General features: G+C 40.1%; 1 protein-coding gene across 3 annotated transcripts; it reads left to right on the forward strand.

Moving 5' to 3' along the window:
- The first annotated feature begins 30626 nt into the window (after positions 1-30626).
- mid2 (midline 2) lies at positions 30627-109145 on the forward strand. Of its 3 annotated transcripts, none has more exons than XM_036568554.1 (11): positions 30627-30831; positions 52755-53530; positions 71606-71671; positions 73570-73665; positions 81472-81579; positions 85500-85648; positions 86362-86489; positions 86655-86798; positions 94655-94816; positions 105419-105626; positions 106298-109145. In XM_036568554.1, the coding sequence occupies exons 2-11, from the start codon at positions 52811-52813 to the stop codon at positions 106698-106700; spliced, it is 2184 nt and encodes a 727-aa protein (XP_036424447.1). In that variant the 5' UTR covers positions 30627-30831; positions 52755-52810; the 3' UTR covers positions 106701-109145. The 3 variants fall into 3 exon arrangements, with proteins under 3 accessions (XP_036424447.1, XP_036424446.1, XP_036424448.1); XM_036568553.1 differs by having other exon boundaries at positions 52795-53530; XM_036568555.1 differs by lacking the exon at positions 71606-71671 and having other exon boundaries at positions 52795-53530.
- Positions 109146-144179: the final 35034 nt, after the last annotated feature.

Genomic DNA, 144179 nt, shown 5'->3' on the forward strand with positions numbered 1-144179 from the left:
TCTTCTCTTTCTTTTTCTGTTTCTTTTCTCTTTTCATTCTTTCCCTCTCTATTTCTCTCTTGCTTACTCTCTCTCTCTTTTATTTTTTCTTTCTTTCTTTCTTTCTTTCTTTCTTCTTTGCCATCCTTCTCTCTCTCTCTTTCTCTCTTTTTCTTTCTTTCTGTCTTTCTTTCTTGCAATCCTTTTTACTTTCTTTCTCTCTCTATTTCTCTCTTTCTCACTCTCTCCCTCCCTCCCTTTCTCCCCTCCCTCCGAGTTTTTTGCCTTTCCCTCTCTCTCTCTCTCTTTCTTTCTTTCTTTCTTACCATCCCTCTTTCCCTTTCTTTCTTTCTTTCTTTCCTTTCTTTCTTTCTTTCTTTCTTGCCATCCCTCTTTCTTTCTCTCTCTATTTCTCTCTTTCTCACTCTCTCCCTCCCTCAGAGTTTTTTGCCTTTCCCTCTCTCTCTTTCTTTCTTTCTTTCTTACACCCCTCTTTCCCTTTCTTTCTTTCTTTCTTTCTTTCTTTCTTTCATCTTTCTTTCTTTCTTGCCATCCCTCTTTCTTTCTCTCTCTATTTCTCTTTCTCACTCTTCTCCCCTCTCTCCCCTCCTTCCCTTTCTCCCACAGCGTTCTTTGCCTCTCTCTCTTTTCTTTTTTCATTCTTTCCCTCTCTATTTCTCTCTTGCTTTCTTTCTTTTTTTCTTTCTTTCTTTTTTTTCTTTCTTTCTTTCTTTCTTTCTTTCTTTCTTTCTTTTTTGCCATTACTCTCTCTCTTTCTCACTTTCTTTCTCTCTCTCACTATTTTCTCCCCTAAAACTCTTTGCCTCTCTGTCTGTCTCTCTTTGTCTCTCTCTCTCTCTCTTTCTTTCTGTCTTTCTTTCTTGCCACCCCTCTTTTTCTTAATTTCTCTCTCTATTTCTCTCTTTCTCACTCCCTCTTTCTCCCTTCTATTCTCCCCTCAGAGTTCTTTGCCTTTCCCTCTCTCTTTCTTGCCATCCCTCTTTCTTTCTCTCTCTATTTCTCTTTCTCACTCTTTTCCTCTCTCTCTCTCCTTCCCTTTCTCCCTCAGAGTTCTTTGCCTCTCTCTTTCTTTTTTCGTTCTTTCCCTCTCTATTTCTCTCTTGCTTACTTTCCTTCTTTCTTTCTTTCTTTCTTTCTTTCTTTCTTTTTTGCCATTCCTCTCTCTCTTTCTCACTCTGTTTTTCTCTCTCTCACTATTTTCTCCCCTAAAAGTCTTTGCCTCTCTCTCTCTGTGTCTCTCTTTGTCTCTCTCTTTCTTTCTTTCTTTCTTTCTTTCTTTCTTTCTTTCTTGCCACCGCTCTTTTTCTTAATTTCTCTCTCTATTTCTCTCTTTCTCACTCCCTCTTTCTCACTCCCTTTCTCCCCTTAGATTTCTTTGTCTTTCCCTCTCTCTCTCTCTCTCTCTCTTTCTTTCTTTCTTTCTTTCTTGCCATCCCTCTCTCTCTCTCTCTCTCTCTCTCTCTCTCAGTCTTTGTGTGTGTGTGTGTGTGTGTGTGTGTGTCTATGTCTTGCCCCCTTTCTCGATCCTAGAGCTCTTTGCCCCCCCATCCCCCCACCCCCATCTGTACTCCATGTCATATCCTGTCCTCGTCCTGACTGATGTGTTTGCATCTCCCTATTAGTCTTGAGCTCTCTAGTACTTCATCGTTCACTCAGAATTTTTAACTCCATCATCTTTCATATCAGGAAGAGCAGTGAGATTGTTCATGGAGGTTAGACCTGCACCATATGGACAAAATACACGTGTTAGGATTGTGATAGAGCTCATGCATATAAAGTTAGATTAGCATATTACAGCTTTCTGTGATATCAGTATTTAGAAAGTCAAAATCGCATTAATGATTATCAAGCAATATGTTGTGCAGTCCTAATAAGGGTTTAAAATACTTTGTAATGCTTTTATCTTAAGGTGGCAATTCAGGTACATTGATTTTGAAATTTTAGATTTTGATTTTACTACAAAAGTATTCAATAATGTATTCAAAAATCACTACTTCTGGCCAAAATAAACTACTCTGTTATCAAACTTGACTATTTTCAAATGGAAAACTCTTTATGGAAAAATCTTTACATAATGTTTTTTATTGAATATTGTTCATTATTGTAATTAGTTCCTCCAGTCAGATTTGTTTAATCAGTTTACTTTTAAGAAATAATTCAAATTGTGCCAAAATAATCAAATTGAGTGGTGGTGAAATTTGAGGCATCATGATGCACTTAAATCATTTCCTAGATAATCATAACTTACAGGAATCATTATGAGGTCAGAGATTTACACCTCCAATCTTTCACTGATCACCATCGCTCCACCTGCGTGATGGTCCACCTGGGGACCACACACACACACGCACACCCGTCTGACCTTCTGTTTGAGCTTTCTGCAGGTTCAGCCACGTCCCGGCAGGGCTTGTTGCTGAGCTCTGGAGTTTGGCACAAGCTCAGACCTCCCATCCAGTCAGAGATAACACACACACTGTTAGACTCATAGCGAGGCCTCTCTGCCTGCATGATCCCTGCCTTCTGACAGATACTTAGCTCAGCTCTCTTCCCCAGATAACGCAGCTGGCTCCTGCTGCGTGTGTACGTGTGTGTGTGTGTTTGTGTGTGTGTGTGTGTGTGTGTGTGTGTGTGTCAGCAGCCTCACTTAATTATATCACAGCACTGACATGCCCAAGCCCTTGTTATGCCCAGGAGCAGCATGAATCTCTTAGACACACATCCTCAACAGTAGAGACATGGCTGCCAGGTCATGCAAACTTACATAATTCTGGAAAATAAGATGCAAATAAACTATGTTACTCTTAATAAGTACTGAAATGCAGGAGATTAAATGCCACCTTTCTCATAGTGAGCATAAGGATATATGCTGGTGTGAGAAGGTAAGTGGTCCTAGAATATGATATTCTCATAATACATGAATCACTATATATTTCTAATGTAATTTTTTGAGGTTCGGAAATGGATAGTCTGCTGAACTTGATGATTTAGTAAATGATTACATGGCTTTTCATGAGTTGATTCAACTTGAGGACATCAGACTTCACCCAACTCAAACTTCCTAGCTGTTTCTGTGCATCTCAGATAGATAAACAAAATAGAGTTTGCTTTTTTTACTCAATTTCCCCACTAGCTGGCCTTCCATCACACAGTCCCATGGGGCATGTTTTACTCTTAGGCTTCCACATATAGGCAGCTGTGGCATTGCTGGCATTCAAACTCACAATCTCCTGAGATTTGGGTGAATTATTAGACAGTTGCACCACATGAGATTTTACTGCTCTGCAAGGTTAAAACAACATACATTTGCTATAGTGTGTTACACATTTATGGACACAAATTCTGGGTCACCTTATGTGTTCCTGAATGGTGCAATGGACTAAGCCATCACCTCTACAGGAGGTTGTGAGTTTGAGCCCCAGCAATGCCATAGCCTGTACCCAAGAGGAAAAATGTCTGGCAGGTGTGTGATGAAAAGAATCTGGGCTAGTGGGGAAACTGAGTTGTAAACAAATATTTAATTTACCTAACTGAGATGCGGAACTAAAAAATTAAGAAAACTTTTGACTCAACTAAGAAGTTTGACTTGGGTGAAGTCTTGTGTCCACAACTTGAGTTAACTCAGGAGAAGCTGCGTGATCAGTTACTATATAATTATGACCTCTTATTTTTGACATTGAATCAGAAATGTCAGCAACAAAAAGGCCACACAAGTACGCAAGACTGTGGGTTAATACTCAAATGAAAAGACATATCAAGAAAAGGAAAATTAAATTACACATTTTTGTGTGGCATATTGGAAAAAGGCCACATTTTTTCCAATATGTTTAAATTTAGCAAATATACAAGTGTGTTCTCTGTAAGTGTGTGAAGTGTGTTCTCTGTAAGTGTGTGAAGTGTGTTCTCTATAAGGGAACATGTAATTTGACCAGGCGTGCCCCAAATATGGCTGTATGACAAGAGCCAAAAAGAGATGAATAAGTGAATTTTATGAGTCTGAGAGGACATATAAAAAGAGGGGTTGTATGTCATTCATTCATATGTCCATTTTTGTCTATTTTAATTATTTCTATATTATTTGAACATGGCAGCTGTCTTTTACATTGTGTGAAAACTTTCTGATGAATGGACCAATAGAAATGTTCCAAAATTACTTGGAATGAAACCTCTTTACATTAATGGACATTAAAAGTTAATAACATTTTCCTTTCTCCTGTAAAGTTACCATTTTGGGGATTCAGGTTTTTCGTAGAAGAGCGATGATATGCAAAGTGTTGCGATATGACTTAATGCAATATATTGCAAATTATTACCTTTGACTGCCTCTTTCCATCTATGGCTCCACTCCAAGTCAGCTCAACCGGAGGCTTTGCCTCTATCCGGTTCCTCTACATCATCATTGCTGCCTTTAGCATCTTTCATGGATTAGTTTCACCTGTATTGGTGGACTGTGTTTGGTATAAGTAGGTCCTCCTGCATTTAGTTGAACATGGTTTCTTAATGTTTTGGGAGTTGCTCTTTCTTTGGTTGGCTTTAGTTTGTGCTTTGTTTACCTAAGTCTACTTTTCTGGCTTGGAGCATGTCTACTTTCAGTTCATCTTATGTATGAGTTCATTCAGTATGTACCCTTGCCTTTATAACATTGCCACAGAATGCCTCTAAAATAAAACTCTTATCTAATAAAGTTTATACTTTGTTCATCGCACTACAATCTTTTTTACTGAAGCAAAAGAGAACCATGCAGTAGATAAAAGTAATCTTCTACAATCAAATATTTAGCAGATGCTATTTATCCAGTGATTTGCAGTGGTAGCTGAATGCAACATTAAGAGTCTAGTCCAAGGACTGCTATAGTAAAAAGTGGCATTCTTGTCTGAACTGGAATTGAGGCATCAATCATTTGTGTGTGGAGCAATGCTGTTATCCACTATGCTGTCCAATTACTCTTATTACAAAGGGCAAAAAGACTCTGAGTGCTATCTTGTGCACTGAGAAAATAATGGATTTTTGTATCCTGCTGATTTAACAATAAGCTTTATAAATGTTATAATGCTAATAATCAAATAAAAAAAAAAACTGAAAAAATGTTTAAATACACTTTTTTCAAGGTATCTCAATGCCATGTTGTATCAGTTTTTTTTTCTCCCACCCCTAGATCTGAGAAATCTTCTATTCTAGCAGAGAAGGTATTGTCCCTGACAGTTTGCTCTGTACTACCTGTCCTGTTTGTTCCTCGCCAGGCTTGTGAAAATATGAACACATTGCCATGCTACATTAGCCGTGATATGATCCAGAATGAATGTTTGAAACTCCCCATTACCTCCTGCATTTTGATTCCAAGCCTGAACTGCTTGATATTTATGATAATGACAGTTTCATCATGCAATATTCTCATAATATTCTCAGGCAAAGCCAGGCCAGTCCAGTGCCCCTTGCCTTCATTTGATAATGTGAATAGTCTCGGGTCTTTCATTAGCAAATGAGAGAGGCTGGACTAAGCCTCTTTCTCAAATCATCCTCTGCGGCCGGGTCCTGTTGGTAAACATTGCATGCTATCGGAAAAAGAAATGATGCTCTCCGCGCGGCAAATTGCAGTTAAGCAGCAGTGATTTAAAGCTGCATTAGGGATTCTCGGGCTGACTCAGCTGATAAACACTGTCTCACGCGGATGGCTCCGCTCTCCCCTCGCAAACACTGTTTGTCACGCCGCTCGGCGGGCACCTGCTTTGCCTGTCTAATGGCACTCCTTTCTCTCCGGATCTCCTCCGTAGCTGACAGATCTTCAGGTACTGTAAAGCCTGCCGCAACTTCCTGCCAGTCGATCCGAGCAAGTGAGCGCAGAAGGCAAAAGTAATTTTGACAACAACAATCATGAGTGGCGGCTGCGCTGTCACTCAGTACTCTGTGATGTATTATGAATGTTAGTGAACCTCTGGAAGTCTAGAATTGTTGTTGTTGTTGTTTTGGTATGCATTTCATTTGCACTACATCATTATTTCAATGAGATTACATGATTACAGAGGTACTTATGTACGTTCAATTTATGTTTGTATCATCTGCATTTCCAGCTGTTTCGATGTAAAAAGTGATGCAAAAACATAGTACAAATGTAAAGGGTGGTTTATACTCTTGCAAAACAAGATTAGACACTACAGTAACTCTTCATGAACCCTTACAACCCTGAGAGGACACCAGGGACCCGTCTGCACCGGTTTTATTAAAATGATTGTCAAAAATCTATCACTTGTCATAGAGAGCTTTGGCCAAATCCATTAGATTGTTAAGATTTCAGTGGAAAAGGTGAGTGCTGAGTGATTTCTCTACAACTTGTGGCTCAGTTTTAATGGTCTAAGCAAAACTAGGCTACATAGGCTCATAAAAATCACATACATTTTCATTGGTTTTCAGTTTGTTTGGCACTTACTTGCACAAGCTAATGAAATCTTGTATTTCGCTTCACTGCTTTGGTTTCAGTAGCCAACAGGAATGACAAAGCAGTTTATCCTCATTTTCAAACTGCCTAATTCTGCAGAATATCCTGGAGCAGATTGCACAGGGAAGAACGAAGCTTGTGATGCCCCCAAAGGCCCCTATAAAAAGTGCCTATAAAGACAATGCCAATATATTTACATTGTTACTTGAAAAACATGTAGGCTCCAGTGTGTTTTCAGAGCTTCATAAGACCTGTGGGCACTTAAACATGATGTGTTTCAAAGTGTTTCTCATATTTAAAGAAATGTATTAAAAATAGTTTCCATTTTTTGTTTTCTGCACATTCCATAGATGCTGCAGTAAGGAATGGGTCCATTGTGAGCTTCAGTATAAAGGCAGCAAAATACTCCTAGGAATGGCTTGGGGCTCTAGGGGCTAATATCTAATCCTAATAAAATATCTACTTAGCTCCTCTCAAACACAAATGAGGTCTTGATTGAAGGAGACTGTACCGCTGTCAGGTATTCAATGCATGTTTCAATTAACTATGAGTATCAAAACTCCCAAGCTTATTACAGCTCATTACAAGGCTTATTATTCAATAACTACATGGAAAACTGTGCAAACTGAGTTATTTTTAAGTTACAGAAGTGAGGAATAGACATCTGGACCCACCAGCACTCCTGGCCACTTAAGGGGTTCATATAAAATTATAGCATGCTTTCTGGGCCACAGCCAGCCGTAACAGACTGCAGGAGTGTTTGAGGAGGGAAATGCAGAAACCCACTTTCACCCCTGTATCGTCTCCTGTTTTCCAGAGGAGGACTTCTTCTCCCACTCAATAATATTTTGTTTACTCTCCCAATCGCACGTCTGCGCAGTTGAGCCGCACAGCCTATTGACAAAATGTCTGGCGACTCATTTGGGCTGGTGCGAGTTCGCTGTAGGGACTCGGGCTGAAGGAGCTCATGATTGGCATCCTCATAGTTTACACACCGCTGGGTAATGTAAGCAGAGCTGTTGACAAGAAAGGTCAATTTGAAGAATTGTTTGGTGCAGTTCATTTTTACAAAACTAAGGCAGTAAGTAGATGCCATATGGCAGTACGTTTCAAGCTGACTGAACATCATGCTGACTACTCATCACGCAAAAATCAACTGAACTTGCAGCATATGACAGCAAATGACACTTGGCCCGGAGGTTTTCATCCACACAAATCAGTTATGTCGGTGTCAAGTGGAACACGTCTAGATGTTGGCAGCGTTGACAGTGGTTGACATTGCACATTACTTTACGCATGAGTTTCCTGATAAAACTGTTATTTGAAAAAAGGTGAAGCGAAATAAATAAGCCCACTCAACCAAACTGCACTGAAATAGTAACACATATAGTTTACTTCATTCAAATGTGTACAACATTATCACATGGATTAAATATAGTACAGTACAGAAGTCAGAGACCCCCCTTCATTTATTTGTTTTTAAGTCAAAATGATAATTAAGCACAGATTATTTATTTTTCAGTGTCTGGAAAAAAGCAGTAACCTGAACAACTCAATATAATATTATTTGTTTTAATGTTTAGTATCCAGCTTTTGATTTATTACAACTTTCATTCTTTTCTAGTGACTTTTTTCGTCCAAAGTTCAGTCTTAGAAGTTGGTTGCATTATAAGTTTCTCACAGTCTGAGTAATCCCAAAATATTTAATGATGTTGAGGTCCTTTTATATCTATTTCCTCTTCCCAGTAACTGTTTCATGACAGCTACAAGTTGTTTTAAGTTGTTTTCTCACAGTGGAAGGATGGATGGGCAGAAGCACTTGTGGCTTTTCTCAGATCTAAAGCAAAAGTGGGGCTTGATTTTCTCAATTTTTTTTAAAGATGAAAGCTTTAGGTGCTGTTTATCTGATGGTGACAGTTTTAGTGGTCTACCAGATCTTGTTAGTAGGTTCTGTTTTCTCTGTATCTTTTTTATCATTTTTTGAACTTTTGGAAGCTCCTGTTTTTACTTGTTTTCCTTTGACTTTCCCCTTCTTTATACAAGGGGATTATCTTTTATCCAATCTCATTAGAAATATCTCCTGAAAAATAAAAACACTGAGCCTCATTCTCCAACCGTTCTTAAGAAGACATTTCTTCTTTAAACTGACTTACGCAGTTTTCACAAAGATTCTTACATTCATTTTCTTGTTTGGGATTTCTTCTTAGGTAAGAACAGAATCTACTCACGCTCATAAGCATAAAGGTGCAAAAAATTCTGTGGTTTAAGAACACAAAATGAATCTGACCCTTTTTTCTTAGAACCTTTCTCAAGATCCAGTTTAAGAAAAAACTTAGGAAAATATTGGTGAATGAGGCCCATCATACTTAATGTCTATATTTACTGAAAATTAAATAAATGAAGAAATGGTCTCTGACTTTTGCACAGCACTGTCACTTCATCAACGTAGTTACTGCTAAAATTAAGTAAACTGAAATACACAGAGTTGCTGATGTAATACTGTTGCGATGGTAATCATACTTGACTGTTTGGATTTGATGGGAATTCACCAGTGACTTTAGTGCTCTGGCCCAATGTCTCCATTAAGATCTGAAACTCTGCAGCAATAAAAACAGACGCTCAGTCCCTCAACCTATTCAGCAGAGGCCTGCAAACAGAAGATGAAGTAGAGGTGCTTCCACTCTTTTCCTCTCCGCCTGTGATGTTTGCCGTCAGAAAGCTGCAGCCTCGCCCGGCCCGAGGCAGATGAAAGCCAGTGCGGGTGAGCACACCTTCAAAGAGCGTCTGCACAGCTCTGAGAGGAGCTGTCCCTGCCAGTGTGAGTGTGTATGAAATCCCCCGACTTCTCCAAAGCGGGATTCAGGAAGAGAACAGTGCCTTAAATTTGATCAAAGCCTTCGGACTGAGAGGCTTGTAAGGCCCGGGGTGGGTTCTGCCCGGCCCTTTCTGTGCTTTTGTCATCTGTCTGTGCTGGGTCTGGAGGGGCTGGAGGGGAGAAGGGTTAGAAAGCTGACAGAAATTGATTTGGACGAGCCTCTGACACTTTGGACATTAAGCCAAACTGTCATTTCTTCATATTCACATAGAGTTCTGACTCTAGGGTATAATAGTTTCACATTCTGACCATCAGCTGATGTCAAAGGCGTGAACTCGTCAAAACAGGTCAAGCTTTTTCTTTTCATCCAGAGGTGTTAAATTAGGGCTGGACCAAACAGCATTTTAAGGGCTTTGAATCTATGTTCAAATGTTTTGTTCAGTGATCAATAAGCCTCTAACTTTGTCCGGAATACACAAGACTCTTCTTAGACATCTTTGAGGTCTAAACTCATTACAATCTGTCAAAGAGTAGTGATGATGCATGTCCATAGTAAAGTGGATCAGCATGTGGAATTGAAGCTGACGTGTAAAACAAGCTTCACGCTGCCTTTATTGGTGGATTCACAAACACATTCAGAATCACATTTTGATCAAGAAACACTTATTATTAATTTAATCATTTGAATCATTAATCTCTTATTATGGAAATACAGAAATAGGTGCTTTAGACATTGAAGGTTTGTAGGTTGTGTAGGCCTTAAAGGGTTAAAGCAACTTTTACGAATAGAAATTCAGTAACATGCTGTGCATCATCCCAGTACTGTTTCCATGTTATGAGTGGCTGTCACGCCTCCCTCCAGCCCTGTAGTTCTGAGCATTCAGAACACCAGTCCGCTCCTAGACTCCAACTCCCAGAGTCCCTTGGGATATCATATGACTCAGAACGCTCAGGCATCGGCCTATCACAGATCCTCCTCACCTGAATACTGATTTGTTCCACCTGTTCTTTGCTCTATTTAAACTGTTTAGTTTGCCGTGTCTCTTTGAAAAGTATTGCCCCTGTTTATCAGAGCTTACTGAGCAGGTTTCTCGTGCGTGTTATGCTCTCGTGCGTCGACCTTGTTTTGTATTTTCCGACTTGATTTTTGCCTTATCCTTTTGGTTTGCTGTGTTTGCTTTTGCCTGCTGGATTTTGCGTTGTCTCTCAGTATTTTCTTCATGTCCCTTTTTGTTTGGAAACCCTCTTATTTTGGTTTTAACCCTCATCTGTTTACTGACTACATGTTTGGATTGTCCTGTTTTAAGTAAAGTCTCAAAAAATATGTAAAATTCCAATAACATTACTAAGAAATGTATTGAATGTTTGAATACCAGCCATGTTTCTATCTTGGTAAGTTTACTTTTTGCTGGACACTGTAGTAATTCAAATCAGTTCTTCTCATCACTCTTTTCTCGCTCCCTCCCTTACTGAAGCAATGCAATATGGACCGTCATGTCTATTCTTACCGTCTGAAGGACATCAATATAGTTCAGAGCTGCCATTTCATTGCTGTGACTAGTGGCCACTTGGCTGCTTTCAGCAGCAGTTGTAGTGGATCTCATATCAGTTCTGAGTCTGGGTGATTATTATCATTAATTCAAGAGCCCTTGGAGGTTTTGCTTCACTGCGCACACATGCTCACACACACAAGCTTCCATTCAGCCCTGCGTTCGGCTATGGTACACCCAGCCATTATGCTGCAACCCGTCAAAAAGAGCATTTTGCACTTAGACACGGATACAGCGAAGACCACACAGAATCTGGATTTGATGTGGTGTGAAATTTAGGCCACTGTTAGTTTGCATACCGCTTTTGAAGGCGGTACTAGCGTGGCATGCGTCTCTCAAGGCTGGAGACAGAAAATAGGCTAACGATGATTGCGAGGCAGTGGTGCTTGCGATGATTTGAGTGTTGATATGGATAGTGTCAATTGTAGTGCATCTGTTCTAATAAGGCACTTAATTTTTCACTGCAGTTACATTGCAGCCATCTCAGGTACAAGAGGCTGAAGTGGTCTAGATGCACCATAAATCATCCTGCCTGTGGAGTGGTTTTAGAGTCTTAAACTGAAAATGAACCCATATCAGAGACATCTCAATGCCCTCCTAAATACTGCTGTCTTTTTTTGGTAGGTAGCGGAATACATGTAAGTGATTTTAGCAAGGGTTTAATGGGGTCATCACAGTTGATACACTATGTGGCCAAAATTTTGTGGACACATGACCGTCACACCTATATGAGCTTGTTGAACATCCCATTCCAAAACCTTGGGCATTAATATAGAGTTGCCCCACCCCCCTTTGCAGCTGTTTTTGGTTCTTCTGGAAAGGCTTTTCAAGATTTTGGACTTTGTGGGAATTTGTACCCTTTCAATCAAAAGAGCATTTGATCAGGCACCAATAATAGATGGCAATCGACGTTTCAATTTATCCCAAAGGTGTTCATTGGGGTTGAGGTCATGGCATTGTGCAGGCCACTGGATTTCTTCCACACCAAACTTGTCAAATCATGTCTTTATGGACCTTGCTTTGTGCATGTTGGAACACAAAGTTGATATCAATGTCTAAAATTGTCTAAATTTGACTGTTGGTTCTATACATTCTGGTAGGTAGCGTTCACCTGGTATCCACCAAACTCGCCCATCGGACTGGCAGAAAGTGAAGTGTAATTCATCATTCCAGAGAACACATTTCCACTACTCCAGCGGCGGCATTCTTAGACCACTCCAGCCGACACTTGGCATTGCACATAGTGATCTTAGGGTTGTGTGCAGCTGCTCTACCATGAAGCTCCTCATCCAGAGTTCTTGTGCTGAGGTTGCTTCCAGAAGCAGTTTGGAACTCTGTAATGAGTGATGCAACAGAGGATAGGTGTTTTTTGCTCGCAGCATGCTTCAACACTTAGCAGCCCCGCTTTGCAAATTTATGTGGTCTACCACTTTGACGCTGAATTGTTGCTCCTAAATGCTTCCATTTCACAATAACAGCACACAAACTGACTTATGGCAAAGGTGGCACCCTATGACAGTGCTCCACATAAAGTTGCTGAGTTCTTTGGCATCATCCATTCTACTTCTAGTGTTTCTCTGTGGAGATTGCATGGCTAGGTGCTTGATTTTATTCATCTATTAGCAACAGGTGTGCCTAAAAAACCTGACTTCAATAATTAGGAGGGGTGTCTGCATACTTTTGGCCATATGCTGTACATTTACTCTAAACATCCTGCTCTATGTCTGTGTTTCGCTAGTCATGAGTTGTTTTTGTGTGTCTAACTCTTCCCAAAATGCTCAGACTCATTGGAATTGAAGTGTTGAATAGGATCGTGTCAATAGAAGCGTTTGTTTTGGACTTGTTTTGGTGCTGTTTAATTTGTCTGTCTCGCTATTTGGTCAGCTCTGTTTTCCTCCACTCAATAACTGCAGTAGCACCGTATTTCTCCCTTTCAGCATGCGCGTGGGCTTTGGCCTGCTGTTTTCTTTGTTGGCAAAATGCGTAGGGAACCAATAACGTGATAATGCAGGAGTACAAGAATGATTTTGTGTTTATTTTTAATGAACACGCTGTTCTCCTACAGAAATCCCGATAACCAGGCTGCATCGCTGAGTCAAAACAGGATTGCAGGATTGCATTTTTTTTAACAGCAGAAATACAGGGCCTCTGCTTGTAATGGCAGCTTTCCAAATGGTCCATTTCATTTCAGTTTGGCCACATGGTGCTTCTCTGTCCAGTCTTTTTTTTTGTTTTTCCAAGACATCAGTTGGCTTGCTAATACAAGAGCCATCACAAATCTGAAGTGGCATTCATTTTTGTTCTTAAAACAATTGTGCTCATTTGGGTGGGATTTATTTTTTTAGTATGGAAGGATATAGCTGTTGACACAATTAAGGCCTGCGAGACTTAGGGAGGAGAGGAGGGAACTGAAGGATTATGATCATTATTAGGTTTGCTTTAGGCTATGCGCTTTCACATGCAGTGCCTTTGGGACACATTTATTTCTTATTTGTTTGCTTATTTTTATTTTTGCTCTTTGGAGCTATCCATTGCTGTCCATTGGGTTAGTATAAACAAAGTTGTGCAAAAAAGTGCAGATTTGACCTCCTTTAAATGACACACAAACTTCTCTGCACCTGATTCATGAAACCTTCGTACGACATTGAAACAAGCAGAGATCTGAGTGCAAATGGTGAATCAGCTGTAGTGCGTGAAATCAAGCACTGGCTTACCAGTGTCTCATTTATATAATTTACATGAAGCACACCTTCATTCGTGCAGATGTTTTGGTAGAGAATCAAAAAAATGACAGCATTCAAGTGGCTCGTGAGCCAATGGCTGTGCTCGTAGGCAGAGTTTGAGATTGAGCAGTGAGTGCATTGCTCCCCCCACTGACCAAACTTAACAGTATTAACATTACAACAACTGGAAAGAATAAAATGTGAAATAAACAAACTTTAAAACAAAAACATTAAACGCTGTATTATTGCTATGTATGAGATGATACATAATTATCGGTATTTGTGTTATTTCCTATTTTTATTGTTCCTATTAGTATTGTAGATGATATTGATAGTAGTTTTCAACCAAAAAAAATCAGCATATTTTTTTCAGGTTATTAAACTTTTGCATTCAAATTTACACACACTCCTGCCAGACATGGGTTTGATTGTACAGATACGCCAAAGATGAAACTGATTAACAGCAAAGCTGTCAGTAAAATTTGCGTGCGCTAATTTTACAATCAAATTTAACCATATGCAGCTTTGACGAGTAAGAGCCAGTGTTAAATGGGAAAATCAGTGGTACGGCTTGTGGACTCCAGTAGCTTCCACTCTTTTGGAATCTGCTGCTGTGTAAGGGATATAGATTCATCATATAAGTAGCAATTGTGGCCTACAACTGTTCGCATGTAAGAATTGTGTTGGATCTATTCTTTAATCTGCTCTTGATTCATTTTGGCTGATTATGCCCAGTGGCCTGCATTAATTCCTCCACTTGCAGACGTTGGAACAGAAGAGGCTCAATCACGTTCAATCACTGATCACCACTGGCTGTAATTAAATTTTGCCTCTTAACAATAATTACTCTTGTGTGCTTTATTAATTCGTCATTGCACAAATCATTAAATAAGCCTTGTTTCTGTCCATTGTCTGGTGGCTATGTGGTGAAACAGAGATGATGAGCTGCTGTCTGGGACTGGGTGTGCTGTCAGATTCTTTGGGTGTGACTGAGTGTGATATGAGTCATATAGTCATGCCTCTCTCAGGCCAGAACTAGCACCCTGCGGCTGGCATTTCACAAGGGCAGAAGAGCAAGCACCACACAGGAGCCTGAACAGACCAGGGTTCATTGAGGATTGCTGCAGTGCTGTTTTTTACGCGAGTCTGGTGAAAACAATCCATCACAGTTTCACAGTATGAGATTTTTCATAAGCTTTGCTTAGTGTTTTTCTGCAAATTCCCACCCTCCACCCCTCCACATCCCTTCTGTCAGAGCAGAATATTTTGAATTGGTATAATCAAATAAAATATTTCTTCCATAACAGATTAACTAGAATACTTCTGGCTGTCCCTGTATGAAATGATGTGAGGTTGTGTTGAGCTGCTAGTGAGGAATGAGGGGTGAAATGGAGTAAGAAATATATATATGTAGTATACACAAATTATATATATATACATATTAAATTTTTATGTACTAATAATCAGAAGCACTTACCAAATTACCAACATTCCATTTTTTGTTATTGTTTTGTGACCAATACCAATTGGTACCAATAATAATAGTAATAAGAAGTAGTAGTGCTAGTTATTTATATAGCACTTTCAGTTAGTGAGAGATAAAATACCATGGTCTAAATATTGTGAAATAACAGCACAATTACAAACAACTGGTGAACACAGTTCTGCTAATTGTTGATAGATGTTTTTAAATCATTTAGATTTTTTAATCATTCTTAGATTTTAAATCAGATGTTTTACATTTAAAAAACAGCTATCAAGCTTGCATTCCTCATATTCCCTGCAATGCTATTCCAGAGTTTAGGCGCTATAAGAAAATGATCTTCAACCAACTGAGCTCTAAGTGATCCTAGGACTTTGCAGCAAGCCCATCAGACTGATTTATTCAAAAAAATCATCTACATGTCTACAAATGTCAGACATGGTTCATCACCAATAGACTATTTGCAGACTATTGCTACCGTTGCCCCTCATTTCATATGAATCATCGTGGCGTAAGACTGTTACACTCCCTTTTGGTTCCTATTCTCTGCATGAATGTGAGCGTTTATAGTATGTGCTGTCCATTTCTCACCCTGCCCTCAGGAAAGACAAATGCCTCCAGTTGTTTGTTGCATAGCTAGAATGGACAAACAACGCAGTCATTCTTTTGCTGCTCATGTCAGGCCAAGAAAGAGTGGACAGACTTGACCCAGGGGTCACTTTTTATTGTCCATATTCAGTGACGTACACAGTGAAAGTATGTACAGGACTGTATTTACTTCCAGAGCAACAATTCTAGTATCCAACTCTCACTGTGGGCTATAATGTGAAGGACTGTGCTGGAAGTGGAGCGGTCTCGCTGGGCTGATTTTGTAGTGCGTGAGAGTTACGTAACTATGGGATTTGAGAGAGGCCTGCAGTGTGCAGTGTGCAGTAATGAGTGCAGATTGCCAGCCTTGTAAACAAACATGACTTAGAACTCACATTTAAAGCAAAACCACGCACTCGTTCATGGGTTAATGGAAAAGCAGCTGGCTTCTTGTAATGGCATGGCCTCTTTGATTCCAGCTCCTTATGAAACTTGTCATTAATGGTTAAATTAACCCTTTTAAACCATAAAGGCCTGTATGAGGGTTCATATTTCAGTTGCATCACTTATCAATTGAATTTTTAAAGAACCATCCGTTGAAAGGTTCTTTAGGGAATGAAAAGTGGTCCTTATTTGGTGGGCTGCCCAGATTGTGGCCTGCAGTAATGTTATCCTAACCCCACCCCCTATTCCACGTGAGAGAACAAACATATTTTTACACTTTATATAACTTTCTGTGTTCTTATTTTCCTTTTAATATGCAACTTTCAAATTGCAAGACCTGCAAATTCGTTTACCTTATTCAGCATTGTTGATATATTCAACATTATTCAAGTTTTAATGTGGAAATTTAACCTAATAATACAGGACGCTTTAACTGGCAGTCTGGCAAGCTACATTCAGTGTTCAAGCCTCAAGCCTAAAAAAGTGATGTGCTGGCTTTCTTAAGAAACAGAAAGCTTGGTTTGTAGAGAATAGTCACATTTAAATTACAGTTATACTATTGGTCAGAAAAATTGCAATGAAATATTTTCTCTAAGTTGTTCAGCCCTAAAAATTAAAAATTAAAGTTAATTGTATACTTACATGACTTAAAAAATTATTATTGTCCTTTTATCAATGTATTTTGGAAGTATTTTAGTAACAAAGTGGTAGGGCTGAATGATTCATCATTTTTATGTGAAAATTGCAATGTAAAATTGCAGTTTTTAAATCCCAAGAGCTATAATTTCAATTCTATTTTACATTATTCAATTCAACTTCATATCACAGAACTCTTTAACTCTTCAACTTCAAGCCTTACAAGAGATGTGCTGGTTTTCTTAAGAAAAATAAGCTTAATTTATAGAAAATAATCACATTTTAATCACAGTCACACTATTGCAATTAAATATTTCACCCAAATCATTCAGACCTACAAATTACAGGGCAATAAAATGATTTTTCATATATTCCACAAACATGCACTTTGGCCCCCAAAACAAAAAGTTTTGGCATCCCTGTTTTATGGCATCATTCCAAAGAGCCTTTTTCGGACCTAAAGAGTGTCGTTACTGAATGATAGGTTTTAACTTTAAAAACTGAGAAAAATATATACCTAGGATTCAGGAGTAAATTGTTGCATTTGCCATATTCAGGATAGTCTAGAATAGTAAGAGGATCTCATGTGGATATGCTAACTCCCTTTTGCCAGATTTGCTTGACACTGAAGGAAAATGCTGGATTTTTCATTGTCCATACTTGTCTCCCTGAGCGTCTTGTACACGTGTCACACGAACGTTCTCCTTTGTTTAGTGCCTGCGTGGAACTGTTTGGCTGCATAAACAAGCAGTCCAAGATTGCATCGATAAGCCCTGCTTCCTTTTTTTAGGTTACCTTGTGCTCATTTGCTGTGTACCCATATTTGTGGTCATGCTTATCATGTGTCTGTTATGCCTCATCGTCCTGTCTCAAACCTGGGAGAAGACAAGGTAATGAGATTAGACTGGAACATGTTCGCAGTTTCTGATTCATATCCGGCCTCAGCATTTCCTTGCTAAATCCACAGCCCCCCTCCCCCACCCTAAACGCAGGATTAAAACACTCTCGGGACATACGGCTCATTTAGCAATAACCAATAACGCTGTCAGTTATCGCCAGGTTTTCATAATAAATAACAGTGATTTTCGCAGTAAAATACTGTGTTTAGCATTGTTTTGTGAAATCAACTCATCTAAAGATTTTCTGTTAGAACAGAGCAAATTACCATGAGGTTGGTATTGAGCTCTACTGCACAGCATTATGGGATAAGACAGCAAGTGAAAGTTAAATGTAAAGAAAAGATAAACATTGGGATTTTTTTTGATCATATTTGTGCAAAATGTAAGCAAAGTTAAACTGTCTATAAAATGTGTATTTGCATTTAAAAATGCACATAGGCCAAAATATGTTGAATAGATTTGCTCATTCACTCTCAGAAAAAAAGGTAATAAACTGTCACTGGGGTGGTACCCTTCCTGTCACTGGGGTGGTCTGCAATACCTTTAATCAGGGAGCATAATTGTTCAAGATTTTAATTCAGTTATATTTTTATGTTGTTTTGACTCCAGACACCCTGTATTGACTAGAGGATTTTACCTTATTGTTCTGTTTTAAAACATTAGGCGCCAAAATATTCCTTTCCCCTGGGACAACACAGTTGGACCTAAAAATCCTGTCCCCTGGGTACACAGTTAGACCTAAAAACCATTGTTGTACCTTTGAGAATACATTTACATTATTTGCATCTTGATGAATGAAAAATGTACCTACACAGCATCTCTTTTCTGACACAGTTGATATAGTTTTTTTTTTTTTACTTTATCTTTTATTTTATGTACTTTTTTAACATATATGCATATTTATAGGTCAAAAATCATTTTTAAGTTTCATTTTTTTAAAACAGCTTATGAAGGTCTCACTGGGGCTGAACCTCTCTTGTCACTGGGGTAGTACCCTCAGCCCATCTTCTTTGGTTATAGAACATAGTTGTACCGTAATCCATTGCAATTCTATTGTTCAAGTTGTACTCATTTAAATATAAAAAATTTTAATAGATATTAAAATGTTTATTATAACACACATCCTGTCTTGTCTCCAGACATTTAATTGTTGTGTTTCCTCACATTAGATTTTAAAAAGTACAAATATGTACCTTTCCCCCCAGGAGAAACTTTTTTAGGGTACATAGTTGGACCTTATGTTTACATTGCACCTTGATGAACAAAAAACGTACCTGCACAGTACTTCTTTTGTGACAGAACAGCAGAATGCAGCTACATCACAGTCATCTTGTGCTAACTGTGAAATCACAGTATACATCAGCTATTTTGCTGTTATTTGCTGTTAATAACAGAAAGTAATGCAACTAGAAGAACTTTTACAGTGGATTTTTTTTCAGTGAGACTTCATCTGCTATGCTTTACTCATTCACACATGAGAATCCTCCACTTGTTCATGTGAAGCTTTGCATATGTTTGTGTGTTCTAGTGTGCTTCACTGCATGTTAAGTACCACATGCATGCTGTAGAGGGTCATCGGTAGGGCAAGGGCTGTCCTCGGCCTACCAAGGCTCTCAGGGTTGCTCTGCTAATTACCTGTCCTTTAAATGCTGCGCTCTTGAGAATTCATTACACATGCCTCATCTGCATCCACTCCGGCTGGATCTGCGCTGGGCCTATTGACAGCATGGCAGGAGTGTCTTGTGCCTCTTAATGACCTACGTTGCGGCCTGTCTTGTCTGCGAATGAAATTAGAGGTGCTTTAAAGATGAGGTCTCTATTGACTTGGTCTAAGAAGGTGTTGCCCCTTAGAGAATCCCTCAATCCTAAGTGACAGAGGTCCCATTCCTAAGACATACATTATCACTCAAGGCACTCTCACTAATAGAGGAGGATCTGCAAATGAACAGGGCGTTTCTCACGATCAATAACAGCATTAAGACCCGGTTACATAGAATCACAAATGTGTTTGAAACAGATGGCTCACCCTTGAGAAGTGCTTAGAAGTTTAAAATAGGTTAACTCACAGTCTAGAGCTATTTTTGGTGTTTTGCTATGTTGTTATAGTGTAATACATTGTCATTACATAGGTAATTACACAATGATTTTTCATATGATTTATAATTCTGTTTTAGAAGGTTGGAATCTGCATTTTTCATTTCTTTCTATATGTTTCAGGGTCAAACAATAACAAAAATGTGTCAAAACTGGAAAGGATGTTTATCTTATCGCACAACAATGCCTTTTCCTCAAATCCAAATCATAATAAAATCCTCTACTTACAAACACAAATGTGCTATCAATAGAAAGTTTGAACAGAATTTCCCTGCTTTTTTTTTAAGAAGTAATGAGTCAGAAATAATTAGAAGTAATTACATCGTTCTTTTGTTTTCACTGGTAATGACTATGCCTCCTAAGGGGTAACACAAATTCAGTCGCACAAAGAGCAACTGTTGCATGAAGCTGTGAAGATTACAGAACAACAGCTCCTGGACATTGGCAGCGAGTTTTTACAACCTCTGAGCTCACCTGGTTCTGCAAATGAGGGAATGTAGCATGTGGTCCAGAGCAGTGGTCAGACCATTTAACTAGCGCTATTAATGGTTTAATTCCTGCTGCTAGCCACAAGGCTATACAGCCTAAGTAATCTGCCAGATGGACTTTTCCATCAAAATAAAGGCCAAAAACCTCTGCTTGGCGCAATCATCGTTGTCTCACATGGCCCATCAGAGACTATACTCTTAGCAGGACTTGTTGCTCCATTAAAAGTGCCTGGTGATTCTATCCCTTCTGACAGCTTACAACAGACATTTAGCCCAAGCCCACATGCAGCGTTAGCTACTCATGCACAGCACTTTTATACATCAGGACGCAGCAGGTTTTGACTGCTGAGCCTTTGTTCTCTGGGTGTTCTGTTTGTTTCCTTTGAAGGTTTTCTTAAAGGGCCCATATCCTACATTTTTCTTGTTGGTCTACTTATAACATTTGGGTGCTATTATGCATGAAAAGCAGTCAAAATTCATTTTTATGTGACCATTTTCCAACCTGTCTTAATCCCTTACAATTAAAGAGGCTGTTTTTTGGTACTGTGCCTTTAAGACTGATATATGTACATGAGTTCTAATTGACTGCCCTGCGTTGTCCCTCATTCAAAATGCAGTCTGGACTGGGTAAACGTCATTGTAAATGGACAGGGCTTAACTGCTATAGGGTCTATGGATATATGGAGTATATGGATATATGTAAATATCTTGCTTTTTGTGACATCACTAATCCACTGAAACAGGCTGTTTTTGCAGAAAACTTTCCATACATTGACCAAAGTGACCATATCACCCCTATCCTCACAGACTTCACTGGTTACTTATATGTTCAGTACAAGGTTCTTCTCTCTTCTACACATAAAGCTTTATTCAGTCTTGCTCCTCACTACTTGGTTGACCTTCTTCATTTATATGTCCAATCCTGTACCTTAGGATCAAGTAATGTAGGACTTCTTCATGTTGCAAAATTTAAATTGACCTCTATGGGTGGACAATCATTTAGTGTAGTAGCTCCCCAAGTCACTTTGCTGTCAGTGGTCCTCTTGTATTTGAATTTGCCTGTAATGTCTTTTTGTTATCAATTGTGGCCTTCCTGTTTAATGTGTTCATCTTCTTTGATTTTAAAGCATCCTTGAGCACAGCAAAGGTGCTATACAAATAAAAGTGATGACGATGATATATGGACTGAGAAGTGAATGGTATGTTTTGGTACTTTAACAATGTTTACATACTACATCAACTCTTATTATCTCAAAAAAGTGAGAAAATGTTGGTTTTCTATGGCCCTTCAAACCTTTGAAAGGATAATCTATGAACAGCGTGGAGACCCACCGAGACTCTATGACAATTTGTCACCTCGGCAATCACTAATGACTGTGGATATTTTTAAGCACTAACCTCGTTTTCGTAATTATTTTTATTTAGTAGTCATTATTTTCTTGACTCGTTACCCCCCACTTCAATCCATCTCGACGTGCTGTTGTGTAAATTGCTTTTAAAAGAAAAGCGATAGTGCCATTAACCGTTTTAATTAAGGCCTCCTCCTCATTTGTCTCAGATTTTTAGGCCCCTTTGCGTGTAGGCTGTTGCAGTGCAACTGAATGAATTACCCAATACGAGTGCAGTGCAGCTCTCTGCTCACCAGGACGAGTGATTCATTATCCACCTCACCAGCAGAGGTATGATTGGAAATTCAATTAGATGATGATGCTTACCGCTAGGCTTTTGTTTTGTCTTTCCATCTTTTGCTACTTTACAGGCACAACAAGGGTTTCGTGTTATTGCTAATAACTCTTACCATTCATAATCTGTTCAGGTACTTTGTTTTCACATTCCTCCCAATGTACATACCTGGATGAGTACTGGAGCGCTCACCGCTATGAAAGAAAACGCAGCTTTTGCTCATGTCGTTGCCCTTTATTAAACAGCTGTAGTTGGCCGCAGCTACGCCATACATAAGAAAGTTTGCTGTAAGCGAAATGAACGCAGCAGAACAGTTATCCCAAAACTAACATGAAAAACATTTGCTGAATATGCTACAGTACTTCTTTTGCACAGTTATGCTGATGGGGTGTGCTGAGTTGACATAGTGCTCTAAAATATCACTCCAGAACATCTTTTGCTGAAAAACCCACCCTGCAAAATTTGTTTTGAATCTACCAACTTCTTAGGAATTTTTAATCTTAAGAAGTTGCCCACTCCTTGATAACCCAGCGACACATGCTGTGAGCATAATTTTAACTAGAGATCAAAATGAAATCAGCGCTCTCCCACCTCTATGATGATTCAGTGTTTACAGTCTGGTTTGTGGATGGAGCCACGGCGAGCGAGGCTATTGATCTTGTTTTGAAATGAGAGCAGCCGCTCTTGAAGAGAAGCGGGGAAGTTAAATCCCTAGTCGAGCGCACCTGTTGTGCTTAGCCTACATTCTGTGATGAAAGGGAGTGGAGGTTTTGTACAATGGGATCTGTCCATCTGTCTTTTGTATCTCAGTTTTGTGCACCCCTCCATTTTCCACAAATACTGTGAAAGAGCCAGAAAAGGCTAGCAGCATTGTTTGGTCTGTTAACTCGGGTTGTAACAATACAAACTCATCACATCACGATGCAAAAAAAATAAATAAATAAAAAAAAAAATATATATATATATATATATATATATATATATATAGTGCATTGTAGGGATGGCTAATTATACCATCTAATAGTCTTTACACATCGAGCATGATTTATTAAAATGCAAAAATATTTTTTTCACTATCTATTAGAGCTTTTGCAGGCAACATGAACTGACTTGACCAGTGACAGTTGCTGTTGGCATGGTGACAACCAAGATGAGGGATTGGTTGTATCCCATCAACTAGAGCTTTTTGACAAACATCAAAAGCATTAGTTTGTCCTCTGCTTCATCATGTGTGGTGCTAGCATTTCCAAAAGCAGCTCAAAATGGTTTTTGCTTATCACGAAACAGAAAATTTATGTCAGAATATTTTGCATTTTCATGACATTAATTTATGTGGTGAACAAAATTTAATGCAACTCAATTGTCCAAACAACAGTGGTCACAATCAGTTTAACCCACACCTGCATGTTCAGCGTCATATAACACACTCCTCTCATATCCCAACTCTAGTCTCGTTAGTAGTTTGTGCAATGCTATAGTTTTTTATTTCAGTTTTGTTCAATATGGAGATGATATCAAACCGCAAAACACAGAATCATGAATAGAGTCAAATTGTGGTTAAGTGTGTAACAACCTACTAGTTTGCCTAGTTAACCAGTGCCTTTTAATCTACTCTTCTCCTTCGGTAATCCGATTTCTCAATATTCTTATACATAAAGAAAATGATCCAACAAAGCTGAACATTTGTAGAATGGTGTCACGCACTGCTATTTTGAGCAATCAAACATGTGCATAGGAGCATACTTAACACATCAGTCCCCTTTTAAATTACTGTGATCAAACAAATCAGTAATAAGCAGGGACATGGCTCTGATCACCCCAGTTAAACAAAGGAAGACTGTCAGCAATCATCAATGAAGCACTCACCACAGAAAAGTTCTGCTTTATGGTAAAAATCTGCCATTCAGGCAGTTACCAATCAGTTATGAATTGATGATGCACTCAATAATCATCTTATCTCACAGCTGAGTGAATGTGGCGTGAAACCTTAACCTTTGTTTTCTTAAAGAAGCAGGTAACACTGGCTTTCTACTTCAGAAAAATCATGTAAAAGCACCTAAATAAAGCTCTACATCAGTGTATTACAGTATGTTTTGTTTAATATTGTGCTGTTTGTGGATTAACATTACTGTAACTGAAGATTTTAGCAGTGTTCAGCAGAAAGTAGAAATAGTAGCCTACGTGAAACATTTTTCAAATAATGTAACAGGAAATAGGATAAAATCACTAAACAAAAAGTGGTTAACTGGTTAATAACACTATTATTTTGTAAATCCTCAGAGAATCCAGACCACACTAATAATTTGCACAATACACTTCAACAGTACAGCTCTATGAGCTACTTCATATAAGATATGTTATAACAAAGAAGACAGGTCACTGAGTGAAATACGAATCCAAAAGCTTGTAATGCTCAACATGGCATCTGTTTGCTTCAAGAAAAAGAGCCAATCAGCTTGCTGGTTTAGCTGCTCACAGCAAAAGCACAAGCCAAAGCAACATTTTTTGTGCATTATTTGACCCAAATGCTACAAACTATTTATGAGAGTTTTGACAGATTCATCAGTAATTTCAAATATATATTTTTAAATGGTAATTTGTCCAGGCTGAAAGTAACTGCCTGGCAACAAGATGGCCACTGAGTAAACAGACTTTCCTATAAGGACTTTGAATTTATGAAGTAGGTTATATGATGGTAAGATGAGGTAACTATCAAAAATTTGTAACTAATTTATATTTACTATCATATAATAACATGTGGTCGATCATGTAAGTGAAATACTTTCTACAGCACTGAATACATGTTTAATGATGCAGGCTAGATTATATCAGAGGTGAATAGAGGTGCAGAGAGTTCCTGCTAATGCTGTAGTAAATTAGCTTGTTACTTGTTATTCTCTCGTAATGTTATCACACACCTTTTTCTCCTAGCAGTTTAACACCTTAATAAAATTACCGGGTCTAATCTGGCCAGCCAACTGAAAAGGTTCTGGTTACACCCCTACTAATAAGCGCTCAGCAATGTGACTTCCATTCTGAATGTGTGCACATGCTCGCTCAGAAACTTTCACAGGTCATCCTACAATAAAGACAGCCTTGAGCTTCTTCTGTATATCAATAAAAGCACACAAAGCTCCAATACCACCTGCTAATGCATTTACAATGGGTGGTGCCACGCCTCCAAAAAAGGTGGAGTAAAATTTATTGCTTCTAAATAACAAACAACGGTTATTTATATGTAGTGTTGAAAGTTATAAAACTGACCTTCAACCCTACATATAGCACGTTATGTAATAACATATACCAATAAACACTTTCATGAGAGTCAGTATTTGTTAAGACCCTGCAGTTTCACTGGGTTCGGCTGAGACAGCACACAAACCTTTGCTAGCTCACATCTCTGAAGAACATCTCTCAACTCTTAATTTAGCAAGTTAGCGGTAAGAAAATATTGAAAATGATGTTGAAATTTCACTTTGTTTGGTGCTATAAACTGTGGGCAAGCATGTTAGTTTGTGTATCGCAGTAAAAACATTTGCCAGATTAGTCAGCTGCAGCAGTCCTCTCACTAAACACAGAATCACAAAGCTTTCACTGTTTGTTGTTCTGCCCAAGCCCAGCGCCAGAACCAAATCATGAGTGGTGCATTTGAAAACAATCGAGGAGATAGAGGAGGGGCTGTGGGGCGGGCGAGAGAGCATCGATGCTGCAGATAAAAAAAACAAAAACAAAAAACGAAAATACGCTACAGCAGTCCAAATGAGCCACACATTCACATCTCCAAACGAGCCACACATTCACCTGTCCAAATGAGCCACACATTCACCTGACCAAATGAGCCACACATTCACCTGATCAAATGAGCCACACATTCAGGAAAGAATCAAGAAGAGAGACACATTTACAGCAACTCACAAAACCTATTTATTTGTGACATCTCTGTGCTGATTTATCTTCCCATAATATCCTTAAAATGGAGCCAAAACAAAGCAAAGCATACACAACCTCCAATGTTCATTGATGATCAGTGTAGCCATTTAAACTTTTGTTTCATTTTGTTTTAGCAGTTTGCCAGGACTGAAACAGACACACTTAAATAGATGGTTCTTCGAGGGTTCTTTAGTAAAGAAAATGGTTCTATATAGATCGTGAACACTCAAAGGACTCTTTGCATGATTAGAGGGTTTGTTGCAGTGTGAAAGTGTTCTTCAAATTGATGGAGAATGTGTTTTATATGGTTCTATATAGAATATTTTGGAAAAGGGTTCTATATAGCACCAAAAAGGCTTCTGCTATTGTTACAGGCTTGACAATTTAAGAATAGAAGAAATCTTTTTGGTGCTATATAGAACCCTTTTCTAAAGGGTTCTGTATAGAACTATCTACAGCACCTTCTCCATCAATCTGAAGAAACTTTTCATGATGCCCTTTAATACCCTTTAATCATGCAAAGGGTTCTGGGAGTGTTCATGGCTCTGTATGGAACCATTTTCTTTACTAAAGAATCCTTGAATAACCATAATTTTTAAGAGTATACTACAAAATAGTGGTTTTATTGGGACAAGATGATTGAGTGGTGGGGTATTGCTCTGCTAAATGACCCCCATGCCAGGCCTGGTTCCAACCCCTAGCAAAAATGCAGATTTTGGCTGTCAGTCTGTTTATTCATATGGATCAGCGATCTGAGCAGTTTATTTTTTTCAGTGCAAGTATTCTGAACTAAATCAAAAAGTGGTGGGTCAAATGCTCATTCAACCCCATGTTTCTGGTGGCCATGCATTTCACTATGCCAAATGTGGACATGCATGCATCCCAACTACTATGGCAGAAGATTTAAACCTTAAATCTTACTTAATGTATCACCAACAGTAAATTCAGAGACATGGGCCATGTGCATGCCTATATTATTGGGCATAGTAGAAAATATTAGCTGGTGGAATTGGAGTTTACTGTGTGCCACCATGTTTTCTATAACCATATAAAAGAAGCATGATGCTGACTTTATTATTGGCTGCACTGCAATAGCTGAGCATTTATCATTGATTTGTTCAACTAGAGTACAGTGTGAAGTACGTTGCTATTCAAAATGTCTGTGAAGAGCAAAATTAAAGTCTACAGATTTGTAGCTCTGTTAGATCGTGTTCTTTACTTATCAAAATAAACATAACAGCAACAGCAGTTCGTCAATGGAGTCACGTAGCAGTTAAGTTACGTGACTCCATTGACGAAGGTGATGGCAGAGGGTTTGAAAAGCACGGGCTAAGCAAACATAATACAATCAGAAGCTAGATGACTCATGCTGTATGATGTATCTTACCTGCTGCCTTATTACTGATACATCAGAGACTTTGTTGAAGACCCTTTTTGGCACTAAATGGTTAATTAGTTAAAAATGTCTTTAACAATGTCTCTGATGTACCAGTGATAAGGCGGCGGGTAAGATACGTCATACGGCATGAGTCATCTACCTTCTGATTGTATTATGTTTGCTTAGCCCGTGCTTTTCAAGCCCTCTCCCATCACCTTCGTCAATGGAGTCAGTTCCATTAATGCCTCTGAGCTGAAAGCTGATCTGATGTTTGCGTTGCTTTTCCCTTGCATTAAGGTGTATTGTAGCAGCCCGCCTGTCGTGCTCATGCCACCCATCACACACACTCAGCAGACTCGTCGGTGGTTGTGCTTTGGGGTGCGGATTGGGGGAGGGGGGGATGGGGCAGCGCTGCACTTCCCTCTTAGATCCTCCTGCTGATGTGTTGATGATGATTTGTTATGTAAGTAGCATGAACGTCAGGTCTTCCTCTCGCTTTCCTGCTTCAGAAAGAAAACACAGCATCTCCCATGGCCATTGTGCTCCCTGTCAACAGGAATTTCACCCTCATTCTGTCACTCGGCCCTTTTGCTTCTCCAACTGTTAATCAGTGCCCAGAAATATGTCAGCCTGCTGGAAAAAAAAAAGAACGTCTGAAATGCTGCGTATTTATCACGTTGGGGAGGCACGCAGGATGGAGCTGTTTGAGTGGGATGAATGAATTCATCATAGAATGAGAAATGGCGACGGCACTGCACTTTAGCTACTGAAAAATGCCTTGCTCAAAGAAAAACACAAATCTATTCTATTGTAAACACATATTCTCCGCCCATTCCAGACCCATGAACTCTCAGCTTTGAAGGCTTTTCAAAGCGGCTCTCGTCGACTATGTCTTTCCATTTCGTCAGCTTGCTTCAGTCACCGTCTTTTATGTCTTTCATGTACCATAATTGGAATTGCTGTGTCCACTCCGAGAGCTGTAGGTCTGGCGGGTTTAGCAGGTTTCCCTCTTGTAATGGGTGTGTCTCTTGGCATGAAAATAACAGAGCCTTAATCACACAACTACATGACCACAAACAGCAAGAACAAGGGTGCTTTTACCAGGATTCCCAAGGTGGTTCCACTCTGCAGCTCGGCTCTCTTAAAAAGAAAGCTGCCAAATGGAGTTCTTGCTAATGATGCTATAGAAGAACCACTTTGGTTCAAAAATGTAATTCAGAGGGACTGAGTTGTTTCAGTTGAATTTGTTACAGAGCCACCTATTGCAATGTACTTAGACAGTGGTTCTTCAACCAGTTCTCAGGGTCCCTAGGCCAGTCAGGAGGGTCCTGAGAAAACATTAATAACAGTGGCCATTAATGTTGGTCATTTGATTGTATTTTCATTGTATTAACCCTTAAAATTCCAAGGGTCTGCATGTGGGACCAATTTCTCAATTCTTAACTGTTCATAATTGCATAGCTTATACAGTAATTTCATAGTAGTTACCTACTATATTAGTATATAGGGTATATTAAAAATAAAGCGTCCAAAAATTGGTCATTCAGAATGATTCCATAGAAGAACCGCTTTTGGCTCCCTAAAGAACCTTTAGATTGAGGGGTTTAAATTGAGTTTCCCACTGAGAACCACAGTGGCTCTCAAACCAGTCCTCAGACCCCCCCCTGCCAGTTTTTGTTTATGCTCTAGCTCAGCTCCTAACACATTTTACCAGATATTCAGGTGTATTTGAAGTTAGTATAGAGCAAAAATGTGGACTGGCTGGAAGGCCCTGAGGACTGGTTTGATAACCATGGAAAATGTCATTAATGGCTGTCTTCAGATTGTGTTTGCACTGTATTAACCTCTAAGTATATTAACTTCTTTATACTCTAAGGATCTGCTTATGGGACAACTCTTCAATTTTCCAACTGTCATAACTTACCAAGTAATTCATGGTATATCAGAAATAAAGGGCCCAAAAGGGGTTATTTGGAGTGACGCCACAGAAGAACTAATTTTGCTTACTTACAGAACTTTTCAACTGAGTAGTTTTAATTGAGTTTTTAAAGAACCATCCATTGAAAGGTTCTTTAGGGAACTAAAAGTGGTTCTTTTATGGCATCTCTCCAAAGAACCCTTTTTGGCCCATTTATTTTTTAAGAGTATAGTTCATAAAGGACTAAAGGACCCATATCCTAGATGGCAAGGGCAAACTTCCACCTCAGTATGCGCTGACATGGGTCGTAATACGCTTTGACTTTGATAAATGTCCCTGCCACATGGGTCAGTTGTAATTCTGAGAGGGTGAAGGCCCCTGAGCTCAAACCACTTGACTGATTGTGAATGCTCCCAACAGTAGCTGTAAGAGTGTTGTATGGTTTCGTCTCGTATGCACTGCTGTGTATCAGAACCAGCAGCGTTTGTCACAGTCAGAGCCGTGTTGTGACTCCAGTGTGTTTAAGTGTGAGCATTATGTTTTGGCCTTGAGTCAGACAGAGTCGTGTCATGCTTGGGAGAACAGCGCACGCACACAATGACCTTATCCTGAATACGCTTCTGAGGGAGCTCCCCAGCAGGGGGGCTGCTGACTGTTTGGGAACATAAACGTGAAATTAGCTTTGTGTTATAGACTGGGCTATTCTTGTCTATAGCCCAGCTTTAAACTTGGGATGGGAACGGAAGTAGGAAATAGATGTTAAATGGAAACAATAGCTCAAAGATATGAGAGCGATAACATTCCTCAGTGTGGATACAGCCAAATATTGTTGACCTAGCATGTTGACAGCTGGCAACCAGGTGTGACTGCAGCCAGTGAGGGATTTTTTTTCTGGCTTCTGTGGCTTAAAGAGTGACTGCATTCTATGTCAGTGCATTTCATATTACTTAGGATGTGAACAGAAATAGGAAATAGGTGTTAAATGGAGTGGTTTGTATTTTCTGTCCTCACATTTAGGTTATGTATAGTTAGTTGTAATGATTTTTTTTTTTCTGCACACATTGTTTAAATCTCGTTAGTTACGTAATCACACGGACTTCTGATTAATGTGAAAGAAATGAAATGGGGTGTGATAACAAATGGCTTCTCGGGCTGCTCGTTTCAGGTCCTCGCTATAAATTGCGTTTCTGTCATCCTGAATATTGTTGCTCTTATAGAGGGGCAGGACTCCGCCGTGGTCAGTAATGACCCTGTCAGCTCCCTGATCTCGTTATTTATAATGATGGGAAGGCGGTTATAGCCTTTTTCGCCTCCCTCTTGTCTCTGACAGGCTTGAAGAATCTGTTACTCACCCTGGTGTTTTTAGCATTGTATAGGTAGGAGGAGCCGCTTTCCTGTGATTGTCTGGCGTTGTTTTATTTTTTCCCTACCCGTATTCCGTACAGCCCCGCCTCTCTTTCGGCGAACTGCCTGTACAAGCCAGTCCTAGAGCAGGAGGCGAAACGCTACTATCCAATCATAACATTAGGTGGGCGGGACTTGTCGGAATACTGGTGGGGGAAAAAAAACCAACGCCACTCGCTCGCTTGTCCAAAGTTGCATTATTGAGTGTCGGTACGTCGCGGAGGATTGTGCTTCCCGAGAGCTCAACGGCTGGACAAAGCTGCTCTACGTTCCCCCTGAGCTCAGTCTTCATCTTTGCCGTTTCTTCACTCGGTTCGCTGGCTTCATTCAAGATGACAGAAGAAAAGAATGTTCGCCATATAAAGCTGGTATGTGTCTCTCTGTCTTTGCTCAGACGCCTCGCTCTGCTCTCACTAGTTAAGGGCTTCAACGGGAGACGTTAAACTCCTGCTTCGGCTAGCAAAGCTGTTTAACGCTTTCCTGCGTGGGGGAATCTTTATTTTGGGGAAATCTGTTGCAACCTGCTATGAAGTATAACATTACAGGGTGAATTTAAAAGCCTAAACTTTGTAATATATATGTCGTCTGTTGTTATAAACTAGTTTTAGTACCACCGCTGTATTAAAGTCGATATATTTTGACTGTTACCTCAGAGCCTCTAACAGTTAGCTAGCTAAACTGTTAAACGACGTAATTGGCTAAAATTAAGCTAAAACGCTTAGCCTGTCATTGTAATTCGGGAGGAAAACGCCCTCGTATAGGTTAAATCATTTTTTTTATATTTCGAAATGTGTACAGCCTCTGGGGAAGACTGAATGTTGTTTTGTAATTTCTTGGTGTCAATTAGAAACCGTCTGTGTTGCCGTTTGTCATTCTGGCATCGCGAAAAAAGCCGTCTGCATCATGTCTCAGCAGATCAGAGGAATCAGGTCTGGTGTAGAACATTGAATTTGTCTGAGTTTTCATACAGTAGCGATAGCACAGCCTTGGTCAGTGTTTCAGCCTTGTTTTTGAAAAAGAAAACCGCATGACACAATTCAAAAGGGAAAGTTGTCACCTCTTGATGTCCCAAACACTCATAAAGGTGTGCTCAGGTTCAGCATCAGATTTGACCAGAAGTTTTCGTTTTGCACTTCACCAGTTTGGACATGACTCCCCCAGCCTAACACAGATCTCAGCTGCACAGGAACTCACAGAGACAGCTGCATGAAGCAAAACGAATGTAACAGAGTCGTGAATTCAGCTGTCATCTGATCTAACAGTGTTTTGTCACGCTTTGTCAGACTGATGACTTTGGGAAATTGACTGCAAGTCGCCCTTGGATTTCTAATGTTTATCTACATGGTTAATTTGTAACTAGAAAAGGTTAGGAGTTCTACACCTGAGTCACCCAGCGGCCCTCAAAAAGCATGCTTATTGAAAACTGTCTTTCATTTCTGCACCCTTCTTTGGTTATATGCGAACAGACGTATGATGTAAAAATGATGCAACGTTTACTTGTACTGGATTTCTTGGTTTGTTTTGTCAGAGAGTGGCAGTCTCGTGTTTTGATGCTGCGATCACGTTGACATTGTCTGTAAGTTACCTGTCACCAGAATCCCAGAGCAAGTTTTGATCTGACAGACCCAGTTCTACATGCGCCTACATGCAACTCTTGTTGCTTTATTTCATAATTAAGAACACTTTGATTTATTGCGAGATTACCTTCCTGTCTGTTGTGACACTCTGATCCTTTTATAGTATTGTACTTGATATTTGGTGATTTAGTTGTTCGATTGGCACCTCTGGAGTACCCCATCGGCACTGCTGTAAAGGTCATAAAATGTCACTTAGCAGCTGTCATTTTCATAAACAGCATTGCCCAAATTGATCTGATTTGGTTCTAGGTCAAATCCGTAAAACGTGTCCGCTAACATAAGTAACGGCTCTAATCCCTTGAATATTTATGGCCGAAAAGCTGGAAAGCTATTTTACAGAAGCACGAACACAATGGCCAAGCAATTCGCCCCTGCTATGGCAGTCCCGTCGTGTCCCTGCATATTTATTTTCAATTCAGCTGTGCGCTCAGATCGCTGTCACCTGCAGGAAGGTGTTTTAGACTTACTGTTTCATTATCCATTCCTAGCATCCAGCACAGCAAAGCAAACCAGAGGAGAGAGGCATGAGCAACATTTGAGAGCTGGCTGTTGTTATGCTCTTTTGGCTTATGTTAGTACATGATGAGCGCTCTCAGATGTCTGACACATAAGCAAAAGCCAGCTCTTTCCTCCAAATAATGAGTTGATTAGGTACAGCATGACAGAAAGTCGGATCAGACTGGCCCATGCGCTTTTATGGCTCTGTCTGCCATTGTTGTTGTCACTGCCACATGAACAGAAGCATGGTGGACCATTGTGGCCAAAGGGCACCCAATCGGACGCTATTGTTGTCATTTGTGCTATTATTGTTATTTACTCAGAAAAAAAAAACCAAGGCAGTGAGGCCAGAAAATGGATTCAGAGCAGCAGAGAGAAGAGGTTGTTGTTTTTAATTGATTCCTTTGTGTCGTAGCGTGTGTTTCAGAGTGGAACTCAAGCAGAACAAAGTGCCTCCTGACATAATGTGACCCAATATGCAGCACTCTCTCTGTTCTCAGAAAATTGTGGCAGTTGTAGGCATAAAGATGAGGATTTCATGAAAATTACTGTCCTCAAGGATATTTCTGTCCAAAATTGCATGTTAAATGCAACATTGTTAGGAAATGATTCTTGCACTGAAATATAAACAATACAATCTATCATACAGTAATGTGATGACAAAATGTTGTGATTGCATTACTCATCATCTTAATATGTCGTGGCTCTTTTTCAAGATTTTGAATCATGAAGACATCATGTTTAGTAGGCTAACAACTCATCACAAAAGAAATGTAGCTCACACAGCTTTCCATCATCACTCCCAAAAAGGTGTCAGAATTTTCTTTTATGCTCTGCTTTGTCGGCTGTCCATTAGCAGTTCTATTATAACATGTCCCAAATTACTAGGCCAGCATACCACACAATGAGTTAGTCACAATCTGGAAAGTTTTTTTGTCATACGTAACAGATAGAGATCTCATGTTTGCCAGATGGGCATCTTCTGTTTGAGAGAGATTTCTGGGATAGTTAACCCACATATGTGTTGAGTGTAGTTCCTTGTGTTTTGTCTAAACTGCAGATGTTATTTACCCTTAGAAGTATCATTTTATGTTGCTTTAAGTCTAAGCACAACTATCAGCCTCTGTCATCTAAGTTGCTCAGTGTTGTTACATGGGTGCATTTGAACCTGTATTTCTGGTTTGGTCTTCCAATTACAGCCTTTCACTGTGTTGGGCGCTATCTTTAAAGAGGCTTAAATCTTGACTGTTCATGGTCACAGTGTCCTTAATTAAAATATAACACATTGATTACCTTCTCCAACTCTTACACATGTTCATTCATGGCCACATGTTCCAAATCGATAAAGCAGAATACTGTATATACAACTGATTATTCATAAAATCTTGATGATGAGTGCTTTAGTGCTGGTCATTTTAGCAGAGTTGGTGATTGTAATACAACATAAACTTTATAAATAAAGATTGAAAGGATCATATAGCCCTCTATCTGAAAACGTTAGCCAGTCCCAGCCTGTGTGTTGAGCAGTGGGGAAGTGTCATGCATTATGAATGAGTTTCCCCTCTACAAGCTGATAATTAATTTCAGGAACACAAACACAATAGAGCTCAGGAATAGGTCTTGCTGAGTCCAGCTCTTGTGCGCCGCCTGTTTTCTCACCCTGCTGCCATGGCGCTCTAGTGGTGCCATAAGAGTTCCAGTTTGTGCACTCTGGTGGAATAGAGACTCTCTGCAAGTACTTGACGTGTTTACCGTTTTAGCAGTAACATATGGAGCTTTTCAGGACTTCATTCACTATTCATGCCCATTCTGCCATAATGTACCCAAGAGGAGCCACTTGGTGGATGGAGGCAGGCCTTCGATAATGAAGTTATGAAGTCACCCATCACTCTGACACTGCTGTACTTCCATACCACTGCACTCATGCTCAGGACTAGTCTGAGTGCCATAATGTGTCCCAGGGAGGCTGTTTCCCATCCTGGGGCTATCCTCCAGTAGACAGCACGCCGTTTGCACATGTCACATCGCTAAGTGTTTCCTGAAAAAATTAGGCCTAATTGGATTTTCTGTGTGTTGATCTGTGTCCTGCCGCTTTCAGAGACAAGCACTGGGCTTTCTAGCACCTATATAACCAATACTAGTCAAGTGCTCTAGTGGCAAAATCAGTTTGGTACTGAAGATGGTATTGCTTTCTTGATATCTGATGGGTTAACCCAGCAGGAACTGAAGTGTAATAGGGCATAGAGACAGTTGACTCTCACAGGGCCACTGACCCTGGGCACAGGCCACATGCTCAAACTCAGCTGTGTCATCTGCTGCCCCTGCTGCCTTCAGCACACGCTCCCGAAAGAGGAAATGATCTCTCAGTTGCCCTCACTGTTTAGTGACATTCAGCCTCGTATCCATGGAGACCCAAATGGCCAGCTCACCCTTTCCTATGGGTGATAGTGGGCATTCTGACAATCTTTGAACTCTCCCATGAAAGGCCTTAAAGGAATATTTCAGTGTTTCTGCCCATTGGGTGCCATTATAAATGCATGTCTGCAGTCATCAAGTGCCCAATACAGATACGCCAGATAGAGACTGGTCTGAAAAGTGCTGGAGTAGTCTTTAAAAAGAACAGCCATTTGCTCTTCCATCCCACCGTGCTTCGAAAAGGTGCCAACTCTGAAGAAATTAGCGCATGTCGTGAAACAGCGCTTTCGCACAACAGCACAAATGTTTCGGTCCATCCATCCAACAGCTCTTGTTCAGCATATGCGTTGAGAGCCTAAAGCCCAGTTCATTTATCACCGTCCGCTCCGCACCGAGGCTGGCGGCAGCTCCGAGGCTGCTTTAGCTCGAGGCTGATGGAAGTGGGGGGTGAACGTATGAGTCTAATTGGCCGTGCTGCTGTGGAGGTGGAGGCAGGCGAGAGGTCAGGAGTTTCCAGCAGCAGCTGAGGGAGGCTCCCGCTGTGGCTGTTAAGAGCCAGCTGCCAGCGTGCGGTTGTTTTTGTGTGTGTGTATGTGTGTGTTTCTCATGATCTCACCTGGCTCTGGGGCTCATCAGCACCGTCATCCACCCTGACCCCTGGGCCTCGTCCTCTGGGACTGATAAAAGGATAGGCAGGGAGGAGCATGGCTGAACATGATGTACTGGGACACACACTTGTAGTGCTGTGCAAAAGTCAGAGACCACTTCTCATTTATTTAATTTACAGTCAGAATGGCTAGTAAGTACAAGTTATTCATTTTTCAGCACCAGGAAAAAAGAAAATGTATATTAAATAGAAAGTTACACAGAAGCCTCAACACCTAAATATAGTTTTTTCAGTGTTTTGTATGTCAGCCATTTGCTATTTTGTGTATCAGTCCATTTTCTTTTCAGGAGACTTGATTTTAGTTATTCTAAATAAATCTGCAAGTTTTTTTTTCCACACCTCCAAAGTTCAGTCTTAGAAACATTTTCTTACGATCTAAGTAATCCCAACACATTCATTCATGTTCAGGGGTGGTCAGTCTGTTGTTCCGAGAACACCAGCAGCTTCTTTGATTTGCAGATTTTCTTCTTTTTAATTATTTCCTTTTCTCAGTAACGACCTATTGACAACTACACATTCTTTCAGACCCATAGCGCTGAGTTGTCTTCTTAAAGTGGAAAGATGGACATTATCTATGCCGCTTATGCTCCTGGGGATGCTGGAGCCTATCCCAGCGCTCATCGGGTGGAAGGCAAGAAACACCCTGGCCAGTCCAGTTCATAGTCCATTTCTCTGTAATTTTTAGAACTCTAATTTTGGAAACTCCAATTTTTTTCACAATTTTTTTTTAATCTTCTTCTTCATGCAAGTGGATAATCTTATGTCCATTCCCATTAGAAATATCTTATAAAATATTAATAGCTTATACTAAATGGTTGTCTTGACTGAAAATTAAATAAATGAAAGCTAGTGTCTGTTTTTTGGACAGTACTGTAGTCATACACACTTGTCCTGGAAAAGGGCACTTGTATTCTTGCGATATGTGGGCTCTATTGCTCTCAGTGGTCTAAAAAATTCTAAGAAGCATTAAACAGACAGCAGACACCAATTCATAGTGGTGCAGAACACATATAGTAAGCATTCATGCTTCTATTCAAGAATACTTTATATACGCACAATAGATGTCTAAGCAGAGAGTAGCATATCTTTAATGGTGTTAAAAGAAGCAGACGCCGCTTTTTCATTTCCCCATCCTAGAGGACGAGATAGGTTTCTGCAACATGACAAAACACTTGTCAAACTTTAATTAGCCATGACACCTAAATGCTCAGCAGTCTCGGGCGTGCACAATGGAGACATCAGCGGTGGCTGTGTTTCCATATTTTAGTGCAAACATACTCTCCTCTTGACTCATTTATGATGATCGCAGCAGGCACCAAACCAAACAGCACTGCATCTTTAAATAAATATGTGCACCTAACCTCGCCGCACCTTCGATATGTTTACTTTTCAAACTCAGTGGAGGGATCTTGGAGCCTGTTAGATCCCCACCGTGCGAGCACAGAGGTTGCAGCACAGGGGCATAAAGAGCAGGGACAGGAGGAGGAGGAGGATGGATGAAGGGCGAAGCTTTTTTGCCATAACTCGTCCCAACACATAGCTGACACCCGCTGGCTCTGCCGTTCTCCTCAGCTGAGCGAGGAAAGTGTACTCCCACTCACTCCGGCAGCTCCAGCCTAGCTGGATTAGAGTGCTGTTGAAAAACCCACTGCACACACTGCATAATCCATGAATGCAAGCAAGCCATATGTGTTTATCTATAGCTTGTGGCGTGTGGTGTTAAAGCGCTTTTTGATCTAACGGTTGCTACAAAACAAGCTCATCTGATTTAATCTTGATTAAGAATATGGGCTCACAGAGAGGGAGTATTGTAACAGTTGCTTTCCATATTTAATTATTTCTCAAGCAGACTTAGAAGCGTTGGGCACTGTACAGACTAGTCCTTTCTGTTTACTTATTTTGTTCTATAGTGTTTATTTGTGTAGGAACACTTCAATGATATAAGAAGCGAGCTCACAAAAAAAGGCAATGCTCACATTGTAACCATAGCAACACTGTTAACACTGGGTTCTCTCCCGCATTCATTTGTACCAGCCAACTAGCTAGTTTAGCTAGGTGTCTAGATTAGATTTCTTTCTCAACGTATAGCCTAACTATAGTGAGGAGAAGACTGATTGCCTTAGCTTTAGCTTCAGAGGCAGAAAATCAAGAGGAGCTGTATCATATCACTGTATCTCTACGTTGTAAAGCTTATTTTTATCACTTATTAACAAGACAATTTTTTCCCATCTTGATTGTTTTCACTACCATCCTCAGCTCACTTTTTTCTGAACATCTTTAAATAGCGTTACATGTAAAGCTGGTGTAGCATAGCAGATAACATCGCTGCTCTCCATGCTGTATGACTCAGGCAAGTCCACCATGCCATGCCAGTGAGTCCATCAGCAAGACTCCTACAGCTACATTCACGTACCCCTGTAATAGGGTGTATTCTTTCTAATTTATATACTCTTAATATCCATAGGTTTTCATGAATGAGGAAAAACAACAGCAAAAAAGGATCTATAAATAATGTAGGGCTGTAGACTTACCTTTTTTGGGTGACAGCACTGGTGTTGCACAAAAATATAGCAGCACTCAGAGGAGCATTGGACCCCTGAGGGACGTTCTGATACTTCAGATAAGCTAGCAGAGTTGGATGCTGATGAGGATGTGTCTTCTACAGAAGGTATTTTCTTCTCAGTGGACGATGTGCCAACATGTTGTTTGTCAGAGAAACACCTAACCTTAGCTAGAGTAGCTAGGCTGGTTAGTGATGCAGCTGTGCTACCTGTACCTTTTCAGCCACATCCTTAACTACATGTCCTTGGCAACGAGCTCACGTTCAGGCACTCGTGTTTTAGAGTAGCAAAGTATAACATAGCTTCTTAACTTACAAATACAAGCTAACCCAAATAGAATAGAACACCCAAATAGTGATTTCTGTATTATAATACTGGCTCCTCAAATGATTATCAGAGTACTTGAGTACCTGTGCATATCTCTACCTTATAACATAATTAAAAAGATACTTTACATTGTATATGAGTGCTTGCCAAATGCCATAAATGTAAATGTAAAGTATGCATCAGTGCAATCAAAAATGGCTTATCTGAACACAGCCTTAGCAAAATACTCCGATAACCGAGAACCGTTAGCTGAAGATGGATGTGGAGTGGCAGCTAAAGCAGCTGGCCTTGGCCAGCATGATGCTAACCTTCTCGCATCAGCTCTCCTGCAGTAGCCTTTTATCTTTAAGCATTGACATCTGAGCATGCTCCTCTGCATGCATAACACAAGACAGGTGAAAGTGAGCTCATCTCACACACACTCACACCCATCACACATGCTTCACTCCCCAAGATCCATTACATGCAGTTTAACCTGCGTTCTGGTGTCCCAGAATCCACTCTGTTACATGTGACCTCCAATGTTGAATGGAAATAGAATGAAATGGTGGGAGGGGGAGTTGCAGTTTGTGTGAGTGAACCAGTTTAACTCTTTCCTGGCAATCATGTCTAAACAGCCCCTAGTCCTGTAAAAAATCTCTATACGGTATTATTCAGCAGACTGTGCAGAGAACAAAGCTGTTGGTTTTGAGAGTGTTTTCAAACCTACTTTAAGGAAAATCGCCATGTTCTAGTTGATCCCATTATGTGTTTATTTTGTTGGAGCGCATGTAATAATGTAAACCACATTTCCATTCATTCAGCACTGGGTCAAATCTTCCATTATTTGGGTCATTATAGTGTTTGTGATAGCGTTTGTTGTTTTTATTTGACATGATGGGAGCTCTGTGGTAGGTTTATTTCGTTTCATTTGCTCTTTTTGTTCAGTGCCATTTGCACGGTCTGCAGTATTTATGTACATAAACACAGCAAAGCTCCCACTTTCTGAAACTCTGTTTGCACTGCAAACATTATTTGAACAACTTTTGGGGAGGAAAAAAAAAACAACAAATGAGTAAATATCAAAGGCCTGCTCCCTTTAACACAAATGGAATGGCATAAATGGAACAACTAGATCTTGGCATTTCAATGTACAGATTCAGCAAAGCAATCAAAGGCTGCTGAGAACAACAATGCCTTTCTCCCCACCCTCACCCCCGAAGGAAATACCAAACATTACAGCTGCTTATAAATAGAAGCCTATGACTTTCTGTGGCCTAGTGCAGGATGAGGAATACATCTGAGGGGTCTTTGGAGCCCTGCCAACCTCTTTTTCTCAGTCTCTCTCAATGTCTCTCTGACTCCCCATTCTCCCCCTTTCACCTTCTGCCCTCTTTCTGCGTGTCTTGTAACGCCTCACAAACAGCTGTTAATTTATTAATATAAAGCCTTGTCCTAGAGATGGTGTTCATGACGGAGCTTCAGTGGGAAGATGTGCGCAGACATCGACCCTAGTGAGCTATGGGGTTACGCACTCACCAGAACATTCTGCAGCCACCCTACACGCAATCAGGGTGTATGTGTTAGGACTGCACAATGTGGACAAACTATTACTGTTCTGATTATAGTACTACTACATAAGGATGTGAATGAATAACCAATGGACTGTCAACAGACAAATAAGCAATTCTCCATCCAGTGCTATCAGATAAAAACATTGAACATTTAATTTGATTTAATTTACAATAAGCAGCAGTTTATATTTGAGCAGGTGGGTTTGTCACTAAAGTTGAGAAGCTGTCATGTTGAGAAATGTTTTTGAAGTGTATGCATACTGGTGCAATCAGAAATTGGTTCCGCTGGATAGACATACTAAAAAATGAAAGTAATGGTGTTTTATCCATGGGGGGACATATTTGTTATAACTTGGGCTAGTAATGAGTGGTAATTTCATATATATATATATATATATATATATATATATATATATATATATATACATATATATATATATATATATATATATATTAGGGGTGGGAATCTTTAAGCACCTCACGATTCGAATCAATTACGATTCAGAGGGCTGCGATGTGATTATAAAACGATTATCGATGCATCTCGATGCATCTTTTTTTTCTATACATGATTTCTGTTTCCTTACTGTCTGAGGTCTTGGTAGTAAAACAAAGTATTTGTAATGATCCATAATGCATTTACGTCCAAAATCTTTTATTAATAAAACAAATGGAAGTGATGTGGCAAGTGAACTAGAAGGCTCTCATTCACTGCTCTTGTTTGGAGACGCACATTATATAGTCTTTAGTGATTTCATAACTTCGGTTTTGGTCTCATGATAGAGGGGGAGAGTGCGAAAGACTGTAGGTGACATAGCAACGAGGTTTCGCCGAGCTAGTAGCGAACGAAAAAGGAAAAGAGAAAGACGGACGAACATTTTGAGATGAATGGACTTATTCGCATTTATAAGCAGCGCACTTGGTTTCCTGGTATGTTAAATCTGCAACGAGAGACTGTCACACACTAACTAAAAAGTTGCGAAGATGAAGTCGCTTCTCTTTCTAATTTTCCCGTTCCACCTTAAATGGTGCCACAATTACATTCGGCGTCTCAGTCAGAATTTAAGGTGGAACCGGAAAGTTCAGCAAAAAGCTGGCATGTCAGAAGCGACTTCAGCCTCGTAAAACAGCCGAAAGCTAAGAGACATTTTACAAGAAACTATTCAACTTTTGAGGAAAAGTTTTCTGGCAGAGATGGAAGAAAAGCGGCTGTAGCTAAAGCTTAAAGTAGAGCAGAGTAAGTCTGTGTTTTCGCTTATATTGTTTAGTCTATACTAGGACATTAACACATACTGAGACACACTAGACATAAATGTTGGGGTTCCCAAGGTGGTTTGATTTTTGTTGAAAGGACAAAATGGCTCTTCTTAACATTTGGGTTGTGACTCCTGAACTAACCTGGCTTTTAATGCAGAGGGAGCCGGTCGGATTTCTCGCACATCCAGTTGTGTTTTTGTTATGTGCCGCCACAGACTGTCCGGGTGCTGCACTTACCCACTTCCAAGTTCTGCCCTTTGCGTTCCGTCAACATTACGTTAAAAATTAAATATTTACAAAAACAATTTTTGGCATTTGTGAATCGATTCAGAATCGTCCACGTCTGCATCGCCATGCATCTAAGAATTGATTTTTTTCCCGCACCCCTAATATATATATAAAATTACCACTCATTACTAGCTGTAGATAGGTGTATACACTGTGTGTGTGTGTGTACGTGTATATATATATATATATATATATATATATATATATATATATATATATATATATATATATAATCTTTTATTTTTATTCCAGCCATTTTTAATGTTTTAGTTTTTCAGCATATAAGCATATGTATAGTTATACAGTACAAAAACAAGTTTCAAAGTCTGCACGTATCAGTGCTGCATTCAATGAACATGCATTAATGCGGAATTCACTGTGTGCAAGTGTTTTACAGTGGTGTAGAACATGGGTGTGTCAATCAGATTTTAGTACCAGAACTACAATAATTAATGTTTTGTTGGGTTACATCCTTGACAATGAATTGCTGAATAATAGCTAATACAATTCTAAATATTGCAATTGTGCTATATCTTGCAGTGTATTACTGTTAAAACACACTGGGGTCAGCATGGTTATAGAGTGACCTGCATTATTTTTGTCCCAAATAATTTCCTTTAGTCAGATTATGGGAACACTTCGATTACCAAATTCACACAGAAACACTCACTTAACACTTGAACTCTGATTGCTTCTGCGATATCAGTATTTCAAAGACAAAATTGCTATAATAAACAATGTACAGCCCCAGTGTGTGTGTGTGTGTGTGTGTGTGTGTGTGTGTGTGGCCAGTCCCGATTTTCCCCTCACACACTGTCATCTCCAATGTTAGTGGATATGCTGTGAGCTACAGAATAGCCCATTAGTGCAGAGATCCAACTTGGATACCTTTTTAAATATTGAATTAGGCTTTTCATGCTCATTTTCCCTTTCCAGAACAGCTATTTTAATATGGAAGGTTTAAGTTCAAGGTTGGTTTTTGAAGCGTAATGAGAGACTGGAGGGAGATGCAGGGGGAAATGAGATATCTTAACATCTCTCATCAGTATGATGACTTTTATTAAACACACACTGCACTGTGCTAGTCTTTCTTGGCTGTGATCCAGCATGTAAAAGATAGAATCTCTGCATCAGTTCAGTGGCACCTCGAACAAAGGCCTCTGTAAAAGGACCGCTAGACCTTTGAGAGGTGGGGAGAGTAGGTGCTTTGATGATGAAGCTGTTTTTGGTTGTTATTGGAGGAAAGGCATTTACTGATGGATGCAAAGTAGAATTCCTTTAGTCATGCAAATAAAGGAAAAGAGTCCTGTTATGTTATAGGCTACTGTAACAGCACAGGCTAAATATGAACTTTGACTCTGCTTATGTAGAGCAGCTTTGATGGTAGTATCTGTTTTTCCTATTCATTGGGCATTTGACAAAGTCTATAATAGAACATACCAGTGTGTAACACATAATGTGGCACTTTGTTTAAATATTTAGTTTGTACTGAGAGTACTAGCGTTATTAGGGTGATTATATTGTTATTTGCAATACAATAGACTGTATTTTTCTGGGACAATAGGCTTTAAAAATCCATTACGGCATCATAGTGGTGTAGCCCACAGGCCAATTCTTTGTTTTGCAAAAACAGAAGCTTCTAGCCAACAACAATGTGCAAACACAGCACACACTTAACTATAGCAACACATTTGCTTAAAATGCTGTCTGTTTCTGATCAGGGCTTTCAGAAGGAGCTGCTATTACCTATCATTATTATCCAATATATGTTGTTAATTTGATTTTCAGCGCATTATGGTAAAAAAAAACAAAAAAACATATTAGCTCATTTACTGACTACAGAAAATCCACCATGCTGTCATTTTGAGCCTCAGACCTTTTCAAAAGGTCTGCACATAATTAGCATATTTATGAGAATTGTAGCGTAAAGGTGTGCCATTACTTGAGTCGTCACTTGTTCCCACTTTTTCTGTCAGCACATCATTTTTTCTGTTAGCGAAGTGGAAATGAAACAAGATTGAAAATGAATTTGTGTCTGGAAGTTTGTTTACAGCAAGGCATAACAAAAGGATTTGCTGCAGCTTATGCATATGTTTACTCCTTCATTGATCAGCTAGTTACTACGTGTCACTGGGGACTAGTGCCGAAGCGCTCAAGTAGACCTCTGAAATGTTCAGCATCAGTCAGTCTCACTTTCCTGAGATGCAGGATGTAAAGGAAATCATTCACCTCTAAATTGGTGGTTGTGCGTTCCAAGAAAATGAAAGTGCCTTAATATCAAAAGCAGAAATGTGGAGTAGAAATCGGGCGAAACTCACCACATCATCTTCTCTGATTGAGAATCGACTACCCTGCTTGAAGAGAAACGACAAAATCAAAGTCTATTTATTTTCTCCGAGGCCTGGACCCAAGGTGCCAAAGCTCAATCAGAACGGAGTTTGATACTTTTTCATTTTGCTACTCCTCTGAGACACCGTCTGTTCCCCTCCATGACTCAGTTTCTTCAGTGCTTCTTGTGAAGCAAAGGACATGATAATGAGGGAGGCGGTATTGTGTCCGCTTCAGATGGTTTTGTCTCTTCTCTGAAAGCCTGGAAAGAAGTGGATGTTGGCTGATGGTCTGCATCAGGGACACCCAGCCAATGAGGTTACTCTCAACAACTCAGCCTTTTTTCTTCGGCCTGCTCCTCTATATGCTGTGCTAAATATCTTATGAGCTTTTGCGCTGCATTTTATATCCTGGTTTTGTTCTCACCGGAGCAAATGCACATCAATAATGGAAGTGCTTCGGGGTGAGCAAGAGAGAGCGTGTCGGTGCTATGTTGTGCTCAGGCACGATAAGACAGCACTGCGGCTAAGAGCATTAGGGAAATGACAGGACGTTTGAAGGTCTTAACTTCATTGTGTTGGGCAAAGGTGCGGTCGGCAGAGGTGTCAGCAAGAAGTGTATGGAATGATGAACGGAATCTGTCTTTATTGCATTAACCTAAGAAACGGTGCTGCATGTGATGCCTGTATATGAGGAGTTGCGGTGAGTGTTGGCGGAGCAAATGAGATCTTTTGGATGCTGTCAGTGCATTTCAGACATTTTGTTTCGTTCTGCAACAGTAGACAGTTTTTCATGTGTATTTTCATGCACAATTTGAAATACACAACACACGGAGATTAATATTACTCATCTGTGTAAACTGAACCTCCTTTAGGTCATGATACCAACCTTAAAAAAAATATTTCTGACTCATAACTCATGTAGTTGGAATATCTGAGCTAATATTAGGACAGCTGTTCAATGGGATTATTTTGGTTTTATAGATTCTGTATTTAGCATCACCTTTATGTCTTTTAGACCGGGTTTATTTTTTCATTCATAATTTTTGCCCACAAGTGTCTTTTTACACACTTACCACACATTTAAATGTGCAAAGGGAATCTCTGTGTTTATGTGCTCCCAGCTCTCTTGGTCCTGCATGGAAATTCTGTCTCTCCAGGGCTAAATGTGGCATCTTGTATCATGGCACCCATCACTTCACAGTACCATTGTTCACATATGACAGAGCAGCAGATGGGCTTTGACCTGGATCTTCCTGAGCTGGACGTAAAGGTTACCCAGCCATGTTTGTATAGGACATATTCCAAAGAGCTCTGCTTTTGGCCATGCCCACTGCACTCCTGCCCTTCCAAACCCAGGCAGAGTGAAACACAACCACTGGGCTACATTACTGTTTACATTCTATGAATAGAAATTGCATGTTTGATTAAGCCAGGCCAGCGTTAAAGAGAGGATGTGGAAAACCTGAAGGCCGGCCAGCGGCCACATTGGCTTCAAACGTTTCTTTTCTTTTTTTTTGGTGACGGCAGTGAAATGGATGTCTGGCCTCTTTTATGGAAAATTGCTCTTTCTGTGTGACTCATGTGATTTTTCACATTCATTATGGCCAAAATCCTCCCAACTAGGTAAGGTTTGTGGTCCTGTGAATATATTTTTGGCCGGTTATTCTTTGCATGGGTTGTCCAGTTTGGATATTTTGTTCAGTTTGGGTGTTGGATGTACCTGTACTGTTTAACAGTGCAGTGCTAATACGGATGACATCAGGAGTGTGGTTTCATTTGGCCTTTGTATATATATGCTTTCATTAGAATGTCCACTATAGTCAACCTCCAAGCTTCCTTATTTAAAGGCTCGTCTTAAAAATGAATTGATTCTTAAAAGCAGCACCACTGGTTTTGGAGGTTGACCACTACGTGTTTGGTGTTTGTCTAACGAAGTATACAGACAGACCTGGAGTGACTCTCCCATTGTGCCTGTAGAATAATGCCAGTCACAGTGTGGTTGGGGTTCAGCCAGGCTAACCACACACTTATATCGTCCCACACTACCGCTAACTGAGAACTGCCCAGACATGTACGCTTACCACAGGCTCCTCAGAGAACGAGCAAATAAATAGCCTATTTAAGCAATATTTCACTCTATTAGGGCTGTTTCACCCTGCAGGCCCAACTCTGACACAGCCATTTGCTTCAGAATGCTTATTTAATTAGTTGTAACTTGTTTCAGTTCCACATGAAGTAGCCAGTGGAATAATCCTGTAATTCGTAATTAACACCCGTAGCCTTTAGTTCTCATCAGATATTTGAGGAATGCTTGCTGCATACCAACTGCTCCAGTCATGGCCTGAACTCTCGTGAACTCACAACTGTCTTTTGTACACGTTAATCATTGCAGAAATCTGTATAGCACATATCGATTAGCCTGATTCACGTCACAATCACGTTGAGTGAACATAGTAGAAAGCACACTTAATTGATCCAAACATATTGATGCTCAGTGTTGATTTTCTAAGGTGTATGCAGCCTTTTTTGTCTGAAAGTGTTTAGCAGTGGTGATCTCATCAGGGGATGTGTTTAGTGAGAGTGCTGGAATGAGCTACAGTCCCAGTGAGACTCCCCCTGTCTCAAACACACCTGCTTGCTTTGTTACTTCAGCACTTTCTCCTGGGACCAGACTGTGCCTGTAAACACAACCCACACTCAAGGCATGTTAAGGTAATAGAGAAAAGGCTGCCACTTACCTCAGTAGGCTAGAGATGCTACAAATGGTTTGTGAACAACTTGATGATTATTGGGTGTTCAACTTTCAAAAGAAGGCAAGGTGTTCCCAGACTTTTGCTGAGCAGTGTATATCAGCGCATATGCTTGGTACAGTCCAGTAATCATTAATCATCAGTGTCATTAGTGTGTCGTCTGTGCTGTGCTCCCTCCCTGCTTGCTGAGCCGCCTGTCTGTCGGCCGCTCACCACAGTTTCAGAGGTGATAAGCTGTGAACGGGCCTGTCTGGCTTGTGTCCAAATAACGTGGCTGGGATATCCCCAAAGCCCTCATTGCATGCTCTAAATCGATGGCTCCTCCTGCACGAGCGACAGGGGCTGCAGCACAGCTTTACCGGCTCTGTCTCTGGTCCAGGGACTGGGCTGCGGCTGCCTAGTTGGTCCGTCTCCACTGAAGGCTGCAGGAAGCTGGTGGCCAGCTGCAGGCTGACAGGAGATGAATGGCTCTATTAGAACGTCTGGGCTGTCGGGCACAGGCTGACCCACTGGCCCACCCGGCACCGCAGCCATGCACACCTAAACACCACTCCACACCCCCTACAAAACCCTGCAGACACGTGCACACGTTTTTTAGTGCCTCTACTCAAGGTGTCCTGTCCTGGCTAGAGTGGCCTATATTGTGTCTTGGTATGCAGGTCAGCACTAGATTTCAGGGAAATTATTCAGACTGTTTACACCTTGCATCAATATGCGTGTTTTTGGTTGCCAAATCATATTCTGATTTCATTTGACCGAAAAACACAGTTTATTTGTATGTGTGTGTTTCTATATATTGCTGTTGTCGGAAGAAAACCTTGTATCTCCAAAATGATCACTTTACAGGAGAAGGAAAAAACCTACTTTACTTTTAATGTAAGTCAATGGAACCAGACTTTTTTTCCAAGTCATTTTGGGCCATTTCTTTTGGTCCATTCATCATGAAATTTACACCAAATGTAAAAGGCAACAGGCATTTTCAGATAACGCCAAAAACAGAAAAACAATAAAAATGGAGATACGAAGTTTTCTTCCGACAGCAGTGATATATAGATGTATATAGATGTGCCATTCTACCGAATTACTTCAAACTGTGGCCTCATAGTAAAAAACTATTTTGAAAAAACAGGTAAATATTTTGTTTTTTGTAGTGTTGTAATATTTACAAAGATTATGTTATGATCTGTTAAACCCAAAGCAACAATTGAGATAGTAATAAGCTAAATATTTGCAAAACCATCATTTACAGGGCACTTTTATTGGGAGGTGGCTGTCACAAATCTTAACCTCTAAATTTCCTTTCCTAAATTAACCTCTGAGTTTCATTTCTAAATTGAAAAACTTTATTAAAAATCTCACATTTTCATGTCACTACCAAAACACAAAGAGGTTTAGTCCGTAGGCGGATCCTTATTTTAGCAAAGGTCCTGCAAAGTACTACAGCAGAAAGTGAGACTGCTTCCCTATTTCTCATGACCACATGGTGAGCAGTTAGATCCTATTGTTTTGAAGCAAACGTGTTCCAAAGTCTGAAAACTGGGGAACTTTAAAAATTGTCATTATTAAAACACATTTTCTGCATTTAGGTAACCTTTTTTGTGTTTTAATAAAAAATATTATGGTTTTATGTGTACACAACTGTTCAAAGCTGTGCTTACTTACGTACTAGCAGTTTTGAGTTCTGCTCAAAATTAGCTAAAATTCTCACTACTGAATGATTTGGTAAAGTTTCGGTAGTGTTATGATTGTTTTGGTAGTGACAAAATAGACTATTCAATTATTTGTTTTAATAAAATATACATGCTTAAGGCACAGGGTCATTCAAAGCAAAAGGATTTTAGCCTAAGGTTAGTAACAGTCTGAACCAACTCAACAGAGTGATCCATGGTGTTTTTGTGTGTAAATGAGTGCTGTGTACTTTAGCAGCTCCTCTAAAGCTAAGCCTCGGCCCAAGCACATGGTATAGCATGTTGGTATCGGTGCATTTTAATGAACATGAGTACTAGTAAATGAGTATGGTGTCAGGTATCAATGGTACCACTATTGGTATTGAGGCATCGCTAGTAAACACTAAGCAAAAGCTGTGCTTTACAGTGAATAAACAATTTATAACCATAGGCCTATATCCATAAGTCTATAAGAAGCTCTGTAGTAACTCATTACCACTAAAGTTTGCTATTAGTGTCATCACTGCATCGTCATCACTGTACAAACATAATTCAAGGAAGAGCTGGTCTATGAGTTGTTCTACAAATTAAATGTCCCCATTGTTTAGACAAGGCTAATTGTCATTGTTCCAGAAATGCCATGTTTCTCGGTGACGCATGCATTTTGTTTTTGCAGTGGGAGTGAGCACAGCAGTGGCAGAGACAGTCCCCGGGGGGTTTACAGTACCTTTAAATAAAGACCCACAGACAGACAGGCTCAAAGAAAAGCAGCCCAGCCAACACAGTCTTCCACTTTCCAACCACTTTCTTTCTTCTGAGAGAGCCTGAATCAGTGGCCGGGCAATCTCTTCAGAGAACAAACTCCTCACACTCTTATTCTTCATTCTTTTTTTATATTCACTAAAGTTTCTTTTTTTCCTTATGTGGTACAGCTTAGTGTTTTGCCTGTCTGTGTGAAAAGACAGTTGAACAGTGTTAGGTACTGAATGCTAATACAGTTGTATTAAACTGAGACTGAGCTCCAGGTGGCTTTGTTAAATAATTACCATGCAACTCATCTCTGATAGAATTTTTTTTTTTCATTCAAAGTCAGTATCAAAGAGATGGATCAGGGCTTAATCAATGAAATTAAGGTTCAGATATAAGCAGACTGCACTGTATGTGTGCGAGCGTGCGCATATGTCTGTGTCAATCTGTCCATGGGCAAAAGAAGACAATGACTGTCTACACGGAGCAGTTTATTTAATTAGATCATGTGAGAGCGCCTTTTTTCCTTCATTTTTAGTAAAGTGGTGTTTTTTCTCTAATTTCCTATTGATCCTAACATACTATCGTAGTATTCCTCGTAGTCATCATAGTACAAATATATTTATTTGACTCTTGTCTTTAAATAAAACATGGATATTATATATACCAGGTAAAACATTAGACTTAAGGTCAGATTTTGGCACTGACCTTCTCTTGCTGAAAGCGAGGTCGTGCAGGTCATTCCCCTCTGCCTCCACACTCTATCTCTCAGCCTTATCTGATTGAGATAATTGAGTTTTTGACTGGGCAGAGATTCCAAGTAGTTAAGACAAGCCCCTCTTGCATGGACCAGAAAATGCTGTTAGCATATGATGGAACATTGAGCAATGTGAAGGTTACACAAAGACACAGCCACTTATCACCATACTGTCTACATTCGTGGATCCTGGATGTTATTTATTTTTCCAGTAATTAATCTACTAAGCAGCCTGATGTTGTTTTTATCATGGTGACTTCATGGTGTAAGTGAATCAAAGAAGGCTGCGCAGTTTATCGGAGGGGCTGAGAGAATGGCAGAGGTCTTTAAAAATGCAGACTTCAGCAACCAGTTGCACCAACTTTGCATAAATTCAGTGGCAGGCCGGTTATGATGTAGTTCAGTTTTAAAAAGTTAAAGACATGTTGGTGTTCCAGCCTAAAACTAGATTTTAATGTTATTTGTCATGTTACGCAGTATTCTGTAGTTCAGCATTTTATCCCTCAGCCTCTTTGGTTTGACAGAATTAATCATTTATGTTGTTTATATCATTTTCAACCCGTTTTGATTTAATGTGTAAAGTATAACTCAGTAAACTCTTAAGTATAACAAGCCTATGCTGCATATAACTGGTGCAACAGAGCTTAAGCTTTTATATTAGCAGATTCAAGCAGTGGATCAGTCCCCTGCACACATGGTGCTGCTGTGAAAAACTCGATGAGGTTAATTCAGTCTTGGTCAATAGCAGGTCTGACACCTGAAACTCAAGGTCAAGAACTGTGATGATTAGATTTGAGAGCTGTGAGAAGATGGGATGCATTAGGGCAGTGTGATTGCAGCCTTGGTTTTGTGCCTCTTTATATTTTATGCTCCGTTCCATTGGCGACACCATGGAAATCGTTAAAAGCGATGGTGTTGTGAGGTCCAGATCAATGGGATGCCTCGTGGCTGAACGGAGACTCTGGGGGGAGAGGTGTGAGTTTCACGCAAGAGTGAGAAATATTAATGAAATTGCATTAACAAGGTTCATCAGTTTTAATTCCCTTGCTAACTTTGTTTCCTTGTGTAGAAGATAGAGCAGATTAAGTGTGTGTGTGTGTGTGTGTGTGTGTGTGTGTGTGTGTGTGTGTGACTGTGAGTTGTGGCAGTGTGTATGTCGGGTAGCAGGTTGTGGGAGTGTGCGTGCTGCAAGTTTTATAGGCCACTTCTCACCCATTATAAGTGTGTTCACAATGCATTATAAAACAGAATCAACAGTGATTCCTTGTGTTGCTCACAGTAGAACTACCACTGTTTTTTGTTTTCAAATTGCAAAAAAGTTTCCACATAATATGTGAAGTAAGTAAATTCATAAAAATATGCTGCTTAGTGAGCAGTGCACTTCACAGACACGTACCTGGGCACAGTGCTCTCTCCTCTCCGCCCAGCACAGCTGGTTTGTGGCTTTAAAAGCTTCAGAATATATGTAAATTCTGCTGTGTTATTGTGATGTGATCTTTCATAAGGCAGTGTGCTTTTCAGGAATATGCACCAAAATGAAGCACAGTACCACTCAACAGATGAGCACTCTTTCTGACACCAATTTTATATTTCATTTTGTGTGTTCCCAAAAAGCATTCTGGTGAATCAGAGGAATTCAAACTGTCTGACAAATGCTCTGCATAATCGCTTTTGTCAAAGCATGAAGCTTTATTTCCAGTCACTTTACATGGTAGCAATCTACCTAGAGGTTTTGCGCGATCATGTTGGAGTTTCACAACATGACTTTAGTGTTTCAGAAGAACGTAATTCAGCATTATGATCTGGCATACCCAGTCCTAAAGAGTGCTATAGAGACAGAGGCAGTTGGTTAGAAAAATGGGCAGAAAAAGTCTAGCAGAGTGTTTTTAGTGCAGCCTCAGAAAGCGGTGGCTCACTCTCCAAAGAATAGGCAGTTTTCAAAAAAAGGGCTAGTAGAAAAACAAACCCCCGGGAAATGCATTAGTACATGGCAGCAAACACGCAAGGATGTCTTGCTTGTAGCTGTTAAATGCTTCAAGGAAAACTCTTGAATATGGTTTAAAGATGCAATGTTGTAAACTTCGCAAACTTTTTTCAATCCAGCTTCAGAAGTTTTAGTTATAGCATAGGCAGCTGCTTGAAAAGTTTGTTTCCAATCAGACAGATAAAGCATGGACCATTCACTGTGGTCTGAGTGTGTGTGTGCAAATGTCACTACTCTTTCTGCTATTTCCATAAGCTGACCGTGCTTGACCTGGTCTTGCTAAGTATAGCGAGTCGCGGGGAATTAATTTTAATTTCCTTTCCAGCCCACCACTAATTATGGGTGTATTCTCAGTTATGTTGTCACATTTATTCTGCAGATATATCCTTTGTGAAATCACTAAAGCATGCTGATGCCACTGAACTGAATGCTTTGTTGTGTGTTGTCATAGACCAGGGGTGTCCAATTCCAGTCCTAGAAGGCTGTGGCACAGTTTGGTGATTTCTTTGCTTGAATACACCGAACCCAGCTCTGCACTTAGTTACCAGGTTTAGTCGGTGTCAGTTAGAGTATGCAGATCACCAGACTGCATTGCACTCTGGCCCTCTACAACCAGAAGTGGACACACCAGTCATAGACTAACCTGTTTGCCATTATTAACCAGCTTGCTTTAAGTCATGGTAACATTCCACTCCAAAATCTTAGTTTCCATGAAGTTTAATCTATTGTCCAGAGCAAGAAAATTTAATGTTTCTTGAAATTTGAGTGGAATGTTACCATTGCTGCTCCCAGTGCTGCCTGGGTGGTGGGGGGGTGACCGCTTGCCACTAACCCCCAGCTATCTGCCACGCAGGTGACTGACCAGCTTCTGTGGGATTTGATGTCACCTTTAGATCGGTCCAACTGAAGATGGAAACCCTGGAGTCCGAGCTGACGTGCCCGATCTGTCTGGAGCTGTTTGAGGACCCTCTGCTGCTTCCCTGCGCCCACAGTCTGTGCTTCAACTGCGCCCATCGCATCCTGGTCTCTCACTGCTCCGGCACCAAGCCGCTCGAGTCCGTCTCTGCCTTCCAGTGTCCCACCTGTCGCTACGTCATCACGCTGAACCAGCGCGGCCTGGAGGGCCTCAAGCGCAATGTGACGCTGCAGAACATCATTGACCGCTTCCAGAAAGCCTCCGTCAGCGGGCCGAACTCGCCCAGCGAGAGCCGCCGCCCGCGGCCCTACAGCGCCACGCTTGGCGGCGGAGGGGGGAGTGCGCGGTCCAGCCCGGCCGCTAACGGCAGCGTCACTGGCATCATGTCGGCCGAGCAGCGCGTGGCCTGCCAATTCTGCGAGCAGGAGCCTCCACGTGAGGCGGTAAAGACGTGTGTGACATGCGAGGTGTCATACTGCGATCGCTGCCTGCGCGCCACACACCCCAACAAGAAGCCCTTCACCAGCCACCGGCTACTGGAGCCAGTGGCCGATGCCCATCTGCGCGGCCTGGCATGCCTTGAGCATGAGAATGAGAAGGTGAACATGTACTGCGTGGTGGACGATCAGCTCATCTGTGCCCTTTGCAAGTTGGTGGGGAGGCACCGTGAACACCAGGTCACCTCGCTCAGTGACCGCTTCGACAAGTTAAAGGTGAGTCCATTGCCTTTTCTTTTAGCTGGAACTCCACAGTTGATTAAAACCTGGTTGGTGCTTCGGTGTATCAAAAATGGCAGCAGCATTGATCAGTTCTATGTCCATAAATTTATGTTTAAATGAACAGTTTGTTGAAAAATATCATTTACTCAGTTTTCTTCTTAGACCAGATGCAGTCAATCATGTACTCGATCAGCCAAGAAATATTTGGCATCAAGTTTGCCTCTTTAGTTTTGCACTGAAGCAAGCAGTGTAGGCAGAAGTAAAGTTTTGGGGAGGCCTGTGAAAAAGTGACCTGGCCAGGGTTTTTGGGGTTACATTTTCCAAACATGCTGTATGCCATAATGTCATAACATCAGGCTACAGCCTGTTATTGACTGCAGTGCAGTCATCGTTATAACTGTTCCAGCGTTTTTGTCTCATAGTGATACATTTGCTTTGACATTTTGACATTTCCAGTTTTAGCTTTTGTAGTAAAAGAGCATTGTAAATACCAAATTCGCAGACTGAACTACCAACTTTTAGGCTTCAGGCAAAATTGAGGCTTAAATTTTGCTGCTCCCACTGTTTTTAGCTGAACAGCATACTTTTGATACGTTGACAAAAAACTGTATGTCAGCTCCAGTGCAAATCTGGAGAAGCAAACCTTGGATGTCAAACATGTCTTGGCTGATCAACTGAGGTAATGGGAATATCCATCTAGATTTAATTGACCTCCAGACTATTCTTCTAAACCTTCTCTTTTTTGTTGCTTGCCTAGATTTAATAAGCAGTTGATGGTCACTGGACTCTATCTAATGATTTTAGCTGTTCTCTCTCGTCGTGTGCTTTTTATAAAAGTTAAAAAGTTAAAAATCAAGTTACCTGCTGGTCTCCCCAAGGCTGTTTGCCAGAATGTTGTATTCAGCCACAAAGAGCAAAGGCCCTAGTGTATGTGGACATGCTTATTATGAGCGCATGTTTTTTTTTTGGTTTTTATCCCCTTCATTTCATCTCATTAGCCTCATGCTGGAAGCAGCGTCCACCTTGCTCTGACATCATGTTTTGTAATGTTTTTGAAATGTTTGAAATGAAGCTCTGCCCACATGCCTCAGCCCCTGTCCAGCTGCTCTATTGAGCTGGAGCCATTATAATAGTAGATGAGTCTGCACTCCCCCTAAAGCCAGGCTCTGTTCAGTGCTCAACCACCACAAAGCGCCACCCTGCTGAATCAGGGCTAAAACACAAGGACTCATTCACAGCACAGACCCTGCTCTCTCAGCCTGTGCTCAGCTGAAGCTGTGTCACGTGCATGAAAATACAGAGACACGAATATACACAAACATGCATCCAAACACCCCTCATAACTACTTATGATTTCACATGCGGTACTGTGCAATAGTCAGAGACCACCCTTTATTTAATTTCCAGTTAAAATGTTAAGTACAAGTTATTAATTTTTCAGGAGATATTCCTAAGGAGATCAGATACAAGATAATCCACTTAAGGGACGGGAAAGTCAAAGGATAATAAGTGACAAACCAGGAGTTCAGAAAAAAAGAATGAAAGCTCTAATAAAGACAAAAGATGGACATATTAAATACTGAAAATGGTAATATTATGTTTAGTTGCTGAAGCTTCTCTGTAATTTTCTGTTAAATATTTAGTTTTTTTTCCTGATTTTGAAAAAAACTTTCCTTATTGGTTGTTTTAACTGAAAATTAAATAAATTAAGATGGTCTCTGATTTCACAGGAGTATAGCTAAACAACAGCTAGAAACCCAAGGCTGTTCATTCTAAAATGATTTGTGGTTTTCGTGTATTCACATTAGATAGCACCTTCATAGCCTCAAGTGCCTCGGCAAAACATAGTCTCAAGAGCCTCGGCACAACATTCCTCTCCCATTATGGTGATTATCTCAGTGGGGCTCACGTTGCGAGGAGAGAGCAGGTTAAGGTGCTTGCAGAGTGCGCGCCACCGGTTCTCATGGGATAGATCTGTTAATGTGAGACCTCCTGGAAGGAATAAAGATGGGACATTGAAGACCTATCGTAATCTGCCCGCATGAATAGCCTGCCATTGAAGGTGTGTATCGTCATTATAATGGCGGCCGTTGTGGGCACACGTGATCTCCTTGTGATCTGCTATTCATACTGACCTCTTTGTTCACACCAGCTCACATAAAGGAAATTCCGATCATTGATGTTTTCCCCCTCTGGTCCTCGAGGATGTGAATGTGGACACGCCGAGAAGTCCTCAATTGTGTGAAATGAGCGGCATTGTGTGTTGCACAGAGGAAAGTCGATACCTGAGAAAGTTCCACCTCTTTTGTCCCATGATCCTCAAACAGAGAAAGAAATTGTCATGACGCATGGGGTCAAGTTTTTATCTCCACAAGCAATTCTCAGTGGCCTGAAAAGTGTCCTGAAACTTAAACTGGCTCTTTGGACTGTTTTTTTTTTCTCTATAATTACCTGTTATGTTGAAGATGTTGCATGTTAAGCATAATTTCAGCAGCGGTTGTTCAGAGTTCAGCTTCTGTTCCAGCTTTGCTACACTCGTTAAAGCCAGTTTTGTGTCTTATTCCAGCGTTGAAGGCAGTTAATTTTAAATGCACTTTAATGTGTAGACTTCTTGTGCTGAATGTCTGGAGCTGAGGCTGTGTCTCTCCCCATTGCAGCAACTAATTTGAATGTTCCCCCGCTGCAACTTTGAACTTGCTTGACTTTGAACTCCCAATCCACAACCTGGAGAGAGAGGAGGGATATAGCCGAGCTCAGCGATGAAACTTTTAATCTTTGTCCGTCCTGAGCAAAATTTAAAGTTCTTGTTTGTAAGCTGTATTAGAGGAGGATGGTGCATTGGTGCCATATGGCCCATGCAGAGCCTCATTTCACCCTGCAAGAGTGGAACTGACCTTCTAGCCATGTTGCAGGAGGAATAAAGGCTATGTTTGAGAGGCCAGTGTGTTGTCTCTACTGGACTCCTAAAGAGAGTCAGTGTATGTTGTCGCCTGGAGATTCTCTCACACGGTAGGTCTGATGCAGCCAGCTGGCCATGTGTCGCGACGGCTTGCAGCTAATTGACGGAGGGGCAGGTACTTCAGTCACCAGGTTCAGTTTGCATGCTTTCACTTGGAGAGCTAATGAGCCACAGTCCTTTTAAAGTCTCATCAAGTCCTCATTGCGCCCACTCCAGCATTAAATGGCACCATGCGCGAGCCAAGGCAAATATTATGTTTGGGCCTTTGCTCTCAGTGGCCCATGATGGGCATGCAGCGTCTTTCGATTGATCCCGACACTCTCTCGTGTCCCGATGTGACTTACATAAGAGGGCACACTGATGCCTTCAAAGCATGACAGCCGTACTCTCGCACATGCCCAAGGATTAGGCTGTTCCACACGCATCCAAAATATGACATATGAAAATAGGGGGCGATTAAAGGCTTAATTTCTATTTTGGAGAAGTTGCAAGTCACAGCAGTCGGCGTTGATTAAAGTTCCACCCCATTTGGCGGCAGGGGCCTCTTAGTTTAAGCTCCTTAAGGAAGCCGTCTATCTCCTCCCGGCGATATGAGCTCTGGCTCAGCAGACACCGACTCATGCTCCCACTGCCGCTCCATCCTCGCCCGTCGCTGGGCCAGCCGGGTCACTTTCTAAATGCTGCTATTATCGGCCTGTTCCAAGACTGCAAGTGCAAGGCAGCAGGGCTGGGCGGTGATAGGGGCTGGGTTCTCCTCTCACAGCCTCCCAGGACAGATTTTCTCTTTTGCTGCCAGTATGACCTGATTCGGCACATCCCCCAGCAAAAGGTGCAGGGGAAAGATAGGGCCTGAGCAGTGTGCTAATAAAGTAATGTGTATTGTGGGTGCACTGCTTTGAGAGTAATGGAAGATGCAGGGAAGTCCTCGCAGTGGTTCTCTGACCTACAGAAATAATCCTGGAATGGAGTTTGACTCTAAATAGTACAGCCTAATGTATTGGAATAATTTAAAGATAGTTGTAATAGCTTATCTGACAATTACCACTGCTTTTTAGGGCACCAACTCTCTCCACTCTCTGGAGGCTTGCTGGGATGTTGCGCAGAGACTGCTGTGAGTGCCTGTGTGCTTGTGTCAGTTTGTTCGTTGGGGAAATCAGACACATTCTTTAGGGATGAAAGGATCGCTATTGCCTTTTTGAAATCTGTATATGCTACACAGTTCATGCATAGGAGGCCACACATCGCATGATGGATGTAAAGTGAGGCGGTACCATGACAGGTTATCAGACATATCTCCAAACCCATACACAATTAATGTAGGGCAGCTTTTAAGAAAGCTTTTAAGAGCCGGTTAGTGCAGTTATCAGCCATATGATGCAGTGGTCGTTACACTGAGATTTCTACTTCCGTTTTTAGCTCCAGAAGTTTCTCATCCATTTTTCCAGCGCATTGTATCGTTCACATGCCGAAGTGGGAAGTGTGTGACAATACAAATATCATCTTTAATGGCAAGCAGGAAGGGCCATATCAGTGATGCCCAGGGAGAGGGATTAAAAGCTGTAGTGACTCTGGTTTTAAGAGATTATTTCACTCAATCTTGCTCTTCTTTGAAATAGGATTTGTGTATTAGTTATTCATGGAAAGTCTCATGCATGAACTCATGTTCTGCCATTTCTCCTTACTGGCCCTGTCATAATACGGTGTGTTGAAATTCTTTGCAGTTATTTGCATTACCTTTTTTACTGCTGTCTCTCCTCTTTTCTGAAATAACCTCTGGCTAGGTCCTATTAAGCCCATCTTCTCATTTCTGGATTTTAAAATGCTAAATCTGGAAGTCTTCTATTGTCTTTGTCAGTGCACACTTTTCAGCTGACAAGGGCAGTTTTTGAGTAGAGGCCACACAGCTTCTACCTAATTGTGCTGCACATGAGTCACGATCAAATACAAAAAAAAATTAAAGAAAAATAATCTTTAAAATGCACCGTATCACCTTTGTTTAAAACTATTTTGATTTTCTAGTCCGATGACTGGCCACCCTGGATCATATCCCCCCTACCCCCCAGCCTGCCGAGGATGCTTTGAGTTTTTCTGCTCCATGTTGGAATGTCGGAGTGCAGTCCGGAGCAGAAATTTCCTGTGGCTCCTCTCCATCTCGAGCTGCGGTGGACATTCCAGCATGTTCTGCTAGTAGAACCCTGTCTGCTTGCCATATCTCCGTCCCTCCTGGGGCAAATACAAACTGGAGAGCGTGAGACAGGCCACGCGTCTGAGACCTCTCCCTGTTCCTCTCCCCCTCACAGGAATCCCAAATCTTTTTCTCCTCCTCCCCAGGGACCCTCACTGTCCATGACAAAGACCTTGGCTCATTCTTCTTCGCTAGCCTTATCTCTCACCCTGCCAATGAGCCGGGGCGGAAGACAGAGGGCCTCAATCTTATCTCGCTGCCTTTGAGGTTAACGTCAAGGCCAGACAAGTCAGAACAAGCCTTCCTCAAAAAAAAAGAATCTGATGTTTGAGTTTGGGCCATGTGGTTTGAATTCACATAAGTCTTTAAAAGTAACAGTTATCGTTAATAACAAAAGCATGTTGTAATTTTATCTTGCATTTTTTCTCACTTATTAAAACAAGCAGAGAAAAGGCAGTGAAAGTGTGGATTCTGAATTGTCAGTCAATACCACATTTGAGTTTGCAATCAGAAGAGATATTTTATTATGATTTGAATTTAAATTGACTTTGCCATTGTTTGGTGTCATAACAAGTGGAAAAAAATTAGACATGCAGACATGCATTTTGAATGGAAATAAGTTTAAGTCACTCTCTATAAATTAAATTTTATTTTTGCGACTTTAGTTTTCAATAAAGAGAAAAGTATTTTGTCTTGGATAAGTGAAAAGAGATGAAATTTGCACCAGGAAAGTCTGACTTTAACTACAACCTTATGAAGTGCTATATATCGGAGGGTCTAATTCAACATAACATCTGCTCAAACTCAGCATGCTGCCAGAAAAACGAGTGGCATTAAATGGTAGAGATGTGTCTTGTCAGAACTAGCGTAAGACAAGGAATGACAATGAGCTAATGGCAGCATCCTCTTCCATTCTGCTGTACTGTATTCGACCCACAAAGTGGTACGGGGCCCTTTCCTTTAGCTACCTCCTTTTAAAGAATCGCAGTGTCGTTCATGCATGCTTTATAGCACAGAGCCATCCTTTAATGGGCTGCTAAAAACAGCCGCGTCACCTCTCAGCTGTGTGGAAAGCTGGTGACAGAGAGAGCCAGTGGCTCCCAGGAGCTGCCAGGATGAAGACCGTCTCAGCGTGCGGCCTTATCCCCCGTCATACTGCCTGTTTATATGCTACGCTAACGCTAAGCCCTCCGCCATGCAGACTAATTACTCTGGGAGATTAGGACCCGGAGGAGGTAAAAATAGTTTGTGCTGTCAACATAATTACACATCCTGCATTACAATGTGCTCACACTGAAGTCTTTTTATTTCCAGCATGGGGGTATGCAGGAGCTGGATCAGTGTTTAGCCATGCCAATGCAAGTCAAAGTACCTGAATGGTTTTGTTCCCTCACCACTAGCTTTTAATAAAGAGGCCAGGCCAATAGATACTCACAGAATGAACGGTATGTCTTTAGTTGACATTTTAAACCTCCATTATTTTGTTGTTGGATGTTTTTAAAATATATTTCTTTTCTCCACAAGGGCATTAAAGTGCAAAATAAAATGAAGAAATTGTAGTAGCCAGCTGCAGGACATGGGGAAGCAGACATAGCTGGTCATAACAGGAGCGGATGGACAGTGTAGAATATCAGTATGTCATGTGCCCTTTATCCTTTCATCATTATTTACTTTCTGACCACTTTCTGAGTGTGCCTTATACACTTCTATCAATGCCACACACGCTACTATGACAGCTTCATTGTCACCATTGCATTGAAAATAGGGCTGGGCATTTCAGTCAAATTTCACTTTTAAATTTGTAAAACATTATTTGAAAAATATTTGAAAACTACCCCCCAGCTTTAAATGTGTGGGCCTGGAGTTTTGTTTGCACCATACTTCATTTTCATTTATCATTTGGAAGAGGTTTCGCAGAGGACTCCACACATGGATAACACACAATGACGACATGCAGCAAATTTGAAACTGATGTTTTTATTGGAGATACACACACCACCGCTGACTTATTTGTGATTTCCAGTACTGCTTAATGTGTCTGAGTATGTTGCAGCATTACATTAAGTCCTAAACTAGACAACAAAATGCCATAGTGTGTGTGTTTGTACATGTGCATTGAAATTTACACCGAGAACAGTCTGTTACCTCAGCTAATGTCACTAGCTTAGTCACATCCTGACTCATTTCATTCCATAGCTTTTCAAAAACAGTAAACTTGTGGAGTTAGCTGATGCCAGCCATAATAAAGTCACTTAATAATGTTAAAAGTTTTATTTCATGAAGTCTGTATGAGTAGAATGTGAAATGAGCTTGAGTTTGATGATCAGCCCTTTTCTGCATGCTTCCGATGTGGTACTGCTGCACTTGTATTGTATTGTATTATTTGTATATATATTAATATTTTATTTTATATTTGTATTATTTGCTGTGCTGCACTTCTCGTCTGCTGCATTAGTGTTTCCATGTAGGCCTGTCACAATTGTAACATAATTACGTGTTATTACATTGTTATATATTATGTTTACATCACAACAAACAGAATATTTAAAGCACCACCATGAGGTCTTGTATCAATTATGTTTTCTCATCTCATTGAAACATAGAAGAAGCTCCCTGTTCAGTCTATCTGGGAAAAATATGTTAATACAGTTATGTTAAGACAGATGTTAAAACAGTCTGTTAATACAGTTGATTAGAAAAACAGTATGGGAAAAGGCATCAAAAAAAAAGTCACTAACTGATCCATTTTAAATATTGTCTCAGGCTGTATTGGACACCACAGAAACGCTTTCTTGCAAAAGCTGCCTTAAATTAGTACTGTCATCATTGCCCACAACAACAAATGGGAACTTTTTTGCATATGATGTGGACATGCAGGGATGTTCATGAATTCCGAATAAATGTTGTTATCAAATTGTCTGCCCTGGTGGGGCAAGAAATTTGTGTGGATCCAGCTGTATTATTGCTTAACGATGACTCCAATTTAAACCTAACAGGGAAACAAAGAACGATATGGCTCGCTGGTTTAACATACACTTAAAAGTCATCGCGCGATGGCTTCCCCCACATAATCTAAAGTGATATGATGCACATTCTCTAGGCTATCGTTTTAGAAAAAAAAAATGTGGCTATCTTTTTAATTTTTTTAAAAAAAATTTTCTCATTTTTATAATAAATTGTTAGAAATGTACATATAGAAAAAGGGAATGGATGGACCAGTGGGAGGGAGGGGGAGGGAAACGGGGTTGTTTTGGGTTTGCTTCAGTTCTGTATTATTGTGATAAAGAGCTGCTTGATTAACAGAAAATAAAATAAAAAATTGATCACAAAAAACAACAAACAGAATATAAATTGGGTGTATTTTCATTTGTTGGGTTGAGGCAAATGCATGAAAATAAAAGGAAGCAAAAAACACATTTATTGAAACGCCTCGTGTGTCCTGTTAAAACAACAGTTCTAACTTCTGACGGGTGCTGTAGCACCTTTAGAGGACACTTTAGGCTTGTGCTTTAGTAGTTGCATACAATAAACAAACAAAGACAATTTATTAATTGCAGTTATTTATAATGCAATTAATCCTAAGCTAAAATTCCATGATTGTGACAGGCCTATTTCTTTATTACACTAAACAGAGTACAGCATTTGACCAAATTGTAACATGCAAAAGTTGTACACTGCCCTCAGGTGGAGTACAGGGTTCAGATGTCTCATGGTTGGGGATGGATATTGTTAGGATTTTACATCAGTACCGATACCGCTTATTGACATCGATACTTATCTGTACTCTTATTGATATTACTCTCCATAATTTGGTGGAAAAACAAAGATGTGAAAAGATGTGAAAATATTTAAAATAAAAACATGAAAAGGCTGTGGTCATCTTCCTACAGTTGAAAACTTTAACACCCATAAGCAGTACAAAATTAATTACTCCTGGTTGTCAGGACGGCTCACACAGAGTTCAAATTCCATTTATCCAATTATCAAGCAGATTTAGGCTATAAAAATATCCTAATTATTCTTTTAATGCTGGAAATATTTAGATTTAGATTTAGATTATCAAACTATCCTACCTGTAGTTTTAACACATGGCTGAAGTTGCCTTCCTATCCTTCTTGTTTGAGTACTCCCGTCCCACCTTAAATGGTGCAGCACATTATCATGTTACACGTAGTGGGCATCATACGTATATTACATTTAGCTGCATTATCATTAAATTTAGTAAAATGAGCCCACACTCTTCAGTGTCTTGCAGTTTCAGCCCTAACCAGAGTACACAGAATGACACTCAGCATTCTAAATGGTTAAGGTAGTCGGAGGCATTCGAATGCCTTCGTCACACAGAGCCGAACGCCCCTTATGGCCCACCACCCAAATGATGAAGGTGGCTGACAAATGTGAATGACCACAGGTAATATAGATGTATAGTTTACTATGTCGGTGTATATTTTTCAGTGTGTAATTATTCACCTTTATAGTGGACCTATAAAGGTGAATAATTACACACTGGACCTCATGAAGTGGAGCGGAAGTACGAAGTTAGTGTTTCAATTAAAGTGGGTGGTGAGTATGTACACTGTTGTAAGTATTAGAAGATAAAATGTTGTAATTAAGTTTTATGAAGACATTTTGTATTAGTTTCTAAAAAAAACTGTATGGTAACTGGATATACTGTTGTAAGTAAAAGAAGATGAAATGCTATGATTTTATTTTGTTAGGACATTTTGTATTAAAACAATTTCTTTGGCTAATAATGACATCATAAACTCATCATCACATAAATCATTGCTTTATGTAATCATAAAACTGTAGGTTTCTTATTGCCTCGGCTGCACATGCCTATACATTCTAATCATGCAAACCCTCAGTGCTCTGAAGGAAGTTTGATGGGTTTTATTATCTCTCAGTGGGAGCTGGTGTAATACATTCGGCCTGTCTTCTCTTTAAATCTCAAAGCATCCTCACCTGTGATGTCTGCTCCTAATCCTTTCCCTACAGTCCACCCTTCATCCGTCTGTCACCTATCACTCCAGTCCCAGAGGAGTAACAGTGTTCTGCGCAAACCCTAGCCGTCACTCAGTATCCGTTACTGCTTCTGTGGATTAAATGGGTTTATCCTCTGACTGTTGGTCCACATGCATTCACTGAGACCAAGCTGCTTTGCAGCTAATGAAGATGTTTTCTCACCCTATTGACTGCTGGACACAGAGTGCTAACATATCAGTGACACAGCTCTGTCCACAGCTCCTGGCTGGTTTACCACCATGTTCAAAAATGCATTGGTCTTTGTTTATTTGAGACGCTCATTGTGGCATGATGCAATGCCTGTCTATTAAAACCCACTGTGTGCCCAGCAGCTTTTTGCAGTGTACCACTTTATTGAAAAAAAAAAATCCGAAAGTTCTGACAGAATATCAGAAACATTTTTGTATTTTAGAAACTATCGTCCAGATTGTTGTTGAAAAAAATTCTCTTTTATTTAGCCAATTAGGGACTGAGATAAAGTTTAGAAAGGGGAGCAGCTCCTCTGCCTGCCGCTGCCAGATTACGTTCAGCCTTGTTGTGCATCTCAAGCGCCCGCCTCAGTCTCCTGTGGCTGAAGAACTAGGCCGCGTCTTTGCTGTGAACCCTCCAAGAAAACAACACTTGTCACTCTTGCCGTCAGCATACCGTTTCATCCCCCATTCAAAACATGTTTACACGGCATGCCAGTGAGGCATTTTGTCTCTTGTGAAGGGGGTTGGCGGTGAAGAGGGTCCCTGCTAGTTGTGAGCCTTATCTTAGAGTCCAGAGACCAGACACTGCCTGTGTTTAAAAACACATAGCCTGGCTTTAGATTTGAAGAATGGAGACGTTAAAGCGCTTCAAGTGAATTATAGTTAGAAAAATGCTGCAGTACCACTGGCATTTGTATTGCCTCTCTGATGAAGGTCCAGCATACAGACTTCAGTGAATCCTCAATCAGCAGTAGGCACATTCCCTAGTTCTGCTATGTCGAAGAATATGGCATGAGAAGGTGGAGGAGGAGAGGAATAGTGGGGCAGCAGGGCCCCATGATCCAGGACAACAGGCTGACTCACCCATCATCCTCAACAAGGCTTCAAATGGCAAATTCCTGCACATGCCGGGCCACATGCTTCCCTGTAAACAAGAGCATCTCCACTGGAGAGAGATGTCTTCTAGCCTAGAGTTTCGTTAATTTAACTGGGCTCACAGCGGATTTGCCGATTTGAGGGTTTGAAGTTTTCTCCAGTTGCATTTCATTGCGAGGCTTTCCCAGCATAAGCAAGAGTGTGTTTGCATTGAATCGCTGGTTAAAAATAACCTGTTTTCAGATATTAGTTATTAGTCATGAGGTTTTAAGGCCTGAGGCATCAAGCCCTGCTTGAACAGATTGATCACCCTTCCCAGAACCTTTAATAACATCCGAACTGCCTTACTCACTGCTGGTGGGTAGGAAAGATAGGAGAGCTATATATGTAAGTGATCTGCCAAGAAAGATTAATCTCTGATATGAGATGGACACAGGCCCTTTATGAAAGGCCAAATATGATATGGCTTATATGATGGCTGTAAGTAGTATCTGACATACAAGCCAGTTCAGTGGACGCAAGAGATGTTGTCATTTGCTAGAGGGGAACTAGGCCAAGACAGCAGAGTTCCTTCACAATGAGATCTAAATTCTGTTACTTCAGTAATTAATTCTGTTGTCATGCTAAGCTCTGTCAAATGATTTACTGCAACCCCTATATCTCAAAGGAGTGCCTTGTCTACTAAAACAACAAACCATAAAACCTCCAATTATAATGAGCTTTCTCCTGAAAGACACTCGTTTTGTTGCTTATTCCCACTCACAAACGGCGTAACTCATGCTGTCAGCACAACGATGAGAGCTTGCTCGTCATTTTTTCTCTCCCTACCTCCACCCTCTTTCTTACCTTCAGTTCACACCGCTGGCTTAATGAAACTTTGAGAACAGCAAACCCCAGCATTCCTGGGTGGAGATATAAGCCATGCACCTGCATGCACCAGGCCAAATCCCAGTGTTTTGGCTTCAGGCCCTTCGTCGACTCTACTCAAGCAATTCTTTCCAGAGCGGCTCATCTGCTGAAAAAATCTTGAACCCCGGGGCCGGACTTAGGGTGGATGATTCATCAGAAGCACTGGTGAGCTCCCCTCTTTGGAGAGAAGCGAATCACCATGTCATTCGAATCTGGGCAAATTCGGCAGCAGCTAATTGTGTTACACAAAATGAAATGTAAAGCCATTTCCCAGACAAGCCATGTGAGTCACTCTTTTAGATATTCCATGCTTGTCCAAATTGATGCCACTTAACTCATTGGCAGGAGAGCCCAGGCTCATTTCCGCAAATTAATTTTCTGAATAAACCGTTTGTTATGCTGCCTGACGGAGAGTCGCGCAGATCATCTTACGACGGTGATCACTGAATGCATGTGAGGTCTGGGTTCAGATAGTAGAGAGCGTAAGGCAGAAAGTTGAATTTTTCATGGCAATCTTGTAATTTAAAAGCCAAGACTGTGTATTTTAGCTCAGTGTGAGGAATAAAAAAGTTGAAGCAGCTGAAAAATGTTAAGGTCATAAACAAACACAATATTGTTGTATTAGTATACTTTTTAAAGACTCTTACAAGCCTGCTTCAGAAGATTTTTTTTTTATTATTCATATCAAAGCCTCAGTCTTGCTATGTTTGTGGCCAGTCACATGTCCTTGACTGTTTGCTTATAGTCCATTAACTAGAACCTGCATGCTCAGGGCACGTGTCCCCTCTCTGCAACACTACCAACAGCAGCCCGAGAGGCACTGACTTAGGGGATAATAGCCTCATTAGAGGGGCTTCCTGACTGTCTGACTGCCAGTCTCAGCCATCAGATATGTTTCCATTTTAGAGCTTTGGCAGCATAATGGAAGGACCAGCAGGGGCATACAAAAAACTCAGTGCCATTCACCTTCTTTCTCAGTCTCCCATTTATGTAGCCCTGTGTTCAGTAAGTGCCAAAGTGGAGAACAGAATCAGCCTTTTTGAATCCCAGCCTTTGTTCTAGCAAAGATTATTGAGGTGAGGAGGCTTGGCAGTATGTGCAACTTGTGGAGTAGGAGTACTAGCAATGATTAACACTTAGAAGTCTAGAGTTATTGTTGTCGTTTTGCTGTACTATTTAAATTTATTTCCATAAATAATTACAAATGCAAGGTTCATTTCAGTATTTCAGTTCTGTATCAGCAGGTTCAAGTCTGCAAATCAGTGCTCACAACATAAAAAACTTTACATCAAATTAAAATCTTAATAGAACATTTACAAACCCAAATGTGGCATTGATTAAATGTTGAGATTACAGATTTATGACAGACTTTCTCCACTTATTTCAAAGGGATTTGAGTGAGAAGTAATTCATATAAAATTAGAACTTGCTTTTGTTTTTGCTGCTAATAACAGCAAAAAAGTTAGAAAATGAGACTCACATAGCAGAGAAGCTGCACACAGTGGAGTAGCTCTCTACCAGATGTTTAGTGTGCTTTGTGATGGATAATGATTGTCTTCTAATGAAGCAATATTTTTAGTTATATCTATTGAGCAGCTCTTCTCCCCCTCGATGTCCTTTAATTAGCATGAGCAGATTTTTCTCATTTCAGTTGTTTTGCAGGAACCACAAGTGCTCCCTGAAGGGCTTTCTGCTCCTCAGGAGGAAGAGAGAGAGAAACAGACAGAAAGAAAGAGAGAGAGCGAGAGAGAGAGATTCTCCTGACACTTGTCTTTTTAACCTTCACGCTGCTTGCACACTGCTGGATGGCTGGATGTTCTTTGTGTGTCGTCCCCATGCCAGTGGCTTTTATGCGCTGTGGCAGTTTCTGCTGTGTTCATTCTAAGCTGCTTTACTAGAGAGCATAAAGAGAGCATATAGAAAACGCCTGCCCTACCTGGCCTGTCTTTTCGTTTCATAAAAACTGTGAAGAGGTTCAGTGGCAGTATATGATTTATTGATATATGATTTAGCCCTGTTCCAGTAACAGAAATCTCCCGTTACCGTGAGGAAAATAACTGCGGTAAACAGTTAAACTGTAATGTGATGTGGGCTTTCGGGGGAATGTTTTTCCTTTGCTTTACCTGTTATTTAATGACTTTTTAAGGTTATTCACATATCAACAGTGATTGCCATAACAATGACAACAAAAGCAAAAAATTAAATGTTAATAATTTCAGCATTATTTTGTCTGGTAATTTTGAAACACTCCATAACACTGAAGAGAACATGGGACAAGCACAGTGATAGAGTGTGACTTTAATATTTGTGAACTAAAAGAACGTAATAAAAGTACAGTTAATTAAAAATTGTGGTGTTAGTATATTGTATATTAGTGTAGTGTATTAATTTGGCTACAAAACTATGCTTAATCTAGAAATGAAGGATGGAATTGCAAATGTCACATGAACTCTACAGTCTGAATGAATTTTACTGCTTAGCTTAACCTGACACCTTCTTTTCTGAAGCTGTTTCACCTGAGGCCATTTGAAACAGCCCATTTGGCCTAATGTACATGATTTTACTCTTTTCCCGAGACCTTAAGCTGTTTGGTCTGATATCTGAAACTTGATGCTGTGGTCTAAAATGTACTCTATAGCTGGCTTTTTGTACAGATATGGTGTCTGCCTGCAGCACTGTGCGTGTTCAACTATCGCAGCTCAACAGCCACATTTGTACAGCAACCTCGTCTGTTAGGTCCAGTACATTCATGTGTGGGAATGCTAGTATCTTGCTATGATTTGCATGAAACAAATCAGCAAATGAACAGGTTTTTAAACTGCATGTAAATTAGTGTTTACCGGCACTGGGGGCTGTTAACTCAGTTAACTTTTTCCAGGAACATGCCTAATATCGCTTATTCTGGTCTGTTTGGCAAAATGTTAAATCTGGTCATGGCACTTTGGCAAATTGAGATCATGAAAAGGGGACAAGAAAAATACAGTGTTGAGGGCTTAAAGCAGCTCTCTAGACAAGACTGGAACAGGGCTAATGTAGACAGAACTAAATGAATCTGTCTGTTTAATTAGGAGCCAAGCCTGGCACAAAACAGTAGTAGCTTCCCATTAGGACAAGTGTGTGTGTGTGTGTGTGTGTGTGTGTGTTTGTGTATGCGCGCATCTCCAAAGAGACAGTATGGAATATTATCCTGCTCTGAGTCTCTCAGCAGGCTCTGGCTCCTGACATGTCCAGGCACTAAAAAGCCTCTTGTTAACGCAGTATGTGAAGCGTTGTTGTTTTCTGTTTGTTTGTGTTTTTCGCACCATCTTCTCTCGAACTGGGAGAGAGATGCTGAAATAATTAAAGGCACCCGCTTTGAAGCCTGCGCTTTCTCTTTTTCACGATTTGTTGTTGTTGCTCTGATGGCAAAAGCGTAAGGGATGCTATGCTGGCCTATTAAGGCGCTAACTGCAAGCACAAAGTGCACAAAGAACAGCTCAGTGAATGTGGACTTACTTTTTTGTATCTGGGACAAAATATCTTTTCAGAAAGGATGTTAGTGTGTATTTTGAGTCTTTTGGACAGTTAGCACTTAGAGTTCATGGGGCAGGCATGATTAAGGATGAGAAAGGCCAGAGGACTCCTGGAGGACCAAGGCTGACCGTGTTATGAGGTCAGTGGTGTCTCTCCTTCGAGGCAGAGCAGCTAAGAGAAGAATTCCTAAAGCATCTGTGATGTCACATGAGGATGACATAATGCAGGGTGATGAGCGGGTGATAGGAAATGATGACAGGGTGCTGCTGTTCTTTAGAAAGGGTTCACTTGCTGTAGCCTGTCCTTCTCTCCCCTCTCTCTCTCTCTCTCTCTCACATTCTCAGCCACTCTCTTCCTCTCTATTTCTCTCTCTTCTTCTCCAATCTTTTTATCTCTCTATCTCTTTTCTCTATTTCTATCTAGCAGTTCAATATCAGCATGACTGTGTCAAGTGCAGTTTTGCCAAAGCATTCTAAAAATGACAACAACGAACAACAGCAAATAATAATAACAACATAAATGACTACATTTCTCACTCTATGCCTCTCTCCCCCTCTGTTTGTCTTTTTCTCTCATTTCTTTCTCTCTTTCTTTCACGTTCTTTCGTTCTCCCTATTCCTCTATTTCTTCTTTTACTCTCTGTATTCTTTCTTTCTTTCTTTCTTTCTTTCTCTCCCCCTTTCTTTCTCTTCCCCTTTCTGTTTCTCTCTATTCCTTTTTCTCTTTTTTCTTTCTTTCTTTCTTTCTTTCTTTCTTTCTTTCTTTCTTTCTTTCTTACTTTCTTTCTCTTTCTTTCTTTTTCACTCATTCCTTCTGTCCCACTTTTCTCTTTCTATCATTTTCTTTTTATTCCTCTCACTATCTTTTCCTCTCGTTTCCCTCATTTCTCTTTCTTTCTTTCTTTCTTTCTTTCTTGCGTTCTTTCTTTCTATTTCTGTCTCTCTCTCTCTTTTTCTATTTGTCTCTTTTCTCTCAGTCTTCCTCTGTCCCACTTTTTCTTTCCATCTTTCTCTCTCTCTCAGTTACTTTCTCCCTCTCTATTTCTTTCTCTTCATCTCATCTGTCTCTACATCTATCTCTGTCTCTCTCTGCTTTGTCCTTATTGTCCCCCTCCTCTCAAATTCTCTTTCTCTGCCCCCTCTCTCTTACTCATCATCATCATTACTCTCAGCTCAGCTTCTGTATGGATGCCTCTCATACCCTCACTGCCCCCCCCCAAACCCTTTCAGACATTCCAAAACTTTTTTCCTCTCTTTGCCCTTCCCTCCTCCTTTTATTCGTTTCTCTGCTCTCTGTTCTGCAGTATATCTATCTCCACTCTGGTTCTCTGTCTCAGTCTGTCTCTGTGTCCCTTAGTGTGCTGCCTGCTCTTGCATGGCTGGAGCTGAAGCTTTGAAGTCTGGTGTCTGCTTTAATGAGTGCATTTCTGACTGGCTCTGCAGACCTAGTGGACTGAGGGCACCGCAGTGCCACTTTGCTCTTGGGAGCTGTTCCTCTCGCTCTCTCTCACACACACTTTCTCACTTCATACTTTCACCTATACTCTTACTCTTGCCATATTATTTTCTGGCTCTGTCTTTCTTTGCCCCTCTCTCTTTAGCTCCTAAAGGTGGGCAATATGAAGACGTGCAATTGTTATTGTGATAAATTACACCACAAAACATTTTCTGATATTGGGGTTCTGATAACTTGTTGACAACAACAAGCAGGTTATAGTAACTGCATGGACTATGTAGTAACATGCAGCTAAGTGGATGTCGGTGTTTACGCCATTATCTTATTAGATTTAATTATTTTGTCAGTTGTTTGTTTGTTTTTTTTTAGTTTATTTAAATAGGTAAATAAAAAAACATCTGCCGTTTTGCCTTTGCATTTTATCCATTCCACCTGAAAATGTGTTCAGTTTTCATAAAGTTAGGTATTGTCCATATTGCCCACTGCCTGTACCTGTGCTTCTCTCACTGCCTCCTTCTTTCTCCCCGTCTCCACATAATGCCATTCCAGCTGGACTCTGCGACTCCTTTTCTTTTCTAGCTCCTGCACTCCTGGCAGCTTGCTTCTTGTCTGCTTCCTCCAGGGAGGCGCCTTGCTGGGTTTGATGTATAAATCATCCCCCCCTTCTCATTCAGTCTTTAATTAATGACCCCCATCTGTCCTCGGCCCAGCCACTCTGAATTTCAAAACGTTCGCCTGACGCAACCATCCATGGAATTGAGCAAAGCCATCAGCACGCGTGCAGCACAGGCAGCCGCCATATACATCTTACCTGCAGCCAGGTGTCCCACACAGCAGAAACAGACAGAGAGAGATAGAGAGAGAGAGACAGAGAAGCAACAGAGCAGGGACATCCTGCCCCAGCCAGATTAGCGGGCTGCCCCAGTAAGGCTGTGTGTATGTGTCTGTGTTCATAGGCTTTTCAAGTGAGCCCTGGCAGACTATCTGAAGCGGTTATGGAGGCATCAAAGACAAGCGCTGCGGTGAGTCACAGGCTGCCTTTTCCCTTCTCTGTGCTCGGTGGGGGGGACAGGTGGACAGGGCCATGCTGCATCCCACATGCATGACCAGCCTGCCGCCATGACAGAGGAGGGCAGCTAGGCACAGACCTCCTTTCGGAATGCCAATTCTATCGTTGTCGTAGTTGTTGTTGTTGTGATTGTGGCTGTGATTGTAGCATCGTCCCGTGCTTTTCAACACCTCACACTCCGGCTCGCTTTTGTTCTTCACCCATGTCATTACCACCAGCCGCCTCTCCGGCACTCTCCATTTCATCTTCTCATTCCGACCGGGCACGGCTCCTTGTTAGGTGCACATATAGCATCACAGAGACACTTTGATTTCATTTGCACTGCCGCATCGCGCGTATTTTAATTTTATTTTTTTTCTAGCATGCACAGCTCTGTCCACTAAAGCCTACCATTCTCACTGTGCACCGTAGTGGCATCATGCTGTTCTGTTCATGTTATTGAGGTTCCATAAACTCTTGTCGAGTCCTCTTTTCTCCTTGGGAATGTGAGTTTTCAGTTGAGATTAGTCATTGATAACACATGGAGAGTGGGCCTTTTTCTGTAAGCGCTTTACAATCTGCCGCTTGGCACACAAAGACTTGAAAGGAAAGTCTCTGGCTAACCTTTATTTTACTGAGAATTACTAAGAGGCAGATTGTTCTGAGTGGATTCTAGGGCTTGTGGAGCTGGCACACCCACCAGCCCGCCCACTGCTGCAGAAATGTCCCTGTTCTAACCACTCCCCCACACTGATGATCACTGTTTGTGATGTAGAACTAATTTGCTGTTAACTGCAAATTCACACTCTGTGTCTGTCTCTTTGGAGTTCATACTAACAGAATATTAACATGTAATCAAGTGAGGTTTAGTCTAAGCTGTAACATAGACAGTTATTACAGTCATTCAGGTTAATGTCACATAAATTATGTTTCTGCTCTCTTCAACATAAATACGGCATGTGATACATTTTCTGTTGCAGGTGCAAGATTTTGTGCCATGTAAGCATGCAAATCAAGATTTTTTTTGTCTGTCTATTATCTAGAAAGCGTGAAGAAATAGTGTAGTAATGTGCAATCTAAACAAACTCATCTCAAAACGTCTTTGCTATATTAAATACACTCTTAGAAAATAAAGATCCCAAGAAGGGATTCTTTGGAATGGTGCCATAATGGAAATACTGTTGGTTCCTTTCACTTATGCCTGTCACATTTATCACATACTTGTGTGATTGCAATTATTTACACTGACAGTTACACTGCAGTTATTTTCCCTATGATTGTGGCTCAGCAAACAGAATGTGAAATGCGTTTTCATCTGTTGTGTTCAGCAAAATGCATGTAAATAAAAGAAAGCTAAAAATATATCATTGGTCTTACAAAAACAACAAAAGTTCTGACTTTTCACTGATGCTATAACACTTTTAGAGGGCAGGCGTGAGTAATGTTTGTTTATTTGAGCTCAAGCTGTTTCTGTTGTCAGTGTTGACGGCTAAGGAAGATAGCTAATCAGCTAATTAGATAATTTAATAATATAAAAAGACATGTATTATTGCTAGTTGCAAGTATTCATGTGAGAATTAGTTGTCAGCTAAAACTGAATGATCGTGACAGACCTAGTTTCAATTGATGGTCCACTGAAAAGCATTAATAAAACATTTTATACATCAGATGTGAGATTTTTTAAACCTTTCAAAGTTTAAAAAATCTCAATGTAATCTATAGATTCTAAATCAATCAAAGGTTTTTCCTCCCGACCAGTTACCATTTATGTGAACCTTATTTTTAAAAGAGTACAAACTGGCAAAGAACAGTTTTGGAGGGTTGGCTTGATTCTCTTCTTATCTCAATGCCATGTCTTCCTCTTTCCAACAGCAAACCCTGGAGAATAACTTGACCAATCTGGTGAAGAGGAACAGTGAATTGGAGAACCAGATGGCTAAACTCATCCAGATCTGCCAGCAGGTGGAGGTGAGTCCAGCCAAACTCCCAGTCCAGCATTACTCTCAGCTTCAATCATAATCATCATCATTATCATCACTATAAGATCCCCAACACATTTCTCTGAGAGTAGTGAATAAATCATTGACTTTTCTTGTTTGCACTGCTTGGTCTGTCACTTATTAGAAATAAGTGATCTGTCTTTCCCTCATTTTCGATGTTTGAGACCTTTTAGGGTTTGTAGGTTGAGCCTAAAGTGTGTGATTATTAATGTGATTATTATCTCAGCAGGTTTATGTGCATTTGTGTTGGTGACCTGTGTCTTTTACCATTATTAGTTTGTCCACACTGATGGTTCAAACTGCACAGCACTACTCCACTAAAGTCTCCATCACTGAATAATAAAAGCAGAATGTACCTTAAGGAACATGCAGCAATGTTTGGGAAGCCACTGTCGACAATTTTAAACTTAGTTTTGTCTCCAATTCATGAAGCCATTCCTCATACTGGAGGAACCTTGAAAAAGACTATACGCATTCTCTGAGTCATATAAAACACATTTTATCTGTGCGGTGTCATTTAATAGAGGTCTGACCATATTCAGAATAGAGAAAGCTGTTTTGCAAAAATGGTCAGAAATATAAAACCAACGATTTTCAGTATGTTGGTTCTGTGATTAATGGCCATCCGATTGAACATGATTTTCAAAAATATATCAGTAATTTGAAACAAAGAGTTGATTTGAATCTGTTTATGAACTCCTATTGTACATAAACATTTTTGTAATTACTGGGTTGACATATTTATGATTGCATTCAATTCAGTTGATACATTAAAGAATTATGCTAATTATCGGTGAATTATTAATTGCTACTAAAATATTGGAGCCTTTTTGTGATTTTAAGTTAATTTTAACATTTAATTCTTTTTAACAGTATAGATTCCACACCATGTAGACAGTCTATTGTCTGTTAACTCCGAACTGAATTCTGATAAATTGAAATAAGCAGATAACTACCGTACAGCAGTACTGTGTAAAAGTCAGACTCCATCCTTAATTTATTTCATTTCCATTGAAATCAGCCATTAAGAAATCTACCTCAACAACTTCATTTTTTTCAGCATTTAGTCTGTTCTTTTCAGCTTTTCTGCAGGGATATTTATCCACACCTACAAAGGTCAGTCTTAGAAATTGCATTTCATTACATTGCATTTTCTGCTGCTCACAATCCAAGTAATCCCAAAAACAATCAATGATGTTGAGGTCTGGCCTCTGGGGTGGTCAGGCCATTTTCTCAAAACACCAAGAGACTCTTTTTTAAATTGTAAATTTTATTGTATTTTTGTCTATTTCATCTTCGTGATAGCTACACATCTTTTCAGACTGATATTCTTGAGTTGTCTTTTCAGATCTGATGTAAGAGTGGAGCTTGATTTTCTTATCTCTCAAAGATGAAAGCTTTAAGTACTGTTTATCTGATGGTGACAGTTTTTGTCTTGCAGAGTTGTCCCTTTTTCTTGATTAATTCTTGTTTTTCACTCATTTTCATTTGACTTTGTACAACTAGATTGACTTATATCTAATCTCTTTAGAAAAATCTTCTGAAAAATCAGTGGCTGTTTTGACTGGAAATTAAATAAATGAAGGGTGGTCTCTGACTTTTGCACAGCACTATATATCTTACTAGTGTCTTTCCCCCAGGAAAATGTAACCATATAAATAATTATGCATCTTTAACCATTTTGGTTATATGTTAAATGGATAGACAGCGTATACCCATGCATAGTAAATTTACATGTGAGCGTGGCAATCGGGTTCTTTGATCTTTTAGTCAAAATGTTTTAAAAGCTAGACTCCTAGGATTTTTAGAGGTCGTATGATGTCACCTTGAAAGTTCTCAAGGCCAGTTGTTCTGTCTCGAAAACGAGTCAAGAGAAGCACATAGACAGCAGAAGTGGAGTTTCATTTAGCCTAGCCACCCTGAACACACTGTCAGGCCCTGTGTCCTTTCTGTAGCTCCAACAAAGGCAAGTGACAAGCCATTGTTATTTCATTAGCAGAATCAGGCTTGTCAAAACCCTGGGGGATTGCAGTGTCTCTCTCACCTCAGCTGAACCGTACCTGAGTACGCACACACACATCTCCTCTGAACTGCTGCAGCAAGAACACTGAGAGAAACACTGTGCATCTCTTCTTCTCTCTGCTCCTCTGTTTTGACAGGATGCTGTTTAATGTACTACAGAAACATGAGTTTTCTTAATGGCGTTACTGGATGAATGTGCTTATATAATGATGGAGAGCAAATGAAGTCAGTGCCGAATGCCATCATGGCATTGTGTTCCATCTTTTAAACAGATAAATTATTCACGACCCCAGTGAGAACATGCTTTGCGAACAATCCGCCAATTACCTGAGGAAATATTTTCTCTTGCGAGCTCGGCCCATTTTGTCACATTTATTTGAAGGGCCTAGTAAATTATTTAAGATCAAAGGAGATATAACAATCTAGGTTAATCTGGAAGTCATAATACAAGCTCGATGTCTTGGAGACTAAGTGCTGTTGTTTTGCCCCGCAAGCCTCCTGCTATGAGACATTTTTGCATCAGAACAAATGCAGAGGTCTTAACCTCAGCCAGAAGTGTCTGGGATGTGGATTTCTTTAAGTTTACAGACTGAAAGATATGAAGACGTATGGAGATATGATGCCTGTGTATTGCATGTCTCCGTAGTCTTTTCAACTTCCTTCATCTATACAGTTGAAACCTATAAAAGTATTTACGGTCACAGTTAAATGACAGATTAATGCATTTAGCTTTTAAAATTCAATACTGATTCCTCTACTGCAAGGTTTGTACAGTGGCAGTGGCATTAAATTGAGCTTCACTAGAGCGGTGTCCCTAACCGCGAAATATTAAGTGGGGTCATAATGAGGGATTTTAGCAGTGAGTCTATAAAACATGAGGGATGATGGGGAGAGTTTATAAAGAGTTTATGGTGTCATGGTGCCGCCGGTCATTTTTATGGTCTATAAGCAGGGCTCCCTTATGAAAGACGCTTCTGTTTCACTGAGGCTTCCCTGGTAAAAATAAAGATTAAATGAAAAGCAAATAAACATGGTCCTAGATACTACATTGGGATTGTTGAGAGAATCAAGGCTCGGGACTAATGCATCCCATTGTCCCAATAAAAACATGAAACGACAAGATGCATTTTTTATTATCAAATTTCTCTGAAATTTATCTTGCATCACAGCGGCTATCGTACATAAACACGTACAACCACAGGAGACCAAAAAAAAAAGAACACTTTTACAATCAATCACATAACACACTTCATGTGTGTTATCACAACAATACATTTTACATCATCTCCAGATTCAACAATGCTCCTCATTTATTCCTATATCACAACTGACTGAGGGATGAACTGAAAACTGAGTTCCTAAACCTATTAAGTCTTGACATTGGCACCCTAAAACATCTGTTTGAAGGCAAAATGTTGTATTCACCATACAACACCCGTGATAGATCAGAGAAAATACTACACACTGATCTTTCCATACTTTTCCTATAAGCTGTTGTAAAACCAAAGTAAATGTCAACATGAAAGAAAAACCAAATCCAGGACATTTTAGGCAATTTAGAAATCCCTGCTGGACATGTTTTTAGGTCCCAAAAAGAGGACATGTCCTGGAAAAAGAGGACGTATAATCACCCTACATTAACCCATCAAAGGGAATTTCTATGTAACATTAGCATCAAGCTAATGACTGAATATGGAAGTACTATTTACAGGCTGTATTCGAATGTTTGTTGTGTACAGTGATTAGCCAATGATGTCATATGGTTGCCTAGCATTTAACCCTTTCAAACCCAAATTATGGTCCAAGACACTAAAATAGAATCTTGCTATATTCTTATTCTAAAGCCAACCATAAGTGATAAATCAGATTTCAGTAATTATACTTCTGATTCCTGTTTATGCTGGTTCTGATGAGAATACATGTGAACATAAATGTATATATGGAATATAGATGTGGTTTTTTTGTGTGTTGTGCTGTCGCTTTTGGGAATCCATAATGTAGTAGTGCAGAAATTCAAGAGAGAAATGTAATGCAAACAAAGCAGTTTAAGACTTTGGCCGGTCAGTTTCCACTTTGGGACAGCTGACAGAACTTTTCGGGGGGGTTAGTCTGGAGCCCTGGAGAGAATGTATTGTGAATTCTACAGAATTGGAATTCCAGGGGATGTTTCCCACCTTTCCTATTCTCTCTCGCACCTCTTGGCCAGAGGGGTTTACTGACCCGGCAGTGAACAGAGCAGGTTTGTTTTGTCAGTGTTTCACTCAGCAGGCATGTGTGAAGCAGCGTGGCGTTGGCCACCACCATGCGGCACATATGCGTGTGTCTCATTCATTTTTAATAGGGCCGCTCAGTCTCTCTCTCTCTCTCTCTCTCTCTCTCAGTGAGAGCACAGGCTCAGGCCCCTTAGGACTTGCACTGAGAGCTCTCGCTCTAAGCCTGTCCCGAGCTGTCAGTGCACAGGAAAGTGGCGCTCTAATCAGCGGCAGGACAAAAACAGACCTCTCTCTCTCTGGCATCTGCTCAGCGCTGTTAAGATTGTCTGTGCACCCTGAGATGTCCCACACTGGTGACAGGCTACAGCAATCCACGCATCTGTGGATTAGCAGATTAACCATGCCACGAAGTCTCGCGGAGACCAGGAGTCGGGCTTTGATGCCGGAGTCATTAGCCAAACCCGCTTCAATCAGCTCACACTGCAACAGCTTCATCTTTCAGACCGGTGTCATAACTTGCACAAACAGGAGCTGTTGTACAACCTTCTTTCAGTGCAATCTGATGAAAACAATGGGTTTTGGATGGAATACGGTTCAGAACAGCATTAGAATTACCCAAAGTCCCCCAAAGGCTTTGATGTATTTCTTAGATAATTCACAGAGACAACAGCAGGCACTTTTCAGACAGGAGCCTGTTTTTATTCGAGACCCACGCTGACCCCAGCAGCGTGATAAATCTCTCCGAAAGTGTCTCACTAAAACATTAATCAGGTGCAGGACAGTGGGAGCGTGGAGACGAAGCAGCTACGCAGTGCCACAAGTTAGAGGTGTCAGCATGAATCAGCTCCCAACCCCCAGCATCAGCAGCCTCTGTGTTTGTAATGTACCCCGGGGACCCGCAGCTGCGTTTGATTCCAGGTGGAGAAAGAGGGAGCTGTATGAGCAGAGGGAAACAGGCCATCAAACATTTTTTTTTATCCTTATCACTCCAACATCCTCTCCAGCCCTGACTCTGTGGAAAGGTTACTATATCATTTCAAGTGTCCAGCCTCAAGATCCACTGTTCCTTTGGATTGAGTCTGTTATCCTGTCTGACCGAGTGCTTTTGATAATGGGATTGAAGCTAGATGGAATTAATTGTGTCATTGTGTGTGCGCACGTATGTGTGTGTGTTAGAGTGTGTGATTAACGCAGCTTAAGTGGATCTAACGTGCATAATGAGCTTTGGTTAGAGATTGGCATGTAGGGTGATAAAGGGTCGAGAGTGTGAGCTTGAGCCTTTGATGGTGAGTCACAACCTTGTGTAATTATGAGGGGATGTTGCTTAAAAAGAGAATCCCACAGCGAAAGCCATACAGTACTTCAGTCTGTAATTACCACCTTCCCCCTCACCCCCAAGTTTCCTTTAATGGTATAGCCTTCTTCACAAACAGTTGAATGTGTATAGTGCATACTGATGCTCCCTGTGTGCAATATGGTAATTTAGGGCTGTGCTGGCGAATTTGAATATTTGAGTATGTTTATTATCTTGGTATTTGTTTCATTATTTAGTATTCAAAAGCCTCATATTGGCCAAACCAGAATTCTAAAGCACTCCTAAGGATTCCTGATGATACTCAGAGTTAGAAGCTTATTTATCACTGTTTTAAAGAAAATGTCTGATCATAAATCCAATAAAAATCACATTTTTTAACAATGAACATAATATTATGCTGTAAATATATGACATTATACCAAAGTAATCATGTCATACCCAGGTAATCTTAGCTAAGGGCTGAATACAGCCACCCTTCCTCCTACAATTTTGCAGTGTCACCATTTTTCTTTGAAAGACTGAAGCAAGGAAGGTTAGTGAAAGATATTAAAATGGCAAACAATGTTTAAGCAAAGAGAACTAGACAAATTCACATTAATTTGTTTGGCTGTAGTTTTGCCTGTTGATACCAAAATGATATCACACACAATAGAATTGTATACTATTAAGTTAGCAGTGGAATATGACCGTAGCTAAACTGAAGGTGAAAACACAGTAAACATCGTTAAACAAAGATTTTAAGAGATTTACGTATTGAACATTGACCACTGCTATCTAGGTAAGCAAAAATCCAGTCAGACTAATCTAACATAACATCTGTCTCATAGCACCTTTGGGACATCCATTGTAAAAAGGGACATTTGTTACAAATTGAAAATGGGAATATTGTGATTAAAAAGCAAACTAAAATAAACAAACATACCTAAAATGATGCCTAATTATGAAATATAAATGTAAAAATCATTGTCTTTAAGGGTATTATAGAGAATGAGTATTTAAGTACTCATTCTTAAACACCAATGAGTATTCAAGCCTGTAAGATGCTGTCAGCCCTAATGACTATACTTAAATGCATTTTGACAACACATGATATATACACCAATCAGGCATGACATTATGACCTCATTCTACGCTCATTGTCCATTTTATCAGCTCCACTTACTATATAGGCGCACTTTGTAGTTCTACAAGTACAGACTGTGGTCCATCTGTTTCTCTGCATACTTTGTTGGCCCCCTTTTACCCTGTTCTTTGGTGGTCAGGACCCCCATGCACCCTCACAGAGCAGGTACTATTTAGGTGGTGGATCATTCTCAGCACTGCAGTAACACTGATGTGGTGGTGGTGTGTTAGTGTGTGTTGTGCTGGTCCGAGTGGATCAGACACAGCAGTGCTGCTGGAGTTTTTAAACACTGTGTTCACTCACTGTCCACTCTATTAGACACTCCTACCTTGTCAGTCCACTTTGTTGATGTAAAGTCAGAGACGATAGCTTATCTGCTGCTGCACAGTTTGTGTTGGTCATCCTCTAGTCCTTCATCAGTGGTCACAGGAAGCTGTTGGCTGGATATTTTTGGTTAGTGGACTATTCTCAGTCCAGCAGTGACACTGAGGTGTTTAAAAACTCCAGCAGCACTGCTGTGTCTGATCCACTCAGACCAGCGCAACAAACACTAACACACCACCACCACATCAGTGTTACTGCAGTGCTGAGAATGATCCACCACCCAAATAGTACCTGCTCTGTGAGGGTCCATGGGGGTCCTGACCACTGAAGAACTGAGTAAAAGGGGGCTAACAAAGTATGCAGAGAAATAGATGGACTACAGTCTGTAATTGTAGAACTTCAAAGTGCACCTATACAGTAAGTGGAGCTGATAAAATGAACAATGAGCATAGAAACAAGGAGGTGGTCATAATGTTTTGGAAGTTTGGCAAACAATTTGGAATGGATAGAATGAACCTATGAAAAAAGCTATGAAAATCTGTAAATATACAGTGATTTCTCTGTTTTATTTAGGTAGATGAAAAATAACATAAAAATAATAAAATAAATAAAAGACAATGGGATGGTGTCCAGTTTTTTTCTGATCCATGTGATTGTTCAGTGTTTATGTGCACTTTTGCATTACCCACCCCTACAGTACTCTTGCAAGAACTGGAATGTCTTACAGTATATCTGACCTGGTCCCTCTATAACAGCATTTTGTCCACTTCCCTGCAGGTAAACACAGCCATGCATGAGGCCAAGCTGGTGGAGGAGTGTGATGAGCTGGTGGAAATCATTCGCCAGAGGAAACAGGTCATCGCTGTCAAGATCAAAGAGTCCAAGGTACGGCTGCCTGCACTTGCGTGCCTCCAAGCCGTGGCACGAGGGAAATTAATTGCAAATTTAAGTTAGGCCCAGAAGTGCTGCGTCTGGCTGCACTCGTGTGCTGCATGCCAAGCGTTCCACTGTGCATCTGAAATTATCCACCCTTGATTGACTATGCTGAAATATGGTCTTCTTTGTATTCAGACCTAGTAACATGATGAATTTAAGCAAAAAAAACTTACTTGAGCCACCGCAAAGGAATAAGGTTTAAAAAAAGTGCTTTTGAGCACAATAGGCTTCTCACAAGAGTTTAGGTTCTTTGTCTTTCAAAGCTCCATCTGAACGTGTTCCCCGGCAGTCTGTCAAACGGAGGGGCCCATATGGAGCTGACAGCTCTAAGCGTGCTCTCAAAACTCGTCACTCGCTTTGTGACGGCACAAGGGATGCTGCCGGGCCCGTCACTCCCCTTCTGTCTATGACACTGGAAAAAGAGGAGAGATAACTGATGAGCCGCCTGACGACAAAGGCAAAGAAAGAAGGAGGGGGAAAGGAGTGTTGGGCAATGTGAGCTTAAAGGGCTTTTGTAGCCTCCTTTGAGACTGTTTCGAACTGGAGCCAGGGGAGATGGGTGAAATTGCGTTACTGAAGGAAAGTGTACGTTCAGCCACATGTTGTTTTAAGAGTACAGCACAAGCTGAGGCTATTAGAGGTGCTGCAACGTGCAGGGACCACCGGCTAGAGTGTATAGGGGTTTAGGATGGAGGAGAGGGACCGAGGGAGGAAGTGAAGGGGAGAGACAATGCTCATGCGAGGCTGATGAGATTAGATAGAGAGCCAGGCTTGGGTTCATCCAAGTCAGACTGACCACGCCAGTTTCAGCCACGTGAGTTCACTTAACAAGCATCCCTTAGGGAGAAGAGCCAAGGCCTCACTAATCTCCACAAGCACAAACACTGCCAAGAAGGACAATCTGACTGTATTGTTCTTCTTTGGGTTGACAAAACTATTGCTGCATTCATGACATGCATACTAAAGACATCACTAAGAAGAAAGCAAAAGCAAAACTTTTTCTTTTCTGATACCAATATTGAAACATTTGGGTACAGTATATCCAGTACAGCATTCCAATAGGCTTCTCACAAGATAATTCTGTTATGTCATCTCTTGTATGAAGTTTGTTCTTCTAATTCTGCTTCTGGGTCATTAGGATCTCGACCATTCACTCAAACACATTCAACTCAGCCCTAGACTCTCTGAAAAAACACATTTTTTGATAGGAAACGTCTATCTGTGTACTCCTCATACACAATTTGACAGTTTGATATCATGTTCACTCTCTCTTTCTGAGTAGAGAACAGGGTGGTAGCTTGGCCATTGTCCACAGTTTTTGGAGAAGTGCTATGCACAGCACAGACAGATGTATTAATCCCCAACACTGGCCAGTCAAGACTTCTAGTGAGACTCATCCGTATGGCAGGATCTCTGTAGGCAGGAAAAGCGTGAGAGACGAGATTATGCTCTTGCCCTTTCGCTGCCGTCTCGGCCGTACCGCTCTATCAGAAAGCCTCAGCATCACAGCATTAACAGGGCTTAGAGCATTGCAAACCCCAGCCGGAAAACATCTGTAGGATTTGCCCTAGTGCTATGTCTTTTTTTAGCTTATTTCAGGACTTTTATTGAAAATGAATAAGCTTTATACTACCCAATTTGTTTTAGTGCTGGCCCTAAAATTGCAAAGCTTTTGGCAGAGAAAGTCTTTAAAGAAGCAAGGCCAGATTGGATCTGGATCAGTTGTAATCCTGCAGAGTGAAGAGCTACTTTTTAGCTGGATTTATTCCTCAGTCTACTAAACAAATCAATCCAACGCCACTCTGCAATATATCATATCTCCATTAATTCACAGCAATATGGATGGTTGATCTGTTTGAGGAGGAATTGTGCCCATTATCCTATTGCCTGATTTTGCAAGAGGATAAACAAGCTCAATAAAGAAGAGCTTGTTCAAGCAGGTCTGGGGTGTGTTCATAGTGAATTTGGTCAGACTGGGCTGTTTGCATCCGTTTCCCACAGGGTATTTTTAAGACAAGAGGGAGGGAGGGAGGGAGAAAGAAAGAGAAAAACAGCAGTCTGTTCTGTAAGAGGCTCCATTTATATAGACTTGGACGAGGCTCGTGTTTTCCGCCAGAGAACAATGCACGACACAGTTCGTCTCGGCAGAGACGTGCAGCAGGAGGATATTATCTGCATGTTCAGAGCCTCGTCTGGAAAAAGATAGAGAGAAACATCTCCAGCTGCTCCCAAATGCACCACATCCTTTTCTGAAAAACAGACTGAGCTTGGGCACATCTCCATATCATGAGATTTTGTTTCTGTCAAACTCTCTCTGTATTTTAGCATTATAATGCAGCCTTATCTTAGCATACTGTGAACATGCACATAACTTTTAATAAGGAATAAAACTTATGGAATAAAATGTAGGAATAAATTCATGAATAAAAATATACCATGTATATAATGAGGAGTGCTTTTTTCGTTGGTTTATTCGTGCCAGAGTATGACAAGATTTTGAGCATTCATAACTTTAGCTCTGTATGAAACTTCTCAAAGGACATTATAATCCATCAAGTGGAAAGCAGCATATTTATCAATTCTGTTATCGCCCTGCAGCTTACAAAGCAATTGGCTGCTTTATAGTAGCTGGCCAAGCAATCGTGGGTGTCAGTGTGCTTTTGATAAAAGACTGGACCAGAGCATTTCTTTGCATGGTACCGCATCCACAGAGCTGAAGGTGTTCAACACTGTGCACTGAGGCCGCACATAATAGAAGACATGACATCTGTAACATTTGCACTTCAGCATCATATGACAGTACGTGACCTGGCAAATATTACGGCTGAAAGGTGCTGATGAAAACTTCACAGAGTTGTCGTGTCAAAATGGAATAATATATGAGGTATTTTTCTGTGTCTACGTGTTAGTGTGTCTCTCCCTGTAGTTGTGTATGTCTGTATGTGCATGCCTAAAGGTTAGTTCCACCCAATTTTCAAAATTCCCACAAAAATCAATCATTAAAATATAAACAAATTCTGAATTTGCATTGGACAGTCCACAGTATTAGAGTCACCTCAAACTTGTGATTTGAGGCCCCCAAAGCCCCTGGCAGTCAGAGGCCCCTGGGCACTGCTTAGATGTGAAATGGTTCATTATAGAGAAACATACTGACTCTAATTTCTTTGCAGAAGGTGGTAAAAGGAACCATAGGTCTATGGTAAATAGAGTGATTTTATTTACTATCCAAAAAAATAAACCAACATGTCTTCTGAGTTTTTATATGTAATGTTCATAATAGTAAAATCGTTGTACATCTGAAAATAGACCAAATAGTCCCAAAAGACCCTGCATGTACCCATCAACAAAGGATTGAAAGGATTGAAACATACATTTTAGGCCAAAAACAGATCTCTGTCTAACTATCATAATACAATGTCCCACATGTCAGTATTCATAACCATTTCTTGTAATAGCGTCCTGTGAGGTAGCTTTTAGATACATTGAACACTTCAGATATTTTCGGGTTCCTGTCACCACCATTGTGAACAGTTCAGTGCATTTCACGTCAAACCACTCTGTATGACTTTGTTTACATCTGAACCATTTCATTGTGCAATAATTTTGAAAAATTGGTGGAATTCCCCTTTAAGAAAGCACTTCTTTATTCCTCTTGCAAAGCCAGGCAGTGCTATATAGCATGAGTGATAAATTTATTTTTCCTTGAGCAAGAAGATGATGGACACAGTGTGTCTTCAAATAGATCAACCATCAATCATTCTCTGATTTAAGAGAGAGATGATATATGTCACGGTGGCACCAGATTGATTTGTTGGTAGAATGAGGCATAAGCGCAGCTGAAACATTTGCCTTTGTGTGTATGTGTGTAGGTGATGAAGCTGCGAAAGCTGGCTCAGCAGATCGCTAACTGCAGGCAGTGTCTGGAACGTTCCAGTGCCCTCATCACCCAAGCTGAGCAGAGTCTGAAAGAGAATGACCATGCCCGCTTCCTCCAGACTGCCAGAAATGTGGCAGAAAGGTGAGCCCCACCACACACACACACATACACACACACACAGCCACTCCCTCCGCCAGCCATTGTTTCCCAGCGTGAAGCCGACTTCTAGCAAGTGAGCACATTTTGTGCGGCCACCTCCACTGTTCTCAGCACTGCTGATCACGGCTTGCGTGCAGCTCCCGTCAATATTTTGAGCTGTTTTTTTTTTAGAAATCCTATGGCTTCAACAAAGCCGCTTCTGTAAGCACAAGTGCTAGAATGTGCTGCTTTGTCCTCGTCAGCTGTGTGAGTGCTGAGCCCTGTAATCTAGAGTGGCCCATGAATGCACTCTCTGCCTCAGACACCTGTGATTAAGTTTGGCCTTCTTGCTGCCATGTCATCAGCAAACCAAATATGTTTTCCACAAACTCATCAGATTTATTCCAGGTGATAGAGGATTCACCCTTTGACAAGTGATACTTTGCATAGATTGTGTTGTCTCTTTTTGTTCTGTTCTGTTTATTCAACTCCCCCATACACAAGTGCACATGCAGTACTGATTGCTGATTGCAGCTGCCATTTATAATCTCCATCAGTAGAGTAAGCCACTCTAATTGTGCTCTCAGACGGGCTCCTTACTGGGCTGTCACGGTGAAGGAGTGTGCTAAACAGAGGGTAATAGATGCATGGAGGCGCCTGGGAGTGAGTGCCTCTCGGTCTGACAGTGTACCTCTCTTGCTCTCGCTGGTACCCAGGGTTGCCATGGCCACCGCCTCTTCACAAGTTCTCATCCCAGATGTCAATCTGAACGAAGCCTTTGACAATTTTGCCCTTGATTTCTCCCGAGAGAAGAAAATCCTGGAGGGGCTGGATTACCTAACAGGTGAGAAAGAGAGAAAAAACACTACCATTGCACAAATCCACAAGTAACAGGGCCTTGCAGTGCAGACGGGCACAATGAATACTTGGGATATCTGATACAAGCTCTTGGATTGCACTGGCTTTGCGGTGAAACTATATTGCTGGTATTGATTTTGATTTTTCGCAGCCCCTAATCCACCATCTATACGAGATGAGTTGTGCACAGCCTCCCACGACACCATCACCGTGCACTGGACCTCCGAGGATGAGTTCAGCGTCACGTCTTATGAGCTGCAGTACACCATCTACACGGGCCAGACCAACTTCATTAGTAAGTACTTTTTAAGCACATTACACTGCATCATACTGTCTTCATCTGTGCCATACCAGTAGGCAGTGTTGTATCATTTTTGAAGAATAGGTATTGAGGTCGTTGTCCAAAATTAGAATATGAGCTGCAACAGCCTGGAATGTGCTTGTGCAGTGCAGGATAAAGATCTCTCTTTATATAAGTGTTAGCCCAGTTTCTCTGCCTGCTCTTCATTATATAACAGAGCTTCTAGTAAGGTTTGCTTTCCAGAGGGCTCATAGCTAACACATTCAGTTTCCCTGCTTCTGAAATGCACTTGACTCACATTAAACGATTTATGACCACCTACATGTTGAGCCCTCTGCTGCACGTTTCATTAACGTACAAACTACAAGGTCCTGCTGGAGGAGATAAAAGCGGTGACATCTCGACATTTGATCTGTGAGGGATCTTGGCAGAGGGAGCTGTGCTGTGTTAGAAGGAGAGAAGGTGATGACTGCAGATAGACCAGGGAGACAATACTGGAGTGGTACTCCAGGAGCACTGTCTGAACACATGCTCTCTCTCTCTCTCTCTTGCACGCTCTCTCTCTCTTTCCCTCCCTCTCTTTTTTCTCTAATTGTCTTTTACCCTGTTGCCCCTCCTCCCCTTTCTCTCTTTCTCTCCCTTTTATTCTCTCTCTCTCTGCTGGAGTGGGCTCCAGTTATCCAGTTAGCACAGAAAGCAGATTTCTTTCAGCCACTGATAGCCCAGAGACCCAGCAACATAGCCACTGTTACTGCAGCCTCCTCAGAGAATTCAAACGGAGAAATGGAGAGGAATGCTTTCCTCTCAGACTGATGATGTTTTACCTTTCTCTATGGATGCAAGTGCTTAAGTGAGTCACTAGCTGGGCATTTGCTTCTCTCCCATGAGGAGAAATATGAACCCTTCCCATCGCTATAGCTTGGCCTCGTTTTCTTTTTGAAGCTACTGTAGATAGGTCATGACTGTTTTATTCATGAGCAAGTTAAATCTGATGTTTGCATTGATTGAATAAGCTGAAAGCTTCTATAATGTGTAACATAATTTCATGCTCTCTCCTTAGCAAGTGGATTACATTCTGAATGGGTTTCAGAGGAATCACTTTGAAGTGATTTGAAAATACTTAGGAACAGGCTGGATTGGGTTGCATGATCTTTCTGATTGCATTTGAACGATCATTCACTGCGACGTGTTAAAACATTTAATAATTGGCAATTGCAGCCTTTTCAACTTGTGACCTTCTTTTTCTTTACTTCTAGCAAATGGAGAAACCAAAGCATAGGATTCCAATAGTTCTGCTCTAAATGACATGCAAATAGCTATAGATTTGACTTGCCCTTCGTGCACAGGTCAAATGTGTGCAATTACATGTTCAACACGGACACAAAGACACTCCTTGGTGGCTAATTAAAAAGAACTCAGAAGGCAGCTATCTCAGCCAGATCTCATGCTAATGGTCTTGGAGTGGGGAAATGAAAAGCTTCCTCCGCCTCTTGTTCAGGGACTGCGCTTTTCCAGCCGGATCGTTTGGCTCCAGCATGGGAAGAGCATGACTTAGGTTGTTGATTTTTTTGTTTATCTTCTGTCCATTCAAGTGAAGGTGCCGTCCTGGCATCAACCACGATTACATCTGACGTGAGCTAATGCTCTTTACTCCACTCTCATTGTGACGGTGATTGATAGTGATCCGTGCTGCCAGACCGGCATGCTAACTGGGCAGCAAACGGGTTGGAGGTGCTTCAGGCCTCACGGGAGCACTCGAGCCGGACTGTATAATTTGACATGCTTGTCCTTACCTTAGGAAACATTCGCATGTCCTCAGCAAGGCAGTGCAGAGTGGAAAGTGTTTGGTGAGTAGGGTCATCAGATGCAATGCTGCACAACACCAGCTACAGCAGTCTGACTCGTCCATTCGTTTGACATGTGCAGGTTCAGGTGGAAAATGCAGCCCAGGCCTGCAGGACTGTTGTGAGAATAAAATATGTAACTGTAACATTAAATTTCTTCCTCCGGTAGGATTGGGTAGCTAAATCACACAAGCAATGGAACAGTGGGATCAGTGTGTAGCTGGAGGTGTTGCATACCTCAGGTTTAATCATGGTTCATTTGCCGTTTTGACCTCCATCTTACTATGTGGCTTGTCATTCGCAGTGCACTCTTGTGAAGCGAATTCTGCTACTGGCTTATGGAAAGGGAATATTTTTCCCCATATTCACTGCTATCTTTTTATTTCCACTGTTGCACATGCCTTCAGGATTTACAACAAACATAATGCACCATCTAAAAATAAACATGCATGTACAACAAAAGTGGAAAAGGAATATTATTGACAAAATAATATCACCCATAGTCCATCACAAGATTAGAAAACAGTTTCTTAAAGAATAGGAAGTAAAGAAAACATACGGAAATGGAAGAAATTCACAAGTGAATTGAATGTTCATGAAATTTTGATGCTTGAGATGAACTGCCTACATAACCATTAAATATTTACATTCTTAATCTCCATTTCAGTCATATCCAGAATCAAAAAATCAGAATCAGACTGCCCGTCATTTATTTAATTTGCAGTTAAAATGTCCATTAAGTACGAGTTCATTTTTCAGCAGCAGGAAGAAAGCTACACAGAAGCCTATTTTCAGTATTTAGTGTGTTCACCCTTTGCCTTTATTACAGCTTTCATTCTTTTTGTGAGATTTGCTTTCCACTTTTCAAACAAAGGAATTTTTTTCTTTGAAAAAAAGTTCAATCTTAGAAGTTGGTTGCATTTTCTGCTTCTTGCAATCCAAGTTATTCCAGACACATTCATTGATGTTGAGGTCTGGCCTCTGGAGTGTCCATTCCATTGTTCTGAGAACTCCAGCAGTTTTCGTTTGATTGTTGTGTTTTTTTTTTGTTTCGTAATTTCCTTTTCCAGTAACGACTTCTTGACAGCTACACGTCCTTTCAAACCTAAAGTGTTGCCTTCTCACAATGGAAGAGTAGAGAGAAACTCCTGTGGACTTTTTTCTCATATCTCTGAAAGATGATAGCTTTGAGTGCTGTTTATGTGATGTCAACAGTTTTGGTGGTCTGCCACGTCTTGCATGGTTGTTAGGAGTCTCATTTTCTGGGTCTCTTTTGATCTAAATTTTTTATTTTTTTTGGAACTCTGATTTGGGAAACTCCTGTTCCCATTCCTTATGCAAGTGGATTATCTTATATCTAATCACCTCAGAAATATCTCTTGAAAAATGAATAAAGTGTAAAAACGATGTACAGGCATGTGCAAAAGTTTAGGTGCCCTTGGTCACAGTACGTTTTGTTGATTTTCTAATGAAAAATAAGTTAACATATCCTCTACACAGAACTACTACACACTGCACATTTTAGTGCACAATTTTTAACATACTTTATACTTTATGTTTTATTTTTATGTTAAACTCCATAACTACAAATTGTGGACTAACAATAGCAAAAACATTAGCCACATATAATGTGATATATAGGGGATTTACATTAACATTAACATTAAAAAGGCTGTTCATCTAAGGTCTAAGGTAGAGATAATTCATTCTGCTGTGGGAATTCAGTAGGCACAGTTGACAAAGTGCTAAATCTGCTTCACACTTCATTCTTCCTGCTTTGCTAATTATTCATCTCTCTCACTGTGTGTATAGCAGGTCAATCAGAGCACAATTACATCAGTCATTAACAGTGCTCAATGAGGTGTCTGATTAGCCGTCAAGGTAATAATGTACACATGATGTCATTGCCCCTGTTCAAACTCGTTCTGCTCAGTGCAGGCTGCAGGGAGGCTTTTCCTGGCTTTACTCTCGATGCCATTGTCCGTGGCTCCTGCCAAACCACGGTTCTTTGTGCTACAGATATTCATAAGCTGGGCTTTGGAGACTTGCAGGAGAAAATGGGAAGAGAATAAAGGCAGAGTCCACTGAGGCCACCTATGATAGGCTCTAGACTGTGTATGATGACAGTGCGTGTAACTTTTTGTCAAGCCATTGAGATGCAGAGTTTGATCTGTAAATATTAGGGCTTGCCCAAGCAGCACTTCACAAGCTTAGAATACCCGTTAGTGTTTCCGAACGAGTACACAAACATGTACTCTAAATCACCCTTAAAGACAATAATATTTACATTTCATAATTAACCTTCATGGTTTTAGTTTTAGTTTAGTTTATTTACTTTATCAAGTTATTTTATTAGGCTAGTTCGTCATTTTTTTATCATAGAAACCAGCAGCGGGGGCGACACAGGCCGAGCTGTACTCAGTTAAAGCTGGAGGATAGAGGAGCTTTTGGAGCGATAGGCTCATCTGAACATGAGGAGGACAACCCTGGAAGCTGCTTGGCAGGTACCCTGCTTGGCCGGTGCAGCCAGTCCTCCTGGACCCGGTACTGAGCTCAGAGGACACGGGAACTGCTGAAACTGTTTTCACTTCCACCCTGCGGAATGCGTCTTTCAGTTCGTTGCCTAAAGTAGGATCACTATTCTGCGATATCTGAGATGATTCAGCAAACTTGTCAGCACTCTTTTGGTATGTTTTTTTGTGCCTTTTTGTAAATGCACTGGGCATATTTCTTATCGTCATTGAAAATGCTCCCACATTATGTGATTTCAGTGGCCTCTTGTAAAGCCGTTGTGCTTTGAGATGAGGTGACATGGATGCCTAGCATAAATGTATGATGTATTTTCCATATATCAACAATATTCTTTTTCAAGGCCTTTGCTGATGAAATATGTTGTAGTTTAGGCTACAGTTTTTGTGGCTTAATAACAAGACAAAGCTTCTGAATACTAAACAGAGAATCAAATACCAGTTTAATGAACAAATACTTGAGATTTTCACATTTTCCAAGCCAGCCCTAATAGAAATACGTGTTGTGCATATCTATATACAAACATAATAATGCTAACTCTTCCACTCATAGACACTGATTTGCATGCACGTGGATGCAAATGGAAGCACATCTGTGCTCAAGAAAACACACACACACCACACACCCTCAAACCCACAGTTGCAGCATCAAAGGCTGGTTTGGATTCGCCGACAGGGGCGGGAGCAGCCGCACACACCCCTCACATGTTGCCTCATTTTTCTTCAGCCTTTTATCTGCCTACAGACACACACACATACACATACTCAAAGACTTTGGGAGCACTGTTCATACTGCCTGCCCTCCTTCCAATGACACATTCACTCTCATCTGTCCCTCTTTGAAGTCTCTTTTCAGAGTAGTGGACTGTGTTCCAGAATTGTATTAATAATATAAAACGCTTATTGTAGTCTCTAACACTAATTTGATTGTTCAAGTAACAGTATCAAACACATAATTCATGCTTTTCACGGGAAACAAGTGATTGTCTCTTTCTTTTTTAATTGTTTTGTTCAGTCAGAAATGTTAAAGACACAGAGAATTGTACATTTTTTTGGAAGTTTTTCTTCTTGAACTTCTCTCTCTCACTGTTAGGATGGCCTTATTTTAGATAAGTTAATGGTTTATATTTACATGCAGGCAACACTATTACTTATACATGCAGTCACTATTGGTTGAATTATTCAGAGGATGTCCTTGCCAAAGACAAGACCAAATCCAAGCTGAAAGCTTTGCTTTCTCAAGCCATAGGGCAGTGTTGAAGAAGAGTGTGCTAAGATAGATAAGATGATGGGAGGCTGTCTAGGTCAGAGGTGCTCTTGTTATTAGTGTTCATTTCTGTGTAATATAGGGCCCAACTGAAATTAAACTTGTGTGTTACCAATTTTAAAGAGCTGAATATTCTAAAAACTGTTCTAGTTTCATGCTATTTTGCACACAAGTAATTTACTCTGCGCTTAGGTTACCACATTTGGTTTTACTGCCATGCTGTATGTATTTTGATTATTCTCGTTGTTGCAGTCTTTAAACTATATATCTTAAAGTATATATATTGCCGAATGCAAAAGTTTGAATATCCCTGGTCAAATTGCATGTTTTGTTGATTATATAAGTGAAAATAACTTTGTGTAGAGGTAACAAGCTTAAATATACTAAACGTTTTTCTGCAAATGTTTGTTCACCAAATGTAGCAATACGAAAAATTAATGAAATAAAGAGTAATTATGCATTCCATGCAGAACTGTATATAGAGGATATGTACTTATTGTGACCTAAAAAATTACAAAACATGTATTTTGACCAGGAGTGCCCAAACTCCTGCCATTATAAATTATCTTGTTTTGGAGATTTCATATATTTAGTGCCATTTATCGATCGCTGTGTTAATTTTGTTTTTGAATAGGCTGGTTGTGAAATGGTCCGTCCTGTGCTGGTGAAACGATGCTCCACCACTGCTATTTGACATGTTTAATTTCAGTAATTTTGTAAATAGTAGTGTTAGACTCCCTGGCTGCCATGTTGTGATTGCTCAGTGGAAGGCAAGCATGCGTGTAGCACACACAGAGGGAGTACTGGCAGTGTGATTCGTGTTTATGTATTGATATTCCCCAGAGATACACTGTAGAAATTCTGTCCCCATGAGAAATCAGACTTGGGGGTGTATGCCAAGCTCTGTTCACCTGAGGCACATATCCCAGAACCCCACTGGGACTGATCTATATATCCACTACACACGCTCTCAGATTAGACAGCAATAGCCTGACTTATTCTAATCTTGTGACAGACAGAATTCTTAGAGTGTACATTGATCACTACACCAGTTAAGTGTGTTGCTGCCTTTTAAATGTAATGTATGCACAACTAAAATTTTTCAACCACACTGCAGGACTGAGAGCAGTACATGAAAAGGATTTTATATGTACACAATTACATTACAGATTTGGGAGCACAGGGATTGTTTTTTCAGGTGTAAAGCATGTATGAACACTCTGTCTCTGTCACAGAGCTGGCTCAAAATTGAAGATTCTGGATGATCAACAGAGACTTTCAGCTTTTTTTTTTTTTTCAATTTGTAAATATTTCATTTCTGTGCCCCTGCTATTATTCTCTCTTAGCCTCTCACATCCTCATATTGAATCATGCTTGCATGGTTTCATTAGGAGTTGGCGCTGAGTCATGAAGCACAATCAAGGAAAAAATGCTAATAAAATATGCTGTGGGCTTTTACCTTTAACAGGCTCAAACATCATCTTTTGATTTAAGATTTATTGATTTAAGAATTTTTAAGTGTCTCTAATGTGTCAGCCTGGTTTTGTTTGTTGTTTGTTTTTAGTTTAACTAAAAATGTGATCCAAGCAATCACTGGAGTTTAACTTTGTGTGGTTGTTATATCTGAACTTTGTTGGCTGACTCGTAGGCCGAACTCACTTATTCCCAAATCCCTTTTTAAGTTGACTGCGTTTGGAAATAAACACCGTGGGGAGCATCAGCGGCTCTGTGCTCAGTTACACGACAGTTTCTGCTGATCCAAAGCACAACTTACAGCTTGCTAACTGGCTTAACTTTTGCCTGGTTGAACTGGTGCAAAAGCAGCATATACAAATATGAATATATCTTAAATGACAGAGATTATTTTACAATGTCTGTGTTAAAATCACTATGAATCAAGAATCAGAGTGCATTTTTCTTTCTTAACGTGATGTATTTCCAAGTGATAATCGGACAGGGAAATAGTCATGGTTGGCACACGATTTTATCCTTCTGGATTTGACTGGATCTTGAAAAGCAGGTGTTCCAAAACAAACATAGTGTCAGACCCAGGCACGAGGCTACAGTCTCCAGTCAACTGTGGAGGTCTACTGGCCTCCTAGTAGAGTATTAGTGCAATGCAAGAGTGGGGCTTCACTTTATGACACTAAAATGAGCCAGAAAAATTTCAAATTGTTCTAACTTTCCCTGCTTTTCTCTCTCTTTCTGTAGGTTTGTATAACTCTGTGGACAGTTGGATGATCGTACCTAACATAAAGCAGAATCACTACACTGTGCATGGCCTGCAGAGTGGCACCCGCTACATCTTCTTTGTCAAGGCCATCAACCAGGCGGGCAGCCGCAACAGTGAGCCGGCACGTCTCAAAACTAACAGTGAGTCTCCCTTTTAACATGCAAAGCTTCTTATCAAATGAGCAGCTTGTCCTTAAATAAAAAAGTATTAATTATCCTCACGTGGGCCTTGAGAACTATTAAGTATTTGTCTAATCTTACATTAGACTGTGTTGATGGGTTCTGCTACAAAAAGAAATGAGTTATGGTGTATCAAAATACAAATCGCCTTTCTCAGTACCTAACCTCCAGAGGATAAAGGATTAATAGGAATTACTGTCTGAATCCAACTGAAGATTGCTGTTTAAACTGTAATCTGAAGTAGTCGCTGGTGTATACTCGATCTGAAAGTCTACAGCAGTGAGTGTGTGTTGAATCTTGAATCAGCCTATAGGTAAGAAACCACTCAGGTTTGCTGCTTGTTGCGCATCAGTTAAACGACTGTGGAAATGCTGTATATCTGTCATACACATGATAGCTTTATCAGTGTTCCATCAATGGCAAGTGGTGGAGCATGATAATAATGGTATTGGCCTGATAGCTCAGTATTGGCCTGATAGGTCTGAATTTATGTGTGTCCAGGTCCTTCACCTACACAGTCACACCTGGCCCTGCCTACTCTCGCCCAGAACTCAATCACCTTACAAAACACCCGTGAGCAGCACTCTGGCTGACACCATTCAAATGGATTACTGTATCAGAGGCTTTGTGCCACCCTGAGGGGATGTTGGGGGGTCAAATACAGGCTGTCTGGAAGTAGCAGTTAAAGCTTCATCCTCACATCGTTCTCTCTATTTCTCTGAGTCTCTCTCATCCTCATCCTGTGTTATCACACCCACCGGCTCAGCGTCTAACAATTCCCCTTGCTCTTTCTTTCTGTCTTTCTTGCTCACTCACTCTTCCTCTGTCTTACTTTCTCTTCCACTCTGTTTCTCACTCTTGCTCTCTCTAACTCTTTCTCTCTTTCTCGATGTTTCTACTTCTTTCCCATTATGACTCCTCAAGACATTCTATATCTGTCTCCCACTACTTCTTTCTCACACTCTCTGGCAGGGACAGCTCCTCTGGAAGTACAGTAAGTGGACCATAGAGTAGGTGTGTTTGCAGAAAGCTGTGACAAAGCGGACCACCACCCACTCCCTCTTCTAATACAGGCAATGCTGTTCTGGAGAATCTGAGATGTGGCTCAGTGATCAAGCACTACAGTTAGGCAAGATTTTAAGGCTGTGTACACATTACACTCCAAGCTGTGACTGCTGAGTTCTGACCTTTTGCTTAGATCTAGTCTTTCTGATTTGAAAGTTCACATTTATGTTTGTAAGTGAGCCACATCTTACATTAGTGTGAACAGACCTGTGCCCTGAAAGAAAGTGCCTGCATGCATTTTTATCAAGGTAGCATTTATTATGACAGTCATCATCCAGTGTGGGCGACTGTAAAGTATTAATAGTAAAGTGTTATGTGAAAAAAAACATGAACACTGACCTTTTTCATTACATGCACATGGCAACAATAATACCTTGACAAGTGAAATTATCTTAAAACTAGTCAATATATATTTCCCATTTTGAGATAAGCTTATTATAAGATTATTTATGTCTAGATGTTTGTACCTGGGCGGCACGGTGGCGCACAGTCCAAAGACATGCAGTCAGGCCAATTGGATATGCTAAATTGCCCCTAGGTGTGAGTGTGTGTGTGAATGTCTATGTCTGTCTGTCTGCACTGCGATGGACTGGCGACCTGTCCCGGGTGTGTCCTGCCTTCCTCCCAGTGATGGCTGGGATAGGGTCCAGCGCCCCACCGCGACCCAGAAGGATAAGCGGTTTAGATGATGTGTGTGTGTGTGTGTGTGTGTGTGTGTGTGTGTGTGTGTGTGTGTTGTGTTTGTTTGTACCTGTGATTTTATTAAGTCACATTATCTCACTATATTGTATATTGGCAGATAATTTGGTTAAGTTTCAAGCATATGTCTTACAACAAGCAACATTATCTGAAAGTGATTCAAATCTAATTAGAAAAAAAGAAAAACTTATATTTGTTCCATTTTATCCCTGTAAACATGGCCGGATCTACTATAATCGCAGCCTAGGTGACTACCCAGGGCACCCAGTGTGCAGGGGCCACCAAAAGATTGCCAAAAACAGAAATAAATACAATACAAAAAACATGTACGTGTGTGAAATTATTTAAATACACACACCAGGCTCGTCAGTGTCTAATAAACAGCTGTAATTAACCAGTAAGCACTATCTTTATGGGTGCTTTCCATCTTTTAGACAGTGTCATCTTCACGTAAAACACTAATTTTAATGATTGTTTTGGCATCTCATTTGATCTGCATTGGTGCACTCTCGTTGGTGTACCAAGGCATAGCGGAGGAGCTAAATCATAAATCCAGTGCCCAGGGGCACCAGATCTTAATCTGACTATGATAGTACACAGAAAAAAATGAGCTTTGAGCTTATTTTTAAAGCTTTGAATTTACTTGATGCAAATTGGTACACAATATCACACTAATTTATTTTTAAAAAATCAGATAGATGTTTGGATCAATTAAACTCAGTGCATTACCTTTTTAGACTCTGCCTTATCAGCTCCAGCATCTCTTCAGATTGTTTCTTCTTTTTGATCAAAGACAGTCAGGATTCCTGTTGTGTTGGGTTGGGTTTTTAGATACCCAGTGGATTAGACTGAGGCTTCAGGTAAAGTATTGAATGGCAGTTAGTTGGCTCGACAAACAGCGTGCATTGTAAAGGCAGATGTACAGGTGAAGGAGCACACACCTGCTGCATTTAGCTCTCATCAGAAGAGACTTGTTACCCCAGCAGGTGTGTGATGGTGGGTTTGTTGGCCAGGAGTGCTGCCCTCTAGTGTCACATGCAGGCCTGCAGGCACACTAGATCATCTGGTCCTGGCCTAACCCAGCTGTGCCTCCGTCTCATGTGACTGCCTGCAAGTTCCTCATCTGTTTTCTTGCTCTCTCTTCACACACGCAAACTCTATCTCTCTCTCACACACACACACACACACACGGTGCAACACACTCTACCACAACACTGTGTACATCATGAAAGAGCATTGCTTCTATTTAAAGCCATTTACATAAGCGGTTCCTGCTTGATTCAGAAATTCATGAAAAGCAGATTCAGAAAGTGGCCCAGTAAAATCATCTGAAGTCTTGTCAATATGTGTAATATTTCTTGCTTTGGGAATGTTGTAAGAATATTACAAGACTTTTTTTTAGATGTTTGTTATTGGTTTTAAGACATTTTATCTTGTTTTAAGCATTCAAAATTCTTTCTTTTGTCTTGAAACAAGCAAAATTATCTTTCAATAGAATAAGAAAATTTCACTAGATAAAATTACAAACAAAAAACAAAAAATAGGTTAAATAATCCTACACTAGTCACAACTTTCTCTCCTTGTGGCTGCGATCAGCAGTTTGCAAGAGTATTATTGTAGAGTCTCGCAGGCAGCAGGCTGGAGCATAATGAAGAAAGCTGGGCGATGCTTTATAAATGCTATATTGTTTCTCAATAGCACTGGCTTCTTAAAATGATAGTTGTTACTCCAGTAGTGAAAAATCAAATTTACACCCAAATTTCCTTTTTATACTGAATGTAGTTGGTTAGCCAAGACATGTTTGGTGTGGCAGAGTTTGGTCCTTTAGTTTTGTACTGGAGCTAAAGGCTAAAGTAACCCATAAGTACTCGAAGCTTATACTGCACCAAAATGCATACCAAAAGCAACACATACTTGCATACCACTGTGTATAGTAGTAATCTCAAATAGACTAGTTTATGTAGTTTCTGACATAAACATGCTGTTCTCCTTAAAAATGGAAACTACAGACAAAATTCAAGCTCTTCTCAGGTCTTTATATGCTGTCATGGTCAGCTGGTTGTAATCTGCCAAAAGTGGAGCTTCTGGTGACTGTAGCATTAATGTGGAGTCCCACTGGCAGCAGCACTGCTGAATTAATGATGATCAAGAGTAGCACATTGTGTATAGGCTGTGTGTAGTGTATATATATGGAATGTGTGAGAGCTACCCATCTACTACTTCCACCGTTTCCCTTCTTTTACTTTGCCCCCACACCCTCTTCTGTAGCCAGGACTCATGCAAAGTCATGTCTTAAGAGCAGCAAACCTTGCCACAGGGAAGAGAGGAGACATCAAATGCCTTTTTGCAGGCTTATGTGACTGAAATCAAAGTTTGGTACCTGCAGCTTGAACGTGGTAATGGGATTACGTGTTCAGCAGGCCAAACAGTGCACAATAATACTGGCAGAATCAGCGGACGAGTACAGTCTGCAGGCTCAGGCTGCATGCCGTAGCTACAGGATCAGAGCAGGTTTTACTTACTATAGTCCATATGAGAAAAGCTGCTTACCCTCTCCATCCTCAAGAAGGCTGCTGTGGAGAAACTCATTGAGGCTGCCTCTACACTTTCAACAATCAAGGACCTTGATTTAGAAGTACAGATCTAGGAAAAAATGTCAACTGGTATTGACTGTTTATGTTAGGTGGTAGTTTTTGCTCTAGGCTACCAGGAGTTAGTAGACACCTAAATCTTATCCATAAATTCATTCTAAAAACTTCTCTCAACCCGCTTACACCACATCCAGTCTTCATTCAGGTTGCGCAGATTTACTGATGTGGTTTAGGTCACGGGATGATGACAGTCCTCTTTGTGTACGCACAGGCAATTTTCACACTGATAATGACTGTGTGTATAAAAAGAGTCAACAGAAATCACAAATATAATGTAGAGTTCATTGTCCATGTGACACTCATGAACATGAAGGGGAGTCACGTTCTGCAGGAGTCCGAATTCGGCACAACACCTTTTGTAAAATGGTTGTCCGCTGTGGTTGAGTGACTTTTGGCGTCTATTTGGATGACTAGTGATTTTAGTATTTGTTCGCAATATTAGCCTTGTAGCTCAGGTTTAAAACTAAAGAACCAAACATGTCTTGGTTGAACAATACATCTGCGGTAAGTGGAAAATTGTTGTAAATTTGATTTTTCCCTCAACTATTCCTTTCAACATTTATATGTTCACCTTCCAAATTACATTTACAAACATTGTTCCTTTGAAACGTTCATTAGGGCACCAAAAGTGGTTCTCCTATATGTCATTGCTGTAAAGTAACCCCTTTGGGTACTTACAATTTTGTGTGCATAGGTGACAAAAGTGTTTTCCATCTTTTGTACTGATGGGTTGCAGTCTCAGCTTTGTTATATAGCTCCATAGTCACTGTTAGCATGATTTTGTGTTAGGCTGCTGCACTGTATGACCCTGTATTTACTAAGGCCATTGGAGTAGGTTCTATTCTATAAGATTGCTGCCCCCATAAGGGAGCAGAAAAAGTGACTTCAGCTTAAAAGAAGTCAAGCTGTGTTGCAGTATGTCCCACTGAGTCTGTTAGGCTGCAGACAAACCACACAGTTGTAAATACAGCTCACCCAAAATGAAACATGTACTGTCACAAATATTCTAGTAATAGCTAATTTATCAAACCATTGCAGAATATGTTTGTATCACTACAGTTAAACATAATGTGTTTTTGCAGGTCAGCTCCACGATGTAGCATATACATATGGTAATGATATCTTTACTGTCAGCACAAATGAGTGTGTGTGTGTGTGTGTCCTATAGGATGCACCATGATATGATTAATCAGCAATGCTGTGGCTGCTGACTGCAGATGAAACAGATATGAGAAATATCACATGACACTCCACCCCTATGGTAGCTATGTTTACATGTTGTTAAAAGGTCTCCCAATAATATTTACTCATCCAGCGTGCCACTGACATCCCTCAAGTTGTCAGCAACCCCCTGCCAAAAGCCCTCGCTGGCTGCCGCAGCCACTGCAACTTTGTTTGGTACGCTAAGTGAAGTGGAGCGGAATGACATCAGCGTGTTTCTCAGACAGAGGCTGACCGCAGCAGGAGCTCTCCACACAGATGCGGTCTGATCTCTGCCTGATCGCTGTGTGATATCAAATCACTGCATGGCAGTGGGGCCATTTCAGAGCACCTCATGAAATTCTCATTAGAAACCACTGGAATGCACCGTGGATGGGCTAATCGTTTATGTGTCGGTAGTTCTTAAAGCTTTTTTGGAATTGTGCTTAACATGTGGAAATGCTTAAAAGCATCTTTATTTGGAACATCACAGCTGCAGTGTAGATTATAAACGGGAGACAGATGTTGTGATATCTGATCAGCATGACATCTTCAGTAGCCGCCAGTTGGCAAATGGTGTCTTGTATCATGGGAGAATTATGCAATCATGTAAGCAGCGCATGTGGTTCACTTAATTAATCTCCATGATCATATCCTACATACACAGAAGTTTTGACATGAAAGTGATGAAAGTGAGGAAACTGATATTGTCAGTAATGTTGTAGAGGCAGCACATTACTGCCATTTTAGTAAACTGACAGTGGTGTCAGTGTTTGACAGCAGCTATCAAAAGTGCAGACAGTGTTCTTAGTCAGCAGCATTTCTGCACTTCACCCTCTCAGTCTACAACTTAATGTAGTAAGCCAGATAGCAGTGCAAGAATGCTATGACACTTCTCGATTTGTGTTTAAAGGAGACAGTAAACAAAACTGCATTTTCCCTGCTTGTTCACATACACATTACTTTTCATTGTATCTATCATCTGAGAAATCATGAAATGTGAAGTCTCTGCCTCTTTGGCAAATTTCCTTTTTACAGAAAGAAGGTGATTCTACAGGCTGTCAGAATTTGCTGCTCAATTCTGCATCACATCAAGCAGCCGTCCCACCCCTCTTTTGCATGAACATGCCCACTCAGCTAGATTTTGTACTTTCGATGTTGCAGTTGACAGTACACATACATCTCAGAATGGACAGGACAACAGCAGTGTAACGTCACCTATCGCTAATATTAAACATTTGTGTTTGTGACTGATTCAGCAGACTCTTTTTCATTTATGTGAAGAGGCTTTCTGTGGGCTAATTGGCTAACAGGCACCAGTAGTATTCATAGACAGTCTTAAGTTTAAATGCTTACTAAAAGAGTCAGTATCCAAATTGTAATGTACAAAATAAAGAATATGTTAGTTGAATGTGTATTATGAGCTTTAAATGTCTGTTTAATCTAGAGAGCTGATATAAAATGCCATTATTTGCCATCCTATATGTCATCTTTAAAGCAATAGTCTGGGGAGGAAATCAGAGTGTACAGTCTCAGAAACCACGTAAGCACTGCAGAGCTCAACTCGAGGCATTTTGAGACACACTCACATGAAAACTAATGAACAGTAAAAAAAAGGTGATAAGTTCAAAAACCAGTCCTGTTGCTATTGTTTTCAGGGAGAACATTTTAGTGATTTTAATGTGAAAATTCTGGTGTATTCTGGTGCACAATGAGGCTAAAATTACTGTGGAATTATTTAGTTGAGTTCTCTGAAGTTGTTTTTGACTGACTTGTTAAAAATCTGGTGCTTACCTTAACAAAGGTCAAAAAGTCAATGTGTACAAATTTGTCAGAAATCTTCTGTTTCAGACAGCACATTTATTATATACAGAGGAGACTCTGCCTATCATTTGTGTTCTACTGGCTAACCATTGGGGTCCATTTTGGAGCCAGTAGAACACAAATGATAGGCATGTTTGTGTTGTAATTTGTAGATGGCCACTAAGCTCTCACAGCAGGTTACGATAGTCCAAGAAATCAACAAAATCAATTTTAGCGCTAGTTGATTGTCTTGGTTGCAAACAATGATAATTTAAATATTAACCTTTTTGGCTAATGTTTGAAAGCAATTAAAGAAAGAAATCTGAATATGCGAAAATGAAAAAACTGTGAAAAAATGTGCCTTTCTTCCCACTCTCAGTATTATTGTCTCATTTAAAAATGAAATACCGTATCTGTGGGTTGGCTGAATATTCCTGTGAAACGCTGCTGTGCTGTGTTTACTGGGGAGAGGAGGGATTCCAAAAATGAAAAAAACTTATTATCTACACATCTATATTCATCACTTAAAATGGCAAATTTCACCAACAAGTTTGCATGTATGGAGGCAAGTGTTGGATGATTTAGCCATGCAGCTTACACTGCTGAGGTATAAGCTTCCATTTCCTCCCTACATAAAACTCCAGAGCAAACCTAAACAAGCAAACTCCAGGCATCAAACAGGTCTTGACTGATCAACTTCCTTTGGGGCACGGGGGAAATTGTGTAAGTTGGATTTTTTGCTGTCGCTTACCGTGCATAATCATGTCTCTGTCCACTTACTCTAATTCACGCACACACTGTCAGCAGTCATGTTTTATTCTGCGTCCCTTGACACCTGCAGGCCAATTAAAGTCTTCATATAATGGGTGTCTTAATTAGGATAAACATGCATAGGTGTGTGGAATACTTAACGAGATGATGCTCAGAGTAACCTTGTCCTCTTTGCACACGATCATCTAATTGCAGGATTGTGAAGCAGTACTGAATGCTACTTGCCTTTTTAAATTTCTGCCTGGGGTGCTCTCTAGTCTGTACACACAAAGATACTCCAGAACTATTTAAAGTCAAATTAGGAAGAATGCAATACAAAAGACTCTAATGTCCTCATGCTATTCCCGGTTGTACAGGAACAGAATATGAGATGAAAATATTCTCCCCTACCGACTTAATCAGCGCTTATGTTTTCACGTTGAACATGTTCTCATCAGATCCCTCTAGACCTAGCAATGTGGTAGCCTTCCCCAGCTCCCAGTGGAGTACTCCCACACAGTCTGCTGTTGGCCAGCATCAAAGCTGTGTGGATTGAATTGCACAATCTTTATTCCACCTTCCTTGTCTTACAGGTGCTGGTTAATTTGCCGTATTGGGATAGAAGCGTTTGCACTCGATGCAGCATGTCTCGTGTGTGTACGTATGTGTGTGCGTGTGCTTCTCCAGCTCCCTTGCAGACACAGTCCCATGGAAAGGCATGACTGTGCACGAGCGTGTGGGGAAGGCTGCGCTCGCAGTGATAAGCAGTTCAAAGACGAGAGCACATTAATGGAATTGGCTTGAAGCAGCACACTGCTCGAGTGTCTCATAGCCGAGCACAGTAACCCACTCTCCGGCTGGGAATGAAGGGAGGGCAGCTGATTGTTTTGAGGTATTGTCGCTCATTAGGTTGGGAACGAGAGAATTGGCTTTGGTTCCAAATGAAATGTCAGGCCCGACCTTCGCTTAAAGCTCATTCCCAGGCTCCTGAAAAGAGGAGTGGAAAACTCATTGGGAGAACTGTCCTCATTCAGCCTTGCCCACTCTATCACTGCTTCTCCTTTTCCACTTTTAACCTTGCGTTTACCAATTAAGCCAAAAGCTAAAATTTTCTTGGAATGCAAGGCATGGACTGCAGCACAACATGGACAAGTCACTAAACTAAGTGTATATCTAGCAGCTGTAAATAAATACATACAAACATATAAATAAATACACATAAACAATCCACATAGAAGTGGCATAGCCACAATTTCATTTGAGGGCAGCATGGTTACAGATTGAGGGGCCAGCTAAGAAGCATTATGTCCCAGAAACATCACTGTAGCGAGGTTGGCGAACACCAGTTAGCTAACTTCACTGTACCATAACCTCTGCCATAAACAGCTGACAACATACTGTCGTGTCCTGTTGTTGTTTTTATAACCATGCAACAAGACTTATTTATGAACGAGTCTTCTTTTATTCAGCTCACCCACATGGTGTGTACTCTTCATTCTGCGCTACACAACACTGTCTGTCACGTGATGCGCAGATCACATAAATGACGTATATCACACATACCACGGAGGGTGTTGGTCAACATATATAGTCCTGCCTTTTATGATACTAAGCATAGATGGCTATGGGCTGAAATTTGTTATTTTCTCAGATTTTAGCTTGCTATAGCTCAGCAGTTAGCCTACACTATAAATGAACACAGCTCAGCCAAGTTCCCATAATCTGCAAAAAAGAGTTAAGCAGGCTAATGCTGTGTTTACATGTTGGCATTGAAAAAAGCATTGTTCCGTACTTTACTGTGCAGTTGGTTTGAAACTGCAACATTACACAATCAATGGCAGCATGTGTAAACGTTGCCATGGTGATGATCAAAGGAGAGTTTTGGTGGTCTCTTTTATTTGTTAAATGAGGGAATAAAGGCACAAGGATGCAAACGCCTTTGAGTTCATTCTGTATTATAAGAGCATTTTCATTCTCATCTGAGCCCTTTTTTTATTTTATTTTATTTTTTTGAGCAGGCATAAATCTTCCCATGCCCCCGTAGCTACACCTCTGCTACAGGGTTTTGTTTTGAAATAACTGTTCTGGTGCTATTCCAAGGAATGCTGAAATGTTTTCTATTGAAATTTAGTGAACACCTGATAAAATTCCTTGGTCTAAATCTCACACATATCTCATAAGTCTGTATTTCCAAATCTTGTTTCTGGAGTACCCCTCCCAGCCTTAAAACACCATTTAGAACTCATTAAGGACATGGCAGTTAGCTGATAAGTTGAAATTAGTGAGGAAAATACTAATATGGACAGTGCAGAGGCTTGGAAAAGATTGTCCTAGACTCTTGCTGTCACATGTTCATACTGTATTGTGGGACTGAACTCTAGCCTCTTCTTCACAGGCCAGCCTTTTAAGCTGGACCCAAAGACGGCTCATAAGAAGCTGCGCTTGTCCAATGACTGCCTGACCATGGAGAAGGATGAGAGCTCTCTGAAGAAGAGCCACACTCCAGAGCGCTTCAGTGGTACGGGCTCCTACGGGGCTGCCGGCAATGTCTTCATCGACAGCGGCTGCCATTACTGGGAGGTGCTGCTGGGTGCCTGCACATGGTGAGTGACCTTGCTGCTGAGGGGAAAAAATACAGTAAATAGAGGGTTACAGAAACATGGCTCCATTTTCAGCATTGCATTTGTCTCACATTTTATAGTTGCTGTTGAAGTTACATGTTAGTGTGAGTTAGTGTTTGCATGGGAAAGATTTCCATGATCTTGCCTAACCTAAAAATAATAAAAATAAAAAAAATAAAAATAGCTAAAACCTTATCCACAGCGATTATTGTCCACGGTTTCTTTTTGGTCATGTTTTAATTCACACAAACTACAATATTTATTCATTTTTTTAACATCTTGCCTACATGTGATCCTCAGTGCATCATTGTGCATTTTATTGTAATTTTCAAGCAGCTTGAAAGATACTTTCATGTGAACAGCTTTTTGCTACATTATTTACAGTACTATGCAAAAATCAGTGACCAGGCTTCATTTATTTAATTTCCAGTCACAACTCCCTTTTAGTAAAAGTTATTTATTTTTCATATGTGAAAATATGAAAATTACACAAAAGCCTCAACGACTAACTATATTATATATGATAATTATATATTATATAATATAATATCCCATTTTTTTATATTTAGTGTCTCCACCCTTTGCATTTTTTACAACTTCCATTATTTTTCACACCTACGAAGCAAACAAATTAAACATGTCCACTATTACAGGTACGCCGTGGGCGTGGCTTACAAGTCGGCCCCAAAGAATGAGTGGAATGGCAAGAACTCATCATCATGGGTGTTCTCACGCTGCAACAACAACTTCCTGGTGCGGCACAACGGCAAGGAGATGCTGGTGGAGGCGTCACTGCAGCTGCGGCGGCTGGGTGTGCTGCTGGACTACGACAACAACGCACTCTCTTTTTACGATGCCATGAACTCGCAGCACCTGCACACATTTGACATCTCCTTCCTGCTTCCTGTGGCCCCCACTTTCATGATCTGGAACAAGTCGGTGATGATCCTGTCTGGGCTGCCTGTGCCCGACTTCGTGGACTGCCCCGAGCAGCAGGACGGCGGATGCCGGCAGCAGGATTCACCCTACAGCTCGGGCTTAAAGGGCTGCAACTGAGTCCCTTAATGTTCTGGAAACTCCTCCCTCCCAGGGCCCGTGGGCCATTTTTCCTCCTTCTGCTTCCTCAACTCTGATTCGGCCCCACCACTGGCTCTCATTTTTTGACAGTTAGAATGGAATTGGTGGTGCTTGGTTTGAAGGATGTACTTAGTTGCCCCTGATTGCAGTCATAGACATTTGAGTTGTGTCGCGTGACAAGTAGTCATGGATTACAAGATCTCTAATGGAAACAGTTTATAGGGGGTGAAAGCAACGTAAATTATTTATGACTAATAAGATGGTTTGCTTTTTTTGTTGGGTTTTAATGTATCCATAAAAGCACTTTTTAGATTGAACATAGTGCCCCTGCGTGTAAAAAGACTTGATTTGGGACAGGGCTGGACATCCTTTGGATAGAGTATAGTGGATTTATCTTCTATAGAAAAAAGGGATATAAATATGGTGTTTCTACTGAGGTTAACATTTATTATCCGATAAAGCTAAAACTCACACTTTTTCATATTCAGGGAGAACAAGATGATCCTTTTCTTTGCTTTTTGTCTAGACGTTTATGGCATGAGACGTATTTCCTCTGTGATTTGTTCCCACTCTATCGTTTTTTTTTGTTTTGTTTTGTTTTTGTGAAAAGCATGCTGGTCCCACTGGTGATTCTAGACATGTATCTATACCGATCCGTATAGTGTTTTTATTGTAAAACAGAATCCATCTATGGATGCTTCCCACCATTTACATTCATACCAACTCACAAAATCACTGCGTCTCCAGAAGACTTCATAGAGCACAATGTACACTTTTTCCCGTGTGCAGACTAGATTGAACGGTTGACAGGAGGATCAGATTATGACATGATTTGTTACTCAGCAGATCAATACAACGCTACGTTTTCATATCAGGCGTTCTGAGGGTTTTGTTACGCTTCTCTGTTGAAAAACACACTCCTAAAGACCACCCATAGCAAACGTGGCATGGACGCCTTATTTGTTCTTAAGCCCATAATCCACCAGGTTTATTTATTTCATTCCTGTTTTATGAGTTCACGCCTCATATGTGATCTTCCTCAGTACATCGTTTCAGGGAGGAATTGGTGGGTCGTGATGTAGACAATCACTTGTACTAACGCGGGCAAAAAAACGTTTGTGTAGCAAGATGACGTATATTTGCAATATTGTGTTATACTTGAGATCCTTCATGAAACAGAAGTGTGCATCCATCTTAACACTGGTTTGTCCTTGTGTAGACATACTACTGTTGGCGCTGTCCTGCTGCAGCTGTAGCCACATATCAGTGGGGTCTCCCTGTCCATCTGTCTCATTATCCCTCTGTCTTTCTGACACTGTGTCCCCTCAGCTGACTGTACACCTCCCTTCACTTCTCTTTTTGCTTTCAGACTCTTTTTATACTAAAATCACGAAGCATGCTTCTTATCTATTGGACCAGCACAGCACTGATGCAAACCCATCATTACATCTCATGAGATTCCTTCTTTCTAGAACAGAGTTGGTTCTGTTACTAATGCTAATGGAAACATTCAGGGGATGTTGATTTACAGGCGCATGAAATGGGCAGTTGTGATGCCTCCATTTTCACAAGAATAATTACAGCCCTTGATTTCTCCTAATAGTTACCAGTTCCATACACCATAACTTACTACATAGAAGGGCTCAGCCAGCTTTCAGCTGTCCAACATTTCATGCTTTATACTATAGCCAGATGACGTGGTGGACCACGCTTACGAAAGCAATATTTGTGGCTTTTGACAGGTCAGTCCATTTTGAACATTACCATGTTCAACATTGCTGAGACATCTGTGGGAACTTCAGACAAGCTTCGGGTTTCGATTTCAAATCTGTGAACACGTTTCAGAATTCACTTGGGGTGAGGAAATTGAAAGCAAAGTCTTTTCCTACACGCTTGAGTCTTACTTAGAGGCTGTTGATCTCTGAGCTTAACTGACAAGTTCAATGCATTTGTTCAAGTGTGCTTCACTGGGTCCCAGCGCAACGCTCCGGCCCAGGTAGAATGGCTTCCTCCAGTGCTCTGTGCTGTTTTATACAAAAACATTCATGGAGAATGTCCAGCATAGAAATCATCGACATTTGTGTGTTTCTGCATTTCAGGTTTACAATTCGCTGTGCGTTTCTTTGAGCTTACGACAACAGACTGATGAACTATTTACATTTCCATTGTTCAGTGATTATTTTTACATCTGCAGTAAAGAAAAGAGAAACAACTACACTTTGCTATTTCCGTCTTTATTAAATGATCAAACACTAGTGTGTTCAGCTTCTGTTTCAATAGATCTATGAATTTTAGCAAGAAAAGAATGTAAATCATAGGGGGAAATATTATATAAAATTGTATAATATACAAATATATATATATAGATATATGAACTATTGTTATTTATGTGAGCTGAAGTCCAATTAAAAGTCTGATCCCAAACAGCTGTGTTGTGTTGTATTTTGTCGCCCAGCCTTTACTTTCGTGTTCTTACAGACACACTGTGTCTCAGGACAAGGAGGGTAGCTGCTGATGCCAGATGAGTGTGGCCATGAGGCTATGGGCATGAGAGGACAGAGAGGAGCCTGCTGCACTGGCAGGGCACCTAGCGCCCCCAGTCAGGAGCTGGGGCATTGCCCATGCTCCTCAGCTGCCATGCCTGGCACAGGGCACAGCTAGACTACTTCAGCAGGCCTAGTTTTATAGAAAGCAGATACACCATAGTTCAAACATTTGGAATCGTTGTTTAATATAATGCACTGGCAGTCAAAAAGAAGCGCTAACATGCACGTATTTCCTGGACTGATGTTTATCAACTGTTTTTGATGTGTTTATCCTGCCTGTTCACTTAAAGGGGAATGTCACTCATTTGTCACAATTTCTTCATAAAAAAATCATTAGGTTGGAAACAGAGTCACTCTTCACTCATTCTTAACTGTTATGCCTGCGACACGAGTGACAACAACAAAACCAGACTAGTTCCAATACAAATGAATGTCTATACTTGCAGCGAGAGGCAAAGCATGACACGGTGTGATGCAACACAACGTGCCGATTTTGACTTGTTTTGTTTTTTGATTTCTGTTTTTGACACGACGCGTCACTCTGTAGTCCCACCTTAAAAAAGATGTTCCGTGAATTGGAGAAGAGAGTAATCTCTACAACCCTTACAGTAAACATTTTGGAAATGGCCAGTGCTAGAAATTTCAGGTGAAAACTGTTTGATAACTAGCTAGTTATCTAGCTTAGCTAATTAAAGATAAAGTTAGCATAACCGAGCTGCCCAACACCAGGGTTCACATCTTTCCTAAATGTCAGTTTATTTTTCTCCTCCAATCACTGCTTAGTAACCAATACACTAGCCTTCATTATATCGCCAAAGCTTTCAGGTTTCAGCATTGAGATAGCGTTCCATAAATGTACTTTAAGTGTGAAGCTCCAGGTATTCAAAAGATGTGCCTGAGGGGTTTGTAAAGAGACCTAGAGCTTCCACAGAGTAGAAGATGCTATTTCCAAAGCCAAATATAAAACATGACTTAAAAAGTTGATTCTTTCTTGTCGGCAGTGATCTACATCATCAAAGGTTAGATAGAAATGGAAAAAAAAAAATCATTTTCATGCCTATTGCGGCGGTATAATTTAGCTAGGCTGCTTGACGGTTCAGGAGCCCATAACTTGATGATCTGGGCCTGGCATAATATCATATAATATAAAATGATATAGTCAAAGTTATAAAATTAATATCCAAAATGCCTTATGTTAAAAAAGTGGTGATTATTTCCTGATCCGGATCACTTAATAAGAAATTACTTTAAACGTTAAATCTACACTATTATGTTTTATTAGAAAAACAATAGTAATTAACATGAGAAGTGATTCCACACTTTTGAACTGCAGTGCATGATTGTGGTGTGGAGGGAAAAACAAGCTAAAAGAACACCAGATTATCATAAAACTAAAAGCACATCAGAGCTGCAGCCTGCTGTCATAAAGAAAAAAAGTGGTCAAAACTAGGAAATCCAAGAAGGGTGATTAACTCATTAGAAGTCAAAAGTGCTACTTGTGCACTTTCTCACTGGTGCTGCATTTCTACTCCTAATTAAATACAGTGCAGTTAAATGATGGACCCTCTTTCAGTGTCTGCTCGGTGCCTGTTTGCTCTCACCATGTGCTGCTGCAGTCACAGTACTCACTGATTCTGCTCCTCCTCAGTAATGGCGCTTATCACAGGCGCCATGTGAAGGCGTGCAAATCGGCCCGCCGTCTCCTCTTCAGCGATGCACAAGACCCTTTAATTGCTTCAGCTGGGCGACTGCAAAAAAGGCTCCAAATTGAAATATTCGCTATCAGTGGCAGCAGGGTATCTGTCTCAGCAGAGACGAGGGAGCGATTCAAACGCAGAGAGTGGAGGAGCCGGGGGGCGGATTGTATGGGCTTCTTGCTCTATGCAAAGCTGTCTCAGCTCTGAACTGAGCTCAGCTCTGCAATCAGCAGGCTAGTGTGCTTTTTTGCCTTTTTTGAGCTTTTTCTTAATGAAAGAAGGAATCCAGTGTGAACTCTGAGGGTGTCAGACTCAGCATGAGCCAGAGTTTGCTCTAGATATTTTTTTTTTCAAGTAGAGCTGTGACAATATCAGTGACTTCGATATTGATATACAATACTGTGGCAAAAAATCAATACATAAAAATAGCTATTATCTGCAACATACACTCACAAACAACACAATGTTTTAACACATTTTGTGTTAGTTAGGAACACTATGGCTAAACAGGGGAGGATTTATGACAGGAATGGGGCCCCTGGGTGCACATTTTTAAATTAGGTAAAGCCCTAGACTTCCGTAACACAGAAGTAAAGTAACTAGTAATGCAATGCCATTAGATTTTGACAGAAGTAATTAGTAACTTGTAATGGATTTTGTTTTTGAGTAACTACCCCAACACTGGACTTATCTATAATAACATTAATGCTGGCATGCTATATGAATGCTACGTGTGCAGCACTCTGTTCTGACTGAGAAAAGCTAAGCTTTGGGGGTGTCAGTTAGCAACAAACTTTGTTTTCCCTCTTGCTGCATTTCTCTGCTACACTTGGATAACTTTAAATAATTGAAAATCACACCAAAGAATCTTCTGTCCATAATCTGGGCTCTCACTTAATTGTCTTGTTCATAATAGCCTTCATAGATGTCATCACATGACAACATGTAATCGTCCATTATATCCATGAGCAGATGGTGCCCTGCATTAAAATTACTGCAAGTAATCACTACAGTCATAAATAACAGCTATTTTTATAATGTATGTATGTTTGGAATTAGGTCACTTAGCATCAGCACATGCAGTATATCTAATTTGCATGTTAATGGTGCCTTTGACTCATGCAGGCCCAGGCGGCTGCCTACCTTTGCCTAGTGCAAAGACCACTCCTGTAGCTAAGTTTCCATTAAATTTCCGTGCAAATTGCAAGTGATAAAAGGAAAAATTAAGAAAGAAAACTTTGATTTTTGCTGCCCAGTCACTTGTTTCCATCAAACTGACCTTTAGCAATAAAAATGCTTTTTATTAAGATATAATGTTTGGTTTGCATTACCTACTGATAAGGAAATTCTGGTTAGTTATTAATTATTACATTTATTTTATTGTAGAATTGTTATTATTTTTCTATCTGAACCATTACGAGAGATCACATTCCTCTGCCATATAGAGCCATTTGAGCTCTCTCCATTTAGAAAGGCTTTTAAACCTGTAACCTTTTCTGGACACCTCTCTCTGTAAGAGCTGAGAAGTGGCAGCATTCCTTTTAAAAACACTCTCGTCAATTCTTCAGTCCAGTTCAACCTCTGTTTGCTGTGTGCATTTATTGTAAGAGGCATGTGAGGGAAATCTGTCTTATGACACAACAGTTTATGTGAAATGTGTTATTTTTAATGTATTTCCTGTGTAGGTTTCCACAACATTATTGACAAGCATTTTTTTCCTCTACAGTTGAGTGGAAACAGTGTTGTCAATATTCATTAAATACTACAGATATATGGCATTTCCTGCTTCATTTTGGAAGGAAACTTGCATCAACATCCATTTTTGGTGATTGGATCACGTTCTGATTTCACTTGACTGCATGAAAAGTCAGGTGTAAACACCATCTGGGACGCACTGTGATTGGGCCCTGTTTTGGGCCCTGTTTACATCTGGCATTTCCATGTCTTGCATGTGTCTCCAGTGACCACACGTGATCAGACTTTGTGATGGGCAGAAGAATACATTTACCGCACCAGTCTCTCATTGCATTTGTTGTCACATAAAAATGTGCTGAGTCCCCTGTTCATGTAAATTTAAAGGCTATTATAAACTTTTATATTGCCTAGATTACTAATGGAGCTTGTAAATGAATCATTGTTTAAAATAAATCTAAAATGAGTTCTGCTTTATGTTGATTGGCTCTAGAAGCAATAAGTCACATGTTACTGATCACAACTCATTTATCTGCCCAGCAGTGTCAAATTATCTTGCGTAATTAGATTCATTATATAATGTCAGTGTAGCCCCTTTAAATACAGTACGGAAAGTTACAGTATTGTTTACTGTGTTGCAGTACTGAAAAAGCAACTTTACATACATCATGTAATGCTAACTACCAGTCAGATTTAGTCTGCACTGGTGCAAATGCTCTGCTAGAGCATTAAGAATCATAATCTCTGAAGTGCAGCATTTCATCCCTCTGCTCACAGAAAACCTGCTCTATTTTTACTTTTACAGCTCCAGTCTGTTCTCGCAGCTCCCATGGACAGGCATGCTATGGTATGGCATGCAAAATGCCACAAGTCTTCACCCTAATGAACTCGCCATGAAAAGCAGTGAATCACAAGTGCTATTAATACAAGCGGCCTGGTGTTGTCAGTCCAGCTCTGCTCTAGCGGTGATACTGGTAAAAAAAATGTGTACATATGTAAGACATTGCCCACTGGCTAGAAAAAGATGTTCATCCCCCACTTGTGCTCCATCACCCAGTGTGTTGTAGGAGCTCCCCATAATTACATTTCTAATTGCACGAGTAATGAGCGGCTCAGAAGCCGCTCGTTGTGTCATTTGTCAGCCCGTCCCCTAATGCGGTGTGTAACAACAAATTAATTAGGCCTGCCAGGAAGTACCTTTAAGCAGGGCCGAACTTGTTGCCCAAAGAACACTTATATGAGTCAGAGCAGCGCAAATGGACTTCAAGCACCTGCTTTCACAGACACAGATTAAAGCTACAGTCTGTGATTTTCAACTAAAGTGCTCTAATGCTTGCACTCACGAAGAAATGTGTGGGATGTTTGCTGTTCACCTCAAATTGTTAGACATAGGTAGGTATGTGTTCAGTGACTGACGTGGTCGGTTAAAGTTGTTGGTTTAAGTTGCGAGCATTTTAGATGAAGATATGGGGAATAACGAGGAATGCATGTGTATACATGTATGCACATGCTGTAAAGGTAAGGGAGGAAAAGAGGCAGGGTGCAAGCGCAAGGTTTTATTGTGATCCATAATGAAAACAATAAGAATCCACAAAGGCAATGAAACAAAGAACGTAACAAAGACAGAACACTAGAAATCACAATGCTTAAACTGAAATAAAACAAAAGACTTGAGAGCATGAAGGAAACTAATATACAAAAGGGAAAACCACAAGAAAGAACCTGCAAAACAAACCGTCAAGTTAACAAAGACAAACATCTAGGGGTGAAAATATGTGTGTGTGTGCAAGTGTGTGTATATAGATACATACATGCACACACACACACACACACCCACTCACACAAGTGTATACATGTATATATGAATATAATACTACATATGCAGTCACCGTTAATAAACATAGGTTAAAAAGGTAATGAAAAGTGGTTTGTGGTTAATTACTTCTATCTCATATTGAAATTGATTGACCAGCAAATTAAAATCTGATAAAAAAAGATCAGCTAAAGAAAATCTTCAAATAAATCCTGTAATGATGAGGAAAAGTCTGCTCCCTAGATTACCACTGTTAACAGAGGATGGAGCTTAACTTAAAGCAGCGGTGTTTTTTTTTTCAAAGAGGGCCAGATCAGACCATGTCAAAATACCTGATACCCAAAATATTATTCATAAATTATTCAAAATATTAAGTTTTAAAAATTTGAAAAATTCAACTGTGTAGAGCAATGAATCGAACTGAGCATCTTGCTGGCGATCCATTATGAGAACCATATAGAACCATATTCCGTACTAAAGAACCCTTGAAGAACCATCTTTTTTAAGAGTGTATGTATTTGTATGTATGGCATAGTATAGTATGTATAGTAATTGTTAGGACCATCCTGTGATGTAACTATTCACAGTACAAGTGGAGCAACTTCACTGGGGCTCATGGCTTTATAGAATCTTTTATGTTGTTACTTACACTGTTCACTGATAATCAATGAGTAATATGATGATTATATACTTAAACCATTAGCCTACAATAAACCACCAAGTTGTTTTGGTTTGTTTTTTTTACTGAAGGTAATTTTGTATGATATTTACTTTTTCCACTGGGGCCCAAAAGATCTTAGTTAGTCCAGTGATTTCATCACCCAGCAAATGGAAGATTGAAAGTCTGATTCCTCTTTCAGGCAGGAATGTCACCAATGAGAGATTATGGACAAGAATCTTAACGCTACATTTTTATACCATTATAAGTTGCTCTTCTGGTATGTGAACATACACTAAATATCCAAAGTGTGTAGACACCCACTTATCCAGTGTACTCCTCTGCGAAAGTTTTACTCTAGATGTTGCAACACTGCTGTGAGGATTTGATTGCATTCATGAGAGCATTTATTAGGTGAGGTACTGGTTTTGGATGATTAGTTCTGGATCACAAACATCACTTCAACTGATCCCAAAGGTGCTGGGTGGTGCTCCATCACTCCAGAGAACACACAGCTATGGGGTTTCTATCTCTCTAGCTGACACTTGGACATGGTGACCTTAGGCTCATGTATGGCTGGCCCAGAGTGTCCCTTTCTGTTGGCAATGCATTTTTTATACTGAATGAACTCATTAGAGGTGATAAAATAGTGTATTTACCATGAAGCTTAAATATAGACAGTGGACTGGGGGCCTTTAGTTTAGAACTAATTTACAACATTGATTCTCCAGTTCCCTATTCACGTTTGGTTTATCTACGTCCAGGAAAGACCAAAAAGTCACTAAACAGTCCTGCCTGGCATCGCAGCATTTAGCCAGAGCAAGAGACACACTCCTTCATCCAATAAACAAAAAAAACTCACTGTTGCTATTTTAGGACTGACAAATAGTCACATTGTTTTTTTCCCCTCTCATCTGACCCTCTCTGCCCCAAAATCTCTCTGTGTTATTCAGCAAGCTCTGTTAAAGCTTAACGTCATTCGCTCACAGTAGGCAGGAATTACATTAATGGCATTAGGCAGCGGTGTAGTTGGGCTTTTTGAGGACGATGCTGCGCTGTGGGTAATGGGCAGAAAAGCTGGTTGGCTGCAGATGACTGCTCTTTCATCAGCACCTGCAACAGCTGCATCTACCTGATGTCACCCTGACACCTCTGTAATGTGCTTGAAAAAGCCCACTTTAGCCCCATCTGTTCCACTGCTAACTGCCACACTCTCACTCCATCACACCCCACCCCCCTCTCCTAACTTTACCTGCAGCCTCATACACTGTATGGTCATGAGATGTGTGCTGATGGTTAGGATTTGAATAAATATTAAGAATGTAAGAATGTAATATATTCATGCAGTGATAGAGCTGACTGAGATTGGTACAGAGCAATACCTCCCTGATATTTCTTAATATAGGCCTTAGTTTGTATACTTGATTACTGTGATTGGTTATGGATTAGACAATTTTAAAAAAGCAACCTGTATTCACTGTTTATATGACAGTAAAATGAAAATTTGAACATATTACACTACATTTAAATTTGGGCATCCCTGGTTAAAAGCATGTTTTTTTTTATTCCGTGTATATTTGCTGAATTTAACATGTTGGGGAAAAAAAAACATAAAACATGGCTTGTGCAAAAGCACATTCTATATTCTGTTTTCTTTTTTCCAATATGTAAAATTCAGCAAATTATTGTAAATTATGCATTAAAATTAGAAGAAAAATGCCATGTTTCAGTGTGTTCTCTGTAGATGTGTCAGAAAGACAATGTGTAGAAAACGTGATGTAACCTGACCAGAGGTGTTCAAACTTTTGCATATGACTGTACACTTACTCTCAAATCCCTAGTGTCTTACAAAAGCGCTTTGTTGTCCACTCAGAGAATGTATCTCTGGCTAGTACAGGTTAGTATAGGTTAGAGTCCAAAAACACCCTTGATACCAGCCAGAAACAATTTTCAGTTAGTAATGCTGAAGTCATGAGCATGCACTGTCGCTGAAATTAGAAACGGAGGAAACTAACATGCTTGAGGAAACTTCTTATTCTGAAGAAAATGCATAAAGTAGATGCATAAATCAGTGCAATGTCATTATATGCTTTATAGAAGACCTATAAAAGATGCAAAACTGTTGTAAAACATGACAATGCTTAAAAATAACTCAAAACTGATCAAATCCCACTCCCCCCCCAACACACACACACACATCCTATTCATAAAAGTTCGCTTTTATGAAATTCACTAGAGAGTGATACATAGAGAATACATGATTTGGGTCATTTCCTGTAGTTCAGATTTCAGACAGCAGGGATCTGCTTTCATCATGCAGCTCTTGGAGCTGATTTTGTAATGCTGATTTATAGGGGGGGGGTGTGTTATGCAGAACAGTATGCAGAAAAAAGGCATCCGCTGATGAAAAGTGGAGATTCTAGGCTTACAGTACCTCACATGTCTAGGCGCTTTGTGAAAGTAAGCTGATGTGCTCTGTTATATACTGGCCTCATAGCTATAGAGACTATTAAGACTGGAAATAATTGTAAACATCAAGGTGAAATAACTCAAGAACTTCATTAAATACAGACACACTTTTAAAGTTATAAATTTTTCATGGACTGAACTATTGCTCTGAAGCATTATTCATTTGTTCAGTCTAGTATGAGTTTGGTTCAAAGCTCTGGAGTTGAAGTTGTGGAGCGGTAGAGTTATTATCCGAACACTACCTGCCTTTAAGGAATAACTCACTGCAGTGGAGTCCTGGCTTCAATCGACTGACGGATGGAACCAGGCCCTGAATCCTGGCCAATAAGGATCTAAGCAGGCAGTAGATCATTATTCAGTCTAGATTAATCTCACAAGAAGGCATCAATCACCTGAGCCATCCGTGCATCTCTGCGCCTTGCTGCTTTATGGCAATGGCTGACAGTGAATGATGGCTTTGCCTGCAAGATCTCAGCATAATCTCAGGAAGAGGATAGCCTTTGAAATACGGAGAGGGTCAGCATCAGGGCCCAGTCATAGCTTTATTAATACACAGGGTTACTGGGGTCAAGCCCAGCCCCCCAGCCTGAGAGGAATCTCAAATGAAGCTATCTCTGAACAGCGTTTGGCTGGCTGCTAACCTCCTTTAATGTCCCTTAAGCAATAAAGCAAATTAAAAATAGGAATAAAGCAAAAGCAGCCTGACAGCCACCTGCATATAGCCTGGCTAATGCTGCGTATCCAGCAATTAGTGCTGTTAGTTAACGCTAGCCAGCTAGCTACATATTTGCCAGGTGGCTAGCTAGTAGTGTGTGATGTTCAGTATGGTTAGGCTGATGAATAAACCAGTAGAGAACCCTCAGCATGTTCAAGGCCTTGAGAGACGGCCTAATAATTTATTCAAAATAAAAAAAATACATGCTTAATTCTTATTTCATCATAATTCTTGTGTTTGCTTTGTAAAGCAAGTATTGCAGTAATTATTTCATTGTTATGGGTTAGAAACTCCAAATTCCTGGTACATCCAACAGAAAATTGCCCAATTATAAAGCAAACTCTTTTTGATTAGGACATCAGAAGCTAAACTAAACTGACAGTGGAATCAACCAATCACAGATTTCCAATGAGAGCAATTTTGTAGGACAAAGGTTACTTTAGGTCTTCTGGAAGTCCTACATAAGTCTACGAGTGGTAGCCTGACCAATGCATTTCAATCAGATGTTAGAAAATGAAAACAGCAGCAGTTTGACACCAGGACTCTTTGCTGAAAGAGTCACTGTAAAACTGCTACAATGTTAAATAAATTAGTGTGTCTTTAGACATTCCAGATAAACTGTAGAATTTTTTTTTCAAAGTGGCAAAAAATTTCCACCTTGAATCAAGAACAGCCAAAAAAATGTTCATGTGAATTGCTGTTAGCTTATCGCTAACATACAACTAGAATCCCATAGGGGAGCTAGCAGACGTTAGCATTATTGTAGAGTTGGTTTTTGTTTTGGGTTTTTTGACAAAGCTTTAAAATTTATTGCCAGAACTGAAGCCCTAACAGTCATGATTGTCTCTGTTTTGAACTGTGTTAAAAGATTCTAATGTTACAACAAGCAGGAGTTTGTTTTGTGTGCGTGGGATAGACGTTTGAGAGCCCCCAAAAATGTATAGCCCCAGGTCTTATTCTTAATGTGGCCATGGCCATAGTATGTGCTTGCAGACATCTGATGAAAGCATAACAGTTGGGATTTTACTACATTTGACACGACCAAAGGCTATTGTAATAGCCTCATCTATTACTTATATCACTCCTGATATATGACCTTGTTCTGAGGTCTTATTTGATTTGGTAATTTTTTTCCAACATTCATCCCTGCACCTGTGTAGGATTTTTTTGCCTCAGTGTTGTGCTTCACATCGACCAGCTGAAACCAGCTGAGTGTAACAGTTGTCTCCTGAGCCGTTGCACAGCTGCTCTAGAGTAAGGCTTAAAGTAAGGGAGAGTGGCAAAAAAAAAAAATCCTCTCCCACGCTGCAGTTCCAAACAAGCATCCCAGGAGGGTCTATCTCTCTTCAGGCTTTTTTGGAGTCAGCCAGAGGTCTGCATACATGGAGGCATCATAAAAAGATCTACAGAAAAAATGAAATCCCTTTTTTTTTCCCAGGCATAATGTTGCAGATGTTCATTTAATAGATACTAAGTGAACTTTGCCCCTAACCTTTCAGGACCAGACTCCTCCTGTCTTTTTTAGACCACCTTGGGCCCAATTATGTTAGTCAGTCTAAGCCGAGCCCCGCAGCTGCGATGTCTGAATAAAGATCAATCCACTCTGAGGAAAAGAGAAATGTGGTGGAATGAAGGTGAGCAATAGAGACTCTATCAGCTCCTCGTTGTGCATGCATTACAGTTCACAAATCCGAGCAGACACTACCGACTGTTTTCCAAATGTCAGACTAATTTCACACCACCCAGGAGGCAAACGTATTGAACACTCTCTAAAATCAAATTTTTAAACTTGATTTTCTTTTAACTGCATTCTGTAGGTAACCTCCCCTGATAAAAACAGCATTCCACGTTATCTTAATACAGACATCAAACCTGGACTGTAGAATCTAAAAACGGCTCTGAGTAATGCTGCAAGCAGACGCTTGCCTCACAGATCCACGGAGACAACCTGAACCTTTCGTGCATGCTCTCTGGGGTCAGTCTGATGGTAATTTGAATGTCAGCCGATGAATGCATGAGATGGAGCACCTGAGCTCCTTGATCTAAGAGCACGTGCTCCAGGGAAAGCGCGCCTCCAAAAATATCTCTCCGTCCCTCGGTGACTGATGCTTCTCTGGCCTCCCTGGTTTTGTATAACCCTTTGATATTTAATCAACTCAACCTTTCATGTGGATAAAGAGAGATTAACTACAAATTTATTCAGGCCTGAGTGTTTACCTAATTAGTTCCAGGGCTTACAATAAACAGGCTACATCATCTTTGCTTGCTAGTTTTTACAGTCTTTTATTTTAAGCCGTCACAGCACTTGGCTAATTCTGAGAAAACAGAAGGGCACCTCAGGGCAAAGATATCTGACATTTTTGATTCATGACAAGTTCTAAAACTGATGTTGTATTGAATAATATTTCAATTTCTGTGGAAAAAAATCCAGCTTTTGTTGGTCGCTGGTTTCAGATGCTCTAAATTGGTCTTCAGCTTGATTCTTCCTGGTCTAAGACGGTCAGTGTGGTTGACTAGCTGGACTAGGCTTTTTTTAATTTGAAGTGAAAAACATTACTGCACCACCATTATCAAGTAGATCATCATGCAAATGATGACACTTGGGGCGGTCACCACACTTTTTGAATATATCTTTTGTTACATGTCACTACAACATACAAAATGCTCAAATTATGACATGCTGCGCTGCCGTGCCTGGGCGGTACTGGTATAAAACAAGCTGGCTTTAGCCTAAGTAAGTAAGACATAAAATGTCCACCTAAAAATTAGCAAAGTATAGTAATATGTTTATTCTAAAGGTAAGAATGGAGTGTGTTACATCCAATACAGAACGACTAAGTGTTTATGATTAACTTATGTTTATTTATTGCTTATATATAATGCATTTGTTGATTGAAAGTAGAGTAATGTTGAGTAAAGGTGGACTGAAAATATATAGACTTTTTGATGAGTTTATTTTGTATTTGCTGGGTTACAAGACAAATATTACCTTTATATGTGGGACCTGACCTGTAAAAAGTTTGGAGATAAATAATCAAACTCAGAAAAAAAAACATACGTTATGCTGAATGACTAGTTAAATCATCACCTAAAACATACCCAATGCTCGTCAACTGTTTTGATAGTTAAGCTGGTAGACCAGCTATACCCTATGCTCATCACCCAGCTAACCTGTTTTTTTAACAGGGATCAGTGGAAAACTGCTCTTAAAGGAAAGATAAAAAAATTCAATCGATTTTCTCTTTACCTCAAATGTACTCAATCAAAACTGATTTGATGTCTTAAGTTTGTTTCTTGAGTTTTATACTATTATCTATAAAAAAGGACAAAAATGCATTGTGTAGCTAATAGTAGTATCCTGAATTCCATCCATAGTTTGTCCACTTTGACAGATAACCGTATGTGATATAGCTTCAGAAATGTCTCAAAAAGTCTTTTTGAGATTTCATAACCACTCACCACAACTTAAGGCAAGTGTTTGATGATTTAGAGATGCAGGTTGCGCAATGCTAGTTATAGGGTATAAGCTTTCATTACTTGTTAGGTACATTAGCCTTGTAGCTCCAGGGCAAAACTAAAGAAGCAAGCTTTTGACACTAACCATGTCTTGGCTGACTTAATACTTGTGGGATAAAGGGGAGAAATTGTGTAAAATTGATTTTTACCTGAATTTTGAGTTTAGAAGATCTGTGTCTGACTTATAATGGAGAGTGTAGGCTTTGAATCATTACTCAACTGTAGCCTGTGTTGTGTCAAAGAGTCACAACATACTTACCAAAATAACTGCATATATGACTACATAAATGTGGTGTGCCTCACTCGTTTCTGGAATCCTTCTGCCAGAACAGTTTAATATAGCAGATGTCAACACCATTAAACTCCAGCATTTTGTCCTCTGTGTGTTTACTCCATGCGAACGTCTCTTCACATTATCCCCGGGAACCGAAACGGCTTTAGAAAGGAGTTTCATAACACTGAGTCATTGATCAACTTTGGGCACCTGTGGGGAGAAGGGGAGCGCTAATGCCAGTGCGCCGCAGGAAGCTGCTGGTGTCCTTCCTGAGAGACACAAGCATACATACGTACCCCTGAGGGAACCCAACAGGGCAACTGAAAGAGAGGCTGTGCTTCTCAGACAGAAAACTGAGCCATATCGTGTCAGTGCTTCTTGCTCTACCTTTGAAGTTCTGCATATTATAAGTCTCAGGCATGATAGCAAAGCAATAATAAAGTTTTTAAAGCTGATTTGAAATGGGCTATGAAGTGTGTTAAAGCTAGCTTCTATCCTCTATCCTCAAGTTTGTAGTTCAGCAGCTCTGTTCATGATCACTGAGAGGAAAATGTGGCTGTATAAGCAGCTGGAACAGCCTCTTATGGGACATGAGAGTGGTATTTCAGTGCCCTTGCTATAAACTTGATGTTTTCTCCCCAGCGTGCCATACGAAATATCATATCACAGTGGAATTACTCCAAGGGCTTTGGGGAGCTTTTAGAAAGGACAGAATTGGGCTGTTAAAATTGGACCAGACAATTTTGTGTTGACTGAAGTGTGATGGATTTTGTTGTTGGTCCACATCAGCCTATCTCATGTCAATTATTTTCCAGAGTTATTTATTATATTTAAAGTAGAGATGGCATAAAAGTATCAATAGGCCTCTGTACTGGGACAATATCAGCAGAAAATGCTGGATTAAATACCATGGTAGAAAAAGAACGAATACAGTCCAATTCTGTGACAAATCTTGAAACAGCACACTCACATTATGTGATGTGATGTTGTTAGCTGTGCACATAGTAATAGTAGAGTGTTTGAGTAGCTGGAGCATGATAGTCTACTTTTACATGCTTAGATCTTAAGTGAAGCGCATCAATTAAAAAAAAGCAGATTTTAAAGGTTTGTAGCTTTTAAAGAAGAAATATCGGATCAGCATCAAGGTTGGAATATCAGCATCAGCGGAAAAGAAAAAGCGCTATGGTGCCATCTCGGATTTAAAGGAATAGTTATTTCCTGTTGATACCGTACCAGTACTGTGCAGAGGTCAGAGACCACCCTTCATTTATTTAATTTCCGGTCAAAACAGCCATTAAGTACAAGTTAGTCATTTTTCAGGAGATATTTAGAGGAAATTAGATGTAAGATAATCCACTTGTAAGTAATCCAACAGGAAATTAGCGCAAAACCTGGTAGACCACCAAAACCATCACCATCAGATAAACAGCACTTAAAGCTTTCAGAGAGAAGAAAATAAAGCTCCACTTTTGCTTCAGATCTGAATAAATCCACAGGTGTTTGTGTCCATTCTTCCACTGTGAGAAGACAACTCAGCGTATGGGTCTGAATGAATGTGTAGCATTCAAAAAGATACATGCAAGAAAGAGCAAATACACCAAAATGAAAAGAAAAAAATTGCTGCTGGTGTTCTCAGAACAATGGACTGACCACCCCAGCATCCAGGCCTTGACATCATTGAATGTGTTTGGGATTAAATGGACTGTAAAAGGGAGAAAATGCAACCAACTTCTAAGACTGAACTTTGAAGGTGTGGGAAAATATCCCTGTAGGTTTCCTTAAAAACTGAAAGCAAGCCTGAAACGAATGGAAGCTGTAATGAAAAGGAAAAGAGAGGTCACACTAAATACTGAAAAATGTTGATATTATATCTAGTTATTGAGGCTTCTGTATAATTATCTGTTAAATGTTTTCTGCTTAATGTATTTAATGCTGAAAAATGAATGACGTACTTAATGGCCATGTTGACTATTTTTTTTTGACTATTATATGAATTTAATGTGGTCTCTGAGTTTTACATATGACATACAGCATCAAAAACTACATAAACAAGTTTGTGAGATTACTTGAGAGGCAATCATGTGATGATTTAGACATGCAGTTTGGTTCGAATACAATTTTGTAATCTGTTTCAACGAATTTCATTAAAGTAAAGTGGTCGTATAATTCCCAAAATTACTATTCTGTTCTTCAGACAGGTCAAGGACAAATAGCATGACAAAGTGCTCTCAGTGAGTGTGTTCGAGGTTCAGGAGGTCATGCTCATGTTCTGTATGATTCATGGGGTAGTTCAAGTGTGTCAAGTTATCAGTGAAAGCAGCAGCAGTGCTGGCAGGTCTTTGATACCCTCACACTCCAGAGTTCTCCAGTCCACGTGACCACACTTCCTAATGTTCACCGTCACTCATGCGAGGAAAACACACTCCACAATAGCTCATTACAGCTATTACTTCCATCTGTCTGCCGGAGCTGGGAGAAGTGAGAGTTTATTCCTGGCTCCCTGGTTTGATTGACAGTGCTCTCCACCGTTGGAAAGTGTGATGGACGGCTCCATTGCTCCTGACCCTGCTCTCGTGAAGAGGACGGAACAGAGTGACACCAAAACAAGTTGATTTGGAACTAGAACTGACAGTTTGAAGCCTATCGTTTTTCTCAAGTTCATAACCTAGCACAAAAATCTGCAACTGCATTTAAGAGTGAAAGGTTTCAGTGCACTCCTGAAGGCCTAAATATTTTTCTAAAAATTGGAAGAACAAGTGATAAATATCAAAAAGTGATCACTTATAACTCACGCACTGTAAAAATGGCTCGTCAGATCAACCTATCAAAGTAATAACAAGCAGTTGAACTAGTTTTATTCAACTCAAAAAATTACTTTGATTGAAAACATTGTTCATTTAAAGTATTTATTTAGGTTAAATAAATAAAACTAGTTAATTTATTTGTTACCACATGAAATAATTTTTTAGGTTGAATTGATGAGCCATTTTTATAGTCTACCATCTACATCTACTGGTGTTAATAAATACAGGGGGTTTACAAAATAAAAGAAATACCACATGAAATACATATTCATTGATCATGTAATCTGGTACATCTATATGGTTGCACTTTATAGGATAAACAATCAAGGATATCTTTATCCCTCAGGGGCAATTGGTTGTCCAGTCAGCGGTGTCCACCCAAAAACATCACAGACAATAAATAAACAGTAAATCTAACATAAAAGAGCCAGTGGACGATAGCTATAGCATAAAAATCACATTGGGTTATTTAACCCCTTAAAATCCCAGGCTTATTGCATACTAAGGTCTATTATTCGGTAACTACAGGGACTTCAATGCAAACTGACTGAGCTATTCTTAGGTTATAGGTTAGGCTATAATAAAACGTTGGTTTTATAATATAACTTAGGTGATAATAAAACTTTGGGTCCTGCATGTTGGCAAATTCAATCTGCAGCTAGACAGAAACAACTTGAACTCCTTAAACGGGGTGGCCAGGATCAGCCGAGATTGACTAAGCCTTCTTCCAGTTATGAACTATAGCCCATTTGTTGCTTATCAGCCCTCCTCCACTTCATCTATCAATGGAAAAAGGCTGCCATAGGCGCACTACTGACCAGATATTATGTGGTTGGTAAAACACTCTTAGCATAGCAGTGTGTGTTGTGCTGGTACGAGTCTATCAGGTGCAGCAGTGTTCTTGAGGTTTTTAAACACCTCAATGTCATTCAATTCAATTCAATTCAATTCAACTTTATTGTCATTATACTGAAACAGGGTTGTACAGTACAACGAAACACTTTTAGGCTAGATCTCCAGTGCAATTACAGACAACATAGTGCAGGACAGGACATAGTGCAAGACAGGACATAGTGCAGGGACATAGAACAATAAATACAGAAAATAAATACAAGTATATACACTGCAGTAGGTGTGCTGGTACTTTAACACTGTTAATATAACAGTAGGTGCAATAGGGTATGTAGAGGGCAGGGAGCAACAAACTATGGGTTAAAGTGCATGGTGCATACAGTCTCTGAGCTGATGGCGATCTGAGGGATAGTAGGGGGAGGACAGAGGTCAGTCTGTTAATCAGGTTGAGGTTGGTGTGAAGTAGTGAGTAGTAGTCATGACTGGGTGGAGAATAGTCCACCAAACAAAAACACGCCACCAACAGTGGCCCTGTGGCCAGAATCTGGCCACTGACAAAAGGCTACAGTAAGACCGACACAAACTGTGCAGAAAAAAAGATAAGCTATTATCTGTAACTTTACATTTACAAGGTGTACAAACAAGGTAGATTTTTCTAATGAAGTGGGCAGTAAGTGTTCTGCTGAGAATGGTCCACCACCCAAATAATATCTGGTCAGTGGTGACCCTTTTCCACTGATTGTTGGGTCAGAGGGGCCCTGACAAGTTTTGCAATAACTGACAGGCTACAGACAGTAATTTTAAACCTACAAAATCACCTGTATGGGAGGTGTGCTTGATAACATTTCCATAGAGTATTTTATGTTTCTGTTATTTTGTACATTCCCTGTATTTACTTTTGAAGCAGATTCTTAACTCAGCTCTCAGCACAAACACCTGCAGCTACATTCTGAGCCAAAGAGAGCACTTCAGTTTACAATGGGTGTAGATTGGAGAGTGCAGTTAAAAGGTAGAAAAAAACGAATATTCAACTCATGAAAGCCTAATTATGCTGATGAGTCGCTGTAAAGACTAAAATAGTTCATTATCAGATAATGATCACCATCTGGATCATATTATCGCAGTTGTAAGAAAACCTAGTAATTCCATTTTACTTAGGATTTTCTGTTTTTTACACCATTTGAAAATTGCATGCTGCCCTTTACATTATGTGACCATTTTGTAAGGAATAGACCAACAGCATTGTTAAAAAAGATATCTTGGCTGAAGTTCAAACAGTGTTTTCCTTCTCCTACAAAGTTTTTGGGGAAAGAAGGTTTTCTTATATCAGCAGCAATAGGTACATGCACATGTATGGACTGACACTGCACACTGCATTTGTCATTCGGTAAATGTTACTCTTTATTCAGCTTTAGGTAAAAAAGGTAAAAAACATATTTTACAGAAACTCAACAATTAAATATATTACATTTTTCAGTATTGAGTTTGTCCACCATTTGCCTTTGTTAAAGCTTCCATTCATTTGGGAAACTTGCTTTCAGTTTTTCAAAGAAATTTGTTGGAAATATTTTTCCACACCTCCAAAGTTTAGTCTTAGAAGTTGGTTGCATTTTCTGCTTCTCATAATCCAAGTTTTCCCAAATGCATTCAGTGATGTTGAGGTCTGGACTCTGGGGTGGTCAGTCCATTGTTCTGAGAACACCAGCAGCTTCTTTGTTTGATCTGCAAATGTTCTTTTTGGTCTATTTCCTTTTCTCCATAAGGGAGTCTTAGCAGCTACTCATCCTTTCAGACCCATAGCACTGAGTTGTCTTCTCACAGTGAAAGGATGAACAGAAACACCAGAGGATTTTTTCAGATCTGAAGCAAAAGTAGACCTTGATTTTCTCTCAAAGATGAAAGCTTTAAGTACTGTTTATCTGATGATGATAGTTTTGCTGGTCTTCTAGATCTTGTTAGAGGTTCTATTTTCTCTAAATCTTGTAGTCATTTCTTTGATGCCCTGCTTTGGAAACTTTTTTGAGTTTCGCCTTCCTTATGCAAGTGGACTATCTTATCTCTAATCTCCTCAGAAATATCTCTTGAAAGATGAAGAACCTGTGCTTATAGCTGTTTTCGCTATTAAAACATGAAGAGTGGTCTTTGACAGAGTACTGATGATGTGTTTTGAAGCGATCTGACCATTTTTTGGGTGCTATTTTCCCGACATTCAATTCCAGTGGTTGTCAGAAGCCGTAAGACTACACATTAAATTTTCTCTCCACTTGAAGGACCGCTATTTCTTTCGAGGAACGTTTGGATGTGCAACAGTAAATAACAATGTGTACGTGAGGCTGAGAATATTGTCGCATGCCGCTACAGTCTTGTTCTGCTTTGCTGCGAGTACTCTCACATTTATATCCTCATTTATCATTTTGTGTGAGTGTGTACATGCGCAGCGTTCGTGTATGAAGGACGAAGAAAATTAAGTCAAACTCAAGGCAGCAGAAAATCAACAAAACTAGTATCACACTGTAGATTTATCCAGAGGACAGAGCTTACCAAGCATGATAAATAGATCGCTCTGTGGATGCTGGAAAATGACCTGCCTTCTACTAAATCTTGAAGTCTCAAAGGAGCAAAGTATCCTCACATCACAGTGAGAAAAGCTTTTCCTCTTGAGAACGTACCTCCAGCCCCAGAGGAAAACAAACTAAAACCTGCGTTTAAGCCGATACGCTGTTGAAATGTTTGTGAGGTGTCATGGGTGCTGAGCTTTTTGAAGAGCGAGGATAAGAGGAGATGATCTTAAATCAGTTTTTGAAGGGATTAAAGTAACTCGGGCCTGTAATGTATTGAAATTCCACTCTGAGATGTAACACCAGACCATAAAAAGAACGAGAAGAGAGCAGCGCTGAATGCTGGAACACCTTGTTCTCTACATTCACAATGCATTAGCCGTATTTAATTGGCAGGTGATATTATCTTTTTGGATATATGCTGTACGAGTGTTTGCCTCAAAGGTGAATGGCTCATGTTGTGTTTCACGGGACCCCTTAAACCTCTCCTGGGGGTATTTGTCAGGTTGGATGTGTGTTATTTTGGCTCCCTATGGTAATCCAAGGAGATATACATTCAGTTTAGTGACCTGGAAGTAACCTACATAGCACAGAACATGTACATACACAGTGCGGCAGCTCTTTCTGCACTATTCTTCTGCATGGGTGGGTTGCCAGCCTCCACAAGCAAACAGTGAATTCCACTGATTTTTTCAACATTTCTGTTCTTAAAAATGATGGTTCTTCAAGCATTCCTTAGTAAAGAAAATAATTCTAAATAGAACCATGATGCATGATTAAAGGGTTCTTTGCATCGTGAAATGGTTCTTCAGATTGATGGTGAATGTGCTGTGTATATGGTTCTATATAGAACCTTTTTGAAAAGGGCTCTACATAGCACCAAAAAGGATTCTTATATTGTTAGACACTCTTAAAAAAGATGGTTCTTTAAGGGTTCTTTAGTAAAGAGAATGGTTCTATGTAGAACCATGAACACTCAAAGACCTCTTTGCATGATTAAAGCGTTCTTCAGCGGGATGGAGAATGTAGTGTACATGGTTCTGTATAGAACCTTTTTGAAAAGGGTTCTATATAGCGCTAAAAAGAGTTGTTCTATTGCTACGATGTCAAGCTTGTAACAATGGAAGGATTTTGGTGCTATATAGAACCCTTTTTTAAAAAGGTTCTATATAGAACCATCCAAAGCACATTCTCCATTAACATACATAGCCCTTTCATGATGCAAGAACCCTTTAATCGTGTGTATTTTTTTTACTAAAGAACCCTTGAAGAACCATCATTTTTAAGAGTGTGTAATTAAAAGGTTGAGATGTAAACACAGTCACTCAGCATGATTTGATGTGAAATGGTGCATTATAAAGAAACTTATCAGTTCAGTTATCTTTACAGTGATGGCGATCAAAGTGTGCATACAACAAGGTCTGTATCTATGCATAAGAACTGCCCATATCCAGTAGAAAATTGCCAGTTTATCAAACATGCATATGCACAGTTGTATGTAATGAACGATGATAAATCCTACCCTGCTTTACTCGTGCATGGCCGGGCTCATTACATAGAGAAATAGCTAAATATGATGAACAACTTCCCTTTTAACATCCTCAGACGCATATGAAAAGCTCGTGTTGTGTGTATACTTTAGTTTTTACATGCAAAAATGCAACTTTCCATTTGACATGAATTAAATATGAACATTGAATAATTAAAATTTCACCTACAACAATTTCACTTGCCATAAATTCAACATGCAAATTATAAATATATTATATTATAAATTATAAATAATAATAATTATTTTACCACTTCAATTCCAATATGTTTTCTTCTGACCATTCAGTCAAAGTTAACTGAATTTGTACATGCTAGAACATAATTCCTACGTATAAAATTGAATTTTGAATGTTGAAATGTGTTTTTCTTACATTTTCAGTTTATTTTTATATTTTACTTATTAAAACAATGCTTACACAAAATGTACTCAAAAATGCTTAACACAACTCAAATGTGCCAAAGCTTTAAGCATGGCAAGGTCAGTCACTGTCTACTATCATCATAATCAATCTGTAGATGTGTTTTTTTTATTTGGTTTTACTTTACTTTTAAAGTAAGTCTGAATCAGCGGTCATCTGTATTTACACCTGTTTACAACTCATCTGTACACTGTAAAACACTTGATTTGAAGTGTGATTTGAGATTTGGATTGATGACTAAAATGCACATATAGCCTTTTTATTTGCTATTCAAGTGAATCTACAAGGACATTGTTAATGGTAAAATAGTGGTAAATCCAAAACCTTAAAACTTTTAAAAATATGTTTTAGGCCAGAACCTTGTCAAAACTATTGTTAAAAAAATGTCTCAATGGCATCACGCAGCACATTCATAACCATTTCATGTAACAGCTGTCTGTGAGGGAGCTTTTAGAAACATTGAATCTCTCAGTTGTCTGGTTCCTATCACCACCACTGTAAACAATTCTGACATGGTAAGTTTCTCTAGAATGGGGCATTTCACATCAAATCACTCTGAATGGCTGAATCTTACCATTTAATTATGCAGAAATTCTGAGAATTTGGTGGAATTCCCCTTTAAGTCCTCTGGAGTGTAGGTAATTATAGTGAGTGACACACGATTATGTCAGCAGTCCACCCAATTTTACAGAATATGATTTAATCACATTATCTGAAATTACATTGGTTGTTTGCTATGACCTACATCTCCGAAGCTCTATCTTATCCTGACATTGCTAGAGGTCACTATATTAGTTAAATAAGTGGACAGAACTGGAGCAACATGCTACACTGAAGCAGAACAGTGTTATTCTTGTACTGCCTCTATAGAAGCATCATATATGTGTTTGTCATACTAGGAACAGAATTTGTGTTTCATTGTACTATTCTGCTCATTACACTTCAGCAAATGGTCAGTTACTATGGACAATAAGTTGAAAGCTTCCCTGTACTTAGTAAAGAGCTTCCATTGACTTAAAACATACCATTAGGTAGCTGCTGAAATTCATCAGTAAACATTTGTTTGTTTAAAACATTTTATAAATTCGTCAGTCACATGTATTTGCAAGTTGGAGGGAAATTTCACTGATTTTTTTTCAAAATGTCTGCATAATTAAACGGTTAAGATGTGAACCAAGTCATTCAGAGTAGTTTGTTGTGAAATGCTCCATTCAAGAGAAACTTACTGAGTCAGAATCATTTGTGAACAGTGGTGTTGATGGGAACCAGATGTCTGAAGAGTTTAATGCCTCTAAAATCTCTGGTCATTATGCAAAATAGTTATGAACAAGCTGCCAGACCACTGTACTGGAACCAAGCAAGCAGTGTTGCTGCGAGATGGCAGCAAAACACTTTTGGAGCAAAGCTGAAACCAAATACATGTTTGACAAAATGAAGGATTTAAATATTCTTCATATTCTAGATGATATATGATCATATTTTCAGGTAAAGTGGAGCGATGTTTTTTTTAAAAAAAGCCATGGTATGATGTTTAAGATTTACATTATGTTTACACTACGTCTTCTTCTGTGAGTTTATTGGCTGGTTGTAAAGCAGAAATCCAATTACTGCCCGACTGCACTTGGGTAATCAGATAATGGGAAAACCAGGAGTTTTCCCATTATCTCATTACCCAAGTGCATGTAAACGCATTGATTGGATTACTGATAAAATCTGATTTTGTGTCATTGAATTATTAAAACACACTCGTTGTAGAGAAATCTAGAGGTAGATAGGCAGAGAAGTCATTTTTTCTACAATGCAATTTACATCAAACCACTCTGAAATAACCACAGAATAGTGATTGAATTATGCAAAAATTCAGAAAAATCAGTGGAATTCCCCTGTAAATCTCTGCATTCTTCCAGAAAGTGGTCATTTGTTACCAGTACATTGGTTTAGTTTAACTGTAGCCATGAAATGCACTTTCTGGCTGTTTTGGAGGAAGTCCCTCGAGTGAACCACTCATTGGTTCTCTTCAATAACGTTGAAGATATTTTGAAGAAAATTTGTATGATTTACAAAACTGAAAATGAACTAGATTTTCATCTTCATATGTGAGGGAAGGCAACATTTAAAAAAGTGTCTTTGTTGTTTTAAATGCATTTTTGTACGTTTTTTTATGTAAAGAAAACTGCAGTTATGCTGTCCATTTTATCTCAGCATGGCCGCCTTTGTGGAGAAATGTGAACTGTTTTCGCAGCGGGGGGACTCACCCTTCCCCAGTCTGCCCTCATTGTTCACTAGCAGCTCAACACAGAGCCACAACATTTTACACACAGAGCCAACAGTTGCCACTAGGGGGCCTGCAGAAAAAAACGTAGAGAATGTGAAAGTGACTGGAACAGCTTTGTTTTGTTTTTTTTTGTTTTGTTTTTTTTTACTATGCTCCAGTTGTATAAAACTGCAAAAAAACAACTTTGAAAAGACATTTTCTCGTGTCTGTCATCCTAGGGCCTAGTTGTAGTTCTGAATTTTCATTAAATAGGTACATATTTCAATCACTTACCATAATTCAGCATGTGCCCATTGGCTTCTATTATGAGTAAGTTTTTAGTTCAGAGAAATGCATCAAAATTGTTGTCTGTGAATCAATGGTACAATACAGATGTAGCAGATAGAGAATAGGTTGGACAATGCTGGAGAAGTCCTTTAACACTCTGAACATCAAAGCTTTTGTGTGTAAAGAAAGGACAGGCTTTTCTACACCAGCTTTCTCCATTCAGATGGGAGTGTAAGGTTTGGAGAGAGTGTAGAAGGTCAGCATTGACCAGGCCCTGACCTGAGGAGAGGTGCCCTGGAGATGATTCATTTTTTTCCCCTATCAGAATCCAGCTTTTTTTCCCAGCACCCTGCTGTTGCCCCTGTGCACTCGCTAAAAGGACAGCCACTCTCCATGCATTCACAATCAGCTGCAGCAGAACCTCTCTGTATGTGAGTGAATGTGCTTCTCCACAACGACACATACATGCAGCCGGCACACCTTAGGGGCCATGAGGTGTGTGCAGGATTTTGTAGGTCAGTTGGATTGGAGTTTAGCTAGAGTTTGGGTCTTTTCTGTGTGTGGTGGTAATGTTTGATAATGGCTGAGCTAGTCAGAATGAAATGTAGAAGGATTCTGGCCTGCTCGACGGTGTAAAAGGTTATTTGTTAAGAGTGCCTGTCTGACTTTCCCCTACAGCCATAATTAAGAGAAAAAGGCCTGCTTGCGAGGTGAATCTGAAAGGGTTATTAGCATTTCGCTTCCCGGAACATGAAAGATGTCTGCCATCGTCACCCTTTGTTTTTCAGGAAGAGTAAAATTCCCAGCAGGCTATAATGAACCTTTATTACCTTTGCCTTCTGGACATCTTCACCCTCTTCCTTTTCACTAAAGTGCTTTAACTTGTCACTGGGCTAACAGGGGCTCATTAAAATGAAACTGCATAATAAAAACGACAATAGTTCACTGTCTGGTTGTGCTGTTGATAAAGGTGGAAGGTTCTCTGTTGATACTGTGCATTTCCAAAATATTCCTTTGTGTCCACGTGAAAAGGATAACAATCTTTGCTGGAGGCCCAATTTATACATAACCATTTATCTTCCCAATCTGGGCTGTTTCCACATGACTGGAATTCCCCTCATGTGATACGTTCAAAGCTCCTAACAGAATCAGCAACATTCCGAAAGAAATTGACTTTGTATTTCTTTATCTCTTTATCCTGACATAAAGTCTCAGGGATGGGGAGCAAGTTGTGAGGGAAACACGGATTAGGAGCTCAAAGATGGCCATCAGGGAGCAGAAGGCAGCCTGACGCTGGCATGTTGGCTAGCTCCTGTTGAATCTGTCCAAGATATTGAGCAGTGCTGTTTTGAGGAAATCTCTGTAATCCAAGGTTTGGTTCATGACATCAGCTTTCTGTGTCCTCTTGGGCTTTTAGTCTTCAAGACTGAAGGCACATTTGACCTTGTGTACCTCAGGAGCTGTGGTTGAACCGGGACTTTCCTCTTGTCCTTCTTCGACAAAGACTCAGTGAATCTTAATTATATTCTCATTTGGCACCATTTTCCATACTGAAGTGAGGCGGCTGCTTTCTCCCGCACTGAAGAGGCGCATTTGTTATGGTGACACACTCTTGAGGAATACGCTTGCTTGCCTCCAAGGGAGCTCCATAACAGCTTTCAAATGTCAGGTCACCCTAAAAAGAGTTTCACAGTGAATTTCGAGTGAATCAAAAAGGTTACGTACAAATACCACAGAGTTCATAATGTCACAGGGATCATTTAACTGGAGGGTTGCCAAATTTGATTATTAATGGTCAAATACCTCATGAGTCTCGAATGCTCCCTTTTTTTTCCTGAAGTTGAAATTTGATAGGGCTTTTTCAAGACGTGATTTGTTATGAGACGTGTTCAGGCTCCAGTGAGAGCCCTTCAGAAGGAGATTACGGATCATCAAAAGCAAAGAAGAGGTATGAAACAAACAGCCTCTAAGAGTTATTGTACTCAATGCACTGTGTGCTAGTAGGCTCTCAAGAGCTGGATTAAAGGATCTGAGGCAAAAATTGAACTTGGTTTTTTAAGCCCTCTTGGTGGCTCCTTGAAAGCAGATGGCCTTTAGAAGCTTTTTTCAATGAGGCGTTGTATCTTTCTCTCAAGTACAGAGTTGTTCCATTGTTTAACTAGAAGATTCGGACTGCAACACCTGCATGGCATCTTTTAAAAGCTGCTATATAAACAACAACCTCGGAGCCCAGAATCTGTGACAGTCTCAGGCATAACATGGAATCTTATTGTAAAATGTGAAGCTTAAAAGCAACAACAGGTTACAATATTTAAACACATCAGCTCTGTTGTTTTTAAACATCCATCAAAAGAAATATTTCCATAAACAATTTTTTATATATTTGTTACCTTTCAAGCTTTTTGCCCTGAAATGGGTTTAAAATGAATGTTTTGTATTTTCCTTTTTCTCTGTTGCCTTTTATCATTCTGCTGTGTGGGCGCAGCTCCAACCACTCCATATTACATTTTGATTAGAACCTCTTCATTGACAACCTCTGTATCAAACATAGCAGCCCAGTTCTTCCTTACTACCTTGAAGTATAGCCCAGGCTGGAAATCACCGCACACTGAGCCAATCCTACATGTATAAGCCTGAAGGAGACGATTCAGAACACAAACATGAGCCTGAAAATACTTGCAGCCTTGTAGCAGCTTCTCAGTGGGGCTATTAGAGTCAGACTCTACACTTGTGTAAGCTAGTTAACCTATACCTAGTCTAGTTCGCATTGGCTAGGCATTTTGGAATAATTTAGCCAGCAGGAGGGTCTTGCAGGCAGAATGGTGAAGCAGTGGGTTGCACATGACCAGGGTCCTTTCTTTCTGTGTGTGTGCATGTTCTTCCTGTGTCTGTGTGGGTTTCTTCCCACAATCCAAAGACATGCAGTCAGGCAAATTGGAGATACTAAATTACCCCTAGGTGTGAATGTGTATGTCTGTGTGTCTGGTGACCTGTCCAGGGTGTTTCCTGCCGTCCACCCAATGAGTGCTGGGATAGGCTCCAGCACCATCTGCGACCCAGGAGGATAAGTGGTTTAGTAGATAAATGAATGTCTTCCAACAAAAACATGACAAAGATTTTTTAAATCTATAAATAAACATGGTGTGTGCAATCAGTACAACACTGTTTATGTGACTTTATTTTCGTTAATTGAACGTTTTCACCTGTTAGCTGTAAGTCAACAATTCCACAATAATCTGAATACGTGCTGGATGCTGAAAATATGCCTGCAGTTTCTGGCTGGTTACATTTCTGCTGTACTGAGCTAAATGATCTACAATGTCTATTATTAAAAAAAGATGTATTTTCATCCACATTGCCTGCAGGAGTGTTAAGTGTCTGGAAAGCTACTCTTTTCAGCTTGAGTTGGCTGGCAAATCCCAAACTGTACTGAGCCCAATTTTTAACCGAGCCTGCAGTAAAATGCTTACTACACAGTCTTGTACTGAGTGTCCCCAGAAAGATATTCGGTCTATTTTGCTTTTGTCTCATTATTTGGAATTGAATGACCACACGTCCTCCTGCACTCCAAAACTAAACATTTAAAAATCTGAAAAACATTTGACCATCTTATACTAGCTGAAGTAGAGTGGTGTGTGAGAGGGTGAGCTGATTTCAATTCATGAATATGTAATATAAGGTAGTCTGTTATTTGCTGTAGTCAATTAGTGTGTGATATGAAGATGACATAAAATAAAGTATAATTCCGAAAAGGTGGTTGGGGGGCAGTGTAACAATATTTTAAAGCTTCCAAGGTTATTTTAGGCATTCTTCAGCACACAGCAAATGTTATGCTGAGGTATTGTCATTGTTCATTTTTGTTATTTTTTTATTTATTATTAGAATTTATTTAATTATTCATTATTTTTTAGATTACTTATTGTATTATTTATTAATTATTTAACATATTTGAAAACACCAGTTGCTCTTTACATTGTGTTGACATTTCATGATGAATGAGCCAATAGAAACTGTCCTGAATTACTTGGAAAAATATCTTGTTCCATTAACTTCTATTCAAAGTTAAAAAGGTTTTTCCTTCTCCTGTGAAGTTTTTACAGTTTGGAAATACAAGGTTTTGTCCTGACAGTGATGATAATCATTGAGCATAATCAGAGACTTCCTGATAATATTAAATTTTTGGTATGAGGGAACAATACTGTGCTGGACTTTTAACATAGACACACCTTGCAATTGATGGGAAGCAGCACAAGCTTTTTCAGTGCTCTCCAGAGACAGTGCTGCCCCCTTGAGGAGAATTATCAGCCTGCTAAACAAATGAGTGAGTGAGGTACAAGCCAGGTCCATGAAGTGCTTTGCATTTTAATATTCCACAAGTACACTGGAAGGCTTTTGTTGCTTGTCTCTATTACTAATTCATACAGAAATAAAATGATGGATAGTTAGTCATTCGCTCACACCTTTTGGTTCCTTTAGTTGAGCAATGCTACAACCACTCAAATAAAATAGAATGATGTCAGGATCAATGCAAGGGCTGATGACAGATTTAATCATAATAAAGGTGAGACGATCCCTGCTTGCTAAATCATCTGGTAGAAGAAAGGGGAAAAGTTGTGCACAAATAAATCAATTTCTACCAAAAGCTGGAGATTGCTTTCACCCAACAGCTGGACCTTTCTGTCAATGATGTATGAAACCCTCTTACCTCTCTTTCTTGGAAAAAAAAAATTGCACAGGAGCACACTCCAAACTCCATAAAGTAGGGTTCTGTTGACACTGATAATTTACAAGGGCATCTACACTCGTTCAGGAAAGAACAATGGCTCTCATTACTGGCCCCACAACATTAAGACCAGGCACCAGATTGAAGAAAGACTCGCCCTCAAGGTCTCCTTCATGCTAGGTAATAAAGGGAAATTATGTGTGATGTCATCCTGTCCTTACATGTGATTGCTTTTTTTATTGCTCAAATGTGATTAACATGTTAATTTTAGATTTGGGAATCACAGCAAAGCTTTTTGCGTTTTTTTTTTTTTGTTTGTTTGTTTGTTTGTTTGTTTAACTAAAGGTTCTAAAGTACTAAAAGTGCCAAAGAGGGTTCGTTGAAGTGATTCTATATAAGAACCAGACCCAAGACAGGAACCATTTAAGAACCTTTAAATTTAAGAGTCTAGACTAATCAGTACCACTTTACAATAAGACTAACTATTCAAACAGTTTATGCTGGGTTTAAATATGTTTATTAATGGTTAATACTTAGGTCATAACTAAAATCATTAATAAGCAGTTATAAAACAGTCAAGTCAACAGTCACAGAGTCAGCATCAGTCAGCATTGTAACTGTCAGTTTGATGAGATGGCATATTTCTCAGATATAACAGGTCTCTGTTGCGCTTTTCATTTGTGTTATAACTGTTTATTAATGATTTGTAAGTTTTTTATGACCTAATTAATAACCATTAATAGACTGTTTTTAAACCATGCATAAACCCTTTACTAGCATTAGTCTGACTGCAGTGTGGCACAGATTAGTCCTTTTTTTTGCATTCCCAATGACTTAAGAATTACAGTAAAAAAGTAAAAACTCTTTTTATTACTCGGTTATAACTAAGTTAGTTCGCATTGCTCTCCATGTAATCACTGAATAATAAGCCTTAGAATATAATAAGCCTGGGAATGTAAGGGTTTAAAAAATATCTGGGCAGAACAAGGATGTCAGGTTGTTCAAGCCTTCCTTTCCGTCATGAGGCAATAAAGTTAGATGTCACAATCAATCGTTGAGAAATACACTGGCTCACGACAAGCATAAAATTTGCTGTTCAATGAAGGGTTGCACAACAATGTGGTGGCACCTACTTTAGATTGTGTTTGCTTTGACAGCTGTCACCACTGTTATTTTATTCAGGCAGGAAAGATAATATAGTTCAGATAAAGTGCTATACATCTTCCCACCCATTTTCTGAACGCTACTCTGCAAGATAAATCAATATGCTGCCAAGCAGAACTATACCATGCATCTGATGGTTGATGAGTTAGATCTGATTTTCACTGCTGTTTTCCAAAGCTCTGCTCTTGGGAGAGAGCAGAAGCAGAGGGTGTTTTTTTTTTTAAGTTGGATGTTGTGCTTTGTGACCTGCTCTGTCTCTGGAGAGGCGTCCAGGGCAGGTTGGAGTGCAGGGTACTGTCACTGTCTTCCACCTCACTTCTCTAATGCCTACTGTTCCCCAGTCAAGATGCTTCCACCCTGCCAGGGCCTGGACCATCTCCCATCAATATTTCAAACCTCTGACATAAAGGATAGAACACTCATTTAAGGCTGCCTGAAGGTTCTTATTGTCTTAAGTGCTTTAGTGCTAGAAGGAAGCGCAAACAGCTTTCATGTTGCAAACCTCTCTCTCACGCACTGCGTTTGATGTTTTTCCTTTTTCTTTAGTGCATACGCTGAGATATATACCGTAAATCTCTTGAAGAGTGTTATTGTTCTTTTCTCAATAACAGCGGATGTAGACAATATGTCCAAAAGTTTTTGTGGGCACTTGATCCAAGTTCTACTATTTCTCCTGAAATCAAGGGTATTTAAAAGAAGTTTGTCCTCCTTTTACTGCAGTAACAGCCTCTACTCTTCTAGGAAGGCTTATTTTAACCCCTTAAATGGCCAGGACCCACTGGTTTTATTACACACTTCTATTACCTAATAATAGCTTAGGCAGTTTGCATTGAGGAATAAACCTTATTGTGCAATAAGCCAGGGATTTCAAGGGGTTAAGGCATTGTTGTGAGAAACTGATTGGATTCAGCCACAAGTGTATTAGTGAGGCCAGACTGAATATTAGATCTCGATCACCCCAACTCATCTGAACGTATTGGATGGAACTCCATCAGTCAAGAAGACCCAATTGCACTGCTCCATAGTCCAATGCTGGGGAGCTTTACACCCATCCTAAATGATATACATCCTATTCTATTGGCAGTGCTTTTCTTTGGAGACTGTATATTCGCCAAGGGCTTTATGTGGAACACTATACTAATAATGGGTAGAGCCTCCCTTCCACAAGATACTTGAAACATTCCTTTGAGATTCTAGTCCATGTTGACATTATTGCATCATTCAATTCCTGCAGATTTTTAGGTGTGGTTTCATGCTGTGAACCTCCCATTCTACCACATCCCAAAAATGTTCTATTGGATTCAGATCTGGTGACTGAGAAGGCCAATGAAAAGCACTGAACTCATTGTCATGTTCACTAAAACAGTTGACTATTTTTGCTTTGTGATATGGTGCACTGTCATGCTGGAAGCAGCCATTAGAAAATGGGTAAATTGTTGCCATGAAGGGATGCACATGGTCAGCAACAATCCTCAAATAGACTGTGGCATTCAAGCGATGACTGACTGGTATTAACAGGCCTAAAGTGCGCCAAAGAAAACATTCCCCATACCATTACACCACCTCCACCAGCCTGGACATTTGACACAAGGCAGGTTGGGTCCATGGATTCATTCTGTTCATACCAAATTCTGATCCTGCCTTCTGTGTGCCTCAGCAGAAATCGAGAGGCATCTGACAGAAGTGGAGCCCAATGTGGTCCTCTGCTGTTGTAGCCCATCTGCCTCAAGGTTCGACATGTGCATTCTCAGTTGCTTTTCTGCTCACCACAGTTGTACAGAGTGGTTATCTGTATTATCATAGGTTTTCTGTCGGCTCGAACAAATCCGGCCACTCTCCGTTGACATCTCTAATCAACAAGGCATTCCTGTCCAAAGAACTGCTGCTGACTGGATGCACCATTCTGAGTAAACTCTAGAGACTGTTGTCCTAGGAGATCAGCAGTTATAGAAATCAAAAATCATGCCACGGTCAAAATCACTGAAACATTTTTTCACTATTCTGATGGTTGATGTGAACATTACCTGAACTGAACCTCTGCACTGCTGCGACATAATTGGCTCATTGGATAATTGCATAAATGATTAGATGTACAGATGTACAGGTGTACCTAATAAAGTGCTCAGTGAGTGTACAAGAGTGTATGATTGAATACCTGTATCAGCAATGTGTGCATCATAAAGCAGCTGGGTTCACTAACTAAAAGGGGGGTCTTTTGACATACAGTGTACAAACCTCAGTTCCAAACATGTTAGGACAGTATTTGAAATGCTAATAATAACAAAAAGCAACAATTAGCAAGTTTTGTTTTTGTTCAAGTTTTTATTTTAATTGAATATAGCTTAATTTCATTGTATTAGGATATGCAGTAATGACTATTAACACCATTTAATACTGTGGATTTTTCCCACTTCCTATGACAATGTGCTGTCTAAGGTCAAGGTAACATTACACTAGGTTTCCTCATCTGGGCCTCTATCTTTCTCTTTGGAACACACTGATCATTAATGATGACTTTCCTGTGTTAGCAAGGCCAGGAAAAAGTTGTCAGCCATGACTGCCATAAATTCCTCCACCCACCTATTTCCCAGACAGAGAAAAATTATCTTCCATTTTTCACAGCAAGACCACATGACCTATTGGAAAAGTCATGACATGATGTTTCTGAACACCAGAACGGATTTAAAGCAGTCAAAGTCCATGGGCACAAACATCCACATCTAGCACAGAAATAGGACTTAATGAGAAGACTGGCTGCCCCTGGGGTGCATTCGAAATCGACTTATTCACAACACAAGAACACACCATTCTCCTGGCTTACATAGAACAGTATTCAAGTAAGGCTGAAATTTGCTTTACAGACTGCAGTGTCACAGCTAGTCACCCCGTAAACTCTAAACTAAACTTTTACTGACAATATGCACTCTCAATATTTACCACAGCCCAAAAGAAATTAGGCAATCAGTCTATAGTAATGCAACAGTTATCAGGCATTCAATCTATAACATTGCCAGTTATTAGGCATTCATTCTGCAACAGTGCAACAGTTGCTAGACATTCAGTCTATAATAGTGCAAATGGTCATTAAGTATTCAGTCTATAATAGTGCAACAATTATTAGGCATTTAGTCCATAATGTTGCCACAGTTATTAGGCATTCAATATGTAATAGGTATTCGGTGCAACAATTTAGTTTACAATAATGCAACAGTTACTAGGCATTCAGTCTACACTAGTAAAACAGTTATTAGGAATACAGTTTATATAATGCAACAGTTATTAGGAATTCTGTCTATATTAGTGCAACGGTTATTAGGCATGCAGTCTATACTAGTGCAAAAGTTATTAGAAATTAAGTCTACAATAGTGCAACAGTTATTAGGAATTCAGTCTATATTAGAGCAACAGTTATTAGCAATTCAGTCTATATAAGTGCGAACAGTTATTAGGAATTCAATCTATACTATTGCAACAGATATTAGACATTAAGTCTATATTAGTGCAACAGTTACTAGGCATTCAGTCTACATTAGTAAAACAGTTATTAGGAATTCAGTCTATATTAGTGCAAGTTATTAGGAATTCAGTCTATATTATTGCAACAGTTATTAAGCATGCAGTCTATATTAGTGCAAACAGTTATTAGGCATCCAGTCTATAGTAGTAAAACAGCACTTAGTTTATAATAGTGCAACAGTTATGAGGCATTTAATCTGGACTAGGGTCTTGTGGGCCCCAGAGCAGAAAACGTATGGGCCCCTTAAGCAAATGAAGGCCAACAGGCAAGGAATATTACTTATACTAGAATATAATAATAGAATAATAGCATTATTAGAGTTATTCTCTAAAACATACTTTTATAATATAACTAATTGACCTGTACCTCTGTTTTATTTGTGGCAGATTGTAGGGTAGCATTTACCAACATAATTTATACTGCTATTTGATGTAGATACAGGAATACAAGTTCCAAAAAAGTTGCAGATTTCATTTCATTTTTGATTATTTTGATCTATTCATAAATCTGACTTCAAGCACTATTCATTTACTCCCTTGATATTTCTAGTTGAGGAACTGTATATATGAACCATTTGATACTTGGACTTTAATACAGAAAAAGAGTCTCTTTAATCACGAAATTTTTATAGGTACCAACAAGCTTTGAGAGTATTACATAACTAAAAGAAAAACTCTTACATGAGTACATGATACAGAAAGATTCCACCACTGCAAGGTGAAGGAGTTCTTTTTTAGCTTGATAAAAAAGGACCTGCACAGTATGTTGGTGCTGGGCTGTTGTGTAGTCACTGCTCTGAAGCAACTGGGTCTGATTGAGTGTGAGTGAAGAGAGCTGATGGAGAAAACAATCGTGCAGAAGTGCTGGGCACTCATGCAGAGATCAATCAATGGCACATCGCATTTAGCACATTGCTTTCAAAGCCCAAAGAAACGAGTGACGAGCTTTTGAAGTCATTAGCTTCACTACGGACAAAGTATTGACCAGCGCTGAAGTGTCGTACACCAGGCCATCGAGTGGTGAGATGGCTGATGGAAACAGTTTGACACCAGCTTGGGTTTGCACCACAAATCCACTCTCTAAGCTCAGCTAACTAGAATGCACACAAGGGGGAATAAAGCAGAGTGGACCCTCCATCAAGCTCATGGAGATTTCTTTTAAAAGGCTCTATCCTGAACCAGTTCTTAGCTGCTGTTTCAACCTTTCCCCTCCCGTGAGAGTGTAACCTGGAAAAAAGAGTTGTGTTTTCTGGGATTGTGTTTGAATTTTTTATACAAGGAAGTTGTTTTTCTCTTTAGTCGTGACCCGCTCTTCTTCAGTTCAAGTGAAGTGCAAATTTTTATATTTGTTCCATGGGACTTTATCTAAGCCCTGGGGCATTCTACATCTATTTCTTAATTTCATTCCCTTACACAAATACTGACTGGATGGGGCACCAGCATGGAAGACTAAGCTTTTGAAGTCATATTCAGAGTTTCTCTTGCTTGCTTTCTGTACATTTTTTAAAAAAGATCCTCTCTGCGCCTAATGGAAACTCACTCCGACAAATAAAAATGCACTATTATAAAAAGGCCTGCTGAGGCTGGGCATAGCACAAAATCTCATCACAATAATAATTTTAACACTTTTCATTACATTAACAATTATTGTGCTTCTGTTATCAACTGCTAAACTTTCATTAAAGGAAGAGAGGTCCGGGTCCACAGGTCCGGGTCTCCCAGGGGCCCAAGCAACTAGGGGTGTAACTACAATAGTAAATGCTGTTAAAAGCTGACACAAGATTTTCAGAGCGTCAACTTATCACATGTAGAACCAAAGATGTTAAAAGTTGACACTGAAAGAAGTTGACTAAAAGATTTCCCTTCACTTTTGAATGACCAAGGCAGTTTGCTTGTTTATAAATGTACTCCTCTGTCTGTTCATTTGTACTACTACTGAATTTGTGGAC

This window comes from Colossoma macropomum, unplaced genomic scaffold (genome assembly GCF_904425465.1).
Source record: "Colossoma macropomum unplaced genomic scaffold, Colossoma_macropomum, whole genome shotgun sequence".
Taxonomy (NCBI): Eukaryota; Metazoa; Chordata; class Actinopteri; order Characiformes; family Serrasalmidae; genus Colossoma; species Colossoma macropomum.

Bases quoted from the DNA above. Each gene is read 5' to 3' on its own strand.
- mid2 (XM_036568554.1), top strand. From the start codon at position 52,811: ATGGAAACCCTGGAGTCCGAGCTGACGTGCCCGATCTGTCTGGAGCTG. The intron at 81,580-85,499 runs GTACGGCTGCCT...GTATGTGTGTAG, and splicing joins TCAAGATCAAAGAGTCCAAG to GTGATGAAGCTGCGAAAGCT. The intron at 94,817-105,418 runs GTGAGTCTCCCT...TCTTCTTCACAG, and splicing joins GGCACGTCTCAAAACTAACA to GCCAGCCTTTTAAGCTGGAC.